This window comes from Cicer arietinum, chromosome 8, assembly GCF_000331145.2.
Source record: "Cicer arietinum cultivar CDC Frontier isolate Library 1 chromosome 8, Cicar.CDCFrontier_v2.0, whole genome shotgun sequence".
Lineage (NCBI taxonomy): Eukaryota > Viridiplantae > Streptophyta > Magnoliopsida > Fabales > Fabaceae > Cicer > Cicer arietinum.
Genome location: NC_021167.2, coordinates 3,353,958 through 3,473,957, shown reverse-complemented (window position 1 = coordinate 3,473,957; position 120,000 = coordinate 3,353,958). Strand labels below are relative to the sequence as shown.

General features: G+C 29.5%; 12 protein-coding genes, 1 long non-coding RNA gene, 1 other non-coding gene and 1 pseudogene across 32 annotated transcripts in view; 8 read left to right on the top strand and 7 right to left on the bottom strand.

Annotated features, from left to right (window-relative positions):
* Positions 1-9,582: 9,582 nt before the first annotated feature.
* On the bottom strand, positions 9,583-13,911 carry LOC101489806 (telomere repeat-binding factor 2-like). Of its 6 annotated transcripts, XM_004511770.4 has the most exons (8): positions 13,662-13,911; positions 13,217-13,311; positions 12,816-13,094; positions 12,202-12,407; positions 11,655-11,739; positions 10,692-10,775; positions 10,005-10,357; positions 9,583-9,866 (listed from the first exon to the last, which is right to left on the bottom strand). In XM_004511770.4, coding segments are annotated over exons 3-8 (879 nt in total). In that variant the 5' UTR covers positions 12,966-13,094; positions 13,217-13,311; positions 13,662-13,911; the 3' UTR covers positions 9,583-9,865. The 6 variants fall into 6 exon arrangements, with proteins under 6 accessions (XP_004511827.1, XP_073220660.1, XP_027193404.1 ...); XM_073364559.1 differs by lacking the exon at positions 13,217-13,311 and having other exon boundaries at positions 13,662-13,880; XM_027337603.2 differs by lacking the exon at positions 9,583-9,866 and having other exon boundaries at positions 10,001-10,357; positions 13,662-13,800.
* A 1,727-nt stretch (positions 13,912-15,638) lies between these two features.
* LOC101489253 (probable amino-acid acetyltransferase NAGS2, chloroplastic) lies at positions 15,639-24,101 on the bottom strand. Of its 3 annotated transcripts, none has more exons than XM_004511769.4 (10): positions 23,673-24,101; positions 19,796-19,883; positions 19,252-19,460; positions 19,002-19,153; positions 17,984-18,407; positions 17,573-17,670; positions 16,771-16,882; positions 16,519-16,678; positions 16,133-16,205; positions 15,639-15,997 (listed from the first exon to the last, which is right to left on the bottom strand). In XM_004511769.4, the coding sequence occupies exons 1-10, from the start codon at positions 24,033-24,035 to the stop codon at positions 15,838-15,840; spliced, it is 1,839 nt and encodes a 612-aa protein (XP_004511826.1). In that variant the 5' UTR covers positions 24,036-24,101; the 3' UTR covers positions 15,639-15,837. The 3 variants fall into 3 exon arrangements, with proteins under 3 accessions (XP_004511826.1, XP_073220520.1, XP_004511825.1); XM_073364419.1 differs by having other exon boundaries at positions 23,777-23,851; XM_004511768.4 differs by lacking the exon at positions 23,673-24,101 and adding an exon at positions 19,979-20,565.
* Positions 24,102-26,243: 2,142 nt separating this feature from the next.
* On the bottom strand, positions 26,244-33,221 carry LOC101488490 (uncharacterized). Of its 2 annotated transcripts, none has more exons than XM_004511766.4 (11): positions 32,963-33,221; positions 32,658-32,834; positions 31,567-31,783; positions 30,880-31,037; positions 30,621-30,766; positions 30,034-30,096; positions 29,850-29,942; positions 27,614-27,775; positions 27,349-27,452; positions 26,754-26,920; positions 26,244-26,667 (listed from the first exon to the last, which is right to left on the bottom strand). In XM_004511766.4, the coding sequence occupies exons 2-11, from the start codon at positions 32,758-32,760 to the stop codon at positions 26,420-26,422; spliced, it is 1,461 nt and encodes a 486-aa protein (XP_004511823.1). In that variant the 5' UTR covers positions 32,761-32,834; positions 32,963-33,221; the 3' UTR covers positions 26,244-26,419. The 2 variants fall into 2 exon arrangements, with proteins under 2 accessions (XP_004511823.1, XP_004511824.1); XM_004511767.4 differs by having other exon boundaries at positions 32,976-33,221.
* Positions 33,222-37,506: 4,285 nt separating this feature from the next.
* On the top strand, positions 37,507-41,333 carry LOC101515296 (heptahelical transmembrane protein 4-like). Of its 4 annotated transcripts, none has more exons than XM_073364444.1 (4): positions 37,507-37,648; positions 37,949-38,222; positions 39,338-39,572; positions 40,332-41,333. In XM_073364444.1, the coding sequence occupies exons 2-4, from the start codon at positions 37,978-37,980 to the stop codon at positions 40,983-40,985; spliced, it is 1,134 nt and encodes a 377-aa protein (XP_073220545.1). In that variant the 5' UTR covers positions 37,507-37,648; positions 37,949-37,977; the 3' UTR covers positions 40,986-41,333. The 4 variants fall into 4 exon arrangements, with proteins under 4 accessions (XP_073220545.1, XP_004511820.1, XP_004511819.1 ...); XM_004511763.4 differs by having other exon boundaries at positions 39,338-39,614; XM_004511762.4 differs by having other exon boundaries at positions 37,644-37,858; positions 39,338-39,614.
* Positions 41,334-47,511: 6,178 nt separating this feature from the next.
* Positions 47,512-49,283, top strand: LOC101514972 (galactomannan galactosyltransferase 1-like). Its single transcript, XM_012718954.3, has one exon. It carries the CDS (start codon positions 47,751-47,753, stop codon positions 49,125-49,127), a length of 1,377 nt encoding a protein of 458 aa, XP_012574408.1. The 5' UTR covers positions 47,512-47,750; the 3' UTR covers positions 49,128-49,283.
* A 2,447-nt stretch (positions 49,284-51,730) lies between these two features.
* On the bottom strand, positions 51,731-55,678 carry LOC101514532 (uncharacterized). 2 transcript variants are annotated; one of them, XR_003474446.2, is made up of 5 exons: positions 55,374-55,678; positions 55,239-55,284; positions 54,935-55,165; positions 52,443-52,664; positions 51,731-52,157 (listed from the first exon to the last, which is right to left on the bottom strand). XR_003474446.2 is itself a non-coding variant. In XM_004511760.4 (4 exons), the coding sequence occupies exons 1-4, from the start codon at positions 55,443-55,445 to the stop codon at positions 52,507-52,509; spliced, it is 507 nt and encodes a 168-aa protein (XP_004511817.1). In that variant the 5' UTR covers positions 55,446-55,678; the 3' UTR covers positions 52,205-52,506. The 2 variants fall into 2 exon arrangements, 1 of the variants encoding a protein (XP_004511817.1); XM_004511760.4 differs by lacking the exon at positions 51,731-52,157 and having other exon boundaries at positions 52,205-52,664.
* A 9,348-nt stretch (positions 55,679-65,026) lies between these two features.
* Positions 65,027-67,806, top strand: LOC101514213 (U-box domain-containing protein 30). 2 transcript variants are annotated; one of them, XM_004511759.4, is made up of 2 exons: positions 65,027-65,173; positions 65,637-67,806. In XM_004511759.4, the coding sequence occupies exon 2, from the start codon at positions 65,791-65,793 to the stop codon at positions 67,138-67,140; it is 1,350 nt and encodes a 449-aa protein (XP_004511816.1). In that variant the 5' UTR covers positions 65,027-65,173; positions 65,637-65,790; the 3' UTR covers positions 67,141-67,806. The 2 variants fall into 2 exon arrangements, with proteins under 2 accessions (XP_004511816.1, XP_073220758.1); XM_073364657.1 differs by lacking the exon at positions 65,027-65,173 and adding an exon at positions 65,394-65,412.
* Positions 67,807-78,903: 11,097 nt separating this feature from the next.
* Positions 78,904-85,293, top strand: LOC101512792 (uncharacterized). 3 transcript variants are annotated; one of them, XR_012161537.1, is made up of 5 exons: positions 78,904-79,594; positions 79,761-79,948; positions 80,407-81,132; positions 83,267-84,645; positions 84,769-85,293. XR_012161537.1 is itself a non-coding variant. In XM_004511755.4 (4 exons), the coding sequence occupies exons 1-3, from the start codon at positions 78,988-78,990 to the stop codon at positions 81,106-81,108; spliced, it is 1,497 nt and encodes a 498-aa protein (XP_004511812.1). In that variant the 5' UTR covers positions 78,904-78,987; the 3' UTR covers positions 81,109-81,132; positions 84,769-85,293. The 3 variants fall into 3 exon arrangements, 2 of the variants coding, with proteins under 2 accessions (XP_004511812.1, XP_004511811.1); XM_004511755.4 differs by lacking the exon at positions 83,267-84,645; XM_004511754.4 differs by lacking the exons at positions 83,267-84,645; positions 84,769-85,293 and having other exon boundaries at positions 78,905-79,594; positions 80,407-81,330.
* Positions 83,037-86,555, bottom strand: LOC101513334 (ACT domain-containing protein ACR1). Of its 2 annotated transcripts, none has more exons than XM_027337310.2 (8): positions 86,329-86,555; positions 85,791-85,993; positions 85,621-85,666; positions 85,118-85,232; positions 84,814-84,881; positions 83,965-84,633; positions 83,765-83,872; positions 83,037-83,686 (listed from the first exon to the last, which is right to left on the bottom strand). In XM_027337310.2, the coding sequence occupies exons 2-8, from the start codon at positions 85,865-85,867 to the stop codon at positions 83,300-83,302; spliced, it is 1,470 nt and encodes a 489-aa protein (XP_027193111.1). In that variant the 5' UTR covers positions 85,868-85,993; positions 86,329-86,555; the 3' UTR covers positions 83,037-83,299. The 2 variants fall into 2 exon arrangements, with proteins under 2 accessions (XP_027193111.1, XP_004511813.1); XM_004511756.4 differs by having other exon boundaries at positions 85,791-85,961.
* A 3,009-nt stretch (positions 86,556-89,564) lies between these two features.
* LOC113788073 (uncharacterized) lies at positions 89,565-92,719 on the top strand. The gene is made up of 2 exons (XR_003474575.2): positions 89,565-89,884; positions 91,814-92,719. It is a non-coding gene; the product is annotated as an uncharacterized lncRNA (long non-coding RNA).
* Positions 89,882-91,546, top strand: LOC101512474 (protein PHLOEM PROTEIN 2-LIKE A10-like). Its single transcript, XM_004511753.4, has one exon. It carries the CDS (start codon positions 89,931-89,933, stop codon positions 91,188-91,190), a length of 1,260 nt encoding a protein of 419 aa, XP_004511810.1. The 5' UTR covers positions 89,882-89,930; the 3' UTR covers positions 91,191-91,546.
* A 382-nt stretch (positions 92,720-93,101) lies between the features above and the next one.
* On the bottom strand, positions 93,102-93,757 carry LOC101512147 (phytosulfokines 3). The gene is made up of 2 exons (XM_004511752.4): positions 93,527-93,757; positions 93,102-93,413 (listed from the first exon to the last, which is right to left on the bottom strand). Exons 1-2 carry the CDS (start codon positions 93,641-93,643, stop codon positions 93,300-93,302), a joined length of 231 nt encoding a protein of 76 aa, XP_004511809.1. The 5' UTR covers positions 93,644-93,757; the 3' UTR covers positions 93,102-93,299.
* Positions 93,758-104,288: 10,531 nt separating this feature from the next.
* On the bottom strand, positions 104,289-106,061 carry LOC101500176 (ASI1-immunoprecipitated protein 1-like; annotated as a pseudogene).
* Positions 106,062-116,815: 10,754 nt separating this feature from the next.
* Positions 116,816-116,909, top strand: LOC113788142 (small nucleolar RNA snoR126). The gene has a single exon (XR_003474650.1). It is a non-coding gene; the product is annotated as a small nucleolar RNA snoR126 (small nucleolar RNA).
* A 1,249-nt stretch (positions 116,910-118,158) lies between these two features.
* Positions 118,159-120,000, top strand: part of LOC101511292 (AP2-like ethylene-responsive transcription factor ANT) — a 4,648-nt gene continuing 2,806 nt past the window's right edge. Inside the window, exons 1-3 of one of the 3 annotated variants that reach the window (XM_027337339.2) lie at positions 118,159-118,743; positions 119,450-119,677; positions 119,767-120,000. In XM_027337339.2, coding sequence (XP_027193140.1) covers positions 119,623-119,677; positions 119,767-120,000 — 289 coding nt within the window. In that variant the 5' untranslated portion in view covers positions 118,159-118,743; positions 119,450-119,622. Of the gene's footprint in view, positions 118,744-118,863; positions 119,678-119,766 lie in introns of those variants that run through there. The other 2 variants (XM_004511749.4, XM_004511750.4) reach the window with 2 other exon arrangements.

Below are 120,000 nucleotides of genomic sequence, written 5' to 3'. Positions count from 1 at the left end.
ATGAGAACCTTTCATTTTAGCATATGCATCAAAAGAATTTTCAAAACGTAAAAATATATAAATAATGTTTGAAAATAATATTTTTGGCAAAATACAATGTTGTATTCAAATACAACATGTTGTAGTCGAATACAGACAAGTCAGTAGCTAAAACTGAACATCTCCAAACATTTGTATTCGAATACAAGAATGTGTATTCGAATACAAGCTTCAAAATTCAAATAAAATTGAACGTTAAAATGATGTGTATTCGACTACACACAAGTTGTAGTCGAATACACCTGGAAACAATGCAATTTTTCAATTCTGAAATGGTTTCGGATCATTGCATTTCTTCATCAAACCTCTTGGAATAATGACCACGAATCTGAAGAGATGTTAATGGAGTATAAATACACCATAACTTCATATCAAACACAACCAATCCTACAACCAAACCTTGAACAAACTTTCTAAAATGTTTTGATTTTTTCAAAATTTCACTTTTATATTTCAAGTACAGATTTTACATTTTCATATCATTGAGAAAAGTTCTCTAGTGTACTTGAAATTATATTGGATTGTTATCATTGTACATCAACCGTTATATCATATTGATCTAAGTCAAAATCGATATTGCTAAACCATTCAAGTGTTGTAAATTGAGGAAAGTGGTGTTCTTTCTTCAAGTTTTGTAAACTAAGATAGTGGTGTGCTATCTTAGGGTGATTGTTAGGAGTTTGTAACAAAGGTCCTAGGGTGGGACTTGTACTTATTCTAACAATAGTAGAAAATCTCTTGTGGTGTGCAAGAGGACTGGATGTACTCTTGGTCATAAGGGGAACCAGGATAATATCATTGTGTTCTTTATTTTTCTGTCATTTATTCTTTCCATACACTCTCTTAAATCAGAAAAATCAAACACTAAATCTTTAAAAACAAGAAAATTTCTAAACACCTAATTCACCCCCACTCTTAGGTGCACTTCTGTACTTACAACACGAACATCTAGATTGATCCTCATTATGTCTTGAAGTTCTGATGGATATATCCTTATGTTAGTATCACCAGCCTTTAACATGTTTCAAATAAATGATTTATCTTGAAGTTCTGATGGATATATCCAACATAAACTTTCATATAGTAACACTAACCCTTAATAATATACAAATTGTTACTACTTTATTTCATATGCCTATAAGTTAGAAAATTATAACCATTTTAGTTTTACTTTGATTTGACAATATATTTTGAATTATGAAGAACAAATGAAATTACAGACGTCTAAAATCTAAAAACATCATCTATTAAAGTTTGATGTACCTTGGAATTGGTTCGTCAACCTAAACACCATATTTACATTGATAATTTGTAATCAATTATTTAGCTTTAACTGTGCAATTAGTCCAACCAATATAAAACCAACTGAATTTGTCTGACACAACCTTTTACAGAGTTGCCACTATAACACAAATCATTTCCTAAAAATCATGTTGTAATTAAAAAAATTGTAACAATAAATTAATGTATATATGTCAGAAAAATAGTGTTATGAAATTATAGTTACATGTCCAATAGCCTTGATTTGGCGAAGAGTTTTAATATATATAATTTATTACAATTAGAAGATACGATAAGCCAATATGTGGTCTGAATATCTCTTCAATTTCAAATTGTTCCTTAATTGCAGCAATAAGTGAAACATCACTCCATGACTTATTAACAGAACACTATTTTGAAGATGGTTGTACTTTTACACAAAAAGCTAGAGTGGTCCCATTATGTCTTGAAGTTATGATAGATATATGCTTATGTTAGTATCATCAGCCTTTAACATGTTTAAGGTAAATGAGTTATATCATATTATGTGATAAATAATAAATATCCAAACTATAAAGTTACTTGGACTAAGTATTATATACATGCCTCAATCATATTCTTCCTCATTTGAAGTGTTTAAATTCTAAGTAGCGAAGTACAATCCTGGTCCCACATAAGGAAGTTACAAAAGCAATTGTCGTGGAAAACTTCAATGATCACTTTGTACATGTTTTATGTTGTTAATATTTGATATAAGGATTTTAATATTGATTTATAAATTCTGATAAATTAAGGTTGAATATTGAAGTACTCTTATGGGCTATTTGCTTTTAGTTTGGGAACAAATTCTTATTCTTATATGACAGTCAAAAGAAAACCTTTCATATACTAACACTAACCCTTAATAATATACAAATTGTTACTACTTTATTCCATATGCCTATAAGTTAGAAAATTGTAACCATTTTAGTTTTACTTTTATTTGACAATATATTTTGAATGATGAAGAACAAATGAAATTACAGACTTCTAAAATCTAAAAACAACATCTATTAAAGTTTGATGTACCTTGGAATTGGTTCGTCAACCTAAACATCACATCTACATTGATAATTTGTAATCCCTTCTTTAGCTTTGACTATGCAATTAGTGCAACCAAGATAAACCCAACCAAATTTGTCTGACACTGTAAAATACATGTTTTTGATGAAGACAAAGACCAAGGAAAGTAATCAAGGTGCAATCTCAAAAAGAAGTCAAACATCAAAGACAACTATGGTCAAATATGCTAGAAGTTTTATAATGTAAAGGTACATGATGCAATCTAATATTAGTATATTTCAAATGCACATGAGAACCTTTCATTTTAGCATATGCATCAAAAGGATTTTCAAAGTGTCAAAATATATAAATAATATTTGAAAATAATATTTTTGGCAAAATACAATGTTGTATTCGAATACAACATGTTGTAGTCGAATACAGACAAGTCAGTAGCTAAAATTGAACATAAGTATTCGACTATGAGATGGTGTAATCGAATACGAGTATTAAGTCAGTAGCTAAAACTGAACATCTGTATTCGAATACGAGTGTTAAGTCGGTAACTAAAACTACACATTTGTATTCGACTACAATCTGGTGTGGCCGAATACAAAACCAAATCAGTGGCCAAATTCAAACATTTGTATTCGAATACAAGAATGTGTATTCGAATACAAGCTTCAAAATTCAAATAAAATTGAACGTTAAAATGATGTGTATTCGACTACACACAAGTTGTAGTCGAATACAACTGGAAACAATATAATTTTTTAATTCTGAAATAGTTCCGGATCATTGCATTTCTTCATCAAATCTCTAGGAACGATGGTCACTGATCTGAACTGATGTCTATGGAGTATAAATACCTCATAACATCATTTTAATAAAAATCAATCCTACTACCAAACCTTGAACAAACTTTCTGAAATGTTTTGATTTATTCAAAGTTTCACTTTTATATTTTAAGTACAGATTTTACATTGTCATATCATTGAGAAAAGTTCTCTAGTGTGCTTGAAATTATATTGGATTGTTATCATTGTACATCAATTGTTATATCATATTAATCTCAGTCAAAATTAGTATTGATAAACCATTCAAGTATTGTAAATTGAGGAAAGTGGTGTACTTTCTTCAAGTGTTGTAAATTGAGGAAAGTGGTGTACTTTCTTCAAGTCTTTCTAACTAAGATATTGGTGTGCTATCTTAAGAAGTGTGTTAGAAGTTCATAGCAAAGATCCTAGGGTGGAATTTGTACATATTCTAATATTAGTGGAAAAATCTCTTATGGTGTGCAAGACTGTTGGATGTACCATTGGTCATAAGGGGAACCAGGATAATATCTTTGTGTTCATTATTTTTCTGTCATTTATCTTGTTCATACATTATCTTAAATTAGAAAAATCGATCACTAAATCTCTAGAAACAAGAAATTTTCTAAACACCTAATTCACCCCTCTCCCCTCTTAGGCGCACTTCTGTTCTTACAGACACAACCTTTGACAGAGTTGTCACAGTGACACAAATTATTTCTTAAAATCCATGTTGTAATTAAAAAAATTGTAACAATAAATTAATGTATATATGTATAGAAAAATAGTGTTATGAAATTATAGTTACATGTCTGATAGCCTTGATTTGGCGAAGAGTTTTAATATATATATATATATAGCAACATCACTCCATGACTTATTAACATAACACTGTTTTGAAGATGGTTGTACTTTTACACCAAAAGCTAGAGTGATCCCCATTATGTCTTGAAGTTCTAATGAATATAACCTGATGTTTGTATCACCATCCATTAACATGTTTCAGGTAAATGAGTTATGTCATATTATGTGGTAAACAATAAATAGCAAAACTATAAAGTTACTTGGACTAAGCATTATATGCATGCCTCAATCATATTCTTCCTCATTTGAGGTGTTGAAATTCCAAGTAGCGAAGTACAATCCTGGTCCCACATAAGGAAGTGAAAAAAGCAATTGTCGTAGAAAACTTCAATGATCATTTTGTATATGTTTTATGTTGTTAGTATTGATACCAATAAGTGTTCGATATAAATACTCTAATATTGATTTATAAATTCGGATAAATTAAGGTTGAATGTTGAAGTACTCTTATGGGCTATTTGCTTTTAGTTTGGGAACAAATTATTATTCTTTTATGACAATCAACAGAAAACCTTTCATATAGTAACACTAACCCTTAATAATATACAAATTGTTACTACTTTATTCCATATGCATATAATTTAAAAAATTGTAACCATTTTAGTTTGACTTTGATTTGACATTATATTTTGAATTATGAAGAACAAATGAAATTACAGACTTCTAAAATCTAAAAACAGCATCTATTAAAGTTTGATGTACCTTGGAATTGGTTTGTCAACATAAACACTATGTTTACATTGATAATTTGCAATCTCTTCTTTAGCTTTGACTGTTCAATTAGTGTAATCAAGATGAAATCAACCAAATTTTTCTGGCACAGTGACAGAGTTGCCACAGTGACATAAATCATTTACTAAAAATCATGTTGTTATTAAAAAAATTGTAACAATAAAATAATGTATATATGTACAAAAAAATAGTGTTATGAAATTATAGTTACATGTTCAATAGTCTTGATTTGGCGAAGAGTTTTAATATATATAATTTATTATAATTAAAAGATAAAATAAGTCAATGTGTGGTTTGAATATCTCTTCAATTTCAAATTGTTCTTTAATTGCAGCAATAAGTGCAACATCACTCCATGACTTATTAACAAAATATTGTTTGGAAGATTGTTGTACTTTTACACGAAAAGCTAGAGTGGTCTCCGTTATGTCTTAATGTTCTGATTGATATATACTTATGTTAGTATCACCATCCTTTAACATGTTTCAGGTAAATGAGTTATGTCATATTATGTGGTAAACAATAAATAGCCAAATTATAAAGTTACTTGGACTAAGCATTATATACATGCCTCAATCATATTCTTCCTTATTTGAAGTGTTGAAATTCCAAGTAGCGAATTTCAATTCTGGTCCCACATAAGAAAGTTATATAAGCAATTGTCTTGAAAAACTTCAATGATCATTTTGTACATGTTTTATGTTGTTAGTATTGATACCAATAAGTATTTGATATAAGAACTCTAATATTGATTTATAAATTCTAATAAATTAAAGTTTAATATTGAAGTACTCGTATGGGCTATTAGCTTTTAGTTTGAGAACAAATTCTTATTCTTATATGACAGTGGAACAGAAAACCTTTCATATAGTAACACTAACCATTAATAATATACAAATTGTTATTACTTTATTCCATATGCCTATAAGTTAGAAAATTGTAACCATTTTAGTTTTACTTTGATTTGACAATGTATTTTGAATTATGAAGAACAAATGAAATTACAGACTTCTAAAATCTAAAAAAGCATCTATTAAAGTTTGATGTACCTTGGAATTGGTTCGTCAACTTAAACATCACATTTACATTGATAGTTTGTAATCCCTTCTTTATCTTTGATTGTGTAATTAGTGCAATCAAGATAAAAGCATCCGAATTTGTCTGGCACAACCTTTGACAGAGTTGCCACAGTGACACAAATCATTTCTTAAAATCCATGTTGTAATTAAAAAATTTGTAACAATTAAATAATGTATATATGTACAGAAAAATAGTATTATTAAATTATAGTTATATGTCCAAAAGCCTTGATTTGGCGAAGAGTTTTAGCTTGAGCATTGTATATAAACCTCTCTTGTGAAGTGTATTGAGATGAAGATGTGATATGGGTTTGTAGTTGGTTGCCTTGAATGTAATTATCTATATCATCTACTGCAGGTAACCTACATTCATTGAAAATTGACTACTTAATAGAAAAAAGATGACTTATAAACAAAACTGCTAACTGGATATGAGTGGTCTACATCATTAAAATCACTTGATCTCTCAATGATGCTAAATCCTAACTGCAACATTTGGAAGACACTTGTAAAGAGTTGGTCAACTTACTGATTTCTGAATTCCTTGATTTGGTGTGTGTTTTCATTGATAAGAAGTTTAGTTTCCCTCCATGCATTAGTGATAGTGTGTTCGTTGTTTTCTGCCATATAGAACTAATTAATTAACAACTACATTTAAATAAATTGTAACAAATGAAATATTCATTAAACAATTAGCACTTGTGTTGAATTAATAATACCTTCTAGAGGCTTGACTCGTGCATGATGGAAGATTATAATGATGGCACCAGAGTTGAGTTGAGGTGAGCATTAACATAATTGAGGAATTATGTACCATAAGCCTCCCATATGGAGCAAGTAAAGATGTTTTCGTTGATCAAATGAATAATATCATTTCAAACTTGCTTTGTGTATTAATTAAATGTGATGATTGTTGTTACATGAGATCTTTGATTTTGACGGTGACACATGTTTTTTTGGTTGATAATGTTGAAGTTGAAGAAATGACCTCATCAACTATCCTAATAATATCAACAAATAGAAAAGATAAGTTAAGCATTGAAACACGAAAAATATAATAAATATATATATATATATATATATATATATATATATTATTTCATTACAAAAAAATAAAAAATAAAAATAAATGATAGTATTATCCATTAAGTTGTTAGGAAGGTTTTTGCCCATTCAAAATGGTGATAAAAAACACAAAACGGTACTAAGTCGATGGGATTTCAGAGAGATCAGTCTCTTCTTCAAAAGTAGCAACATTAAAAACAATTTTGAATTTATGGAGGCAATATTTGAACTGGAAAGTACTTGGAAAAACTAAAAAGTTATGGATGATGTATGTTTGATTATCTTTGAGTTTTCCCATGTATTTAACATAATCATATTGTCGTATAACAACATGTATTTGATCAACCTTTTAATAACAATTAATTTATAAAATTAGATACTAACTAATAGAATGAAGATATTTGTTAATCAAACATAAAGAAAAAGTTAAAATGTAGACCTATTGATCCATCAAAATAACTTCATAATGTACATTCTCATTTTTACTAACAACAGTGAAGTAATTTGTGACCCTAACTGCCATTTTTCAAGTTTCCTTTGAAGTGTTAATGTCCTTCAATGGTGTTGCATTTCTTGTCTGCGAACCAATGCAAAATTTATCATTTATTTCAGTTTGTAATATATCTTTCAAGACGAAATGCAAAAGATTTAGAACTTAAAGAGTCAAGAAAATCTAAAGAGAAAAAATAAATGCACTTTCAGTTTGTAATGTATATCAAGAATAATTTAAAGAATCAAGGAATAGTCTTTTTAAGAACATTTAGAACTACAAAAAAAAAAAAAAACCTAAAAAATAAAATGCAAATGAAAATGAAGAAGTTGGGTTACGTGGTAGAGGCTTAGAAAAATTAAAGACCAAACAAATAGCATTTTTAATGACATTTAGAAGTACTAACAAAAAAGTTAAAAAAATACAAAGGAATACGAAGAAAGTGGATTACCTTTTTAGTGGTGGTTGAACCTCTTGTAGTCTATTTGAAAAACAAAAGAGAGATAAGATATGTAAATGTCTATAGGAGCAAGAATTAAAAAATAGAATGGGTTTAAAGGAGAAAGTGACAAAGCTTGATCAAACCTTGACCATATGATAGTGTTCTGATTTTTGTAGAAAGTATAGTATTGTGGTGTCTAAACTAGAAGTATTTCAAAATTACAATAATGCCCCATAAATATTTTAATAGGTAACGAAAAATAAATACAAAAGAAATGATAGTAATGTATTTTTGTTTGAGTTTGAAATCGAAAGTTGTGTATGTGCATAAAGGTAGAGTAATTTACAATTGTAACTAAATTTTTTGCAAAGGTTAAATTTATGAAGGTCAATATTGCATTTACAGGGACAAAAGACATATTTTTCTTTGTCAACTCACGTTTTTTGTAACGTCCACTTAACGTTAAGTACTAAAAATAAAGTTTTTTGATATTGCAGTGATAAAATCAAACAAAAAATTTTATATAGACTAAAATTGAAAACTAAACTGTTATATTTATAGAAACCAAAAATATATTTAAATCGTAATTTAATTTATATTTATGATAATGAAAAGCCGGCCAATGATTTAAAAGAATAATTTGATAAAATGATTATTCTCATCATTGCATTTTATAGTATGTGTAAAAACAAATTCATTTTAAAATGAAGGGAGTATGTCATTTTAAAATGAGGGAGATTTGACGCTTCCTCTGTTTTTTCTTGAAGAAAAATGGTTATAAGGAGTGGATTTTGGTAGATGATGTTGAACCCTGTTTTAGATGTGATGAACAAGAAAAAATGGATCTATGTACTGTTTTTTCTTCTTCTTCGCTCTCCTTCAGTCACCATGTTTCATTTTTAATTTCCAATTTATAGGCCTTAATGTCATCACTGATAATCCTCTGTGGTGGTGTCCTTTGAACTAGGATGCCAAAACTACTACTGCTGTTTTATTGTTTTGTTTTAAATGATCAATGTCCAGATGTATTTTTTGCATGCAAATGGAAAAGGAAGAAGTTAGGGAGAAAGATGCTTGGTTGCATACTCCAGAAAAATACACACTTGGTCTCCAATTATATCTTTTGTCTATTTTCGTCTGTTCCACTTTTGACTATTTTATGATGCTAAATGCAAATGGAAAAATGTTAGTGATGCGTTAATCTAATGGGCTTATATGAAACGGGTCTTCAATTTTTATTTTTATTTTAATGTATGTTTTATTTTAATTTTATATCAGTCAAAATTGATATGTTTAGAGGTGTTCAAGTAGACTTAATTTTGCCCATAAAATTAATTTTAACTTGAAACTATTATTCGCAACTTTTAACTCTAAATATGAATTTTTTATTTGCAGAACCAAACACAATAATTTTCTTATTTGCAGAATACCAAAAAGACATAAAACAAGAGCATGGAAATGTTATTCACTTGAATTTTTTGCCTCCTTTAAAAACATGGAAAGAAATAAATAGAAGCTAAAAATTGTCAATGAATAATATTCGTCATTTTCTTGAAAACAAAATTTAAAACCATAGCGCAAGTGATTGCACTTTTTGATGAGTTAAAATTGATTCTAAATGTTGACATGTTTGATTGTTCTTTAGTATAATTGATTCTTACTTGAAATTAAAATTGTGAGTTTATATCTCTAGAATTGATTTTGCCTCAAACATATTATTGAACTCACTGTTACATGTATCCAAATATAAAGAACTTCATCTTAAACTCACGTTTAATCAATGCATTCAAAATCATTTTTTATCATCCACAACCAAAACAAACTATTACTGTGTACCCTCACCTCATTGTCTTTACCCTTTCATTAAAAATAAGGTTTACAAAAATTAATAAATAATAAACTATTCCTGACTCCTGACAAAAATGTGTCATGGATCAACCCGGCACATTCCAAATTTACAACCCTAACTATGCACAGCAATTAAATACCATCTGCACAATATAATGATCATTTCAACCATGCAGAAGCTGAGATATCATCTGCACAAAGTTGCAAAAATAAACGGTTAGCTGAATGAACTGAAAGAAAGCATTCAAATTGGACTAAAAGGAAGCTATAAACATGACAATTTTTTATAGGCATCATTTAAAAACATGTTTCTTGGTAAGGAAGCTTACCATATATTAAGTCTTCTGCATTTCAGTGCCTTCATTGCTGCTTTTGCGAACACTCGTGCAGCCTCTGCTTCGGCTTCGGCAGCCTCTGCCTCCCTTGCTGCTGCCTCAGCCTCAGCAATGGCAGCTTCTGCCTCTGCAACTGCTTTTGCAGCCGCTGCTGCCACCTCTTGAGCTGTCACACCCTTCATTTTTAAAAGCTCAACATCAATTTGGGATTTTGAAAGGATGTTGACATTAGTCTTTTCTGCTCGTGGAGAATCTTCCGGCCTCCCTTCCAGAAGTAACATGGAAGAACATTTTCTTTTCTCCGATGTTTTTGTTGAGTTAGTTGCAATCCTGTATTTATCCTTAACCTGTCATTAGAAGGGAGATTTTGTCAGCTAACAGAATTTTCACTCCCACTACAGTACATAAAATGCCCCTGATATGCGTAGTTCAACTGTCATAACATAATGTTTTTTTTTTATTTAAATATGAACATAATACCAATTAATTTCTCAGTCCCAAAAACTTTCTGCTAATAACTTTCAGTAACATCAAGCATGTTAGCAAAGTATTCATTTCATGCAATATCCAAAAAATTATCCAGATTGACAGTACTTCCTTCACTAAACAGGTATGCAGGAAAAGATACTACTTTTGGGAACTAAGTTTGGAGAAGCCAAGCTTCAGTAATAAAGAGTTTACCTTCATTAATTTTCCACTTGCCACCATATGCTTCAATTTTGTTGACAATAACTTCATGAGGTTTGGTGGAGACCGGTATTGATCCTATTGAGATAAAAAGATTCAGAATTACTACCGACACAATGATGCAGAGAAGCACAAGAAAAATTCAATTGCTAGTATCTGTTGCATTTTGCATTTCTGAAAGCTTATCAGGTTATTTCAAAAAGACAAACAATAGATAGCATATTATGATTGGTTGAATTATGTTAAGCCTTTGTTGATCATAGGAAGGCAAAAAGTTAACAGCTTGTTCTTGCCAAATGCCAGGTGAGAGACTCGTGTAACATGTTTAGGTTTGACAAAAAGAAACATCAAATGAAAAAAATGCTAAAATATTTTGGTACCAAGAAGAAAGGAAGTCTATGAGTTACATATAGAGCTAGTTGAAATTGCTGATAATTAATAAGCAACATATAAATCAATGGACCTGGGAGAGAAACATTTTCAAACAGTTTAAAATATCTTTGTTGTTGTAAACTTGATCACAAAGTAGGCTGATCCATACATATATTTTGTAACAAATATTTAATACATCAATCAATATAATAAAATGTATATATAAAGAAAAATGATTCGATGGTGGATGAATAAAATTAAAATAATTTACCGTCTTATTCTAGATGTACATGAGAAATTAACTTGAAAAAGAAAAGGCCTACAAAATCAGAAATTAAGTATATTTTCTAGTATTGAAGTTTACATACACCAACATTTGGATTATTTGGAGGGAGACTGAATAAACCTATAGGCCATACTGTTACAATGGATTTGGAATTAAATGATCTGTCAATAGAAATTATTTACAATAGGATATTGCAATGATCCCACTGAGTGAGCAGAAGGTTTTAATTGCTGTATTTATTTGATATTTAGATTCTATATACTATTAATGAGGTAATCAAAGTATAAATACTAAAATACCTCAATGCAAGCAGCAATGGCGGCCATGTCAGAACCCTTTGGCTCCTTCAACTTGACAATCGACTCTAATATAAGGTTGTCCAATCTGCCATTATTAAAAATAATTATGTTGTCATCACTGAAAAACACTGACACATAGTTGACCTTGAAAATTCACCAAAAAACTTGAGGGGATGTTGTCATCAAAAGTGACAAAAGAAGACAACTATTTATTAAATATTTTGTAGTTGTAATTGGAACCTATACATATGTATTTGAATCATTTTAGTGTATCTTTGCCATGCTTAGACAAAATTCATCGTGAAATTAAATAGCTAATGAAGATTAAGAAAACAATATACCGCATGGTACACGGACTATAACAAAAATTGTTTGCAACTTGTTGAAGTTATTTAGTCATTTAAAAGTTTGGTACTATCAAATAAAGTAATATCTATGATTATACAATGTTCATTTTCTATTCAAGAAAAAGACTATACCAACCAAAAATCACAAACCATTTAGTTTTTGTAAGGAGTAAGATATATTTAGCTTGGAGTGCTATAACCTTGATATTTGTTCTTTGGAAGAAGACATTCCACCAGAAACTGCCAGAGGCTGAGCAGTTGCAACTTCTGGATTATATTGAACTATAGCATTTGAAGTTGTGTGGTTATTTTCAGTTTTGGGGGGAGGTAGGTTCTTTTTAAGTGCAAGCTTTGCCTTCTGCCTGGATCCCCATATTGCTGTCACATTTATGTTCCTCCATTTGTCCTGTTCACAGCTTACAGCTTAAAGCATGTATAGTTACATAGAAACACACCTCAGTATATAATGAATTTAGCAAGTTTTTCAAAATTCAAAGCAAGGAACTCTGCATTTATTTCTTAATCCTTAAGGACACTAAACAATTGATCATTCAACACGGCAGTAGTATCAACATCTCAAACAATGCTGTCAATCGCAGACTGCAAAAAATAGCAGTTTGTTCAAATCCGTTGTAGCTGCTAGTATTTGACAACACTTAATACTAAATAACATATTGCAGAATAATAGTAAATTGTTCAAATTCCGCTACGCTACAGCGTCGCTATTTGACAACCCTGATCACAAACCTGACATAACAATAAATCTTACTATGTAACACTTCCCACAACAAGCAAAAACCTTCAAAAGACTTACCTTGAGATCTACATTTGAACGCATGCGCAAAATGGTGCTGAACTCTGGATCCGTAAGTATGGTGCGCCATTTTCCAGCCCCGTATTTGACTACTCCAGCTTTCAGAGCTGCCTCTTCTTCTGCAGTCCATTTCTGCTTAGGAGCACCCATTAAAAGAACTCTACAACCTTCTTATGACACTAGTTTTTCGCTTGTATTCTAAACAAAAGCTTGGAAGTGAAATGCAGTCTTCTCCAACATGCCCATCCACAAAAAAATAAAAATCTAACTATTATTGACCTACAAACATCATAAAGAAAATAACAATTTATAAACACATTACATCTTTAAAAATTCATAAACAATGTGTAAGTAAACTAAAAAAGAAAGAGGAAAAAAAAAAAGCTCATCTTGATGATTACCAAACATTGACCTCAATAGCCAAATTAACTTCAATTGCATAATAGACAAGAGATCAAATCAGGAATTTCTAGCAACCATAGTTCATATTATTTATCTGGAAAAATAGGTAACAACATTGTGAGAAATCATCAAAAAAAGGAAAAAAGAACGCACTTTATTGTTTCCATGGCAATGCAAATTAGATCAGGCCTTGTTACAAAACCAAATGCTTAGTTAAATTACATACACACACAAAAGTCCATTCTTGATTTTAGAGAATAAACCACAACTCATAAAATTAACTACAACATGAAATTATCTAACGATTGTTGCATTGCGTCACATGTTGTTGTCAAAAGTTTCCATTTTTTTCAGCTTGCACAAGCATAATAAAAAAAAAAAAAAAAAAAAAAAGAGTTTTATACAAAGAAATATAGAAAGAAAAAAAAAAAAATAGACACTGACCTGGGAATAAATCGATGAACGAAGGTGAAGAGTGGATCGGAGAATGAAAGGGTGTGGTTGCAGATTGGAAGATTTAGGTGCGGATAAATCGAATTGATACGGTAATTTATGCGAGGAACCTGCGAAAAACGATTTACATAGGAGAAAGATTAGTTGTTTGTTTTCTGAAAGCTTGCAATTTCATACTGTTGGAAATTGCTAAAGGATCCCCTTGTTTCTATAATTAATTATTTTTCGTTTTCTTAACTTTATTTCTTTCACAAATATTTTCCTCCTTTTATTCTGTTTTGGAATGGATCCATCCAAAGAAAGGTATGTAGTGTTAAGACCAATTTGTTATGGATTATTAAATGATTCTAACATTTAATAATTTAAGATTTATTTCGTAAAATATTTGGAAAAAAAATAAAGTTATTTTGCATTTTGTTTACCGTATGAAATTCACTCTTTTAAAAATATCAGTTATAAAAAATATTTTTTATGAAAAAATTATTTAAAAACAATTTCTCATTTTAAATATTTTTGAAATTATTTTTAGATTCTTATTTTTTTCAAAAGTACTTTTTTTAAAATATATTTGTTTTCTTTAAAAGACTATAACAAACGAATTTAAACTCTTGAATTTTGACTCTGAGTTAGAAATAAAAAAAATTACCTATCTTTCTTATCGTTTAAAAAGTACACTTTCATATAAATTATGTTGTCCAAAAGTATATTTTTAAAATCATTTGGAAATGTGGAGTGAAAAAAAGTTGATGCCGCTTCTCTGAGACAAAATTAGCAAGAAAGTGTGCTACATGATTGTCTAATTAAATAAGGAGTTTATTTTAGTCTCTATTTAACATCAGTTCAAAAGTATGCATCTTTTAAAAGTACCATTTTTTGTATAATTTGTGTGATTCAAAGCACACTTCAAAAAATATGAGATTGGTGTTAGTGTTTGCATGAGGCATTTCAGAAGAGCAATCTTAGCATTCTTAAGGTAAGATGTAGAGAAAATATTGAAGGATCTAGGAGGAAAGAAAGCATTTAGAGGCTATTAACTCTGTAATTATATAAGACTCTTTTTACTAAAATACTGGAATTAAGTAACATTAGTTGTATTATTAAATTTGGTAGCACCTTAAATTATTTTATTAATTTACCTTTTTAAGAGAGTAGTAGTTTATATTTTTCTATAATAGGAAAATAATATAACATAATTAAGAGTAAGTTTGTAAATAAGTAAATAATGAATGCAGTTGAAAAATTAAAAGGAATTTTTAGAAAAGAAATAAAAAAGTTTCAAAAGAATCTTATATTTAGAGACTTGAGTAGATAAAATGTAAAGACACTTCTATATTCTTTCTTTAAGGATCTTAAATAATAGAGTAACCGTTCTTCCTAGTGGTTTCATCTTCCGAGCATTAAAAAGAACTCAATCTATTCATTTGTTATTTATTTTTTTTAAATTGTTCATTTTAACTATTGTTCAACAATATTACCCCTAATTATTTTTTATAGAGAAATATAAATTAATTGAAATAATAAACAGTTAAGACTACTATACTAAAAAGATAAGCAATTTCATCAAAAATAGAAAAGTTTAATTATTTTTTTGTATATGGAAATAACCTTCCTTAAAAGGATAATTAAAATGCTACAGGATAGTAGTAAGCGAGCGAGCGAACCTCATTTTCTTGGAACTTAAAAGTGTTCATCCTTTAAATCCAAAAAATAACTCTTAAATCCAGCACAATAGAAACTGATTAATGTTCTAATCTTTACTGTAAACAGGAACCATTGTTTGTCTTTTTAGGTGATCCAACCTAATGGACTCCAACAACATGACTAAGGAAAACAAAACTACAAATGCAGTTCTCTCTTTCACATATTTTCTTGTCAAATAAATTTGGAATGAGACTCAAAAATTCACATAGGCAGATCAATATTAATTATTTGAATTTGGTCAAGAGAAGGGAAAAAACACTCAAAAAGTAGAAAATAAATACTGACAATAGATTTACAATACAAACATTAATGCTACATGTGGAAGAACTGGTAAAAAAGACAGATATTTCAGCTACCATATTCATAGGTGATTATTATAATTTATTATCTATATAGTCTACACAAGTGCCCAATATCTTGCATCAAATCACCCTTCCCTCCTTGTAACTGGAAAATGGCACTACTACTAATTTGAAGCAAGTTTTTTTCCACCAACAGTAATTCCACTCTTATTTGGTAGAAGTTTCTTCATATAATACTTCGATTTGCGGGACAGGTTGATTGTTTTCCTTTTCTTTTCAGGAATATAATCAATTGAACATTCCGAAAATCCACGCCTCACAAACCTGTCAAAACCTTTTGTTTAGAAATGCAATTATGAAGATTATAGAGCAGCAATTAAAACACAGACATGCCAAATATGCAGTAGCAAGCCCTAAAAGTGAAAAATGGCATTCATTGATTGCAGGGGAATTACTTACCAATCCGCCGTACGTGTTGTAAGTAGGAAAAGCTTATTCAATCCAAGATATGATGCTTTCTTCTCCATATAATCTGCACATATTTCATTATATTCATTAAAAACACATAGCAAGCAGGATCTTTTCTTAATCATAATTTAGGTTTATATAATTCGGTCTTCATTTTTCTATAATGTCAAAACTCTTCCGTAGCAAATATGGTTTGAAGCTGATTAATGTTGTTCTAGTATGCATTTTATCAGGTTTGAAGCTGATTAATACTGTTCTAGTATGCATAAACAACAGCAAAAATACCGCAAACATTGCAACACATAGCACAAATTATTAGTCAGTAGTAACAAACCATCATCTGCAAGAATTTTCAACCACAGAAACAAATAGCATACCAAGCAATTTGTCTCCCTGTCCTTGGCCACGACAATCAGGAGATACCGCAATAGCAGCAACCTCTCCACACTTCTCCTCGCAGTATGGAAAAAGGGCACCACAAGCAATTATTTGACCTTCTCTTTCCACAACAACGAAATTGTCCAGAGTTTGTAGCAGCTATAAACAGAGAATGAGAAATGTTTAGACAAATTACCAAGGCTATGTAAAGCCATGTACCTATCTACAACAGATACGATAGTTAAGCAAACCTCTTCATCAGTCCGCTTAACGAGTATGCCAGATGCCTCCAAAGGCTGAATAATTTGTTTTATTCCAGAAAGATCTTCATTCTGTGCCATTCGAGTGCCTTCGTAAAGGTCACTGCAAAATTCAATTGAAGGGTAAGAATATGAAATAAGGGCAGATTGATGAAATCTCCTTATAAAGGAACAAAAATACAGGTTGATCAAAGACAACATCATGAACAATCTGCTGCAGATAATATAGTGCTTAAGCATGTAGGAAACCCCTTGAACAAGATGCACTTGTGTATAGCATGCATGTATTCTTTAAGACTGCTATGAATCACACATGTACTCTTTAAAACTGATACAAATCATTATCACAAATAATCCTTCAATCTTTTTTGTAACTAACTAATGGTTTCGTAAAAGGTAAAACAGGGGAATGCTCGAAAAACGGAGTTCAGATCAAACCCGTGTATTTACAGCCTAAAAGATTAGAATTGTCAAAACTATTGTCAAAACTATTTACAGCCTGAGATGCCAACAAAACTATTGTCAAAACCAGTGTTGTCAAATAGTGACGTTGTAGCGTAGAGTAATTTGAACAAACTGCTATTGTTCATTTGTTCCGCGATACATAGTGTTGTCAAACTGCGGGTATAGCGACGCAGACGCTACACTGCAGCATAGCAGAATTTGAACAAATAGCTATATTCTGCAATCCTTAGTTGACTAAACAACCGGAGAGAGAAGTCAAGAATACAATTTATTTGCAAGCATAAAAACTTAGTCCAGAGACATAACACAGAAAGCAAAGATTGTTTACCTAGCCACCATTGTTCCCATCCCATCTCTTTTAAACAATTCCAACAATAAAACTCCACTAATAGTGCCATCCAACAAGTGAACTCTTTGAACTCCGCCCTGATAAAAGGAAGATGGTATTATTATCAACATACTAGAGAAACATGCATCAACTAAAATTTAAAGCATAGTCAATATTTTCAAAAGGCAACTTCACAAAGCAAATTAAAAGTTTAATATTTGAAGTCAATAAAAGCTCAAGATATGCTGTAGTAACTGATATAGATGTACAATAAACACACACATTATTGGTATGTACATGATTATGGAAATGCTTTGGTTCTTATAAATGCTTATATAACAGTATAATAGACTTAAATAAGCACAACAAGTGCAGTTGACATGAAAAATAAAAGAAGAATCACTGACTCACTCTGCAAACAAAAGCTGCAGCAGCCAATTCCGACAGGTAACCATTCATTCGACTTAGCCGTTCTTGACCTCCAATAGCAAAGCCTTGCTCGCTAGTCCCTAAGCCATCTCCATTCTCAAAACCAACACCATTATGGAAAGTTGCATTATGCCATTCTATAATGTGTTTTCCATTAGGTGGAGATTTGACTGTCCCGTTAAAATTGTTAAGCTCAACAGGATTGAAACTTTCTTCGTCGACGGCTTTCACATAGTTAGCAGCTGTTTCACTTTGCTCAGCCCGTTTACGAATTAACATGTCCGCTTCTTGAAGAGGCAAGAAACGGATTAGCCGTCCATTCTCATCAAGTATTGGACCATCTATAACGCATATTAACTTGTCCGCCCCTATAGCCAACGCACAAGCTGTTGCAACTTCATAGGTGCTGGAGAAAATACAAACAAAAATATCAATATCGAGGATTCAAGAATTTGTCAGACTTATCAGTTTGGTGAAGGGACACACACATGGTTTCTTTCTGCCCATTTCTTCTTTTCATTATTACTTTTCTTATTGAATGATTGGGTCATATCCTAGTAGTAAATGATACAATATAACAGGAAAAAATACATTTGAACACATCGGTATATGTCAAATTCTGATTCACATGCTGAAAAACCTGTATCATTAATGTCTCAGTATCTGCTTTTTAAACATTTCACAAGATAAAACGAAATCCTAGAGATCAGACGTGTTTTCAACTAATGAACTGCGTGATGAACACTTCAATAAAACCCTTCTTAAGTGTTTGTTCTTTCATAAGCAACCAATTTCCTTTTGTGCTTTTACTTGTATCATAAGCTCAAGTGCCCATCTTATCAGATCTATTCATAAGTGTGGTTCTTAAAAAAAACCCAGAAAAAGTACATATAAAATATGAATAATAGAAAATTACAAAAATGCTATGACAGCATAATACAATAACTAATCATATGATGAAGAAACTAGAAAGCAAATATTAGAAGCTAACAAAGCATACTTGCAATTCAATACTTCTCCAGAGCTGGAATAGCCCAAGTTGGTTAAAATAACTATACAACCACCATCAAGTCTCTCACGCATGCGAGTTACGTCTACTTTTTTAACTTCCCCAGTTGACCCATAATCAATTCCACCGACCACCCCTCTTCTCTGTCAAAAAAAACAAAATAACAAGATGCTCTAACACAGTGATGACGAAATAACAAGACCATGTTTTCAGCACAATGAATGAATCACAAAATTCAAACCTTGGCTGCAAGGAAGTTACCACTGGCAACACTAACACCAACATCATGCCACCGACTATTATCACCATGTCTACGTATATTACATATGGAAGGTCCAGGTGAAAGTTTTGCTTCCATCATCAACCTTATTCCTCCAGCTGCTTCCATTGCAGCTTCTAGAGATTCATCATCAGTTATTCTATATCTCCCAACGTACTTAGGCTTGCTCCCTATAAACACAATAAAAAGTTAGTGATAGGTTCCACAAGCCATGAAGCACTGCCACAAACATATACAAGACACAGACACAAACACCTAACACAACACTACTACAACTCTAAAACATAGACACCAATGATAATTTAAGAAAATAGAAGTAATTGAATGTAATAGCTTGTGTCGTATTGACTGGTATGGTATTGGACATTGGACACATATCAAACACCAGATATGCCTTCAATTTGCAGAGCTGGTGCTATATACTAGTAGCTAACAAGTAAAAGTGTTAAGGTTGAAAAGCACTTATTTTTCAGCAAAATTAAACGACCCAGTTAATCAAACTAACCTCTCTCAGTCAAAAGTTTATCAATTTGCACATGGGTACCAGGAACAAGAACAAACCGAATTCCAAGGTGATGAAGAAAAGCTATATCCTGCATGAAGAAACATGTTTAGAAAATTGGCACAAAGATCATAAAAACTAAGAGAGATAAAATGAGTTTAAAAATAATTGAAGTGCTGTTTGTGCCTTGAGAATGGGATCCAAGTAAGGACTAGCAACAATTTCCCCGGAAATAATGAGAACAAAAGTACTTCCTCGATAAGCCCAAAGGTAAGGCCATGCCTCACGAAAAGAACGAACGAATTGTTTATCTTCCAATGAGTTATTGTTGATGTTAATTTCTTCTTCAATTCTTCCGTTTACTCCTTCGTTCAACGCATTGCGTTTCGTTGGTGTTTCGTTTTTTCGGTTGTGGAAATTGGTTGTTAAAGATAAGGGTTTTGAGGAATGAGGTTTGAATTGGAGTTTGAAGTGAGAAGAAGAAGAAGATGACGAGAGTTCGTTGAGAGAAGAGAAGTTGGGAGGGTTTGGAAGGGAAGTGAAAATGTGCGATGAGGAGTGAGCCATTAGGGATTTACAAACGACGGTGGTGGTCACTTATAGGCGGCAACGGCGGATGTGTTTGGAGAGACACAAAGTTTAAACGCCGCCGCCGCGCCGTTTGGGGAATTTGTTGCGAACTTCATGGCCATATATACTATCATTTGTTTATTCCTTCTTTTCTCTCTTTTTCAATTATTAAAATGATCATCTTTACAATATTTCAGGAAAACAAACAAACATTTTAGTTTCTCAAGGCACTTTATAGACCTTGAATATATCTTTGGTCTATTTTATTATTATTAACTTTATAAATCAAATCGATTAGTAAAAAATATATTTACGGTCAAATTGGCTATCTAAAAACAAATTGATAATTAAAATAACAAAAGAGACGTTGGTGAATTTATTTTATATTTAAGAAAACGATAGTGGCATCATCTCGTGCGTTCATGGACCACATTGATTGTTTAATATTTTAATAGATTACAGGAATTACTCAACTGCATAACAAAGTTTTAGGTTTAAAACATCATTATTTTGCTACACTTTTGAAAAGGTAGTTTAAAATCAGTACATAAATTTATTGTAGTCTCTCCTTAAATATCAATGTAAAAAGAGAAATATATTGACTGACCGTATCAATTAAACTATATTAATTAAAAAATTAAAAGAAGAGTTTTTATAAAAGCTCTTTTTCTTCAATTTTATTTTGAAATTATTCTCCTTCCTCAATTGTATACTTACCATAATAACAGTCGTATTTGTAAAATATTTTATTCCAAAAAGACTATCACTTGTAGTTTTTAATACAATTTTAATTTCTTTTATTTAATTGTACCCTCTAAGACTTTATTTAATATTATGAATTTATGTGTGTTAATCTCAATAATTATTTTCTCATGTTACATTTATAATTATAATAAGTTAATAATAAATAAAAATAATTTAATAAAATTGGTATTTTTTCTTTTTTAAATATCATAATTTTTTAATCTATATAAAATGGTATATATGCGATAGTTATCTTTAGACTATTGAAGCGATTCTTAAGTTATTTTTATAACCATATAATAAAAACGAAGTATACGTGGATATTTAAAAATGATTGAATGTTAATCCATTATACATACAAAGTGGGTTCATATATCTCAAATGTGGATTACCTCTGTAGACAAAAGTAACATATGACTAATGGGATCGAGTCTCTTACCAATTCGACGAAAACATGTCCGCAATTGAATACGTAAGTCATTACCGTGTACTCTTTTTGTTTACAAATGATTATTCTATACTTGTTCGGTTTTAAGTTTTAACTCTTCAATTTCTAACAGAATAATATCCTAATAATTTAGACTTTCTATTAAAGGTAAATAAAACTTGATTAAGAATTATTCTCGTAATATTTATATCGTATTTAAATTCATTATGTTCCATGATGTATCTATATATGTATTTATGATGTCGTTCTTTTTTAAAATTTCTTAAATATCTCTTAATTCTTTATAAAATAATACAAAGTGATCTCAATATGAACAAAACAACTATATACATAGATAAAATACTATTAAGTAAATAAATATCACCAATAATTTAGTATTGAGATAATTATTCTTTTAATTATTAATCATAATTATCAAATTATTAAAAATATTTAATTTTAAATATAATTGTGTTTTAAAATTATATATATATAATTGATTTTGATGTGTTGCCAGTCTAACAATTTTACATTAACGGTTGATAAACTAAACTTAAGCTTGCATGGCACCCTCTTTTCCTCTAAACAAAAGCTTGGTCCTAATACATTTGTTCATGGGTTAAGTACCATCTATTATTGTTTTAGACTAGTTCAATTTAATCTGTCACATCGACTCGATCCAGTATCATAATTCGTAGTAGATAATTAGATTTTCAACCCCTGCACTGAACCTAGTTGTAAAGGACCAAGATAGCACCCCCAACAAATCCGTCCGCACTAATGATCATTTAATATTCTTGTCTTTCTCCGCATTGAACCTCTCGCCTATATAAATAGTGTCTCTCACACTAAAAAAGGTATATCATTCTTATTCTTATACCTCTCACTCTCCTTAAATTTATCACTTATTTGAGTCTCAGAGTATTTGCAAGTATCATCCCCTTCAACGGAATCGAAATCGTCAGCTCAACATAGTCAGTCATCTTCCTCGTTCCAGTTCAGATCATAAGCATTGTATGTGGCAATGATTGTTGAGACTTTGTTGTTATTATTGAGGTGATTTTTCACAAATGATAAAATCGTGAGGACTCACAATACACTCAAAACAGACAATAGTTCAGAGATGTGGTGTTACAAACTTAAAATTGTAACTATCGAAACAACTATGAAATTCGTATTGTATACATAATTGTATTATTGTAGGAGATGAAAAATGATTTTATATAAAATATTTTATAGGAGAAATAACAACTAAAAATTTGTAGAATTAGTATTAAATTATTTGTTTAGGTAGATAAAAAAAAAATACACCTTTAGTTATTTAAGTAGTTATTTAAGTTAAACTTAATTTTGCTTAAGTCATTTAAGTTGATTTTTTTTTTTAATTCAGTCATTTAAATTACATTTACACCATTAAACCTTTAAGATATATTAAATTAAACATGCAATTCTTTAAATTTGATATTTTTTTTAATTATTATTATAAAATATTAAGATCTAATTAAAAAATCGCAACAAGTTGATTGTTCAAGGTGTTTTTCAATACTTTTATAACTTGTTTTTAAGATTATATGTGTGTTTTAATTGTTGTAAAAACAAATTAAAAAAATATAAATCATTTATAAAATTTGATTAATATTTTCTAAAAAATTAAAATAAATGACATATTATTGCAACATTTTGTAGAATTTTAAATGATAAAAAAAAAATCAATTGAATTAATTATTATCGAAATTAAGATAAAAAAATTAACAATACAAACAAAATCTAATTTAAAAAATCAAATCAAAAGAAAATAAACTTATAAAACATAAACGAAAATTTAATTAAATTTAAAATACATGTATTTTAGCAGAAAAAAAAAAAAGTAATCGGAGAACATTAAAGAACTCCTTACGTCTGTTAAGCGAAAGTATAGGAGAAGGGAAACTAAGCCAATTGGTTCAAAAACTATATGAATTATGGTTTAAAAACAAACTAATAATTATAAAAAAAGAAATTACTTATAATTCTTTTTACTGATCATTAAGTCTCACGGCGTCACCTACCCGTATTTTTAACACATTATACAAAATAGAGTGATTTACCCGATCTGCCCCTATGTGTGTAGTGTATCAGAGGGGTAGAGGAGTGTGGTACCTTGAGAATGGCGTCGAAGTAGTGAGGAGTTGCAATAATCTCCGCAGATATTAGCACAACAAAAAGTCTATCTCTATGCACTGAAAAATAAGGTTGAGACTCACCAAGAACCTTCACGAAATATTTGTCTTCTTCCGTCACACCATAATATTCCTCCCCATCGTTACTACTTTCTTCACATCCACACTTGCACCTTTTCAAAGCCTCAGTAACACAACAACAATTTACCCTTTCAATTCTCACTCTTGACCCAAATTTGAAGAAGAAATTATTATGTTGGCAAGAAGTGGGCCCACGTGTAAACCTTGTTTGAGTTTCTCTTTGGTTTGGTAAAGACATAAGTGGTTTCCAAGTACAAGCCATGTGTGTGTGTTTTCTTCTTTTTTGATAGAGAGAGAGAGATTCAGTTTTGTTTTAGTAGCTAAAAGCAATGCATTTTTAGTGAGTAAAAGAAATAAAGAAGTGATTCTATCACTCTCTCAATTACGCGGCGAGACGGTAGCGTTAGACAGTCGGTTCTGTTTGGATTGGAGTGCTGTAATAGAATAAACTTACTAAATTAAACTGTTTTCTAGTTTTTATCTTTTTCATTTCATTTTTAGTATATTTGAAAAAAACAAGAAAGATACATACTAAAACAAGGCTTACCGTAAATAATGAAATTAATTTTGTTTTTTTAGCAAATAAAACTTATATTATTTCATTAATAATAATTTAGTGAATATATATTGAAATATCAATGAAAATTTGAAAAATATCTAGAGATGTGACAATCTTAAACTCCACATGAGAATTTACAAAGTATGAAATAAAGATGCTTCTACATTCTTGAAGGATAAATCTCATTTTGAGATATCATGTTGTTTGATGTGGAATTGATCCACCACTGACTTATAATCAAACTAAAACCAATATTTTGAATTTGCAAATTCTAAGCCAATTCAACGCACTCAACAAACCATATGCTTCTCTCACTTCAAACGAGCATATAGGGGGGAATTATTTGCTTACTCCAATATCCACTTTAGAAAGAAAAGTACATTATTTTATTATTTATAATTATTAAACTAATTTTTTATATTTTTAATAAATAATATTTGACTATTATAATTATATAAATAATATAAAATAAAATTAATTTATTAATTTAAAAATTAAATGTACAGTATATGTCAAATTGACTCAGGTGGTATATAAATTCTCTTATACTACTGTTGTGAATAAAATCCTAACGTCTTTTTTAATATCTCTTTTTCTTGACTCATATTATTAACAAGAATTTTATCCAGGAATTCAATACCAAAAAAAAACGAACATATGAGAGTCGCTATTTGTGTATGTGTCCGTTTTCTAAAGTGTTTGATTTAAAAGTTGAAACGCTAGGTGGTTTCTAAGCAGGGAGGGAGGTTGTAACTTGTAAGCTTAAGCTTAGCCACCCGTTTAAAAAATACAAATGTAAATAACGCGTTCCTACAGCACGTTGAGCATAGATATGTGTAGCATCATAGTTTTGAGAACCATCCAAAAATATCAATACTTTGATTAAATTCAATGATGTGTAGTCTACTTTAAAGAAGTAGGGCCACTTTGGATGTGATAGCACGATGCCCTCCTAGCCTCAAGCAAGTATCGTTTTAGTCAAGTGATGTGGCAGATATGATAGATTGTTGGTAAAAAAAAGTAACACGAATATTTGGATTGTTGGGGAGGTTGATAAGATTACAGTAAATTATTGTACTTTTCTTTGACAAAAAAATTAGGTATTTCCTACAAAAAAACTAGGTATTGTAAGAATTTTCCCAATAATAAAGTAATTTATATAAGATGTATACTTAAAATATACTGTCAAAAGAACACTTAAAATATAAAACGTGTTGATCTAATAAATATTTTTGCTTTCAATCAACTCTAGACAAGTTTAAATTTTGTCAAAAAAAAATGAAAGAAGACTAGTTTAAAATAAGTAATTGATACAAATAATTTTGTTATTATAATATCAAAGTGGGCAACAAGAAAGCTTGAAGAAGAGATGGCATTGCTCCTCCATCGTGGATATTAAAATTTGACGGAGACGGCATTTATGCTCTATTATTAGGGATGTACCCCATGCATTCTACTTGCATCCATTCTATAATTTCTGCTTAGGACTTGATGCTGTGATAAAATTGTTTGTGATTTGCTCTCTTCTTTTCTTTTAATCGTTGGTTAAATAAGTTAATTGTAAAGTCTAAACTTCAAAGTGGTTTAAACTATTATTTTGTTAAAAATATGATTAATTATTTATCAGAGAGAAATAAGTAAAATGGAATAATAAACAGTCAAAATTTCATCAAAAATAATAAAAGGAGGTACATAAGTGAGGAGAACGTGTAAATACTCTTGACGAGATTATTTGGTTTCATCTCTTATTAAAAAAATTAAGGCCATATCTATTGTTTTTTCAATATCAAACAGAATTATCTCTTCTTTTTATTGAAGAAAATTCAGATTAGAAGTCTCTTTAGTGGGAAATCTCGCGTGTTAAGAAGCCAGTGTGCCGTGTAATTACTCTAATGGCTTTAACATGAAATGTAAAATCTCTAACGAAAAATTTACACAATTAAAGCTTATCCAATCTACAACATTGCCCTTCCGGTTTTACTTTCTGTGTAGGAGAACCAACTGTTAGACAGAGACACGAAACCCTCTTTGTTTCTCTAAACTACATTGACGAAGCTATCATTCATTTCGTGAAAAAGAAAAGTCACTCAAGACCACAACCACCTGTGCCGTCTATCAGTTTCAGAGTTGGGCGTTACACTAATCCTATCTGCATTGGTGGACAGCCATTTACCGAAATCAGGAGATGCAACAAGCTCTTCCAAGGCTTTTTCAGTGGACTTCTTCGTGAACGCATCCCATTCTGCTGCTGAATATTTTCTTCTCTCAGGTGTAGTGTGTATGATGGATGGATATAACTCCTCTGTCAGCGTTTTAGGAAGCGACCTATTGAAGCCTGATGACACGCAAATTTAGCATGTTAGGCAACACTTATGTTGAAAAGTGACACAATTTGTACATAATTCGAGACATGAAGCAAACCTTGTTTTGAAGTTTTGCAAGGGGTCATAGGGGAGCTTTTCAGTTGTGGCCGAATAAATGTAGAGTCCTCTATATTGTACATATGCTCATCATCTTCATCATCAAAAGGTGATGGATTAGAAACCTGGAAACTCCTCCTGTTTTTCTTGGGTGATTTAACCAAACGCCTGCAAAATTCTTCCACAGTAAATACTTGCCAAAATTGATAGTATATATTATTAGACCAGAACTTATAAAGAGAAAACTCTCGCGATCTCAGAGTGCAGTATAGTTTAATAACTTACAGGTCAAAAGACTCTAGATTAGATAAATGTAACTCTAAAATATATATTAAATTTTTGTAATTTTCAACATTCCACCGAAGATAAAAAATATTACAATCATTTTGTTTGACATATAAAAGATTCTGAAAAAAAGGTGACATCTCAACTAAAAAAGAAAAAACACTATGTTGCTATAAAGCTTTTATCAGTAAGGTTCTGGAATGCATGTTATCACAGTTAATATCTTCCTTATTTAAATTGAAAGGCATACCATCATGACTGTTTATTGAAAATTATGAAGGAAGCTCCAGCTTATAAGACAATGGACTAACCTGCGCAAGCGACGAAAGAATCTCAATCTAAGTATCCTTTTCAAGGAGGGGACGACCGATCCACATAATAATGCTGATGTTCCCAACAGAGGATCCATAGAACTCTGGAAACAACATATTCTTGTCAAAGTTGTAATCATGTGCTATTATTGCTTTACCCTATGCAGGTAAAAGAGCCACTAAAATGGAGCAAGAAACCAACATAAAGGAAATAGGAGGATGGAGATAAACAAAAAGATTATCAGAATCATTATAAAAGAAAAACCTGAAGAATCATAATAGCAGCCAAAATCCTTATGGACCATGCAACAAATTGAGCAGTGCTTATGTCCACAGATCCCTCTTCAGTCAGGACAAGCTTTTGGACCACCCAGAATCCTAACCAGGCTCCAGCTATTGCGACAAAAGTGAGCAAAAATATAGCCAACTGCAACCGACATTTATGAGTTAAGCACTCAAAGACCCCTATCACTTCTAAGATATTGTACACAGAAAATAAACACAGTCCAGACGAGAAAAGGTTAAAATAATAACCACTGTATACTGTAGAAACCGTGTAACAAATTCAATTTAAAAGGTGGCTGCAATAAAGAAAAATGGTCACTGTGTACAATGGGATCAACTCTATAGTTGAAGCTGTTTGATAGCTGAATATCCCAAATTTGGAGCACTTTCTAACAATTTAATTTTAAAAAATTCAAAATTGATTTGATTCAATCTACTTTTCTTGTAGGCATAATATATTTACCCTTCTTGTAATCACTGTATTGACTATACACAGCATCGTCACTCAAATAAAAAATTGAAAAACTGGTATGCAAATAAAAATACCACCACTGTGCTTGAAGAGCTTGAGGCACCGGGTCTCTCATGCACTCTCAAACCAAACCCGAGCAACTCATGGCTCTTTCTTTCAGAAATAATTTTACTGAAGCTACTTAGGCTCTTTACTTGGTTAAAGCTTGAGAATTTAATCTTTTTTGCCTTTCTTTTAGTATTCCAAAATCAATTATGTATACAAGAGAAAGAGGGCTGAAAGAGCATGGTTTTTCCAATGTGAGACTTAGCAGAGGCTAGAGAGAAAGGATTGCCGATGGGGGAGGAGAAAAGATTCAGTATGTATATAGAAAGAGAAAAGGCACTTTTTTCCTTTTTGCTTTGTTTCTATTTTTTCTTTTAAACCCTTTGCTATTTTCATCTTAATACTTTTTATAAAAATTTAAAACACCCAAACAAATTTGAGTGCAAATGATGAGCACACAATGTACAAATGATGAATCAGCAGGGAGAAAATTTTACTCAAGAAGAAGAATTCCAGGGGATTGGCGTAAGTAGAGGATAGCACGAAGAGGCAGACGGTAATATTCTGTTAGTATCTCTCTATTATGATAGGAGACGACTACTCGTGTGGTTGTGCTGAATCGGAGAGGTGAGAAAGGGGTTAACTTTCATTTGTTCATTTCGGGCAGAGTGAGAAAGCACTATCTTCCTCTGAGAAGCAACGGGCTCTGCCACTCTGGGTAGGTGTAGACTCTCTTTGATACTTAATAATATTCTCAGTATTTTCTTTCTGTTTATTTGGGTCATCTACTGAGTCTACCTAATAAATTCTATGTTTATTTCATCTGGTACCCAACCAATGTCACTCTGCAGTCTCCTGTTCTTCACCAGGAGATCTTTATTGCTCACTCATTCCGATCATCATCACTTCACAATGGTTCATTTTAATGGATTGCAGCCGATTATATTCAGCTGCACAATTAACACTTAGTTAACAATTAAAAGATTCTGTTGCTGACAGTTACAACTGCAGTTAGAAGCTGCAGCAACTATCATCTAAGGTAGAAGTATCCTACAAATACTAATTCATAACTGCTATGATTTCACCTCTTTGCATCAGAAAACAAACTTTGGATTCTCTAAAATTCTCTCAACATATTTCTTTAACTTTTTATTATTTTCTTCCATTCTCACCACGACGAATCAACTGGTAAAAGAGGTAAAAGGATCAAACTTAATGAAGAAAATAGGGGTTGGAGCCCTTAGGTACTATTCAAGAATCCCTCTGATAAATGTAACCAGAGAGAGCACAAAGTACAATAGATGAGTTTAAGATTAACTTTTCTCCTTGAGTCTGTATTTCTAAATACCTAACTAACTTCCCCCTAATTTCTATTTATAGATTTATAGACAAGTACAGTTCTGTAACTATCCCCTTTCTACTTAACTCCCTAAAATGCACCCATCTATCCATGGGCCTCCTAGCACACCAACGCAAGTCTTACCATCCTTCCATGGACCTTAGCATGGCAGGAGTTTTATTAGCACTGAGATGCCCATACATTTTTTTTAGTAGATAACAAATTTACAGAAAAAAAGAGGTGAGCCCAACCAACATAACAATAATTTAGAATACAAATGAATAAAGTTAAATAAGTTTTCAATCAGTAGTGCAGATGTTTAACCAAAATTAGCAGAAAGAATGGAGATGACTTACATACAGGATTATACATGTCTTCATCAATTCCTAGCTCCGTAAGTATGGAACGAACTAAACCGGGAATGTAACGGAGGAGAAAAGTCCCGAAACCAATCTGGTTAAAATAATGGTTGAAATTATATGATCCAAATTCATTATAAAATAGTATATACGATTCGAGAGAAGTGTACTGAGGTTACACTTACAGCAGATGAATATAAAAATATAGCGAGGGAACTCTTCCGACCAGTTGGAAGAAGTTTCATTCCCTGTCAATTAGAAGAGATAAATTCCATGTTAAGGTCAATAAGAAATTTTCAATTGCAATCAAATAGGTTGAAATTGGATACATCTCAAGGTTTGCATGCAACGCATCAAAGTATTAATCAGAGAGAGAACTGGAGTTTGAACCTTAACATCTGGTGACCATTTTACATAAATACACATTCTAGTCTTTATCAACATGATATTTAAAATTATGTTCCTCCCAATCCCAACTACCGGATTAATTAAAATTTTAAAATATAGTCTAATGAATAGGCAGGCAATACAATTTCAGCAATAAAAAATACCAGTGTTGTCTTGACCACTGAGATCATCCAAGATAAACAAAAACAAAAAAATCATAAGATAAAATAATTTACAAACAAGGCACAAGAATATTATTTTCAAGAGGAGGAATTGAAGTTGAAAGTTTGGTTAATTGTTCCACGCAAAATTCATCATAAACAGAATTTAAGATTGAATGTTAAACAATCAAAATTTCAAAAATCAAGGAACAAAAATAAGCTACCTGATAAAGAATGATCAATATCACAAGAATTATTCCGATTGCCATTGCACTGCTATAATAAAATGCTAACGATTGGCTTAAAAAGGATGCCGAGCTCATCAGAATAATACCCAATATTAACAATATAATGCGATACAGAAAAAATTCTGCAAAGGAGGAAAAAGGTTCATATTAGTGCTAGACACAAATGTTCTTAAAAGGGTTATCAAATATCAATAGAACTTCATGCAACTTCTAATCATCAACTAAGAGCATTTACCTTCTTCCGCGGACACCTCAAAATTCTCCAGTGTTGAACCAGCGGTCCTTATGTCTAAGAGCTTATGGTCAAAAGGAGACATTGGCTGAACCCAAGATCCCTTGGCAACTTTCTCCCACTGGCCTTGTGGGCACATCCCCGTAGCAAGAGATGCATTCCTGAAAAAGACACAAAAATCCCTGAATCAATTATACTTATTTCAAATTCTAGTTTGATTAACAACAATCAGTTATGATTTATGAAGAGAACTAGTGAGTGCTAGAGACAACCTTCAAGACACTAGGGAGAAAACGAAGACTGGGTACTATGAAGAATAAAAGAAGCCATTAGGGGATTGGGAGATAAGTTATACAGTTCAGGTGGGTGTTAGGGAGTTAGTTCATGGTTGGGTTGAGACACTGAGTTAAAAAGCAAAAATAGTACAGGAGGATAACTTTTAGGAAATAAACTGAACCAAGCACATTGCTCTTTGCAAAAAGGGAAATCCGTGGAGGAGATTTCTCTCCTTGATTCATTTATAAACAATAGCAGAGATGAATGAATGTTTGTCATGTTCGCTCATCAATACAGTAACCAGATCCAATACCAATCTCCCCAATAAAATAAATATCTACTAAATTCACGTTAAGATGCATTACAGTATATAGACACACACAGTAGATGAACCACACTACTGAAAATACTCACCTATGAAAGCAAACCTCTATATTTGGCAGACGAACATTTGAATCTGTAGGTAACACCTTCACTTTCACAGAATGAGCAAATTTCCCCAAGTTTCTAAACCTTGACAATCCATGTATATGAACTCTTTCAACAAACACCGTAGCACCAGGCTTAGAACCAGGAGAGTTTACCACAGGCAAGCCCGAGGATAGCTGCAGTGTAGTATTTTGAATAATAACTGCACACAAAAAAGGACAGTGATAAGAGTTCATGCATCCCAACATTCTAACCGGTGTTGTCAATTGCGGATTACGGAATATAGCTGCTTGTTCAAATTCCATTATGCTCTAGTGCTATAGCACCACAATAGCAGCTATTTGACAACACTTCGTACTAAATAGCGTATTGCAAACCAATAGCGATTTGTTCAAATTTCGCTATGCTATTGGGCTATAACAACTATTTGACAACACTAGTTCCAACAATACATAGAAAACCACAATCTCATACTAAAAACCATAACCCTTGGTTGAAGACACAACTTGTACAGTATTAATTAATTAATTAACAATGAAAGGAATTTTGATTCCATCTATTACATCTTCAGGTGGAGTAGTAAAAAAAAACAGAATAAAGGAGATGCAGTGCACTGACAAACAATAATAACTCATCATAATACCAAATAATTATATAACTGTTGTTCGTTTAAAATCTGTACAATATGGTTTTGCGGATTGAATGGTTATAATAAGATTGTAAAATTGTTTTACCATGTCAATGCACTATCTATAAACTCTAAAAAAATCACTAGAGTGTACAAGTCATTGTAACACAAGAAAATTTAAGCAGGATAAAACTATGTAGGAAGAGTTATATTCTAATTTCTACTTGGCTTGTTGTTCCAAAAGAGAAATGTTTCAAAATCTTCAACGAAATTAGGGTTTCGTTTCACAACAAGGATATTATGCTGAAAATGTAGTTCGACAACCAACATATCTCGAAATAGAACCAAGTAATGTGCAAAAAAATCCTTTATGAAGGAACGGCGTATATAAACCCTATAGTTGAATATGAAGGGTAAAAAAGGAGGAGAAAGGGAAAAGAATGCATACATAAGGAGCGTTGATTGGCGAATACAAGAACTGCAGAAGTCCAAAGGAAAATCAGGCGAAGAATCAAAGCAGATTGTGAAGTATGAGTGCACGCCATCGCCATGTCTGGGTTCGGAACTGAATGTAAAACGAAGAAGAAACGCGCGCTTTCCAAATCAGCAAAATATGAGGGTACTTCTGCAATTTTATGGCGAGTGTTACTATCAAATTTCTCAGTGCAACTATTGAAAGAACAAATTGAAATTGTATAGAAACGCGAGAAAGTGGCAATAAATTCAAAACAAAACAAGCTATCAGTTGCCTACCCGCAAACGATACCTTACACACAAGTCACACTATTACATTTAATGAGAAAATGCATATGTTAAAAGAGACCGAAAACAAGAAACACCAACTACTCCATTTATTTAGCAAATCACAAAATGTAAATGTCTCTTCATTCATAAATACAGTTCATATGCATTCATAAGGAAAAAATAGACAGGGCCACTAGTTTATAATAAGCTAGGTATAGTATATTCACTTCATTTACTAATTCGCAAGCAAAAATAGTGATAGAAATGAAACGCAAGCAAAAATAGTGATAGAAAAGAAACGCAAGCCAAACAACTATATAATTTCTTTCTGCTTTATGTAAATATAAAAAATCAATTTTATATACTAATAGAAAGTGGCACTAATGCACTATTGTGTGGTTTGATTGATTACATGAGTAAAAAAGTTTTAATCATTAATGTATATCATTTAATCTCTAAAAAAAAAATATGTTTCATTAAATCATTTCATAAAAAAAATTACATAATTAGAAATGAAGAACATGAATCTTAGTCATTGATTCAAATGTAAAATGTTAAGATTAAAATAAAAAGTCTGTAATTTTCGAAAGGGATTACAAGACACTTAAATTACTTTTAATTAGCAACATTTATGTATGATTGTATGATTCATATCTAATTTTGTCACTATTAAAATAAAAGTGTAATTGACATGTATATATTGACAACCAATAAGAATTATTTTTTTTATCAATGCGATATCATTTAAAGTACAGTGAAGTAGGGTGATTTAGTTGATTACATGATTGTCGTGGGATATTAATATTAGAGATATAAAATTAGTTATAACTTAGTTACTTTAGTTAGGTTTTAGTTACAAGTTAATTATCCTAGTTAGAAAATAGTTGTTCTAATTTTGATATATAAGTTTCATTATACTTATTATTGGAATAATCTTTCTCATTTGATCAATACAAACTTTATCTTTGTTTTTCTATATTTTATGTTTAATATCAATATTTTACAAATTCTATTATGGTACGACAATTAATTATTCCGATATTTTCTTTGAAAAAAAATTAATGAGAAAATGTTTATATAAACTTAATCGAGTAATTTTTTTTTCTCATTTGATTCTTGAACAATTTGTTCATTTTTCTCTATTTTCTCCATTCAAAATTAGATTTGTCTCCTTCTTTATTTATTTTCTTCTTTTTCCCTCTTGAATTATAAGTTATAATTATCTTATGACGATGATAATAAAAATAAAACTATCAAACAATAGACATTAAGAGTAACATGTTTGTCATCAAAACTATTCCAAAACTCAATATTTCTTCGATGCTTTGATATCAACCTTTTTTTCAACATCAATAACTTTTGTCGAGTATGAAAAAGACGGAGTCAAGTGCATTTGTTGAATATTTCTCAAAAGCACCAACAACATTGGTGGCAAAATTCTTTATTTTTAACCAAATTGTCAAACAATAAAATAACACAAGCAATATCTTGTATGGAAGTGTAAACTATTGATTCAACACTTACCAATAATAAAAAATCAAAAGTGTTCTTGTTTTTTAAAAAAATCATAATTGAATTCTCATTTAGAAATCTCAATGATCAAGAAGTTACGAATAAATTTTCATTAAAAAATGCAAGAGAAGATCTTGGATGGAGGTGTGTAGCATCAATTCAACATCTACTACAAAAAATGAAAGAAACAATATTACACTCAAATTTTTCTTGTTCTTATTTCAAACGAATAATAAATTTTCCAAAAAATTTGTAGCCTATTTATTCCGGCATTTCAAAACTATTTAGTTGATGTATTTCAACGTTTCTCATTGTATTTATTTTATAAAATTCATTTTATTCATCCCAAGGTAGAAGTATTGCAAACACAATATAGTTTGCGGGGATTTATAGATGTAAAATTTGTTATAATTTAGTTACTTAGTTATGGGTTAGTTACCATAATTAAAAATTAGTTGTTCTAATTTAGATATATAAACTTCATTATATCTACTATTGGAATAATCTTTCTCATTTGATCAATACAAAATTTATCTCTATTTTATTATCTTGTACGTTTAATATTAATATTTTGTAATTCTATTAGTTAATATACAACATTTTTACATTTACCACTTAACGTGCACATTTTTTTTCTCTATCAAATTAATTAGATAGTAGAGAAAAAATATTATACATCTTCGATATATAAACTAACCAAATTTACAAAAACAATCAATAAAACAATTGATTTTGTCATCTCATTGTACAATTATAATTATCGTCTTAAAATAATTATACATTTAATGACTCATGTTGATTCTCTTTGTAAAATTGTTTACACTAATTGGACATCTACATTAAACATTAAATACCATTTTGGCTTTTAGTGAAATAACTTTTTTTTAAAATAGACAAAAATACACCTACAGTCCTTTAAATTTAATTTAATTTTTGTTTAAATCATTTAAATTTATTTTATCTCAATTTATTCTTTAAGCTACATTATTTTTAAAACTTTACCAAATACTAATTATTCAAAAAACATTCATCAAATCTTATAAATGATATATATTTATTGATTTTGTATTCAACAATGTAAACACACGTATAACCTTAAAAATAAAGTAAAAGAGTCTATTCACATAATTAATATATTTAACTTATTTCATATGCAAAGTAAACAGGACAATCAACTTGTTGTGTTGTTTCGAATAGATTATAATACTGCATGACAATAATTCGAGAAAATTTTCAAACTTAAAGGATTGTATGAGTGATTTAATATATCCTAAATATTAATTGTACAAACGAATGTAACTTAAAGAACTAAATTTAAAAAGAAAAAAAAAACTTAAAAGACCTAAACAAAATTGAGCTAAACTTAAAATACTAAATGTGTATTTAAGAAGGAGACTTCTACGATAAATTGATAAATTGATATATTTTTATATTACCAAATTAATTAATCAATAATTGAACAACACAACTTTAATGAATTAGTGTGAGTGGGTGACCATGTTATAGATTTATCATCACAAAAATTTTAAATTTTGCAATTTTAGTATTTTTTATTTGTTATAATGTTTAATTATGAAAATAATGATATAATTATTTAAAACTAAAATTAATAAAAAAAAAAACAGACCGATACTATTGATTTAATTAAATTTTAATATAAAATATATAAATACAGATAAGTTAATAAAATATTTTTTTATTTGAATATCCTTTTTAGTTTTTAAATAACCAAAATTTTACACTCCCAAAAATACCAAAATGCATTGAGTCTCGTGAGGTCACAATCCCATGATAATACTTGGTAAAAAAAAAATATTCAACAGAAGGTCGCGTCTGTATGTCACATTTATTGACTTAAAAAATTGTTTATTTAATAAATTAAAAATAATTATAATATTTTAAAAATTTATTTTTTATAAATTTAAATTATATTAATAATTCTCTCTTATTTTGAATATAAATTAGTAACTTAATTATATTTTGTTCACAACTTCCTCTTAATTTTTTTTTCGAATCTAATAAATAAAAATAATAATGAAAATAAAAATTATTAGTATAATTAAAAAAAGTAGAATATATTAATAATATAAAAAAAATAAATTAAATTGAAGAAAAAAAACCTCAAAATTAAAATTGTTGAATAGATGTGTCAAAACAAACAAGTTAATGGTGATTCAATTTACCAATGACTCATAAATCATTTTTTTTTCTTCTGCTAAATCAATTTTGTAAAGTAACGAGAAAATTAATCAAGTTATTAAATCGCATTTAATGAGAAAATTAATTTTAGCGTAATTAATCAATTTGCTACTTAATGCTACCTAGCATTTTGCCGTCGAATAAATGTAAATGTGATTTATCAAAATTATTATTTTAGCAATTAATCAATTTACCAAATCACAAATTGCTACTTACATTTTAGCAATTCGTAAATTATTCATTTTACCAAATCACTTAGATGCAAAAAAAGTGATTTTTAGGTGATTGTTAAATTGAATATGCATTACTTTTTTTGTTTTGACACATATATTCAACCGCATTAATTTTTTTTTATTAAATCACATCTAATGAGAAAATCAATTTTTTTTAATTGTAATTATTTTTATTATTAATTTTTATTTAGTATACGCAGAGAAAAAATAGGAGGAAATTGTGAATAAAATATAATTAAGGTGCTAAAATAGAATTGTTAAAATAATTTAAATTTATATAAAAGATAGGAGAAAGTTGTTAAAATAATATAATATGTTATTTGTTTATGCAAATGTACTTGTACATTATTTTTCTTCATTATAATATATTTCGTTAATAGTACTTTGTTTTTTTAAATATTATAATTATTTTTAATTTATTAAATCAATTAATAAAATAAAATAAACAAATCTTAAGTCAATACAAAATGCAACTTTCTATGACGGAGTTGTCAGGATAGGGTAAAAAGTAGAGCATTTTAATTTTTGTTTGGAGTATGGCATTTTGGTTATTTAAAAAAGAAATTATAATAAAAGATCCTAATGAAAAACAAATCTTAAAATTTGAATAGAATGTGTACACTTTTTTGTTCTCTTGATACCATAGATGTTGACATTTAAGAAAAGAAGGTGAGACAAGAAATGATTAGTTGGTTACAAGAGGCAAAGGGATTGAAGAAAACAAAGAGTGAATCGTATCGTGTAGCATCGCGTAAGTGGCATCTCCGCATCTCATCCAATATTCTTATGTCGACATTTCTTTCTCCCCTTTCCAATCAACCGCACATTTGTCAATTGTCATCATCCACCAACACACACAACACACACACACCTCTTCTTCATTATTTTTTACCCTAACTAATAATTGTTATATTTCCCTTCTCTTTTCACATCTCAATTTTGTGTCACTCTTCAAATTCATGTACGCCGATTAGATTACTGATTTAATGCTCTAACTATTTTAATTTAATTTTCATTTTATATAATCGTATTTGTGTTTTATTCTTTTTAGATTAATCGATTTTGTGGAGTTGAGAGAGGATGGGTGGTGACAATTCAAAAGGTAAAGATTCATTGGAGAACGAACGAGAAGCATTATCTGGTAAAGAAGGGAAAGGGACAAGGTTATGGAAGAAGGTCAAGTACCAACTTGTTGAGTACCATTCCTTACCCGCTTTTCTACGAGACAATGAATATATTATTGGTCACTATAGATCCGAATGGCCTTTGAAGCAGGTTTTGCTTAGTATCTTCACCATTCACAATGAAACTCTCAACGTTTGGACGTAAGTCTTTTTTTCTTATTCTGTAGCTTTTTTTTTAAGACTTTTGAATATGTGAAGAGATATTCATTCATTGATTTGTTATTATTTTAATTGGGTATAAGCTCTGTAAGACTACAAGTTAATTCAATTCAAACTTGGTTTGTAGTGCTTTTCACCAGTGTTGCTACTTTTCCGGTGTTTCATATGGAAATTTTCAAGTTTGTAACTTAATCTCTTGATTTACATGTCTTGAAGAATCAAGAGTAATCAGATTCCATTCTCTGTGATTTATATTATTCTCTTTATTTTTATGATTATGTCGTTATTAGTCATTGTTATTGTTATTTATTTTTCTATATAAAGGGTTTAGTAATAAAACATCAAAGTGTTACTCCATTACTTTCTTTTATATGCACTATTTCTAATGATTCCTTTCCACTATGGGAGTTCTGTCTTACTTGGTAGCAGGGTTATAATCTGTGGTTGCAACTTGCAAATGCCATTGCCGTTGCAGCAACCCATATATATTATAATTTATTACTTATTTCATTATTCACACATGTCCTGTTTTCTCTCTAAAATTTCACATCTCATTATCAACTCTCTATTGGTTTTCCTGTAAAAAATAAAAATCTCTCTATCACTTGAAAATATCTCTAATCATTTAAAATATCCTCTAAATCTATGATACAAAGAAAAACAATGATAGCAAAATAACTTGTGTGACACTATCAATTGCGGGCTGGTGCAGCTACGAACACTGCTCTAACTGCAATATTGCAGCTGCATCACATGATGTGGTCCGCAATTTGAAACCCTGCTTGGTACTATCATTAGAGTAATGAATGCCGGTTTATTTCCCTCTGAATAGAAAAAAAGTATATCTTAGACGAACATATCAGTAAGTAGGTTGTATTTAGCATTCCCGCCTTCAGATATGGAAGCTACAAAGATGCAGCTAATGGCACAACATTCCATAATTTAGGGTCTTTCTATGTCATTTCCTTTGTTGTTTTAAGTATTCAAAGACTATGCGTTCTTTGTCTCTTTAATAAATACATAGTTTACTGTGCTTTTTTGTTTTGTTCCTAATTTCTTGTTCTCAATCATAAAATGACAAATATTATCTTTTGCAGGCATTTGATTGGGTTCTTCCTATTCCTGGCATTGACCATATACACTGCCATGAAAGTTCCGCAAGTTGTAGATCTTAATTCACTACAGCATTTGCCTGACATCCTCAAGAAGGCTGACCTGCACAAACTACAATCAGAACTTTTGACATGCCTACCTTCCATGCCCGATCTGCAAAGACTCAGAGAGGAAATCTCAAGCTGGCATGTTAAAGAACTTCTGTATAATTGTTTGCCTGTAAGCTTTTCCAGTAGCAATCATACTGATGTTTGTGTTCTGGTAATTACTTTACAACCAACTGCTTGTTTCAATCCTGTTTTTCTAGTGTTGTCAAATAGCCGCTATAACGGCACTATAGCCTAGCGGAATTTGAACAATTCACTATTGCTTCGCAATACACTATTTTGTACCAAGTTTTATCAAATAGCCGCTATTGCAGCGCTTTAGTACTATAGCGTAGTAGGATTTGAATAAACCGCTATTTCCCACGCTCCGCAATTGACAACACCAGGTTTTTCCCCTTTGTTGTCCGAGGAGAGGCATGAGGTGTTAGATTAGCTCACTCATCGATTTTTGATATATCAGTTCGTGTTATTTTCACTGTCTCTTTACTTGTGGATAGATTCTTCTGTAAAGGTACCTAGAATATTGATTAATAGCCAATGTGTTGAAGTACAAAGTGCATGAGATTTATGTCTCATCTAGAGTGAAGTGCAATAAATGATACACTCGAGCTTCAAAAATAAGAATCAAATTAGGAGTTAAACACTTCAACTTGGTGAAGAAAAAATACTGAACGAAGGGTTAAAGATGTCAGTTTGTCAATAATTTCCTACTGGGAGCCTTTTCTTCATAATTAAATGTCTCGTATAATTCTGAAAAGAAATGTTTTGCTGTACTTTTTGATTTCTTTTTCATCTGTTTTTGCTGATGATTGACTAGATTTTAGTTGTCAATCAATACAACTTTGCTTATTTCTTTGTTGATTTTGTGCAGCATAGCGTAAAAGATGACCTGGCAAACATAATAGCACCGCTGTTGATTAGACCAATTACAAGGTGGCCTTTTTATGCATTTCTGGGGGGTGCCATGTTTTGCTTGCTAGCTAGCAGTACTTGCCATCTCCTCTCCTGCCACTCTGAGCGTGTATCGTACATTATGCTCAGGCTTGACTATGCCGGAATTGCGGCCCTGATATCTACCTCCTTTTATCCTCCAGTGTATTACTCATTTATGTGTTATCCATTTTTCTGCAACCTTTATATGGGCTTTATTACTGTATTGGGCGTTGCCACCATCTTGGTTTCTCTCCTCCCAGTCTTCCAAACACCAGAATTCCGCACCATCCGAGCTTCCCTCTTTTTGGGAATGGGTTTGTCTGGTGCAGGACCTATTCTGCACAAGCTTTTTCTGTTCTGGGGCGAACCTGAGGTGTTTTACACAACTGGTTATGAGGTTCTGATGGGTGCTTTCTATGGACTCGGGGCACTGGTTTATGCCACAAGGATTCCAGAACGATGGATGCCTGGGAAATTCGACATAGCTGGACACAGTCACCAATTGTTTCATGTATTGGTTGTAGCAGGGGCGTACACTCATTATCGTGCTGGGTTGGTTTATCTCAGGTGGCGCGACCTTCGAGGTTGTTGATTTAAGGAGCTAAGCTGATTTGGTAGTTGAATATTCTATGTTGTTATTGTATGAGTAGTATGTGCAAATTCACTCTCTAACTGATGCAATTTGTGATTATCGTAGGGGAGGGGATGTTTATGTAACCCTTAGGTATTATGTAGTACATACACACTTAGAATCCTCAATTTCCATGCCTAAGTGAGCAATAAAATTCCATTTGATCTATTGTGACATCAACATTATGGAATCCATTATGCAACCCTTGAAAGTTACTCTTAAGATGTACTAGATATAGATAAATATTTCAGTAGTGTGCATATTTTTATAATTTAAAGACTATTTCTTAAGCTAATTTTTATTCTTAAATGCTGGTCCTCATATGTTTCTTTTTTCTCTGTACTTGGCACTTCATCTCACAAAGTGAACCACAAAATGAACTCTTACTGGACCAAGACTGAAATGATCCTAGAATCAGTTTTGGCCCACACTTAAGCGGAGCAGAACTTGTCGCTGGATCATGGACTTATTCAAGGACCACAACTTTGTGGCCCAACATTGTATACGGATACAAAGATATTTGTACCATGTACCCCCACCTATTCCTCCCACCCCCCATTTCAATGGAAAAGACTATATTGTCCTTTTTTACCTTTTATGAAAAAAAAAAAAATTTACCACTCCATTCCACACGCCCCCATTCGAAAATTACGAAGTATACCATATGAATCGAAAATTTTAAACATTCGAAACAATAAAAAGTCAAATTTATTGATATTTTTGAAACTTTGGTTAAACATGAAAGTCTTGAAACTTTAATTTTCAGACAACTTCGAAACTTATTTTCGGAAGTTTCGTTGAATGTCAAACCTTCGAAACAGTTTCGAAACTTTCCATCAATTCTAAAGTTTCAAAACTTCATTCTTCATGTGTTTCATATTTTTTCATTTCGAAACTTTCAGATTGTATGAAAGTTTCGAATGTTTGTATTTCGAAACTTTGAAGTTGCTGGAAACTTTCGAATGCTTGCATTTTGAAAATTTGAAGTTGCTGGAAACTTTTGAATTTTAGCATTTCAAAGGTTTGTGATTGCTGGAAACTTTCGAATGATTTCATTTCGAAAATTTGAAGTTGCGTGAAAGTTTCGAGTGTTTCAATTTTTTTTTACTTTTCAATTTCGAAGATTTGAAATTTTGGAATGTTTGCAATTTACTGATTCGAACAAATGAAAGTTTCGAATGATATGGGTGAAAAAAAAGAAAGATAAATTTTTTGAGAGTTTTTATACACATAACAAGGGACAATATAGTCTTTTCGTCTTTTCATCTCAAATGGGGAGTGGGAAGAATAGGTAGGAGGTGCACGGTACAAAACTCGGATACAAATTCACGAAACGGATGTTCATCTTTTGTGAATTGTAATAATATGACTAAATATTGGACACGAGTCACATTAATAATCTAAAGCGGAGTTTTTTTTTTCTTTTCTTTTAAATAGTCAAATGATATCAGTTATTTGTTAATTTTATTATAATAAAAAAATTAAACCCATTATTTTTTATCACTCAACTTCTTATGTCGCTCTCCAAAACAATGTCATGCCTCCCTAAAAAAAGATCCATTGTAATGTACCAACTCCTTTTTTTTGGGTGGGGATGCGTTGTTTATATACTTTACACACTCTCCAATTCATATCAATTTAGTTTTCAATATAATTTAATTATTTTTAATTATATTTTTTAGTCCATTTTATTTGCACCACTCACATATTATTTTATATTTTATATTTATGATAAAAATACTACATCATTATGAATGAAAGTTGATTCAAATGACAAATAGTTAATTTACATTTACAAAGTCATAAATTCAATTCATCTATATTTTTTATCATAAAAAATAAAAATAATATATTATTAATCAAAATAAGTAAATAAGATCCTCATTCTTTTTTTTTCTTTTCATTTATCAATTTTCTGTTTGTTGAATCAAATTTAGGATGAGGTAAAGATATTTCAATCTAAAATAAAATACAACATTTGTGGAGTATTTGAAATAATACAACACTTTCTTTTGGTGGTTGAATTCGTGCGATTTTGGTGGAGATGTAATTAATTGCACACTAAGCACCGATTATTATGTCCTTTATCGGTTTACCTTATCTCTTTGTTTTGATATGGGATCTTTAAAACGCATATAAGGGCTTTACCTTTAATTAGTGCATGATTGAAGGCAATACTTTTTATGCACGAGAATCATTTCGTCGGCTTAGAAACTGTTACATGTCAAAAGTTTTGGGAGGCCACGCAAGTTCTTTTTCATTCACAAAAATAATACTTTATTAGATTCTTTTAATAAAAAACAATATTAAAATTAAATCAACAAAAATAATATATTTAATTTATATAATAAATTAAATGATTATTTTTATTAATTAAATTATAACTCAATGTTTTTTCTATCTTATAATAATATAGTAACGATTATAAATTAAAATAAATTAAAATGTTAGTAACGATTATTGGTTTTGGTTGGGCCATGCTTCCAACCGATAAGAATCTGATGTATTTATATATTTTTCTTTTATAATCATAGGATTAGTTGATATAATTTATAAATATTAGAAATATTTTTTAATATACACAATTAAATAATTTTTACTTATAATTTACTTTGCTCATCGAGCGAATATAATTATTCTCCGGATAATTTGCCACTTTATGTTTTACTTTGCTACGTATTTGTTTGACATTGATTCTATCATCATCCTTTTACATAAAATTATAAAAATGATGTTGTCGTGTAAAAGGCAATACTCAGCTGAAATGCCGGAGGCATGTAATTATGGGTGCATCACAAAAAAAAATGATCTTATGCCAATCCATACTGGGGTAGTAATGGACTCTAATTTATGAGTGTACGATTCTTCATCTCTTAAATGAATATATGTATTTGAAGGATTAGTCACCGATTTCTGGGTTACGTGACCATATTGGACTCGAATTCACTGCAGTATTATATACAATATTAAATATCCAGCGTTTATTTTAAATTGAATGGTTTACATTTTGCATGTATTAAAACAATTTCAAGCATTACTTGTGGTTATATAATTGTGAGTTGTAATTGCGTCTATATCCTTGCAAAATATAAAACAACACCAAAGTAGACGAAACGTGGGAATTTGAGAACTCAACCAACCAATAACTTAACTGTACATTAAAGTTGACATCTAGTTTGCAAAGTGTCACAATTATCATGCACCGTTTGATTCAAAGTGTCACTTGATACATCATACTCTCACCCCAATCATTAAAACTTGGATAAATATTAAATTGTTGTAGACCATAATTCAAAGATATTCAAATCTCGGGATAAATATTAAATTGTTGTAGACAAAAATTCAAAGATGTTTAAAGATCTGAACATTTGATGAAGTTAAGTCGAATTGAATATATGTATATGATATTAACGTGTGTTTTAAAATATTTTTTTATTTTTATAAATATAAAATACTTTTCACATTTTATGTTAATGAAAATTATAAGAATTCATTTTGTATTTGACAAAAAATAATTAATTTTGTATTTAATTTTGTTATTTAAAAATAAAATAGAATAATAATAATTTTTCGTCACAACAATTCAAAAGAATTTTGAACCCTATATTTTCACATCTAACTACGTTACTATTGTCTGGATTATATTCTGTTTAACAAAAATGCTAAATTCAAATTTTTTTAAGTCTATTAATTTAAATAGATTATATTTAAATTTACAAAAAAATCTATTAAATTTAATAGACCGATTATATATATATTCTGGAAAAAAAATTATTTTGAACTATCGAAAATTTAAAAAAATAAATTTTGAAAGTATGAAAAATTGAGTGCTCTTATTTTTGTTATTTCAAAAAATTAAAAATATTTCAAAGTTATAATGAATTTTTTAAAATTTTGAAATAAATAATTAGAAAATAAATAATAAAAAAAATTAAAGGTTTTATATATAATAAAATTATATTTTTATTAAACTGGTGTAGAACGATAGTTCAAAGACGAAAAAATATATTGAATAGGGTGAACTGATTTCACCGCCAATTTTATTCGGTTTTATTGTTTTTCTTTCTTTCTTTCTCGAATTAGCTTTTAATCCCCCGATTTTATGTACAAGCTATTTTGGCACGGATTGGACATGATACAATGAAATGTTTTTCTTTTTGGCCTTATACGATTTTATATACAAGCAAAATTACCATTTTAAAGAATTCTCGTTACGAAAATACACATTTTTGCTCTTACACATCTGGTGTAGATTAAACCATGCCAACACGGCTGGTTAATATGCTCACACTATTATCATCACAAAAGTGTATTACTACGTTGTTTTTGTATCGAATATGTTCTTTAAGTTTCAAAATAAAAAACAAAAATAAAGTTCAACTTTTTACTTTTGCCACGAGTCTTAGTTTATCAACCATAATTATTTTTCTATGTCATAGACCCATTTCACTTTTGTCTCTTACTATTTTCAAGGAAATGGTGTGTACCCATTTGGGAACATAAAACTATTTGAGTCTAAAAAAACGGATGCACCACAATTTTCATCTTGAAGTTTCAAGTTAAAATTCAAAGGAATGAAAAATGAAATTGATTAGAGAGGAATTTTTTCCCGACCTTCTATATTTTTTTGAAGTTAAAAGATGACACATGTCACCAGCATAATAAATCTCAAATATTTTGAAACTAAAATATAATCACAAACGGATTTAGTAACTATTTTAAAATAAAATAGTAGTATTAAAATGTAATGATATATTATTAACGAAATCTATTTAACAAAAATTTTGAAGTATGAAAAATTGAAAGCTTATCAAAGGAATATTTATATTAAAAAGATTTAATATGTATTTGATCTATGCAAATATAATATTTTTTGTAGTCTTCGTATATTTTTTATTTGAATTTAGTCTTTGCCACATAATAAATATTTTAAGCATATTAGATCAATATATTTAAATAAATATAAATATATTTTTTTTATTATTATATTAAATTTTAATATTTTTATTATATATTTAACTTTTAGTAATTTATGCATATTAATTTCATTTAGTTTTTGACATATTTAAATATATTATTATAAAATATAATTTATATAAAGTCATGTTCTTCAAAATATAATGTTAAATATCAAAATAGAATTTAATTTTATTGACATATTAACTCGCTAAACTATTTAAATATATGTTTAATTACTTATTCAAAATGTTAAAATGAAATACACTTTTAAGTAGGTTACCAGACCATACCAGACTTCTATTAATGTCAGATTCATATCTAAAAAGTAAGTTTAGGCCCTGTGTCAAACTTAACTCTTGAATTTTTTGACAGACCTAGCAAAGTCTAACTCGATCTAACCTATTATCATCTCTACTAATGTCAAATCAAAAATTGCAAAAAAGAGTGTTGAAATATGTAGCTCTATAAATGCACATCAAACACATCATACTTTATGATATATTAAAATTTAAAATGTATTATATAATTAGACAATTTTATTGAAAGAATTATTATCTACGTTCCTATATATATAATATATATAAAACTCTTATTAAAAAAAGTATCTCTTTATCCAAGACTTTCTTCAAATTACAAAAAATATTATTTAGTTTTTAACAAAAATATTTTTAATGAAATGTAAATAATTAAAGATCCATCTTTTTCCTTTTCTAATTAAATAAAGATCCAACTATTTCCTTTTCTAAATAATTAAGAAATCCAACTATTTTTAATTAAATGTTAAAAAGAGATATATTATTAATGAATTTAATGTAAAAATTTAATTTTCCTAATTGTTATAATAACAATTTAATGAAAAGAATGTTATGTATAAGGCAAAGATAGTACGTATTTAGTAAAGGAGGCACTATAATACATTTTTGAGTAAAAATTTAGCGAAATTGAAGTTGGGTTTGGAATATACCGGCCATATTTGGAAGTTAGCAGTAGCTTCAATCAACAATAATCTAATCAATTTCAATTTCAATGTTGCCCCTTCGCATCGTCATACTCATATCTTCTCCATCCACATCACTCTCAAATCACAACCATAGCTATATACACAACCAGCAAATAATAATAACATGACAAATACTAGTCACTTGTTAAACCAAATAATAAAATAATCATATATTGAAAGTTATATTTTTTATTTGTTTCTCTGTTTGAAAATTGTATTTTACACACTCCGAAAACGTGAAATTTATTTTTTCAATAAAACTTCCTTTTTTTTATTCCTTAATAAGTGCGTTATTAATAATGATAATAATAACAGTTACAAAATCAGTCCATTCTTTGACTGCACTTTCTTAAAAAAGGAAAAAGAATAACCAGAGAGACACTCAACCCTCAAAAGAATCTAAAAGAAAATCAAAACATTATAGAAATAAAACAAAAACTATCAATTAAAAGTTGATGTTAATACTGGTACGTTAATATTTCGTGGCATAAAAAAAGAAGAGCATAACCTTCTACGAAAATAAAATTAAAATAAAGCACCCCACCATTCATTACTACTTTCCAATATTTCCAATTCACAAATTAGCGCATACCGTATTTGATGCGCCCTCTCTCTCTTTCATAGGAGTAAACGACAACCTCTCAATCTCACTCTATTGTTTTCTTCAAACTTACAATCTCAGCCATTTTAGGTTGTTCTCTTGTTACTTTTCCGAGTTATCAACAAACAACTTGTGTGTCACTCACACTTCACACCACCTGAATCAAATGTCACCTAAAACAAAAACCAAGCTAAATATGGTAACAACTGAACTCTCCCATTCTCATTCTTACCATCACGATTCTTCCACCATGGCAAAACCCACTTTCAGAAACAAATCTTCTTCCATATTTCTTTCCGATGGTTTACTCTTCCTCGGAGGAGCATTTTCCGCTCTTTTACTCGTTTGGGGTTTCTCTTCCTTTACAAACTCCATCAACAACCCAAATTTAAAACTTCATCAAAACGATGTCATTTCGTACTCCACTCCTGATTTACTTTCCGACCCGTTAGACCCTACATTCTACGACGAACCTGAAATGGGTTACACCATTGACGACAAAGTTCAAAACTGGGACGAGAAACGCGAAGAATGGCTAAAACTTCACCCTTCTTTCTCCGCCGGAGTTAAAGAGAGAGTTTTAATGGTCACCGGATCACAACCCTCACCGTGCCGGAACCCAATCGGCGATCACCTTTTATTAAGATGCTTTAAAAATAAAGTTGATTATTGTCGTATTCATGGTTACGATATTTTCTACAATAACGGTCTTCTTGACCCGAAAATGTCTTCTTATTGGGCCAAGTATCCAGTTGTTAGGGCCGCAATGATGGCTCATCCAGAAGCCGAGTGGATCTGGTGGGTTGACTCAGACGCGTTATTCACCGACATGGATTTCAAGCTTCCTTTAGAACGTTACAAGGATCATAACCTCGTTGTTCACGGTTGGGCACACTTGATCCACGAGAAACGGAGTTGGACGGGCCTAAACGCCGGCGTGTTTTTAATTAGAAACTGTCAGTGGTCGTTGGATTTTATGGACTCATGGGCCGGAATGGGCCCACAGAGTCCAGATTATGAAGAATGGGGACATAAACTCCGGTCAACTTTTAAAGACAAATTCTTCCCAGAGTCAGATGATCAGACGGGTCTCGCTTATTTAATCGCGATTGAGAAAGAAAAATGGGCGGACAGGATTTATTTAGAGGGCGAGTATTATTTCGAAGGGTATTGGGAAGAAATAGTTGGAACATTTGAGAACATTAGTAAGAAATATGATGAGATTGAAAAAGGGGTGCGTAGGTTAAGAAGGCGTCACGCTGAAAAAGTGAGTGAAAGTTACGGTGCGGTTAGAGAAGAGTATTTGAGAGAAGCTGGTTATGGTAAAGGTAGTTGGAGAAGACCGTTTGTTACACATTTTACCGGTTGTCAACCGTGTAGTGGAAAGTATAATGAAATGTACACCGCTGATGCTTGTTGGAACGGGATGCGTAGAGCACTTCATTTTGCCGACAATCAAGTTATTCGTAAATATGGTTACGTGCACCCGGATCTAGGGAATAATCTTGTTACTTCTATACCTTTTGATTATCCTCAATCATGAATATCACCCCCAAGGTAATTTTTTTTTCTAATGATATTTTTAATAGGGGCAATTATTGTTGACCAATGTCTACTCAGATTCTGTATGATGATGATATTGTGATTGTGAACCAGTGGTATATTTTATATAATATTTTAAGGGATCTGTTTTGGCGTACTATAGGTGGGGTTTTGGTATAATTATAAATTATAGATTTGTTTTTGTCAATATTTGCATAAACTGGGTATAATTTTATTCTCCTCGAATCTCTAGAAGGATAATTTTGTTGGTTGGTTGGTTTGTCTCTTATTCTTCGGTAATCCTGACCCATTTGTCTTGTTTTTGTCAAAATAATTGTTTTAAAGCTTTCTACACGACCCTGGTTCGTTTTTGGTTCGTTTTTTGGACTACTAATATATTTGCGCATGCCGTGATAATTAGTCCCACCGATATTTTGACTGAGATGTAATTTTTAAAACATTAGTCCCACCAATATTTGGAACCATTGTAACGAAAGCTTTACACTCAAAGTATGTGAATGAATATTTTATGATTATATAAGCAAGTGTACTATACTATGGTGTGACATTGTTACAAAGTTGGTCAAAACAATGTCGAAAACGTTAACAAAGAAGAATAACGACCGGTAAACAGATAAAAGAAATGTGTTTGTCCAACTTAACGAAAATTGTTAGATTATTAGTTTATTATGAAGTTGTCGCTCAACCACCATGATATTAAAATTATTAGATCCACAGGAGTTAATCTTCCTTTTAGTACACTAGTCGTAAATTTCTGACTATGATGGCATTAGCTTAACGAGGTTCCGTGTGGCCCGCTAACTGATTGCTAATGCCACAGTTGTTACTTTTCCATAAGCCCCACACGCTGCTTATGATATTTGTGATTTCCTACATTCAAAACTTCGAATTTTTTTTATAGCTTTTCAACAATTAAAGAGAAAATCCTTTTATAGAATTCTTTGGAAGTCAATAATGTAGAATACAGATAATCATCTTATCGTAAATCAACAGTCTTATTGTACATAAAACAAATTCAGCATCTTAGACGAATCCGGTGAAATAATACACCTTAAGTTCAACTTTCACTGAATTGAATCTTAATTCGACTTTCATTAAATTGGATTAAAGTTTAATCGCTGCCGCTTATTGTGTCTGATCCAAAATAAAAATTAATTCAAAAAAGTAATTAAATCCAAAACTATTTAAATATTTAATTTTAAAATAGTGATTAGTGTTTTTTTGGATACATGTTAGTTATTACTATGTTGTATAAGTAGCCAATGTTTGATAGAATATTTCTATTAAGTTTAATTTTAGCTATTATTGAATCTTTTTCTAAAATTTGTAGGAGAGTAACGGGGGCAATCTTATCTTATTAATGGTATGTGACGTGTGTTCGATGGTTGTTGGCATCTCTTATAGTTTAATTGTACATGGTATCTAACGATAACGATCAATTATATAAAGCTATATTATTGTTTTATATTTAAATTTTAAATTGATTTTATGTTAGGATTCATATAGTTAATCAAACTCTTAGATACTTAAGAATTTACTTTGATAAGATCTATTGGTGTTTTTGCATTTGTAAAAAAGGTAGGAAATTTTTATACCTTGGATCTCTTTTTCAAACTCAACTCAGAATTTTCATTTTGACTAAAATATATTTTAACTAAAAATATATTTAAATTAGAAAAATATTAATAAATGCTCAAAATACTCGTGAGACACTTATTAAAAATCTAAATATAGAAGAATAAAAAAAGTCTTAAAATTTATGTAATTTATATTTTAAAATTGTAAAAAATGATATTGATTAAATAGACGCTTGTTAGCATCCTCTTAAAATTGTCTGGGATATATTTATTCATGAAATCCACAGCACAATGCTGTCAGTACTTCTCTGAAGTCTTAACCTTCCCTTCCGTGTTGTTCGTTGGGTAAGCATTATCTTGTGGATCTCATAAATGTCTTTATTTTTGGACCAGTAGTGTGAAGGACCTACCAACTTAATTTAGGAAAAAAATCAAATACGATCCATTAAGATGGGTAGATGAAGCATGTGGACGCCTCCAAAAATTGTCATTGATCCGTATTGTCATAGGTGTTGTGGGTCATACTTAATCAAAACTGTATCATACCAATGCTCACAGTAACACATGCAAAGTGATGCTTACCTCAAGCAGTTTGGCCATTCCTATAACATCTACCCTTTTTCTGTTCTTCCTCTTTCCCCACATTGATAGAAATGTTACATGTATAGCAGTGTAGCTGTGTTAAGCTTTATGACATTGCTATAAATTGGTGCATCCAAGATCAAAAGAGTTCGATAAACTAGAGGACACGTTGTTATATATTTTTTCCCTTACTAAATAAGTATTACTTTGTCACAATTCACTATCTATTGAAAGAGTACATTCAGTAGGTGTGATTTATGGATAGAGTACATTCTCTCAGCGGTTAACTATAGTTTAACCATACAATTGGTGCATGCAGGGTCTCTCTGCCTTTGCTCACTTCTTTAGAGCTTTGATGGAATCCAATATAATTTGTTCAATATCACTATAAATTATAAATTATAATGTCACAACAGCAGGTGTCTTCCTTATGTAAACTGTTACTAAAAGACTGTTCTTCTACAATTAGTTTTGAATTGGAATTATTAAGCAGTTTGATAGACGCACATTCGGCACCATACCGCTGCAGTTCCAAACATGTTATAAGTATCTTACAATCAATTTTATTTACAATGAATTTTTAACTTCAAAATAAAACTTATCTTCATTTTCTAATGATAAGTTAAAGAATAATTCCGTTCAATGCAAATAATATTTGCCACATCAAAACATATTTTCACATAGGAAATTTCAGAAAATTAGCACTACAAAGAAAGTTTCATCAAGGAAATAGCATTGCAGGACACTTCATCCCTTCAAAAAGAGTGCCAAAATATATCATCCCCCACCAAATGTATATAACTACCACTTCCTCCTCCTTTTCAGTGTTCCTCTCTTCATCTATTTATTCACTACATAAATTGAGGGGGAATAAAATGAAATCATGAAAACCATACAATTACAGCTAAAAGATTAATACTTCATTTCCAATTCACAAATTGAAACTTAAAGCTTAAAACAAGAAAATTTCTAGAGTTAACAAAAAGCGGTGAAACACGCAATCATGGTTTAGTTTGTAAAGTCATCCAATCTGTAGCTTAAATATATTGGTCACTACTAGTTTGCAGTAGTGACTCACTACTGCATTAAGAGCTTAAAGTCACACATTCACAAGTACAACACTTTAAATTACATACCCATTTTTGTGATTGTCGCTACAAACTACATTGTTCTCATTTCAAACTCGAGCTACACACATACTCACGTATGGGAGTCTTTCAGGTCAATGACAGCATCACTTGAAATTGAACTTTGATTGCATTTCTCAAATGCAGAGGCAACTCGCTTTTCTTTGGCCATCCTTTTTGCCATCCTCCGACGCTTCATTTTCTTGGAGTTAGCACAAGTCGTCTCATCACCTGAATTAAGTTGAGTTAGAGAGGACAAAACATTGCCTTTTTGTATTATTATTAGTTTAAACAATTGCTAGGTGAGAATGTCTCATATATGATCTAGTGGAGTAATGCTTGAAAATCAGCTTAAAATTTCAACGACGCCTGAAGTTGCAACCATTAAGTAGATTCAAGGTCATCAATGTCGTATCGGCTGGGAACAGTGTCCTAATCAGAGTTAATTCAACAAAAATAAGAGAAAAGTGATATAATTTGAAAAGTTATTAATATTTGTTCTTTTTTTGTGTAGCCAAACTAGAACCGAACGAGTCATAGTCATGAGAACGAGTAATATAGTGATTGGCACCAATTATTGTTGAAATTTTCCAAATATTTTCTAATACAGGTTATAGACTATATGAGACACTTTTTCACCCTAGCAACCACCTTCAAATCAACATAAACAAGACATTCATAAATCAAATAAGAGTAAATATTCAATTTCGTCCCTTAAATTGAGCACTTGTATCACTCTAGTCCTCAAGTTTATCGATATTCCAGAATAGTCTGTGACTTATCAAATACTAATAGCTGATCAAATTAATCCATATGCCAGTCTCAATCTGTTAAGAGATGACATGTCACATTACGCGACACACTATCACACAACTCATAATAAACGTATGAGTCACATAAGTTATCTCATTAATGCAAAAACCAGACAAAATTAACGAGGCAGAGATTTTAAATTGACAATCTCGTATGTCTATTTCTAGTTTTCTTATTTTCTGTAACCTAAAAAATCCTTGTATATATCTCAGATACAGTACTTCTTGTATCAAACCTACCATAACCATTCTTATCTTCATATGCTTATAGCGCTATCAGCGTAATGGTTTAACGGTAACCTGAATGAAACACCCCTTCCAAATGAATTTTTCAGAACAGTATTTGGCTTATCCTTCTTCCCATAAGCCAATATTTGATGTACAAAAACTATTCTTTCTTTTCCTTCCAATACAAGCCCCACTACCATTACAAGTACTTGCAGTCCTAATCCCAACGTTAACATCCTCAATAATAGTTGCATCAAAGCTTACAAATTTGTGAAATCTCTTCTAGATTCACAATCTCATTTTGACTATGTAGGATTGTGTCCTGGAGTTAAAGGCAAAACATTCTTCTTACTTGATTGCTGCTTCATTGGAGTTCTAATGGGTACCTGTAATGAAACAGTCTCTTCCATAACATAGGTAAACGACTCCTTAGAAAAGCACCTTTTATCATCCACATTGTTGTTGATGCTTCCTTCCCCGCAACCACCATCAACTTCATCATCTTTCCCAACTTAACAATAACCACTTTTTCCACAACATCTTCAACTCCAATGGTTGGATCACGAGTAATGTCAATCGAAAGCTAAATCACCTCCAAATTCACACTCTCCACTGCAGAACTAGTCCTTCCAAGTTCCAACAACCTCTCTTTCTGGAACAATCACCCTTTAACTGTCAGTTCCAGATTCAAGAACAATGGGGCAACAATTGTTGTTTGGGGAGAAATCATGAAGCAAGTTACCACTAATCCTATGAACTTCATTCGCTACGAACCAATACGGATTGGAGTTAACCATATTAAGTAGTGTATGACCAAAGTCTTAATCCATTGTTAGCAAACCACGTACTCTATAAACTATATTGGCTAAGAACAAATATAAACTAGAGCTGACCATATTACTCTACAAAGAGGACAAATAAAGTGATACAAGAGCCATGTGTCAATACATTCCGTGTGAAAAACATGGCTACATTGTGGCAAAAACCTAAGGCTGTCTCCCAACATGAAATCCACATAAACAAATAGCACAGTCAAAAGGGATCTTCAATCCCATGATGGCTTTGTAAAGAAAAATAGTGAAGGTATCAAGGAAGCTTGGTCAAAAACAACTCAAACAAGAAGAGAGGAAAAATACAACCAAAATAGACATTGGAGACTGTCAATTTAAAACCCTAGTATAGATCAATTTGGTCTCTGATTTTTGCGTTAATGAGCTACCTCAAGCGGCGCCTACATGTACTACGAGTTGTGTGTCACTGTATCACTTAACATGACATATCATCACTTAAAAGACTAATAGTAACAGAAAGACTAACTTGATCTCTGAATATCGATAAAATTGAGGACTAGGTTGACAGAAGTAACTCATTTGAGGGATCCAATTAGGTATTTACTCTTCAAATAAACATAAACAAGACATTCATATATATAATCAACAAACAGGTTCGCAGTGGAAGAACCTTCCTGAGAAGCATTTGATCGAACAGCTTGAAGAGCATCATCATCTTCACACTGCGTTGTTTGGGTGGGAGGCATCAACGGACCAATTAATTTTCCGCGGAGAATAGCTTCTTGCTTCATCTTCTTCTTACGAATTCTCTTTCGTTGAGCTCTGGTGAGTTTCTCCGTCTCCGATTCGTGTTTTTCTTCGCTCTCGGTCGTCGATGCATTCTCAGAGTCATAAAAAGTGTCTGATATTACAAAAGATGTTTCAACATTTGTGAATATTAAAAAAGAATGTAGTTTGGAATATGAAAATAGAACCTGAAATAACGTTTGAGCAAGACCCTAATTCGATAGGTTCTAAGTCCTGTTCAGATAATGATGGCAATGTACTTAATTAATAACTAAGCATCGAATAATTAAAGAACGAAAAAGAGATAGATGTGTATTGGTTACTTGTGGAGGTGGGGGATAGAGGATGTTCACAATTGCTTCGTTGAACCTGCGTTTTCTCTCGTCTCGGTTCATCAAAACAAAAGTCAATATAATATTAAAACGATGTATATTGATTATTGTATTATATGCTACAATATCTAGTGATTTATTTGTTAATTAAAGGTTGGTAACTTGGCAGACTCACTCACTTTCATCCAATTTCGAACCTGTTTATAGAACTCCGTCGCCACTCTACGGAGCTTCTTTAGTTTGATTTTGCTTTCTACTTGAATGTTCACATGAAACAAACTATGTTATTTTTGTTATATGATATTAACTGCAACTTCTTCGTATGAGTCCATAAATAGGAAAGCAATATTGCTACCAACACCCCCTAAATTACTACCCACACCCCTCAAATATTTAAAAAAATTAAAATGCCTAAATTACCCTTCCCTCTATTTCATCTTTTTCATAACTCATCTTCTCATCTTCTTCATAACTCATCTTCTTTATTTCATCTTCTTCATAACTCATCTTCTTCCACTTCATTCTATATTCAACACATTGTTAATCTTCTTCTTATTCATCGTCAATCATCATATTCTTCAACCATCTTCATCAATCATCAATCATCATCAAGCGTATGAAGTTTACGTAATGAGGGTTAGTAACAAAGCAATATTGTTCGTAGGGTTCGCAATGAGAAAGAGAATGAAGAGGAGGAAGAAACAAGCGTATGAAGTTTATGTAATGAAGAGGAAACTGAAGCGCTTTAAGGTTTAGGGATGGTATTTGAATGAGAGTCGGTAGGGATAGTAACAAAGATGGAGATGGTTCGCAATGGAGATGGTTGGCAATATGGTTCGTATGGACAATAGGGTTCGCAATGAGAAGGACAATGAAGAGGAGGAGGACTCTGAAGCGTAGTAAAGTTTACGAAATGAAGAGGAAACTGAAGCGGTTTACTGTTATATATAAAACCCTATTACAGTGCTTATTGAAAGAGCTTTGTAAAAGATCTCCTTAACTTAGTTTTTAAAAGCCTATTACAGCGCTATTTGAGAAAAGACCTCTTTAACTTATTTTTTAAAAGCCTATTACAACGCTATTTGAAAGAGCGCTGTAAAAGACCTCCTTAACTTATTTTTTTAAAGTCTATTACAGCGCTTTTTCAACAAGCGCTTTAAAAGACCTCTTAACTTAGTATAAAACAAAGTTTGGCAACCTCCTTATTTTTTAAAGGCTTTTATAGCGCTTATTGACAAAAGCGCTGTAAAAGACCTCATTATTTTACGTTCCAAACCGTCATCCATATCCTCAAAATCAGGTTCCAAACTTTCATAAATTTCCTCATTGTTGTCTCCCCTTTGGTCCATTTATCTGCATCCAGAACAAAGGAAAACAAAATTTTCAATATTTTGTTTAACATGTACGTGAACTTCAATTTACGTATGTTTACGTGAACTGAGTTCACGTATCGTTACGCAATCTGAAATCCAGTAACTGTACGTGAATTCAATTCACGTAAACATACGTAAATTGATGTTCACGTATATGACTTATATTTTCAAACTTCATTGATTATGCAATCTGAGTTCACGTACGTTTATGTGAATTCAGATTGCGTACATATTGAGTTAGGTTGAATTGTCAAACTCCATTGATTACACAATTTGAGTTCACGCACGTTTACGTTAATTCAGATTGCGTAGTTTCTGAAATTTTTATTTTTTTAAACCATACGTGAATTCAGTTCACGTAACACCAGAATGTACGTGAACTGAGTTCACGTAAAAATCCCAGATTTAAAAAAAAAATTACGAACTCAAATACAGACCAACAAACATACCTTTTTATGTAGATTTAACCACAATGTGATGATCAAACTGATGTGTTGTAGGATATGAGTGAGTGATGTAAGTTTTTAATGATTATGAGTTATGGTTAGTAAGGTATGGTGATTTTTTTATGTGAGTTATGAAATGGGTTGAATGTTGATGAATGTGGGTTATGGATTAATAAATGTGTAACATTGATAAAAGGACATTTTAAGTATTTTTATTTTTTTTATAATTTTGGGGGGTGTGAGTAGCAATTTGAAGAGTGTTGATAGCATTATTGATAGAAAAGCTATCTTACATTTTAAACAAGTAAGTTGAAACATTAAATATATAAATAAATAAATAAATAAGAGTATAGTAAAAAAGAGATAAATAATTTAATACAAAATTTAATGATTTAAAAACCTTAAAGAAACTAAAAATAAAAAAGGAGGTACTAGTTTGATCTTATCTGTGTGTAGCTAAATTTTTCCTGTGTATAACCTCTATTTTTTTACTTTTTTTTTGCATTCCACACTCCTTTTACTTTTTCAATAAATGAAAAATCGTAAAGAACCCGTTCCCTACCGCAAGGCAAGTGATATATACTAGTTTTGGAACGTTCATTTCTTGAGAAAATGTAAAAGGGGTCGCAGAAAATAGAAGGTGTTGGTATCATTATTAGCCTAAGGGCCTTGCAGAAAACTTGTAACAAGATATTTATTTCAGATTGAGACCAGCCCAACATAATTCCTGGCCCAATTTCGTAACCATCGAGCACTTTCTCGGATAATGAGTCTAGAGTCAACAGTTTAGTTTTAAATCGTTTTAGAGAAATATGTCATGCACCCCTCACTTTAACTTCCCACCCTCCATTTTTATAGAAATATAATTTTACCCTTTCAACTAAACAAAATTTTAAAATATTCGAAAGTTTTGAAAAATTCGAAATGACAATTTTTAGAATTTTCGAAACTTTTAAAATATTTAAAACTTCCGAAATAGAAAACTCTAAATTTTTTGATCTTTTTCGGAAGTTTTAAATTTTTGAAATAATCATTACATTTCGAAAATTTGGAAAGTTTCGATTATTTTCAAATCTAGAAAATTTCGAAAGTTTTCAAATCTGAAAATTTTCGAAATTTTCCTATTTCGAAAGTTTTGAATTGTTCGGAAGTTTCGAAAATTCTAAAATCTTCTCTATTTCAGAAGTTTCAAAACTTTCAAATTAATCAAAAGTTTTGAAATTTTTGATCAGTTCTGGAAAAATACATTTTGAAAGTTTTAGATTTATCAAAAGTTTTGAAAATATCAAAATATTTTGAATAATTACTTTTCGAAACTTTTGTGTTTATCAAAAGTTTCAAAAATGTAAAAAAAGTCCACTTTTTTATATTTTGAAAGTTTGAAAATTTTAGACGTTTCAAAAAATGGAGTGGTTAATTTTTTTAACGGACAAAATAGTATTTTTATTTGAAATGGGGGTGAAAAGTTAAAGTGAAGGGGTGCATGGTACATTTTTCAGTGTTTTAAATGTTTGTTATAATATATTCAAAAGGACGAGTTCATGGATAATGGGTTTAACCTGGTATTGTTTTTGTTTCTTGTTTTATTGAACTACTATACTTGTTGGTAATTTAGTATAGTCTTAAAATATTTAATTAACCTTGTGGTTGAGGGGGAATAAAAGGCTTGATTATTTATTTTTAATAGTGATTTTAAATTTATTTATAAATATAAAAAATCGTGAAATTTGTTATTTTTGATAATTTGTTTTATAGTACCTTTAACTATTTACATCTCAAAGCAATAAATTATCTCTTTGTGCAATCTTTGTAGTCAACAAATAATTATAGATAATTTTAACAAAAACATTAGTTAATATTATTTTTAACTTTGAAAATAAAGAATAGCAATGAACAATTTATTTTTTAAGAAAATGATTAAAAAAAACGAAGACATTAATCTATATATGTTTCTTTTGTATATGGAAGTTTTCACCTTCAAAACTCCATATAATGAATAGATTATGATTATGATATTGTAATACTTTTCCCTGAATTCAACTAGGCGTAAAACCCCTTTACAATGTCATTCGGTTGGGTTTTATTATTTTACCATGTCATTTTAAAACAAAAACTTAAAAAAAATATATCATAATTCTCTTTTCTCTTTTATTGGTTTTGCTCATTGCCAATGTTGAGAGAATGATCATCATTGATAGGTCCATTATATAAACTAATAACACAATTGTCTTAACAAGAAATTAAAAAAACATTTTAATAATACTATTAATTTATTTTAAACCTTCATAAAACATTCTGATTCTATAAAATATATTGTGTATTTAACAATATATTTATTTTTAAAGTTACTTTTGTTTTTTGTTTTCATAACAAATGCAACTATTGAAAGATGTTCTTCTGCCATAAATTTTGTGAAGAATAGAATGTGCAATCGTATGAAAGATGAACAGTTGAATGATTTGTTAGTTGCTATATAAAATAATACACATTTAATAATGTTGCCAACCAAAAAATCATCGAACGTTTTTATAATATGAAAACATGTATATGACAATCGTAATTTGTAGAAACTCTGTGTATTTTAAATTTGTTTAGTCATGTATTTTGTAAGAGTTTGTTTAGTTATTATAATTATGTATTTTTTAAAAATTAATAATATTCATTTTGAATTAAATATATACAATACTTTATACCCTCTATTAGAGAAATTTTCTAGATCTGCTATTGATGATCAAAATTAAAAGTATAATACGATCATTTAAAAAATTTACAAATTTTTTTGTTTTTATCTTAACCATTCATGATTTGACCAATAACTAAGATTAATTATTCAAACACTTTTATTATAAAAATCATCTCATTTAATTTTCCTTTTATCTGTGGTATTTATCCTATTAACCATAGACAATTTTATGGGTACTCAATAAATATGTCTTCAATTAGTATCACTATCTTTATCCATATAAGCATATAAAATTTTCTGCTCTTGTCCCATGTACGTACTAATTGAGTTAAATTATATTACAACTCAACGTACTTTATTAATGAAGAGAAAACGAATCATAAAATCCTTTTAATTAAAGTAACTTCTCAACAACATATTATAATGTTATTTAATATATTTATTAATTCATTAAATAATGATGTTAAATGTGCAATTTATGTGCAACTAGTCCAACTAACTATTGTATTCATTGTTCATAATGGCAAACACGACTGGCGTTCGTGTTTGGGATATGTTCATCATTGTTCAACCTCTCTAATTATGTCCTTCCCCTGTCTAGGTAAGGAAGTTCAATATGTAGTGTGACTCTGACCATATTCATAATGGGTTGGGCTATGCACTAACGTTACCGTGGCTAAAATCAATTTCTATAACAAACACTATTTAAGAGTAGTGTAAGATGGAACTAATTTAATACAAAAATCATGTTGGAACCAAACATGTTATAAATAAATAAATAAACATGAAAATGTACGTTGGTGGACCGATAGCAGGGTGAAAGAATATTCGATTGTCGATCTTTAAAAAAATGTATTATCTATTGGTAAAATAAAAAGAAAGATATGTTATGATATTTATTATCCAAGTTAAAAGCAACATGTAATGGGTGTAGACTTGAGTATTGGTAATCTCCGATGTCAGATTGCTAATACTATTGAATAAGATAGTACTGATTTTCGTAATTAATAAGTGGCTAAGGTCTAAGATGATCATGTGACATTGTATTGTATATTGTATATATAGTATAAAAGTATTATTGTGCTCGATCATGTGACCCCCACAGTGCCCTAAAGTTGAATCCCCAATACTAGTACTGGTCTTGGTCTATTTCTATGACCCGTTTTTATTTTAAAAATTGAATTGCACCCACATCACCAAGCTTTCCTCACCTATAGATCGAAGAACTCTCAAAATTAATAAATTAATTAACATAATAAAAAATGTTTGTCCTCCCAACTCCAATTTGAGTAAAGAATTGAATTCCAACTATAAAGATCCATCCAGTCTGGACATATAACACTTTCATCGGCGCCATCTACACCCTATTTAATTTCAATTAAGAAATTCATCCCATCTTTTTTATACATAATATTTGAAATAATATTAATTTCAAAAAAGAAATAATATTAAGAGCACACACTTAAATACATATATCCCACCAACTTTTTGTTGTTAAAGAATTCATACGAAGATCTTATATAAATTTGTAATAATTCATTCATATAATTTTTTTTTAATACAATAAATACTATTATAATTAACGCATACAACTGCGACGTCTAAAATTTAAACTAATAATATTAATCTAATATAATAATATCAATATTTATTAATAAAATTAGAACTTAAGAATCATTTATATAAAATTTTATCAAGCAGAAAAAATATTTAAAATTGTGTATATCATATTAATTAAACCAAAAACCAATCCATTTTCTATTTCTAATTACTTTAATTGCAATTTACAATCCACTCATTATGTATATGTGAGCGTCTAGATTTAAAAGTGATTCAGGTCAAATATGATTTAGTCTCATATATAAATAATTTTAGTAAAAATATTGATGTTAATTTCTTTTGAATTAAAATCATATTTACATCAAACCTTAATTTAATATGGCTCAAGGTATTAGTAATACAAATTACTTTGCCTTTGAAAAACAAATGGTATTACAAACTAATTTTTTTACTTAAATATGATAGTTTTATATAATATGTTAATGAAATATAAAAATATTATTTTGATTATTCTTGCTAAATATAAATTCTTATCAAAATTAGAAATGTATAGTGAAATACATTACATTATAAATAATGTAAATAATATTAATTAAATAATATAATAAAAAAATTAAAAAGTAATTTATTTTATGATATTTTTAAAATAAATAATTAATTATAAAATTGAAAGAATATTATTTGATTTGGAAGGAAGCATGTTATTTAAACTCAAGTAATATGAGATGATGTTTTTGAAAGTGACAGAAACTAATATCACGAAAGAAGAAAATAAAAAAATAAAAAAGTATTTGAAGTGTAGTACAAAATGTGGTCTTCCTGAGCAAACTGATGACTGCCCTAATAGTATACTGATGAAAACGAAAGCATAGGATTAGAGGATTATTAAAGTGTAAATGGTACAAGGTTAGTGATGAAAAACAGTGACAGAGTTGGCAGAGTCACGTGTCATTGTCCAATTGGGTTGGATGGAAGGTAAAGAGAGAACTAACTGGACATATGCATTCTCAAAGGCAGTCAAAGCAAAGACTGGATAAGCAACCGATGCGTACAGTCAAAGCAAAAACTGTCACACTCCAATGCTTTGCTGGCATTTTTATCTAAATATATAAAAAGGAACCCTTTTCCTGCCCCTTTCTCTTTTTATTTTTCATCTTTGGAGACCGCGGATTGTCGTTTCTCTATTTTTATTTCTAAGTTATATAAACTCATTTTTTTATTTCTTTCTTCTTTGCAAAAGCATCTAATATATATATATATATATATATTCGATTTTCTAAAACGAGACGTGCCATTGCGCAGTAGAACCTCCTTTTTTTACATCTATTTTTGACTTGCGGGTCCACAATGTTCAACTTATTTAGGATTATCATTTTTTCATCGATGTATATTTTTATATCAATTTTACTTTTTAACATAGATAAAAATAGAGAAAATGATACGATAAATTTAATATGTTGTGGTGTGATAAAAAAATATAAAAAATATTAAATATATATTTTATTAAATGTATTTAAATATAAAATTGTATATTTAAATATATAAATTATATTTAAAAAATATTTTCAGTAGTATTGAATTTTAGTTAACATTGATATTTACGTTGAAATATATAACTATATAAGTTTTTTTAATAAATGTATAAGTTATTATTAATAAAATAATATTTATGATAAATTATTTTCAAAATAAAAAATTTTGAAATTTTATCAGCAACAAAATTTATTTTTCTAATATATTATGATAGTTTTAACTTATTTATTTTATATATCACTCTTTATATACTTATTATTTTAGCTAATTTAGCTTTTATATTATTTCTATCGTGAACCGCACTGTTTACTCATTCACATCCTCGTGGGGGTTCCCTGGACTTTTGTGAAACTCCCCTGCCTTTTATTGCTTCGTGCACACCATATATTTCTTTATTTATACTTTGAAAGACCATTTTATCCTTTTTGACCTTTCACGAGGAAGGGAAAGGCGTTATTAATTTATACTTGCACTAATTAGTATTGAATTACACCTTTGCCTTTGTTGAAATTTTTCCTTTAACTTTTTCTTTTTGACAAAAGATTTGTTATGAAATATGTCAGACAAATTATTTGCATAATTTTTTAGTAACATTGGTTGTATTCTTGTCACCATAACGAGCCATGCTTTTCTGTGATAAATTTGGCCAAATAATGGGCATTTTATTTGTTGGAAATTCTCAATTAAGTATTGAAAGAGGCAAATGGTCTCCAAAATATTAAAACAAAAGAAATGTGAATAAATCCTTTTTAGGTATTTGTTAAAAAGAAATAAATTCAAAAATTATATATTTAATATTTTAATATTTTTAATAATTATTATTTTTATTTAAAACTTTTTAAATATTTGTTTTAATTTTGTAATAAATATCTTTATAACACTTATTACTATATTTTGGTTCAAACATTTTATGCTCTCTAATCACCTTGTTTAAATTAAACCAACCTATACACGGATTAATTTTTTTTACATGTATGAATGATAGATACAACGACATCCTTATTCATGATATATATAATCATTTAATTATATTAAAAATGATTACAACACCAACACAAATAATAGAGAGATAAATTGTAAATAAGATGTTATACGTTTGATAATAATATTCAACAAATAAGATATATGTCTCTAATTATAAACATTTATAATTTTCACAATATTATATGAATGAATTATGATTTTAGTGTTATAAGTGGTATTTATAATATCACGGTTTATATTATAATAATATCTTTAAATTATAGTGCCGATAACTATATCAGATCAAACTTTCAACTGAATGATTATGATATGTTAATAGTTTAAAATTTTTTACATTGATGATGCATAATAATTAAATCTGATATTAAATTAACATCTAAAATTAAAAGATTTTGAATAAATTTTAGTGCATTTATAAAATGAAAGTATCTTTGGGTTTTAATGTCATGAACCAAAAAAAGAGCTATACTATTCTTTATTTTGTTTTGATAATGTGTATTTTAAACATCTTAAATGTGTCACATTTATAAATAATTTATTGATATATGTTGTTAATTTTAATGTCATGAGTTTAATTGTATCTGCATCTATTTTAATTTTAGTATTTTTGAATCAGTGTTGTTCTTAATACGATGATGATTTCGACCACATAGTTGTTTAAGACAATTTTAAATTTTAATATTAAATAAAATTTGATTGAGATTAAATTCAGGTAAGGAAGTCTCTTAATGTAATTTCATTAATGCATTTCAAAACTAAAAACATTATTCTAGTTTAACTTAATGATAGCTGATTGTGAAAATGTTAGTAACTATTTTCTTTTTGATTTGGCTCGTTTGTTTGTGTTAATTTAATGAAATTAAAAAAAAAATGGAGTTATAAATAATCCACAATGAAAAGGAAAGTTGAATGGTAAAGATTAGATGAGTGCACGTGTGGTGCGCGGGCCGAGACAGTCTCATTGACCGGCTACAGCCCATACTTTTCCGGTTATCCATATTTTGAAACAATAAAGAAAATAAAACTATAAGAAAAGATTAATTAATGAAAAGATTGAATCAATTATTTAATCAAATATCTGTTGCTTTGTTGACCAAATGCCTCGAAAAGAAAGAAGGCGAGACTCAAAAGAAAGAAGAGAAAGGAAGCATTTGCATTTGACAGTGGACACACACAACATAAGGAATTGCTTCTTCTCTCTACTCAACTGTGGTACGGTTTCTCATCTCTTTAATTTTTATTTATAATAAATCAAAATGTTATTAATAACTCAAACTGAAGTTAATTTCTATTAATCCTTCACTGTTCATTCTCTGATCTGTTTTCTCAATTATTTCTCTTCAACCCACTCACCCATCTCCTTTCAACTATTTTGTCAGGTTTTTTTCCCTGCCATTGATTTTACTTCTTTGTATTCTATTGTAATCTACTCACTCACTACAGTACTTGTGGTCCGCACTCTCTCTTTTTTTTCTTTTCTTTTTTTTTTTTGTTTTTTAATTTCATTTTAATTAAATAAACCCCTTTCTTTTTCAACCTCGATTATATGTTCATGATTTGAGATGTGATTGTCATTATTTATTTTTTTGACCATAAAGCCATTTTTTTCTACAGTGAAACTGAAACCTATTGTCTCTCTTTTTTCACTTTCTTTTTATTTTTTCCTTTCTTGCAGGGTTGTGTAAACTGTAATGTGATGTCCCTTTGAAGAGTTATTGTCATTGCAGTGATTCTAGTGTTTTGGGTTGGAGATTTTTTCTTCAAAGTTTTCTACTTTCTTTTTTCTTAGGTCTAAAAAAAGGGTTTTTTTTTTTTTTTGGGTTGAAAAAATGCCGATGTATCAGCCTTCTAAAAGGGACATAATTTTGGGTTTTGAGGGTGGTGGTGATGGTCAGATTCTAGATCTGGACACGGCGGTGAAAGATGGTGTTTTGGGTGGTGTTGACGGTGGTGTTGTTGGAACTGGTGTTGGTGAGAAATTGGATCTGAGAAAAATGATTGAAGAGCTTGAGTTAAATGAAGTTCCAAGTGTTTTTATTTGTCCAATCTCTCTTGAACCAATGCAAGACCCTGTCACCCTTTGCACTGGTCAAACCTATGAGAGGTCCAATATTCTCAAATGGTTCAACTTAGGACACTTTACATGCCCCACAACTATGCAAGAGCTTTGGGATGATTCCATCACACCAAACACTACCCTTTACCGTCTTATATACACTTGGTTCTCTCAGAAGTACTTGTTGATGAAGAAAAGGTCTGAAGATGTTCAAGGAAGAGCTTCTGAACTTGTGGAGACACTCAAGAAAGTTAAGGGTCAAGCTAGAGTTTGTGCCCTTAAGGAGCTTCATCATGTTGTGGCTATTCATGCTACTGCACGCAAGTCTGTGATTGATGAAGGTGGTCTTTCTGTTTTGTCTTCTCTACTTGGTCCTTTTACTTCACATGCTGTTGGCTCTGAAGTTATTGGCATTCTTGTTTGTTTGACGCTCGATTCCGAATCGAAAAAGAATCTTATGCAGCCTGCTAAGATTTCCCTTATGGTGGATATCTTGAATGAGGGTTCAATTGAGACCAAAATCAATTGCACGCGATTGATCGAATCGTTAATTGAGGAGAAGGATTTTCGGTCCGAGATTATCTCTAGCCATAGTCTTTTGGTTGGATTGATGAGGCTTGTGAAGGATAAGAGACACAGCAATGGAATCTGTCCAGGATTAAGCCTTCTCAGAACAGTGTGTTTCTATAAGGAAGTTAAGAGTTTGTTAGTGAGCATCGGTGCGGTTTCTCAATTGGTTGAATTGTTGTCTGGTATGGAACATGAGTGTTTGGAATTAGCACTTTGTGTTTTAGATTCGTTGTCGTCAATACCTGAAGGCAGAGTGGCTTTAAAGGATTGTGTTAGAACCATACCTATCATGGTTAAACTCTTGATGAGGATCTCAGAAAACTGCACACAATATGCATTGTCAATTTTGTGGTCTGTTTGCAAGCTTGCGCCGGAGGAGTGTTCGTCAATTGCAGTCGATGCAGGGCTTGCTGCAAAACTCCTTCTTGTGATTCAAAGTGGCTGCAATCCAATATTGAAACAACAATCTGCTGAGCTTTTGAAACTATGTAGTTTGAATTATTCAGATACCATCTTCATTTCCAAGTGTAAGCTTACAAGAACCATCCAATGACACTGGATTAATTAACTTGGTGGTGCTAATAATTTGTAAATTCAAGGAGCAAGAGTTAGCAGTAAAGGGTTAGCAGCTTCTCAGAAGCACAGGAAACTCCAATAACTCCCAAAAGATGTGAAATGGGATTTGAGGTGCAAGTCTCTCCTCCTGTAAATATTTTTTTAGTATTTTGATTCCAACAATTGATTTGAATGAAGAAGAATCATCATAATGTGGAAAAATTGCACACCCTTTGCTCCACTGCATTTACTTCTTGTTGTCCATTGTTGATGTTCTTTTACAATAAGCCCCATCAAGAAGATACTGAAATTCTTTATATACTTCTTTTGGGGTTGGTTATATTATGGATGTAGAAGTTATGCTGTTGTTGTTGGACAAAGATACTTCTTAGGAGAGAGTGATCACACAGCAAAAGATGGAGCTTGCAATTTCAATTGTAATTTTTGAGGAGTTGCTTATGCTCCAAGCCTTAATTTCTTTCATTGTATCTTCTTCCTCTTTGGATCTTTTTTAGAGGCCTCCAATTTTCCATTAAAAAAAATACTAGGAATTTTGCTATTGATCTCAAACATGTGTAGAGAGCCTTGTGACCTTCAATTTTTATGTGTACAATGGAATTGGAAAATCAACTATTTCATTTAATTATTATTCTGCATTTCAACATCTCCAAATTGTGATATTTGATTTTATTTATTAATTAAGTTCCCTTTGATGTTGCCGCTGTTGAAATGTGACCTATGAGTGAAGGGAACAAAGTGAAAATATTAAGGGATGATTGACTAGTGCACCATCCATCACATGTGGTTAAGTTTACAGTTTTTATGGATGACTAGACGTTTTGGTTAAGTGTATACTTTTGCTTTTCCTTTTGTGGTAGTATTTAAGGACAAAGACCCAATTTAACCATTCACTGAATCACTAGTTGATTGAAAAAGATAGATAAGAAAGGTTATAGCTTTCAAACAATAGGAACTTTGAATTGGTGTTTGGCCTTAGGAATACCTACAAATCAGAAAACATCTTTGTCTAAGTGTCTATAAGCAAATAATGCTACTGAGTAGGATAAAGGCCACACCTAAAAGCCACATAGTAGGCAATTAGTAGTGTAGACTACTAGTATTGCTCATAGATTGTTATTTAGGGAAAATCAGGATATTCTTGTTGCTCAAAATGCTTATGTGTCTTTTTCTCTTTAATGCGAGTTCAAACAGTGAAAAAGATTACATTTTTCTTCTTTTCTTTTAGAATGAAGTGTCATTGTGGCTGTTGATTAAAATCAATTTAAATTTCTAATAAATAGCATCAAATGGGATGAATATTTTAAGATCTTAGTTTTTTAATATTTTAAGATTTTAGTTTTTTAAGAATAAATCCAAGTTTTTATAGATCAATGAGATTGTGGAGATTAATTCATCTTGATTAATTTATTTGGAAGAAGTCAACTTTTTTTCTTATAAATAAAGAGTATTATGAAATATTATATCATTTTTTATTTTAGAGCAACTGTATGTGTGAGAACACTTGAGTCGATTTTTTATGGTGAAATTGGTATTTATTCTTATAACTTTTAGAGTTAAAAAATTATAGAATGATACACAATTTAAAGTTGAGTTACAAATCACTATAATTTTATTTAAAATAGTAAATATAATTGAAATATTTTTGTGAATATAGAAAAAATGTGTATTACAAATCACTACAAAGACAATAATCTCAATAGATCATTATTTCCTTGGGTATTCTTATTTTAAGTTAAAATTGTTTGTTGATTATGATTTTCAATGTTTTGACGATTATAATAATGATATTTATGACCCGTATTTTTCCTGTTCAATGTTGATCAGGAGAGATTAAAATGAGACACTAATCTATATTCATTTTTTGTTAGTATTTTTTAGTAAAACACTTATTTAACTTATTTTTAGTAATCAAAAGTTGTTTTTCAAATATATGGGGGCACTATTATAACAAGTGGCGAAATTTATATTTTTAGTTAGTATTTACGTTAATACGTATATACTTTAGAGATAATTTAGAGATGAAATTTGGTTTATGGGCTAAAATATCTTGATACATTTTGTCAAGAACTAAAAGTAATTTTTTTTTTAAAGATTAATCTATACATATTTTAAAAAATAAAATTTTAAAATATTTTCATTTATATTACTGTCATTTTCTCTTCTTAAGGCCTCATAACCTCCCCAAATCTCTGTATACATTGGATTTTAGCTAATTAATCTTACATTGTCATATTCCATTCCCACTTGGGTTTGGTAGTTTTGCTGAGTTTAGCGGTTCTTCGTTCAAACATGTATTGCGTCTATTATTAATCTATACTCTATATTTTTTAACTAGAGCATTAATGTATATGTACTTATGCGAACCTAATATGATCATAACTTCGTCTTTTGCCCCTCCAATTTGAGGGTGTTTAATATTGTACCTTAATAATTGTTCTATTTAAACATAGCATTGGGAGTTTTGACTTCAACTTCTTTTCCATCCTAATGGTGCGGTACAAGTTCAATTAACTCAAACTAATTTGGACTATGGCACGAATTAACAAACGATTTTAAGTACATTTCATTAGGCCTCACTCCTCCATTCCCACATCCAATTAATCAGAGAAAATTTGTACCTATTTTTATTTATTATAAGTTAAATCTTTATCTCCATCTGCGATGAAGTTTGGATTTTGATGTCCAAAATCGTTTCTATTCATATATATAAATATATATAATAAATTTAAAAATTATAATAAAATTTATTAAAATCATATTTTATATAGATAGAATATTATAATTTTTAATATTAAAAAAAATATTCAATATATATATATATATAATTTAAAAATAATAATAATTAATATCAACAGCTCCAAATTCGTTTCCATCTCTAAATTTTAATTTCATAAAAAATTCACATCAACACTCAACTAGAGCAAATATTATTGTCCAAATTAGGACGAGTTTGAACAATTAAGTACGCATAGATACGAGTTGTCTTGCCATTAGTAATTAGCAAATCAAACACAGGGAATATCATCAGTCAAAACTCAAAACCATATTGTCTCCGTGATTGCCTCATTCGTAACGAATTGATGTTTTGATTTTTAAAAATACTGTTAATTCTCTATTTTAACATATTTATAAAAACAATTTTTTATTTTAAAAATTAAATATTTTAATCATCAATTTTTACATTTGTTATGCAGTTTTGGTCTCAAAGTGTAATGTTGTTTGGTAAAACATATATTAAAAAAATTAAAAACATATTGCTTATATTAATTAGTCCTCTCACTTATATATTTTGGTGCTGTGGTCCTTTGTTTTTATACATAGTACAAAAACAATGTGCAATGAAAATACCCAGCTCAAATATAATATAACGTAAATCAGGAAATTTTCCTTGATTCAACAATTATAACAACATAATTATGTATGCAAGGAAATTAAGGATTGAAACCAGCAAGATCTTTAACGCAGCTTCCACCAACTGAATTTGTATGCATATATAATATAAGGTCTTCTTTTATCAGCGTAGTATTTTTTGAAGTAAACTACATGATTTTTAACCCCATATATACATAACCATCAAAGTTGGTGTGAAAATAAAAAACAATATTAACTGAAATAGGCCAATAGAATAGTAGTAATGTGTTTGCCACAAACACATTAATGTAGTAGAGGAGGTTGAAGGGATTTCTTTAATTAATATAGCTCATTTAAGGCGTTTGGTGTGAGGTGATATAACACGGATGTAGTCAAAGTGATACTAGAGCCAGCGCAAGGCATTAAAAAACTAACCATAAATAATTTCATCACTCACTATTCAAATACTTTTCAAGATCACTTGCGGATTTTTCTTTACAATTTTCTTATGTTTAAAGATCATATATTTATTAAAAAAATATATATATTAATTAAAATAATTTATAATTAAAAAATAATATCACACTATATTATATATAAATAATTAATATGTAGAAATTTGCTAATAGTTAATAGTTGAGTTGTTAACTAAGATGTTAGAGTTTATATGTTCGAATATATTTTAATAATTTATCACTCTTATATTAATAATCGTCGTTATTATATATATATATATATATATATATATATATATATACATAAAAATATATCGTTATCGTATATATAATGAAAAATACGTAGCTCATGTCCACCGCTGCTCACGATTTCATTGAAGATCTAAAAGACTATTTCGTATATATATATATATATATATATATATAGACACACACGGTTAATATATGACTAAAGATCTAAACAAAAAATATTGTTCCTGCAGAAAATATTGGTACACAATTATAAATTTGATATAGACGTCAATCTTATTTTTATCGTCTTGATCTTTAGTCATAGATTAACTAGTATAATATCTGTTAATTTTCAATTAATTCAAATTTTGAATAAAAATGTTTAAATCTCTTCGTAATTCCAAACATGTGTTATCAACAATATTTTATTTCTTTTGATGTCCAGTGAAATTACTAATGAATTTATCAGTTTGGATTTGGCTTGCTAACCCTAACTGCATATACTTAATAATTCAGTTTAACTCGTGCACAAAATATTATTCTTCAAAGGCAACTGCATGCTCAATATAATATTGATTATTCGTTATATTTTACTTATTTATCTGTCAATTTTACTATTATGACCGAAGACCGCTGATCAGCAAACGTGGATTTTGATTTAAAAGAGGTGGGTCATCCACTTATCCTTTAATGACTTAAGTCACTAACATTATGTGTATTCCTTCTTTTTTAAAATTATAATTAATGTAACTAGTATGATTAAGGTTTTCTATAAGAATTTTAAAAATTCAATTTATTCTAATATATCATCCATATAATCAACTTATACTTCTAAATAATTTATTCGACCCGTTTATTTGATTTAGTTATAAAAATATAAATAATAATTAATAAATTTGTATTTTTAAGCAGCAAATAATATCCAATAAATTATTAAAATATAATTTGTTCATAGTTTTATATGGGATGAGATATAGTTTTAAAATTATTTATAAAAAATGATTTATAAATTGTGAATAGTTGTTAGTCTATAAGTCTGTTTGTAGAATTGTAGCAAACTCAAATTCTAAAATGATATCAGAGTCTATTCAATATCTATTAAACCACCTTCTATCAGGTTAATCTATCGGATCACATTTAATATTGAACGTAAGAGTATCTGTTAAGAGTTTAAGATTAAGATGAGACACAAAGTATTTATAAGTGATGAATAATTCATATCCTCCAATTTTATGAAATTATATATATAATTCAATTTAAATTCTAAGATAATATCAAAATTTATCTAAAATATATTAAATCACCTACTATCAATAATTGTTATTAGGTCACATCCAATTATCTAATCCTATATGTGAGAGATATGTATTACAAACTTAAACTCAAAGAGAAATTATACCCGTATGTTAACAAACGTTTTATCGTGTTATTCGAATTTTGGGCGTCAATCTAGAAGAGTGATATGCTTAGCCCTTTATCTCTTAATATATATATATATATATATATATATATATATATATATATATATATATATATATATATATATATATTTCATTTAGTAATAATATGATTATATATGAGTTATTTGTTATAATTGTAATTTATTAGGTAGACAAATTTAATAATTGTTTTAGAGAGGTTTTAAGTAAACATTGATATTTAAAAGATATAAAACTTATGGGACACCCGTTTAAGGATGATGAATCTGTTGGAAAAAAAAATTAGATATAATTATCTCAATTTTAAATATTTCTTTTCATGTTTGAACAGATAAATAGTCAAATAAAAATATAATTTCATGAATAATAACAATTAGAAGAAAATTAAATATCAAAACACACCTCACAATTTTTAATCTCAAAATAGAATAATAAAAATCATAAAATCCATTAGAGTAAAACCTTCACTATTAATATTAATTAACACAAGAGAATATCAACAACAAATAACTATTACCAAAAAGGGAAAAATAAACAAGTTCCAAAAAATTAAATATCTCAAATTAACTCTAATAAAAGATAAAACTACATGTATATCAACAAATGAAATTCAATAACAAAAATAACATACTAAAAACAAATTTGTTACACATTCATTGCTATCCTGAACCCAATTATTCTCCTCAGTTGCTGATAACGCTTCTGTTTCTTTTCTTTTCGTGAGTTTATTCTCACGCTACAATGTTGGGCAGGGGTGGGAATAGGTCAAGTCAGATTAGACTTTAAAAAATCTAAATTTAGTCTACAATTAATTTTTTAGACATAAGCCTCAGCCATCATAGGTTTTTTTTTTCTCGGTATGACCTGGAAGACTATTTAAAAGTCTTATTAACATTAAAACATGTACTGTTATATTTTACATATTTATATATATTAAAAAAAATGATTTTTCTAACAAAATGAGTTTAAAAAAATCTGAAACAAACACTATTTAAACTCTAAAAAAATAATTTTTAGTTTCAATGAATAGATTTTTTCCTGAAACAAATGCACTAATTATTACCTCTCAAACAAATATGAAACGACTATTCAGTGATTGTCTAATTGAATGACTACCGAATATAAAATCACTATCGAATATGAAACAACTAACGAATATGGAGCGACTAGTGAGTGATTGTCTAATTGATAGATTTTAAAATAAAAATAATAATATTATTAATAAAAAATAATATTGATAAATAATAAAATATATATAGACCGATCTATTACATCTAATAGATTTTTTTATAAACATGAGTATGACCTATTTAAATAAATAACTTTAAAAATAGCCTTTTTATCAAATAGGTGAGATCGGACAATAAATAAATAAGACCATATATTCTAGACGGACACCCTAGCCTATTCCCAAACGGTAAAATAATGTGACACTTCTTTTTCTTCGTATTTCAAATCATGCCATCTGGGCACTAGCTTTTTCAACTAGGGATTACAATACCTTGTGTCTCATAATGGGCTTGGCCCAAAACAATAACCCAACACTTTTTCTTCTTCTCTTATTTACTTTTATTAAAATTTTTAATTAAAAATATTAAAATAGGATAAAAATAAAGAAAAATATATCAAAGAATTAGCTTAATTGCAGTTTTGCTCCTCCTATTTTAGCTGAATTGCAAAAGTAGTCCTCATATTTTGTTTCTACCCAGTTTTGGTCCTCCAAACAGAATTTTAGTCCAAAACTTGATGAAATTTCATTTTTTAAAGCCGTACTACACCATTTATGATCATAGATTTCAGGTACAATTGTTATAAATGAGATCTTGAGCCATTGTGTGACTTAAATAAATACAAAAAAAATGAAATTTCATCAAGTTTTGAACCAAAATTATGTTTGAGGAATCAAAACTGAAGAGAAATAAAATGGGGGGACTACTTTCGCGATTCAGCTAAAATAGGGGGACCAAAAGTGCAATTAAGCCTAAAGAATTTTAGAATTTTTTAAGTGTATTAAATTAATACATAAAATTTATATATCAAATAAGTAACAATTATTAAGTATAACTAACTAACTAATTATTATACCTAATTTGTATAATTAACTAATATATTTAATATCTTTTTGCAAGCTGAAATGTATTTACTATGTTAGTTTGAAAATCATAAGAAAAAAATATAGAAATTACATTGACTTCAAATAATATGAAATATTAAAATCTATCGACTAAAATTTCATTTAATCATCCATATATATATATATATATATATATATATATATATATATAGAATGAAATCTAAAATGGTTAGAAATAAAGAAATTTTGTTTAACCATACACTTTTTAATGGAATATGCTAATATGCTGATTAAACTAAAAATAATTATAAAGGCAAAATAATTATATCACTAAATTTTTTTGGGCTATTGAAATATAACTTTTAGCAAATCCATAAAAGAAGGTTTTGAAAGAAATTTAAACTTGTTGAAAACATATCTATGAAACATCATGTATAAGAAATCTTGAATGATTCAAGTGCCTATGTTCATAATATTGGAGATGTTGAAAATGTTTTGGACCACAACGAGCAACATTCTATCTACATGAATAACCTTGATTGTACTTAGACTTCTAAATATTTGCTAAATTTGATGCAGTTTGTGGTTTTGTCAATAATTTTAAATAGAAGTTCATAGTGATGAAGTAATTTCAAATTTTTTGATAGATACAACAAATGCCTAACTTTTAAAACGTCCTAAAAATGAGTTTTTAATTGAGAAAGAAAGAAAAAAGATAGGAAATAATTTTTTTTTTGGTTTCTTTTGGCGTAAATTTTGTTGGCAAACACTTTTTTCTTAATACCTATTTTCTCATGATTATTTTTTATTACAATTCTAACTTAGAATTTGAGAGGAAATAAAATGAAAAAGAACAAATTATTCAAGAATCAAATAAGATATTAAAGATAAATCAATTAACCTTCAATAAAAATTTTCTCAAGAAAAATTTAAAAAATAAATTAGCCGAATAACTATATATTTGATATCATATTACAATTATAGATAAAAATAATAAAATAAGATAAAAATAAATAAAAGTATATTGAATAATGAAAAAATTATTTAAGTACATCAAATAATACATAAGATTTATATATATAAAGAATAACAACTCATAAGTATGAATATTTATACTCAGTAACTAATTAATTATAAATTATAGTACTTAATTTGTATAATTAACTAACTAATATACTTAATTATTTTTCTTTTTATTATAATATAATGTTAATAATAAATTTATTAGTAAAATTGATGGATCTCACATCAGAATAACCGAAGCGAATTATGGGTGGTGTTTTAGATATGACATGAGTTCGTATCCTCTTAATCAAAACTCCACATGTTATAGCTATTCTTCATCTTATTTTAATTCCAAAAATATCACATGAGACATAAGTTTAATTTGGATGAAGTTTTATAATACATATTAAAATTAAATCGTTGAGCCACCCAACAACATAATGTTGACTGAGGGGGAATCAAATTGGTTTGCTTATGTCACTGCTCGCACTGGCATCACATTTTCCTGATTCCGCCGACGGTCATGACAAAATTGGAGCCACCCCATGCTTTAATCGTTTGCTTTATTTGACAATCAACGCAACACACCACATTTTTATTTATATAATATAGTTGCCATATGGCTGCTAACAACAATCTATAAATAGTTCAATTTATTCAACACAAATAAAGTTGTCACATAAGTGAAAATAATTAGTTACTAGCTAGCAAAATTCACTTAATTGAGATCTAGTGTTATACTTTTAGAACTATGGAAGCTTATTCAAGCTCTTATCCTACATCTAATAAATCTCATAATAATTCAGTGCTCCATTCAGTGAGGAAGTCACAATCAAAACCATGGAAAAAAGCTTCAGTAGCACCACAACCATCAACAGCAATCAGAGTTTATGAGGTGGATGTAATGAATTTCCGAGAGGTTGTTCAGCAACTAACCGGTGCACCTGAATTCAAGCCTCAGATTCATCATCAAATTGTTCAAAATGTTGCAACACCTTCAGTAGTTACAACTAATTGGTACAAAGAAGTTCAATCTCAGGAGAGTAGTGGTAGGACAAAAAACCAACCAGGTTTGTTGGAATTGAATTTATCTTCAACATCTTGGTGCTCTTCCCTCTCATGAAGCTAGGAACAGAGCAGTGACCGATTGAGAAAGGTTCTGGCTCGGTCTTTCAAAATGTTTTATTTGCCTTAGTTTTTTGCCACTTTAATAACATGGATGTTGCAAGTTATATTACACTTTTAGTACATGTTATATATGCTTGTTGGATTGGATAAAGACATGCAAGTATATAAAGTAAGAGATGAAATTAAGTTAATTTGATAAATGCTTAATTAAAAGCTCGTTAATTAACAGAACTCGTGTCATTGCTATACTTCAATCACATATTCACATTTTGGATCGATTATAACATTATGTCAACCTATAAATTTATGGTTGATGTAGAATGCTGTTTTTTTTTTTTGACAATGTATGCTAGTCCAAATTCAAGCAAACTTGTTCCCATTTACATTATATATTCTCAATTCTTATCGACTATTAATTGAAACAATGATCAATGATGTTTCAGTTCAATCTAAGTGTTTGATCATATAATCTCAAAAGCTAAAATTCAAATTTTATAAGGATAAATCGTAAATGGTTTGTTAATGACGATTTAATTAATTCTCTTTTCTACGATTTGTTATTTTAAAATTAAGTACCGAGGGAAGGGTATGAAGAAAGATTTATCATGCACCTTTGAGTATTGGTTTAATGGGTGTTGTTGTCGTCTAAAAACATGAACCTCAAGGAGGGTTAATGGTAGTAGATCTTTGTAAGAAGTGGATCTGCTGATTTTGATTGTGGTGGTACCGATCCAAGAAGAAGGTACATGATGAAGGAATTGTGAAAACCCGTTGTAACTAACTTAAAGAAAGTTGTATCTAAATTAAGAAATTAGGAGAATGAATAATATCACGATTAATTTAAATACGAAGTAGTAATGTGTGATCTTATACTAGTCAAAAAGAAAGATAAATACATTAGATTCTTTTTGAATAGTTATAGATTACACTTTACTCTCTTATATATAAATTACATATGAGATAGTTCATTCTCATAAATTAGATATATCTAAAAAATAGAGTGAGAATTACTCGACTTGCATGATTTTTTAATTGGCCTTGTATTGTGGCCATATTTTATGTGTCTTTCCTCCATGATTAGTCCATTCCAACTATTAGATCTGTTGTTGATTTTTTTCTTCTTCTTATAAATAGAGAATTCTATTTATTTTAGAAATTTCATCAAACTCGATGTATTTAAGAGTTTTCTCTCTTCTCTCGAATAAATTTCGGGTCACTTCTCTCATTTATTTTAGTTCTTTTTTGAAAATTATATTGTCAAAATTCGAGTGATCTTAATAACATACTTTTAGAGTGACCGCCATAGTCATATTTATAGTGTAATTTTACAACAATTTTTTATGATAAAATATCGATAAAGTGTCAAAAAATAAATTAAAAGAAAACAACATAATTCACAAGTCAACTAAAATGATGCTACACCTTATTTTTCAAAACCGTGTCTTTTGATAAAAAAAAAATATTAATTGTTTGAAAAACATATACAGAAGTATCATATTATAATGATATACTTTCCCATAATTAAACTAACATAAGGAACGCTTGTCACAAAACCATGAATGTTGGGTAGAGCAATAGTCACTAATTATGTCGAGCTTTAAGCTTGTTTGACCTAACTTTTTTAGGCTTTTTTTCTACCTTCCTCCCTAAAAATTATTATTATTATTATTATTATTATTATTATTATTATTATTATTATTATTAGTATTATTATTATTATTATTATTATTATTAGTATTATTATTATTATTATTATTATTATTAGTATTATTATTATTATTATTATTATTATTAGTATTATTATTATTATTATTATTATTATTAGTATTATTATTATTATTATTATTATTATTAGTATTATTATTATTATTATTATTATTATTAGTATTATTATTATTATTATTATTATTATTAGTATTATTATTATTATTATTATTATTATTAGTATTATTATTATTATTATTATTATTATTAGTATTATTATTATTATTATTATTATTATTGATTATTGATGTCGATTTTATTGTTGGTTCGGAATGAAACGGCGTCGCATTCAGGTGTCTTATCTGATTAAGAAATAATCACAAACACTTTAATGTGTGAAGTGATGGTGTCCATGTTGTGAGAAATTGGAATCAACCATGTCATGGTTAGCAAGAACAATCGCAAATTCTCTCAAACTCGACGAAGAAGACGAAGAAGAAGGAAACCCTCACAACAGCAACAATGATGATGTTAACCTAAAATCCCCTTCCAATAAATCCGAATCAAAATCCACTCAACCCGATTCAAATTCACAATCTGAATCTCCATCTGCATCAACTCACAGTCCCACCGCGCGTGGCGTCAAAGAGGATATCTCCGAGCTCACCAAATCCCTTTCCCGCCAATTTTGGGGCGTCGCTTCATTCCTCGCTCCTCCTCCCGATCCCGATCACGATCACGATCCTCGAACTCACGACTCCGATCCTAATCCCGCCGATGAAGACGTTATCGCTGGAATCCGAAGCGATTTCGCTGAAATTAGTGGAAAATTCAAGAGCGGGATCTCAAAGCTTTCCGGTAACAAAACCGTATCTGAATTCACCAAGATCGCTTCCAGTTTCCTTCAAATCGGATCCGAAGAGGAATACGATCTCGACGGTGTGGTTGGAGTTACGGAGGAGGTTGTCGCCTTTGCCAGAAACCTAGCGATGCATCCAGAAACTTGGCTCGATTTTCCACTTCCCGATGATCCTGATTCTGATGGTATATTCTTTATTGCATACTTACGGAATATCCGAATATGCGTAAATTTTCTGCAATTTTATTATTGGTATTCTAGCTTAAAAATCTCAGCCATTATACATACTATAGTTCATAATTTTATATGATTATTCGTTAATTTAACCGGCAACTTTTGACTCTTATGCAGATTTTGATTTGTCTGATGCACAACAAGAACATGCTTTGGCTGTTGAACATCTTGCTCCAAGTTTAGCTGCTCTTAGAATGGAGCTTTGTCCTGGATATATGAGTGATGGTTGCTTTTGGAAGATTTACTTTGTACTACTGCACCCTAAACTCAGCAAAGATGATGCTGTTATTTTATCAACTCCACAAGTAAGCTCAATTTTAATTGGAATTGGTTTTCTCTCTTTGATGAATCTGTTTTTATTTGTTTTTCAAATTCGATGGTCTAATCAGCACTGATGCCTATTGTTAACAAATGTTGTGTTGTTTACTTTGTTGTTTGAATCGATGAGCATGTGCAACTAATGAGTGAGTTAAAGACAGTGAAGCTATTTTATTTGGTTATTGTCTTGGCATCTGAACAGAGTTTAATCTTTGAAAATTATGGCAGAAATGGGCAACGCTGCTCATATGGTCAAATCTTTTTGTTATGAACCCTTGTGAAGTTGAGTTATACATGATCGTTCTGTGTCACTACTGATAAGTGTCTATGTTTTAAAATTTGAAATGAACATTCTTGTGCTTTTTAAATCTGATTTTCGACTGCCTCTAACTTTTGGTTCTATTAGCTTTTATTGTGTTAGTAACAAATCAAGTTTTGCTTGCAGATAATGGAAGCTAGAGCAATGTTAACTCAGGCATTAAACAAAAGAACCAAGGAAAAGATAGATCCAGACTTATCTGCGAGAAGCAGCATCCCTTCAAAAGAGGAGGAACAAGAGCAACATCTTTTCGTGCCAAGCAATGTTCAACTTGAACCAGTACCTCTTAAGACCGCTGCTGTTGAAGAAGCCCCATCTGTGGTTGTGTCTGATGTAGAGACAGAGAAACATCCTGTGCACCCTGTTCAAAGTGATGTAACTCAAACTAGTGAAAAGTATGTGGTTAAAGAAGCTCCAATTAATCCCTCTACAGAACAATCATCATCTGGTTCAACAAATCGATTTTCAGATGAAGCATATGAGGATGATGCCGATGACTGGTTGAAAGAAGAGGATACTTCTGAAATGGTTGGTCCCAGTGGAACTTCCATTCATACTGGTGATGAAGAGGATGTCTCATTCAGTGATCTTGAGGAGGAGGATGGTGATGTAGATGCAAATTATAAAAAAACTAGATCAGGTTCTGATTCTTCCACAAAAGACTCTCGAGATTGGGTTCAGTTGGGTAGAAGTTCACCTAACTCTGATAAGGATATAAACTCTATGGAAAGCAGACATGCAGGCTCTGAGCATTCAAGTGCTCGTAATTCTTCTGTGACCAAGGATTCCAATGATTGGCTTAATGTTGATGACATTGATGTAATTTGATAAAACCACGGAAATGTCCTATTGGTAAGTTTTTTAAATGATTCTCTTCTTTGTGAATATTTTCATAACTTTTTCTGTACTCTGTGATTAACCTCTGAAGGCCGTGCTTTGTGTAAATAAAGCCAGTCTCCACTGGGCTTTGTGCTATGTATGGTTGTCACTGCACCGTACTTAAATATTCTATTTGAATTTGATATTGAAATTCCCAGTTATTCAATTTTATTAATCATTTCAATTAACTAAACATTTTTCATACGTTCCTGAATGAAGCCTGGCGGACATTATTAGTAGCAGTCGTGATGAGTGTTTTTAATATATTATGACAACAAATACCTTAGGTTGGGTAGTTCCACGTTTAGATTTCAAAGGAAGCATAGCTATATAGCAAGTAAGGCATATAAGCAAGAATTATCAATAGCAGAATTTCCAAGCATGTGAGTGCATAATCTTTAGCCTATTTGGTTTCGAGGTACCTAGATGTTTCTCTTAAAGTTTAAACCTTGATGAGCACTAAAGAATTTACCTGCATCATCGGAATTACTGGAATTAAATAACTGTTGTGCCTAAAGAACAGAACTCTGAATTTATGAAGTCTTATGGTTAATATTATAGTTCATCTTTAGTTTTAACTTTTAACTCACTGCTGCTTGAAGCTTTTGGCGTAAATGAGATTTTGATGTTCTCACTCTCAGATTAGAGGATCATATACCTGAATTAGATTTCAAGCGGTGTCAGTCCTACGCTTCTAATTGTTATACTCTATGATCTGTAAAAATAAATTGAAAATCATTGTTGATATACGAGAAGTGGCATGAACATGTGTGGATGTAGTATTACTATTAGTATTTTGCTTATCAGCTATGGCGTAAACTTGATTCAAATTGCTGAACTGATTATCTTAACACCTATGTATATATCTTAATGGGAGTTGCTGATTCTCATGTGAGAATATATCCTTTCATGGTAAATTTCATATGATTAATTTAAATCTAATTTTTTAACTTGATTTTATCATGTTAAACATGTGTATGTTTATGTAAATAAGTTAGATTTCACTAACATTTATAATATACTCTTACCTTCTAACACCTTATTAAATATGATTTTATTATATACTTTACCGTATGATATAAGTAAAATTTAAAATGAGGATATCATATGATATATAAATGAAATTTTATCACGCACGTTAAGTATTACATATATGATACATTCCAATGATTAGAAAATTTTATAACATACTTTTAATTGCAAAATCTCAATCGAATTGGATGGATCATCAAAGATTCCCGCTGCAAGCAACACAGCTGTGCAGCTCGACATTAATCTGAGGGAGAGTATACTCCACCAGGCAATGAGATCATTAGCAGGCCATCTCTATGAAGAACACAGACAGGAACTTTTAGTATATGCTAGCAAGGGATTATGTTATTGGATATTTGTAAACCATGAACTGCAGCTAGTTACATGGAATAGCCTAATTACGTCGTTGGGTTGCTGTTATGAAAGTGCACTCTGGTTGGTGCTTTATGGTGAGCATTTTAATTGATCTGGGCATGAGCTGCAAATCACCAGAGATTTCATTGGCAGAGTGATTGGTCCTTCAATTTGTGACATACTTTGAGCAAAGGAAATGTGTGTTAGGAGTCGAGGTGATATAGTATATGGAGTCTTGATCAAGGAAGATTAGGCTAAATGTTCATACCATGATAGTTTTATGTACTATTTCGTCCCCCTTTTTAGAGCAATTCTTGAGTGATTTTAATGTTAAAACACAACAAACTTAAAAGACAACATATTAAAATGATAATGTACAAAAGCAAAACTTGCGCTTAGACCAAATTAAACATGGCTAGTAGGCCAGAAGTCAATAAATTGCAATAAATCTGAAGCATTTACTTATTAGATCATACAAAAATCAAATAATCTTAAATATTGACAGAAGTTAAGAGTATCAGCAAAACACTGCTCATTTATGTTTTGATGTGTTAGTGTATTTCATTTCTCATTGTAGAATTGCCTAGGATATTTATTCATGTGAGCAAGATATGTACACACCAGGAAACTGTATCTCTGGCTTTTCCCTTCGCTTTAAGAAAATGAAATTTAAAAGAATAAGAAAAAAAAAGAAACTAACTAAAATTTTCTATATACACAGTAGTAGAACTCCGGTTCAGTAGAAGGGAGCTTCTCAGGATCTAGTGGGGCCAAAATTGCTTGAAATCCGACCTATGTGAGACCAAAGCATGTTTCCAATTGAAAGTCTTGGCCTATCCTCAACAATATTACTGTTTTCACTTATACTCAACGACGATGATGATCGAGATAAAATATGAGGCGACATCTTGTGATCAATATCTACATCAACTGATCCACCACACTCTTGTCTTAACAATTCTGCTATATTTGGGTTAACTTCTTGACCTGAAGAATCCGTCACAAAGAATGTCCCCACCACATTCTCTCCTCGTGTTCCAATCTCAACCCTTGGTATTGATAGTCCATTTTCACGAATCACACGGGTCACTTTCGATAGTAAACCCATTTTATTTTCGGTGCAAATATCAACCCTTAAACCCTACACCATAACACACAAGTACATTATTATGGCATAATGACAAGGAAAAGCTTAATGCGGGATTTTATATTAACTTACATGCGAGACTCTGCGCGCTATAGCAGCTATTATGCATAAAATAAGCTTTTTCCTCTCGCTTTCTGTGCGGAGAGCTGAACTATCCACTTTGTGCCTTATATAGTACTCCTGCAACACATTTTCAAAACATATAATATAAACAAAAAAGTGGTTGTTACCATATTTCCTTATATTTGATGGATTATGAAATAATGCAGTACCTGATTGGCTATGGATTTCTTGGAACTAATAGCGGCGTGAAACACTACATACTGCATGTCCCTTAGCACACAGACCGTATCAAACAACAATTTAGGACGGTCTCTACTCGTCACATTCACCACCCAATACCCTCTATCCTCGCATCTACTAATAGTCACATGAGTCCCATCACACCCATTTCTGTGCTCTCCGCTACTGTCTCCATGACAGGCATGACAGCCTTCATAATCCCTATCGGCGTACATTAGCTGGTGAAGCCGTCTTTCAGTGTGCGTGCGCCCGTCGGCGAAGTTTCTCAACCTTACACTCTTCCTCTCTCCCTTGTCTCCACGGGCCTCAACTACGCTTTCCAGTTGTTCCTTTACTTGGGCCAACCGTTTTGGGTCTTTAATGGGCCCGGGTTTGGATGCCTCTTCTACGTAGAGTATGCAGGCAGCTCTTTTGTTGTGGGTCCATGCTGTTGCTGAGATGATGTTGCAGCCCAATTCTAATAAAACTGCTGATATTTCTGATAGAAGGCCTGGTCGGTCCATAACACTCATCTCCAAAGCTGTGTCTTCTGTTGACACAATTTGTTTTGAGTATTTTGACTGTGATTCCTCGTAGCTATCATCTTCTGTTACATCATCCGTTATAATGTCCCCTTTTGCTCTGGTTGCTCCCAGTTCCTAGGAACATAAGTAATATATTTTTGCTTAATTTCATATAATCGAATTACGACTTATTTCTTTATTTGAAAAGTTAAAGACTCAATAGATGATTAGATGAAAAGTTAACATTTTTTTATATATATTTTATTGCAGAGCAACAATTAAAGAAACATTATTGATAGGAAGAGACGGAAACACCTTCTCAATTTGAAGCATGAGATTATTGTCTGTTAACTTCTTGCCAGCTTGATCAGTGACGTGGAACACTGCAACGTGGAATAAAAAGAGAAACACAGCACACCATTAAATTTTGTAGATGATGATGTCATAGTCGTGGGGCTTGGGGTTACATGCATGACTCATTTTCATAGCTTACAATACACATGATAAAAGTAAGCTATTTTTAATAACAACTTGCCCAATTATGATTATGGTGGATTGTGGAAAAATACACAAAAACAAGTGTTAAAATAAAGGGAAGTCCAGAAGCATAAACACTAACCATCCATGAACCATCCACCATCAGAAGAAATGTATGACTTTGAAATGATTAGGTCAAGATCTGTCAACACCTGTACCATCTCCAATAATATCCCATACTTGTTTGCACTATCCACCTGTTCACTTGTCGGCAACATACAGTTAAATTATTTTTCCTTAAACTTTTTTACTTTTTAATTTAATCTCTTTAATTACAAATTTTTTTCACTTTAATCGTTCAAAGTTTTTTATTATATTTTAATTCCTTAAATTATATATATTAAAAAAAATGAAGTCAAAATGTCTTAATTAGTTATCATGGTCATGCATTTTAAACCTAATTTCTGTCTGTACGTTAACGATTAAACCGACTTTGTCATTTTCAGAGAATACAAGCCAAATTTGGTTTCCTCTTATAGACATAGGAGCTAGGATTTATTTTGGACTTTGCAAGATTAATAGATCACTACAAAACAGAGACACTATAGGCAACAAAAATAGTTTAATGTGAGAATTGTATCGAACCTTCACAACAGTACAGTCTTTACAAGAATCATTATCTATACAAACCCTGCCAACAAAAAATAAAATTCCTATTCATTAAGTAAAATCTACAATTGAATTAAAAAAAAAAAAAACAAAAAGATGAAAAGAAATGAAGACGAATAGATAAAAGATTGAGGTGTGTTAATTACCTTGGTTTGGGAGGATGTATTGTTTCTATAAGCGTTTCAATCTCTCTATCGATACGAGAATGAAAAACCATTTCCATTCTTTTTTTCTTTACGAAGAATTCAATTCAATGAGAAGTGGTTATAAATTTTGCAGCTAAATTGGTGATAACGCGGGAAGCACTGCTTCTATATCTAAAAACGAAGAGAACTCACATCATCACAGGCTGTAATGATGTATCTATCATTTAGAAATATTCAAAGCATATAACGTGAAACAATTCGCATTATTATAGGATACTAATACGTGGCGATATTAATCAAGCCGTCTATCTTGTTTCCTAAGCGATTATCAAACAGAAACCCGAAATATTAGCTACATAATTAATTAATTCGTTTGCTAATTATCAATCATCACTCTCTCTTTGGAACTTTGTCGTCTAAGAAACAGAGAAGGTTCTAACGAATTCATAACATAATTGTTTGTTTACTTATTTATTTTTATAGAAAGAAAAAAAAGAAATAAAATAACGTTGAATTGAATAGCGCATTGGTGAATTACCTGTAGGGTTGACGAAAAGAAGGGGCTAAATCTTGATTTTCTATGTTTGGGCTTTGGAAGACAAGTGTTGTTCGTTATTGTTGGTGAATTATATATAGATTAGCAGAGTGTGCTTAAAATAAAGTATTGTTTATCTTTTTGGAGTAGTCTTTAGTTTTGGGATTAAAGTGTTGGTGGCTTTTGGTGATAGGATTGTTGCGGCGTTGGAATCGCGAATCTGGTAGAAGTAGAACACCTCGGCGAACGTGTGTAGTCCCGGGAACTTATTATATAATCTCGGAACAGCTACGACTCAGACCTCGATTTCAGATACTGCCACGTGCCTCTATTTTCTAAAGTCCTTTTGAAAAATATAATAATAATTATTAATTGCTAACAAAACCCCCCACTCAGAATAGAAGGGGTGCAAATTTCATCAAAGAAATTATCAAACCATACTCAATTGAGTTTACTAGAGAAATGTATCATGTACTCCTCACTTTAACTTCTCACTCCTCTATTTTAAATGAAAATACTATTTTGCCCATTAAAAAATTAATCACTTTATTTTTTGAAACTTCTAAAATTTTCAAACTTTCGAAATATTAAAAAGTGAACTTTTTTGACATTTTTGAAATTTTTGATAAATCTAAAACTTTCGAAATGTATTTTTCTAGAATTGATCAAAAATTTCGAAACTTTTGATTAATTTGAAAGTTTCGAAACTTCTGAAATAGAGAAAATTTCAGAACTTTCGAAATAGGAAAATTTTGAAAATTTCCAGATTTTGAAACTTTTGAAATAGAAAATTTTCGAAAATTTCCAGATTTTGAAACTTTTGAAATAGGAAAATTTTGATTTGAAATTTTTCAGATTTGAAAACTTTCGAAATTTTCTAGATTTGGAAATAATCGAAACTTTCCAAATTTTCAAAATATAATTATTATTTCGAAAATTTCAAATTTCCGAAAAAGATCAAAAAATTTAGAGTTTTCTATTTCGGAAGTTTTAAATATTTTGAAAGTTTCAAAAATTCTAAAAATTGTCATTTCGAATTATTCAAAACTTTCGAATATTTTAAAATTTTGTTTAATTAAAAGTATAAAATTGTATTTCTATAAAAATGGAGGGTGGGAAGTTAAAGTGAGGGGGTGCATGGTACATTTCTCAGTTTAATAATAGCCACACGGCTTAACCAATGTGCGTTCACTAATTTAGATCCCTAATGAAATTATAACATTTAGCTGCTATCGAGTCCATTAGTTCTTGAAGAAAAATTTATTGTTGATTGTTAGCACAATGGATAGAGTATGAATTTGAAGAAGACACAATGGAGGTTGAGATAATGAATAAAATCAACAAAGAACTTTAATTTCATGGATTCAGTTACATTTGCATTTTAGGTTTGGAGTTCTTTGTGAAATTGAGAACAAGGTTTTTTTTTTTTTTTATGAATAAAAATTAAGGTGAAGAATAATTTCTCCATTCAAAACAAAATATTTTAAATAGACGATTATGATTGTGTTGACGGTCGCATTAAGAGTTACACGATTTTATCTATTATAGATTGTGGCAATCGTATTGTGAATTAAAATTATTTATAGAATCATATAATATATATAATAGTAGTTGAGATATGAGATAATATCATAATTAGAGAGAGAGGTAAGACAATATCTAAATAAATTTTAGAAATATATCTTTTATCTATTTAAGTTTAAAAAATGAAATTCAATTTTTTTTCTATTAAAACAGCCTTTTTCACGAGCGTCACATAGTCAACTCTAACTATTTGATCTGTTTTACAATAAATATGACTTTTAATAAAATAAATTATTTCAAAATAAATATTATTTATAATTTTCAATGCAATTTTAATTAATTTTCTATGTTGTTTTTTAATAATTACTATAAATATCACTTCTAAAATATTATTATACTTTACATTAATAATAATAATAATAATAATAATAAATTTACTATAATTAAAATAATTAGTTTGAAAAATAATATATATATTTTTTAACATGTATATAATTTTTTTAAATAATACTCCAGAGTGTTTTACATGTATATCCCTTTTTATTTATTTTTTCTTAAATGTCTTACTTCCAAATTAAATTTCCTGAATGCCCTACTTTTGAATTTTAACAGGAAGTTGTTCCCTAAAGAAGCGACCTTTTATATATATATATATAAAAGAAAAACTCAATACTCCACATCTAATGTAATCGATAACATTAGCCTTAGCCTTAGTCAATCATTCCTACTTGCAACCTACTTTATCCTACTTCGAGTACTTGGAGTTGACACTGACTAGGATGATTGATTCATACCTATTATTTAGATCCAAAGTCCAAATATAAAAGTTAAAAACTAATTAGTTACTTTGTTATTTGAAAAGCAAATACCAAATTTGACCACTAAAAGTTATAGGATTTATTAATATATTTTATTTGTATAACATTATTCACTTAGTTTTATGGTGGTTTTTAATTCTCTGTTCTTAAATATTTAAAATTAAAAATTAGTTTAGTTTTAAATTTTAGATTTTAATTTTAAATTTTCAGTTATAAATTTAAATTTTTAGTTTTTATTTTATTGAAATTGAATCACTCTTTTTTTTGTCTCGTTATAAATTCAACAAATATTAAAAAGTATTGACATATTAAAATAATTAAAAATAAATTAAATTTAAATTATTGTAAAATAATTTAAATATTGTAAATTTTTAATTTATTTCATTATAATTTAATAATAGTGTTTGAAAATAGTAATTGTAAAAAATAACCATCGTAATAGTGATCTGTCGATAAAAGCGGTTGTAGCAATAAAAAAGACAATTGATAGTTAAAAGTAGGTAATTGATGGTGGCAGGAAATAGTGGTCGGTCATGATGGTGGTTGGTGGTGGTAATTGAAAGTGAATGATCGATGGTATTGGTGGTGATCGAAGATGAGTGGGTGGTGAGGTGGATGACGAATAAAATTGACTATAATCAAAAGTGAGTGTAGTTGATAATAATAAAAATGATATGTAGTATGGTCAAAAATAATTGTCTGAATAATGGTGAATGTTTGTTGGAGTAAAATTTATATTTAATAATAATAACATTTTAGTTTTAAAATAAAAATTATAATTATAATTTTTTTTTTGAAATTTTAAGAAAAAATATTTTAAAATGAAATAAAAAATCAATTGAAGCTCATTTGACTCTGACATATATTAATTTTAAAATTGACTTTCAAAATATAAAAGCAAACCCTCACGATCACCCCAAACCAGACATTTAGCTACTTGATAAGTTGATCCTCCTAGAGTCCTACTTCTTGTTTTATGTTAATAGTTGTTGAGCTTTATCCGAAACAGATAACTTTACCAACGCAAAGAAGTGTCCAACGAAGGCACGCCCATCCTCTATTATTTATTATCTCCAACAATAAAAGAAAAATGAATATTTTAGTTAGTGGCTGTTGTGATTCGAATGTAGCCTTATGACGTATGAATTGAAAGACGATAGTTGCTTCCACTAATTGCAAGCTCCCTCCTTATTTTTCACCTCACAGCCTTCTCTCAGGTCCGTTTCTCCTCAATTCTCTTCATTTTATCGTTAATTTCACTTAATGGAACTTCAATTAGTCGAAAAGGGTTTCGATTACATCCGTAAAAAGAAGAAGTGGGCCTTCATCTTAGGTACAGTTGGGTTTAGCAGTTACGCTCTTTACAAGGCTTATCACGCGCCTTTCATAGCGCGTAAGAGAAACAAACTCTCTAAGCTTCTTAATGCGTTTGTTTCTGTAGCAGAAGCCGTTTCCGAATCTTCGGACACCATTGGAATTGTCACCAAAGACTTGAACTATTTTTTACAATCCGATTCCGATCAAGTTCCTAATAGTTTGAATCAAATCTCCAAAATAACCCGGTCTGAACCGTTTTCAGATTCTTTAGTTAGTATCACACGTGCCGTGATAGTCGGAGTCTTGAACGGTTATCAGTCCGTAAACCGGACCGATGAAAATCAAACCGGTTCTGGTTCTGATTCAACTGGTTTGGACCGGGTGCTGGATAAATTGTTTACACAAGCCGGTTCAGGTTTTGCTTCTGTTGTTATTGGAAGCTTTGCTAGGAACCTTGTTCTTGGCTTCAATTCTGATGCCAAAGCTAAATTTAGTGGCGAATCGAATTCAAATAGTTCCAATTGTAGTGATGCAAGTGTTGGAAATGATTGTAACCATTCTGATCCGGTTCCAAAATGGGTTAACGTGGTTTGTGGTGAAAAGTGTGGTGAACTAATTGGGAATTGTGTTCAATTGTTTGTTAGTACATTGGTTACTGTTTATCTTGACAAAACCATGCATATCAATACTTATGATGATTTCTTTGCTGGTTTAACTAATCCAAAACATGAAACTAGAGTTAGAGAAATGTTTGTTTCTGTTTGCAATGGTGCTATTGAGAGTCTTGTTAAAACATCTCACCAGGTTTTTACTAGTTCAAACCCTGATGATGCTTCGGGTTCTTGTTTTAATATTGGAGAAACTTCAAGTCCTGTTGAGACATCATATGTTGAATCAAATGATGTTTCTGACGAGGAGAATAAAAGCGGTTGGGTTAGTAAGGTTTCATCTACGTTGGCAGTTCCTAGCAATAGGAGACTTGTTCTTGATGTGACTGGGAGGGTCACATTTGAGACAGTTAGATCTTTCATGGAGTTTATTTTGTTAACATTATGTGATTCTGGGAGAAGATGTGCTCATAATGTTCATGAAGCTGTGGTTGAGATTGTGAGATATGTTGCAGCTAAATTCTCTATTGTTGTTACAATATGTGTCTCATTGTGCCTGCATGTAACGGATTGCACTTGGGCTATGGTTCCTGCTTAAGTGGTGGTTACTAGTTTCAATTGCCAAGTAGATATGGATATGATTGGTAATTTGAACTAGGAAAGTTTTATTATGCTGCTTCTTTGACCATGGAGCTTCAAATTCAATGTTATATTATAAGACTATATCTTTATATAAGTACATGGATTAATTTTGTAAATGATTTAGAAAACCTTAATGGATTATAAGATGTATAGTAACCATAGACATGATACTTCCTCCTTCCAGAAAGCCTTGCATTCCATAATCTAGTAGTCTTATTTGTTTGGCATGTAATGTAACGATTATACTCATTCTTGAATTGGAAGCTTGTTCTAAATACACTAATCTGTATGTGTTGTTTTAGTTGATTTTTATATTTGACCAGGTGACATGTTTTCTCCTTTCTTTTGATATATAACCTATTAATCTTTCATCATCAGTAAAAGTGGAATATTTGATATCTAACTGCCAACTGCACAGAGAATTTCACTGAATAAATGTTTGAGATAGTTTGCTAGGTTGATACTATGGGTTCAGATCAACTAAAACTACAATTTTACTGTCATTATAATAGGACTTGTAAAAATGTAGTTATTATAATGTTAGATAGCTAATTGTGAGTTGTAATCTAGTTGTTTCAGTTTATAAATAGGACTCTGGACTGTACTTGCTACCAGTCAATTACTCGGTAAGACGCCCTCGCTATGCAAGCTCAGCACTCTAACACATGGTCTATGAGCGTGTTCAATCAAGTCACGCTAACACTTGGTCGTATTTGCTCCCTCGAGCGCCTTGTATTCGCGCTCAGTTATTCCCTTTCATGTGCCACCATATTTATCATCAAGAAATCTCCTGGAATAGGCTTAGAAGCATGTATTGAAGCTAGGTCACATTTACATAGCATAGCTTTGTGGAACTTTAGCTTCCTAAGAGACTAACTATTAGGAGGTAGTAAATTTCAATTTTGATTTTGAAGGAAAAGCATATGACAAGAGTTCTAAGTTAAGGATGTCATTTTATAGAAAGAAGTATGACAAGGCATATTGAAATTATGTCAGATTATAAAGTGGCTCATTGAAGAATATTACTGAGTCATTATTCAAAGATCAGCATTATAACTGCTGAGGAATCAGGACATATTGATGCCTTCAACAACATCAAAAGGCATGTCCTTTCAATAGCCGTTTTGAGGGTTTCTATCTTTGCAAGTCAAATAGGAAGTCTTAAATAACATCTGAAGCTATAAGTTGAAGCTCAACTATCAACCAATTGGATCAATATTCCCAACTATAGAAGCCGCAAAGGTTGTTGATTCATTGAATAATGCAAGCAGAGGAGAGTAAAAGCCTGCATTAAATCAAGTTATGGTTGCCTCAATAAGTCAAATACTGATCACAGACTAGTACTTTTTTCTGCTACTTCATTTATCTGTCATAATTATTTTTTTTAAAAAGAAGGTTATGATTAATGCTTCAGTTATAAGACTCAATCAGTCAATGGATCTAAATAATCCAAGTAGTAATGCGACTGTTTATGCTCTTCTGTTTTGTAACCTTTTTCGTAGGATAAATAATTTATTCATTAAAGAACAACTTTATGAAGCTTGATCCTAAGAAACCCATTATTTTTCCAGAATAAAATGTTGTTGATAATCAAAGTTTGGCCGGGAAATAAGTTAAGTTGTCTAAGGATTGTTCTAGACATGCATTCCACTCATGTATTCTCTATCAATTCAATTTTTAACTAAAATTTATTAATTAGTTAAATCTAATCACTTATTTTGTTGCTTTCCGAGTATGATATGTTGCAAGCTGTGTTAGGGGTTCGTACCATCCACAAACATGAATAGCATCACAATTTATTTTTTTTAAATGTAGAAATAAAAAAATTAGTTAAACTTATACATATATATGGTACTTGAGATTACTCTGATTGTCAAAAGTTTTTGCTGTGCAAATTTATAAATACTAATACTAATAATTTATATTTTATGGCATATAAATATATTACACAAAAGCAGAAAAAAGTATAAATATCTCTGGGCCAAATAAACCAGATACCAGAACATGATATACCGAAAAATACAAATAATAGACAAGTGACCAAAACAAGGTGAAGGAAATTGTTTTAAGGGTTATGGTTCTGTGTATAAATATAGTCTGTGTGAGCAACAAGCGTTCTCCTCATCAAGCATTCTTCCTCTTTGAGGCCTTCACAGCTTTCATCAACTTCCTCAACATCCTATAATGCATGAAATATGGGATGAAACATAAGCTTGTTAAGCATCAAACGAGGATATGAAAAAGTGGTGTAAAAACTAACATTAACATTAACATCAACAAAAGAAAACCAACCTGTTGTTGTGTTACTACCAAAGATTCCTTTTGAAAAGCCGGTTCGGGGCGTGCAGAGTCGGTGAACATGTAGCAGAGGAACAGAGCCATGAAGAATAGGGTTGCAACTTTGCTCATATTTGCTTTATTTTAGAGAATGCAATGAGAAAGTTACATATAAGAGGAAGAGAGAAACAAAGAGAGAGAATATGTGTGTATGTTGAGTTGTTGTATGAATTGAAGCTAGGAATTTATAGAGGTAATTTAAAGGAAATGGAGGTGTGAACTCTGAAGTGTGAACCATTAAAGATATTTAAAGATTTTATTTATTGCAATTGATAATAAAATTTTAACTTAATTATAGTTTTAGTTCCTCTATTTTTAATGATTCACGAAATTGGTTCTCTTATTTTAAAAATCGATAATTTTAATTGTTTCATATGATTTTTTAACTAAAAAGTAGCAACGTGACATAATTTAAATAACGTGATATATTATACAATTATGTAAAATGATTAACACTCGTAAAATCATAATTCAGTAACGTAAAAATTTAACTTTTAACTTCATAAATTTTTCACATTTGTAATTTAATTAATGACATATAAATAATTAATACATTTAAATGATTTTATATTCTGAAATTGTGTCTCACGGAATTTAAAATACATTAAATTATTATTTTTTTAGTTCAAAAATATAAAAGATTCACAAAAACTGTCGACTTTTAAAATAAAAAAACTAATTTTATAAATTAATAAAAATAAAAAAACCAAAATTACAATTAAACCTAAAATTTTAAGAAGAAAAAGTCATCTAAGAGTTGGAATAAGATGATTAATAAATAGGTATTGTTAGAATCCTTGTCGAGGAACCAAAAAATGAAAATTTTCTAAAAAAAAAATGAACTTTTGAGCTTTCAAAGACTTAAAAACATATGTTTCAATATATTTCTATTTCTTTTTTTTGTGTTTAATATATTTCTATTTTTTTTTCTTTCTATTTTTTATTTCTTAACGGTTATTCTCCAAATACTTATTAGCATTTGACGTAATAAATTACTGAGCTTTGGAGTAATGAATACTTTACATTTGATTTTTTGACCTTCTTGAAATACCTTCTTTGTATCATGTACGTCACTGTAGTATAAATGCACACATTAAGACATTATTTTATATTTTTGTATTTTGTTGAATTTTATAAAAGTTAATACTTATTTGCAAAATTGTCCTTCATTAATAGAACGATAAAGCGAGATTACATGGAAAAAATAATATATAACAAATTGTTAGAAATATAATAAAATACATTAATGATTGAATATTTTAAAATACAATTTAAAATGACTTATATCTAGAGATGGCTGGAGACCTATGAGTATTTTTTTTTTTATTGAGAAAATTGAGACCTAAGAGTATTAGTAAACACAAAAATGAATAAATTATGAATTTATTATTTTAAATAAACGGTCATATAAAAATAGTGGAAAAATCTTATTGGACCGCAACCAGAAGGAAACCACAAGGAGTAATCCAAAAGATAAATCGCAGGAAAGGTTGATGTTATTTACAAAATAGATTTTTAGTAGAATAATATTAATATTATTGAAAGATATATATATATATATAATATTTTACATTTTATAAAAAATTAAATATATTTCTATTATATATTATACAATATTATATTTGTGTTTTATTTTATATTAAGTTTTATGTTCTAACAATGTTACTCTTTTTTAAAGTCTATCTAACATTTTAATAGGTTAGTAATGTTTGTACTGTAAATATTGAACAACATTTAAGGAAGATGATTATGGTTGAAATGTAGTAAAATTACAATATGTTAAAATTACACCCTTGTTCTTAATATTAATCTTAGCAACACATTATTGAAATTAAAATTACAATATAAATATAAACATCCAGTGTTCTCTGTAAAAAAATAATACTAGCACTCCAATGGTTCACGCACTTAAGCATGTAATTAATCACATGCACTTAAAACTAGCATGGCAATTAAATAAAAGTTCACACCATAGGAAGGTATATGAAATACTAATACAATCCTTGGATGAGCTCTGTTGTCTGATAGTTTGCAAAATATTAGAAAACTATGTCACGAAGTAGTTGTTGTGTCAAAAGCAAAGGGAATACGAGTAGTCCACTTCAACACGTTAAGGATCTAAAATCCATATTCAATCAGCATATGTTATTGTTATGTCACATGATACATCTTTCGGCAGATATATCAACTAAAGTTGTAATAATATATACATAAATCAAACTCCTACACAGTCAAAAATTAGCAGCACTTCTTTTGAATTGTAGACAATGTAAATAAAAAACCACTAGTTAAAAAATAATATTAAAATCTTGACCACAAAAAATTATATTAAAATGATTTTAATTTCTTATTTCTTTTTATTTCTTAAAAGGAAGAATTTGATTTGTTTGGTAAAGTCAATCATATAAATTAATGTGAAAGTATTTAAGTAATGTATCAAATAATTTTAATTTACGTAAAAAATTTATCGAGATAATTTATGTAATATTAATTTTTAATTTAATAAGTTGAAGTATTTTGATCCATTTATATTTTAAATCAATAAATTAACTGTTATTTTTATGGATTGAACATATATTTATCGGATTTATATTTAACAAAAAGTTATTTCATAAAAAAATTACAATATTTCATTATTTATAAGCATTAGATTAATTTTTTACATTTTATGGTTAAAAATGTTCGATGTTAACTATTATAAGAAACAAAAATTAAAAAACAATAACAAAAATTTGATTTTGTTAACATTTTTGATAAATAATATTTAATTTTTATAATTTTTAAATGTAGCAAATAATTATTTAAAAAAACTTATTTTACTATTAATTTAAAGATTAAGTATACCTACTTTTCTATGTAGAATTGAGCATATAGAGTAAAATTTCTCTCACTTTTGTGATCAAATAACTAATATTATGAGTAGATAAATACGTAAGAAAGAACGAAAAAAATCATTTTTAAAAAGAATAAATTAAAGTCTCTTGGCTAATTGGTTAAGTCTAATTAATGTTCTTGGACGTGAGAGGGAAATCATTATAAATTTTATTTCGTAATGTTGGACCGTTCAACGGAAGATATTTTTTTAAATTGCATACGAATGATGTCAAACATTAACGTTGTTTGTTTTGTAGTATATGTCTTGCTTTTACTAATTTAACACTTATTACCGGGTGGAGTAGGTGTGGTTATGTTTTTCCCAAGCATTTCTCTTTACAAATTCAATTAATTTGTGATGAGGATTTCGTAATAATTTCCCAGCATATCAATTGTGTTTGGAGGGAGGCAAATTTTTTTATAATTAAAAAATACTTAATCAGAATTACAAACGGTACTTTACTCCATTGCAACATTTCAAAATATGAATTCATTATCGACTTTGTAAACATACCAAAAGATTATTCATCCAAAACATTTTGTTAAAGTAGCAACAATTTCATACCAGGAGAGCGATTTCTCAATTCCTGGAGCTAAGATCATGGAGCTGGAATTTGATGCCATTGAGAAATTAATGAATCCGATTAAATACTGAAAGGTTTATATTTGTTTGTGCATCAATTTGAGTAAGTGATTCACAACTTTCATGCTTAGGTTGATCAGAATAATTTATCCAAATAAATTGAAGAAAAATGCATCTTGGTCAATCCAGACGAATCAAATATTTAATTCATCCATTTCACTTCCAATCATTAACATCTTTATCATTAAAATCTAGAAATCCTGAAATTGAAACTAAAAATCCCTTAATTAAAAACCATAAAATAAAGATTAAATTTTGTTGATGAAAATTGTATTTGAAAAAAATAAAACTATTTATTGTTTTTTTAAATTTAAAGTTTTTTTTTAATTTAAAAATATTCACATTTCTTTATCAAGGAGGAGGTAAACTTTGAGTCAACCACCAAAATAGTAACGGACTCTATAGGGCATTCTCAATTTAGTTAATGAGACTATGAATAATTTAATTTACACCGTTACTAAATTCTGCAAATATAGATGATATTTTTGTCAAGTAGAATGTTGGCAATTAAGATAATTCCTGACTTTTTAAAACGCTTAATTTGATCTATGAAAATATAAATATCTAAATTTAATTTCTAACTCTAGAAAATATTTTTCAAATTCATAATTTTGTAAATGACTATTATTAAATGTAGTAGATTGTGATGATGTCCCGGTTAATTGTATTGTTGTGAGTCTAAGCTCCTAGCCATTGAGAAAATGATATAAAACTTCTGAAATTGAAAATAGAGAGAATAATTATAGCTGTCTTTTTTTCTTATCTACTTGCCGATACTTTATGTTATTCTCTACAACATTATGCAACATGTGAAATAAAGGACATCACTTAGTCCTACTATCATCGCTACACATCTCTCCCCACCGATCAAATTAAATCAAATCAATTTAAATTTAAATTTAAATTATCATCATTGCTATTTAAAAAATATATATATTTACAAAGGAATGAAATGAAAGATGAAGAGTGAACCACGTGTACACTTCTACCACTTTGAAGTGCACAATGAAGAGCAACTATTTTTCACAATGCATAATGTTGCAAAGCAGAAGATAAATTGTCAATAAGTTATGACTCATATTGTCTTCTTCATTTTATAATTTTAGTATTTTTCATTTTTCTCTTTATCCATACACCTGACATACACATCATCACTATCCATGATATTTAGCAGCCACGTTTATAGAAGAATGAACTTAAAAAATATTTTAGAGATTTAAAAACTAAATTAAAATATTTCAATTTCCAAAGATCAAATTGAGAACGCTCTCTAAAATGAAAGATCAAATTAATTATCAATACTTAATTTAGTAAATCATTAACAAAGTTTAATAATCATCATTCACAAAAGAATAAACTTGAGAAATATTTTATAAAGTTGAAATTCAAAATTAAAATATTCATAACATTGAGGAGTAATTAAAAGCGTCCAATAGAGTCAAAGACTATTTTAATGGATTTCTTTTATAAATTTGCATAATGGGGTAGGCATTTGGTGTACTTATGAAAAGACTACGTGACGACCTTGATGTGTTTTTTTGGTTAAAATTATTGTGCTAATTTTTTTATATTTTATGTTAATGTTTTTTCTTTTGCTATTGGACTCAAAGGAGAAGTGGGCTTGTAATGGACCCATATTTTAAATCACATTATTTGTTGGTGTTCCTTTTTTGTAACCGTTAAATAAAATAAATCTGAATTGATAGTGGACAAAATTGAAAAATTACGATAGTTCATGTTTAATTATATTTTTATAAAAAAAATAATATAAAAATAATTTATATGTTATTGTTGTAAAAAGTATGTACATATAAGAATCTATTTATTTTTTTCAAAATTTTTCTTGCAAAATACAATAGCGAAAGAATTGAGTATTATATATGAAATCTTTATAAGAGTAACCTCAATAAATGTTACACTATATAAAAAATTAACTTGAGAAATGAGTGCACGTTCAACTTTGACTTAAACGAGAGTTTATATCATCTCAATCTAAGTTTCTTCAATAATCTCTATTTTTATTTTTATTTATTTTATTCTTTATTTGATTTGAAATTTTATATCATAAAAATTGTAAAGTTAACGTCTTATACATTTTTATTTAACCGTTAATTTATATAATTTTCAATAATATATCAACTTATTATATATTTTTATAAAATTTTATCTGCATAACTTATATAATATAAATTCTTTATCTAATATATTTTTTAAAAAAAAATAGAGAAGAATGATGGAAGTTTATATTAGACGAAGGTGTGTTAGATTTATGAACATTTAATAGTTCGCAAACACAAGTTATCACCTCATGAATAGAAGATTGAAAATTTGGATTGGATTCTTGATTTTGAATACAGATGAAGGGATGTGATGATTGCCAAGTAGTCTTGGTGTTTTGGTTGAAAAGATGGATGGAATTATTCTTTTTAGGTAAGGTTTTGATGCTTTGATTAATATGAAATAAAAATGAAATGGCCATCTCAAGATTAATTAACGGTGCTTTTATTGAAATTGGGAGTCCTACCAAAAAAAAACTAAAAAAAATAGGTGGGGGATTGTGTCATCCATAAATATTAAGAGAATTGTTGTAATGAATATCATTTTTCGAAGCATTGGTCCACATAAAACGACATATAAAAGTAATTTACCATAACATTCACTTTTCTTTTTCTTTTTATGTTGTCTTTTATTTTCAGTTATCCTCTCTTATAAAATCAACAATTAAATGCTAAAATCTAGAATGTACCAAATTACAGGACATGATTTTGTAATAGTTATTTTATGATAGTTGACCGTAATTTTATTATAAAATTCTAAGAGTATCTCCAACGGTGAACTCAGTATAAGTTCATAAAATGGGGTGTACCATATCACATCATTTTGAAATAACGTATTTATTTTTTACTTTAACGATGAATTAAGAGGTTCATTAGATAGGGTCAACCACTAACCGTAATCTATTTATTATTATACGTTATTACACCCTAACAGACGAACGCATTTACGTACCGTTAAAGATGTCGACATTCGTGCAGAGACAAACTTTAAACAACTGAATCTGAATCTCAACTAGCATACATATATATTGTTGACTCCAAAAAATTTAGAAAAAAAAGCTTGCCAAAAAAACCAACTCATCATCATTTGATCAACCTCATCCGATCTAAGAATATAGACATATAGAGAGAAACCACAGAAGCTGAGACACTTCATGTTAATATTGAAATTTGAAAGCTGCATTATCGTTAACAAAAGTGCTTAATTGGGTAAGATGGGTACAACAATGCATGCATACTAGCAAATTGGTAAATTTTTTAATACACTTCTTTATGTTTAGAATTAAACATATGTACTTAGAAATGACAATAGGTATCTTCTTTATGTTTAGAATTAAACATATGTACTTAAAAATGACAATAGTTATCTATAAGTATGAATAGTATTCATTCGTTAGTCTATATTGGATAAAAATGATATACGTTTAAATACTCTTTAATAAATTTTTAAGTATATCCAGATATTAGTAGATATCTTTGCATTTTAAACAAAAAATTCGTTCATGTACGAAAAATATTATGTGGCAATTATGTAGAATTTCTCTCTTTATTTTGTCAAAAAAAAAAAATACTAATACATTAATACATTAACAACTAACTAAAACAAAAAAAAGTATTAATACAATAACACAAGATAAGATAGTGATATGATAAATATTTTTATATCATGTATTTGATATATATATATATATATATATATATATATATATAAATAAATTGTGAGTAACCAAATAATATTTCTATTTATTTGTTAGATAACCTAAATAAAGATATGATATATATTATATATAAATGGAAAAATGACCCTTATAAATAAAATATATTTATTTTATTTTTTATTTATTAATTTTCATATTTTTATAATTTTAAATATAAATTTATTAAATTATATAAAAAGAAAAATTTACCATTGTGATAAAATTATAAATATTTTTAATTAATCATTTTTGTGTTTAAAATCAAATTCTATTAATTTTCTATATTTATATTTTATTAAATTTTTTTATAAAGTATATTTAAGTTTTTATATTTTAGAGAGAAAAAATTATATTTATATTTTATAATATTTTAATTTTATAAATAAGATTAATTAAATAAATTAATATTATATATCATATCAGGTTGATTTCTAACACAGTTTATATTTGTTATATAAATTTCAACTAAAAAAAATAAGATATGATAAAATTTGAATAAACTTATTATATTATATTAATTTATCAACACACTAAATTCAAATAAAATATAATATGATAATTTGTTCTTATTATGTCCTTCAGATATTCCCTTAAATGAATATTTGTATGAAAATGACATAATTCATTGCTTTAGTAAGCTTTCTCCTCTTGCTTACAGAACTTCCTCGTGCTTCATACATACCTTTCCTCAAACACAACGATATGAGCGGGGCTACCGAACCAAAAGCTAATATCTTTTTCCCTCGTGTTTGTCCTTGCAATTTATTTTTTGGGTATAGTTTTCTATTTTTATGAAAAATACCATTATATCTCTATAACACTAACATTTTAAATTGTTTGATATATATATTGTCTAGAATAGTCTTAATGTTTTTTGAGATTCCATTCCAATCTAAAAAAATTAGGCTCTATTAAAACAAATGTAATTTTAATAGTTATAAATTATTTTAAAATATTATATTTTTATCTAATGAAACTTTTAAACTATTTTATTTAAATTTATTAAAATAAGTAAATTATCAATAACATCTAAATATAACTTCAAACTAATAATAATTTATGACTATTTAAAAATAGTCGTTCTTTTAACACACTACTAGAAAATCAAGATTTAGCGTCGGCACAAAGCCGATGCTAATGGTGATTTAGCGTTGGTGTCGGGCCTAGGCTAAAACGGTCGAATCTAATGACTAGCGTCGGCTAAACACCATCCGACGCTATATTAGCGTCGGCCAAGCCTACGCTACGTCGACATTATCTATAAAATTGAAACATCTGACGCTAAAGATGTCAGTTGACATGTCAGCTGGGGGGAAATGGTTGCGTCGGAGGACCAATGCTAACGTCAACAAATTCGTAGCGTCGGAAGACCAACGCTAAAGTCAAAGTAAAAGTCAACTCTATGTATAATGTAGTGTCAGACCGACGCTAAGTTCAAATTTATTTAGTTTTTAATTTTTAACTTTTTAGCCCCTGCTCAGTCACATCTCAACATATATTTCATTACACAACAAGTATAACTTTAACAAAATTCAGTATATGCAGACATGGGGAGAAAACATAATTATACAATTCAAATATGAGTATTCGGAAAATAAAAAGCAAGTATTGAAAACCAGGTAATGTTAAGTTAATTATTAAGATGTGAACAAATGGCTCTGATACTAAACATGATTAATCCTCCTTTTCCTAATGGCACAACATTATATAAAACAGAGAGAATTAAGACTGTTCGAATTGAAAAGAATATTTGTTTTATTTCCAATTTTTCACTAATATTAACTACAAAAATGACATCATGTTTTACTTTATTTCTCATATCCAAAGATTTGTACAGGAAATGGTGAAAACAATAAAATACTATTTTGGATTTTCACGTTGTCATATACGAATTTATTTAAAACAAGAACCAAAGTGAAAATAAGATGATTTTTGTAATAATCAGTAAAATCAAACAAGAAAACATTTTTTCAAAACCAAACAGGGCCTTAAACTCTAATCACTAATGCATCTTAAGTTTCAACGAAGATTAAGTATTGTCTAGAGCCATACACATCAACGACTTTTAAATTATAGATACTTCTAATCTTATAGCTTTTTGTAATAATCAGTCTAAAATTCACAAGAGATTTGAACATAAGTTATTGAAAAACCATCAAAGCCGAGTATTTTACAGGGCATTAGGTGCCTATATCGGGAGTATCACAGGCGAGCCTTACTTTATTGAATATCAAAGCATATACTGATCAATTAATTAATGAACTAATGAATGGTATCTTACAGGAAGAGTTTCCCATACTGCTTCATCAGTCATATTTTCCTCATCTCCAGGCATTAAAGCTCTACACATCCTATTAACATACATTTTTGTCAATAAAGCACCAGTTTGATTGAAAAGTATATAATAGTATTGAACCTTGCAGTTGTATAATTGATTAACATTGAGTCTAACAATCTTTAAATGGAACAAGATAATTACATGATGTTATCAATCAAAATCATCAATTCGAAAGTTATAAGAGGTATGAAGACAATCTTTAAATTCATCACTGCATCATTACAATGAGTAATTACTTAAATTGATAACATCTAAATCAATGAATTATAAAAAGTACCACAGTTAATCTTGATGTGAAGTGATAGTGGTCAATAATATCCATGATGGTTGTGACATAAGAAGTGTCACTTACCATAACTGCTCCCAAGATGTATACATAGAAGAAGCTCAAATGCCACAAGCAATGGTGTTGCTGTGAATGAATGATAAGGAGCCCACTGTATGCGAACAAAATATTTTTTACATCATAAACAAAAACTTACTACATGACAAATTTCTAATTTTTCCGCAAAACAGGAAAGATATTTGGAAGATATTAGAAATTTCTAATTTCTAATTTTCCGCCCAACACACTGCCATGAATCTGATCATAGGAAAACAACATTAGCATCGCATCTTAGACAAGGATTGAATATCATATTACATACCATGTATAAATGGAATTTCTTTAGCAGCAGCAGCAGGGTGAAACTAAGCTCGATCCTAATCACAGAAAAATCTATTTACATAAATTGTTGGCTTAATTGCAGTTTTGGTCCCTCTATTTTAGCTGAATCACGAAAGTAGTCCCCCCATTTTGTTTCTCCTCAGTTTTGGTCCCTCAATCAGAATTTTGGTCCAAAACTTCATGAAATTTCATTTTTTTTGCATTTATTTAAATCACACAATGCCTCAAGATCTCATTTGCAACAATTGTACCTGAAATATATGATCATAAATGGCGTCGTACGACTTTAAAAAATGAAATTTCATCAAATTTTGGACTAAAATTCTGTTTGGGGGACCAAAATTGGGGAGAAACAAAATGGGGGGACTACTTTCACGATTCAGCTAAAATAGGGGAACTAAAACTGCAATTAAGTCTAAATTGTTAATCGAAAATAATCTTTCAATCATCTACAACTGCCAGATTATACTTTCGCGCCAAAGTAAGGGTAGTTCTGTCAGTCATAATGCCCCCTATCAACTTAAACTTTTTGTAATGCACTTTAAGTGTTTCTTCCTGCAGAGCCGCAAGCTTCTCTTCTTCTTTTAGATGCACCTAAAGAAAAGCGCACACATAACACACTTAGATACAAGTAAGCTTCTCTTCTTCAAGTAAGCTTCTCTTCTTCTTTTAGATACAAGACTTCCCTGAATTGAGCCTGTCTCTATAGTGAGGAAGTAAGAGTGCATTGCATTTGATTTAATTTGAAATGCATCACATTACCAACTCACTAAAATTCAAATGTGGATAAAGCTTACTTGAAAAACATGACTCACTTTAGGACAGTTTTTTACACTACCAGACTCTCACACAACACACACTTTAAACAATAATGTTCCCTTCCTGCAATTTTCTCTCATGGGATCAATGTCGGGGAACTATGGATTATAAAAAGCAAATTGCATTAAATGACATAAGGTGGTGATAAATTATTTCCTTGAAATAGGACAAATAAATTATCCCAATCACGAACTCTAAAATCACTGAAACTAAAGTAATATATCAAACAAAATAACATGGAAGCCCAATCCTTATACTTGTTAACAAATCAATCAATATTGCAAACAGTTTTTTTGAATTCCAACTTCTCATAGAATTAGAAATCCACAGTTTCTGAAATTTTAATATGAAAAAACCATTATTTCATTATTAAAATTTTCCTTAACTTCCTTTTGATTATCACTTTAAGTGATAAAGATTATGCTCTAATAGCGCATAAGAACTTCATCACTTGGTACCATACCATTCCCGTTGGCAGCTCCCACAAACTTACTTGTAATTATCATACTTACAATAAACATGTTTTAAGGTTACTACTAACTATTCTTCAGTTAAAGGAAAATAAACAAACAAACATTATATCTACTACTACAGACTTACTCGGTAAATCAAATAAATTACTGGACAAGTAATATAGCAATAAGAGAAAAATAATTTGATTACTAGGAAAGGAATGAACTTACTTTGTGCATGAATGCTATTTCTGCAGCATGTTTACGTGTGAGATTCTTCAGCTCCCTTGCCACCTCAAAATCAGGGTCATTTTTCTCCAACCAACAACACTTCATCTTTCTCTTAGGCTTTACCGGCCGATCATCAAACATTCCCGCTACAGTAGGACGAACTCTTACGGGCTGTGGCATCCCAGACATCATGAAAGGATACTGCCCAATCACTGCTCTCACTTCCTTGACCTTCTTGGCAGAATCCAATTCCATCAATGCACATTGCGGCAAATTGCTTGGTCCTAGGTAGTTGGGGATAAACTTGACATTTTCACAGCTGCAAACTGGTCGAGAGCAGTTCTAATCACAGATTCAGTAACTTGCGAGATGTAGGAACATAAGACGAAATTTACCACACGACATAGGAACTCAAAATTTCAAAACCCAGTTGAACATTTACCCTTTTTTTTTATACCACTGTTCCTGTATTACCACTACCAGTTACCCCTATTACCAAATTTTACTTCAAATTACACAACTGAAATCCCATAAAACCTAAACGGCTACACTGAAAGTGAGACGACAAAACATACATTGAGAATGGACTACAGATGAGCGCGAGACGACAACACTGAACAACGAGAGGGTCACGGGTTCGAGAGGGTTTTGGGTTCGAGAGGGGGACGGATTTGATAGCTAGGGTTCCGAGTGGGTGACGTGATGGAACCATTGATGCGGCGGCGATATTCACGGCGTTGAGAGGTTTGAGAATCGGTGATGGGTTCAAAATGTAAGGTTAGTGACAATGACGAGCGTGAGATGACGAGTGTAAGATAAGGCTCGCGTTCTTAATTTTACAATCTGCTCATCTGATTTTATTAAAAAAATTTAACTTTAAAAAATCATAAACTTAGCGTCGTCCCTTTCGACGCTACATATTAATATAAAAAATAAAAAATTAAATAAACATACTAGCGTCAACCTAACATTACTTAGCGTCGGGCTCTTCGACGCTAATTATTAGTAAGTTGAACGAATAAATTTTGTTGTCTTAGCGTTGATTGGACCGACGCTACCACGCTAGTTAGCGTCGGAGTCGGAGGTCGACGCTAAATATGACAGCTATAATGCAATTTTTTAGTAGTGACACTTTTCAAAGCAAATTTATAACTTTTAAAGATACTACTAAATAATCACATTTCAAAAGAAAATAATTACACATTCTTTATCACATTTTATAACTTTTAAAAATACTATCCAATAACATATAAAAAAAAACCAAATAACAACATTGTTAATCATATTCTTGTAAAAAACACTTGCTAATCGTATGATATTTTTTTCTTTATGGACTCATCACTAACTACAAGTTCTTGTTGAACTTAATAAAATATGATGCAATGAGTTTTTCCTCTACAATAAATTAAATCTTATTGAACTTGATTGTTTCTTTGATTATATGAATTTTTTTTAATCAATGTGTCACAATTATTATAAATAAATAAAAATTGGGGCCCTAGTAATTTTGGGGTACTGTGTAATGGCCCAGATTGTACAGGTTTGCTTTATAAAATTGTGATTTTAATCCAAAAAATAATAATTCATAGGCTCAATTGCAAATTTAGAGAGTTATATAAAATATAACTTTTATGGCAAAAAACTACCATTTTTTATATTTAAAGTCACAATTTTTAAAATAAAAATTATATTTTAGAATCAAACCTATAACATATATATAAAAATTAAAATATTTAATTTTAAAATAAACTAACTATTTTTGCGAATACATTAACATAAAATAATAAAAATGTGCAACCAATCCATTAAATTATTTTTGGTATTTGCTTGATATTGTTTGTGTCAAGGTCGGTATATCCTTGTCTAAGTCATTGCACTATTTATCCTTTATAATTTATTCCTTTTTCTCTTTGATGAATTGTTGTTATAATTTTCTTTACTTTATTTCATATATCTCCTTCTTGTTCACATGGATTTGATTACAGTTCGACTCCTTTTACCCTAGTTTTCAGCAATTATTGTACTCCGCCAAAATAAAGCAAGCCACAAAATAGGTGTGAGGCCAATTCACTTGAAACTTGTCGCTTGCTTAATGCTTAACCATCTCCATGCCAATATATATTCACACACACAATAGTTTTTTTGAATTCTCTGAATATTTACATTAGTTTTTCTTCCTCAATTGTAAATTAAGTACATTGGTACAAAATTGGTTAGTCGAACATAATTAAATACTAAATTTGGAATTCGTTACATATTGCAAACTTATTTTTTATGTCTTGTATGAATGAAATGGTAACTTTTTTTTATAAGTAAAAATTTATTGGTCTACTAAATTAATGTGTGACTAGTTAGCATTGGTCAACTAAAAATTTATTGGTTTACTAAATTAACGTTAATACTTAAAAAATGAACTAAACCACAAAAAGTTTAAATAATTCCTTCCCCTTTATTCTCTTCCAACCAAGCATATACGAGTATTCGTTTTCTTGCTTTTTGTTTCGGCTTTCAAAACTATGTTTTGTTTCATAGGTGAATCATGTCACGATTCATCTTTATAAGGAATTTACTCTGAACAGATATTTAAAAATTATATGAAATTTTTACGACAATTAATAATAGTTTTGATTAATATTTCATAAATCTTCTTATTTTTATAGATTTAAATAAGATGGTAATTTAATTGATGTTAATTCAATATAAAATATTTATTTATATTTATTTATTTTTAATAAATAAATATTATTTAAGTCAACATTTCAATCATAAAAATAAAAATAACTATTAACGTTAATTTCTAAAAAACAACGTTAATAATTATTAAAATTTTAAATATTTTTTAAGTATTAATCGTAATCCAGTATAGTCGATATTAAAATAAATTATATTGACAATGCAATCTTTAATACACAATTTTCAATATCTTATCTTGATTAAAATCTACATAAATTGTAACTAATAAAAAAATATACTTTATTAGTATTAATCATCTATTGGAATCTCCCTTGTTTGACAATATTCTTTTCGCAACTTTCTTCGCCAACTCTTTGATAATATTATAGTAACCTACAGATTCCACTAGCTTAAACTTTGAGTGGCTTTATTCTCACGGCAATTGCTAGCTAGTCTCATGCCTCACAAACGTACACATGTATTTCCATATAATTAATTAATATTTATACATTTGAATACGTATATTCTATGAAATCTGGGAAATCCTAAAACGGTGAAGTATTCTTAATTACCGGTTATTTATTTGGTATTGATATTTCTACTGTAATTGTGATATTTTATTGTGAATGAATTTTTATATATTAATAAAATATTATTTATATATTTGATATTTTTAAAATTAAATATAATCTTTTATTTTTTAAATTTTTACTATAATTTTATATCTAAAAAAACACTTTAATTTTTTTATTTAAATTTTATATATATATATATATATATATATATATATATATATATTCAATTAATATAAACCATTCACCATATTTTTGAAATTTAGACTTATATATTCACCTTGCTAACTCGCCTTGAATTTTGGACTTACACTAGTAACAAAAAATGAACTAAGTAATTAGTAGCTTTAGAATAATGTAACTTGATTTTTAAAATATTTTTTTAGAAGTATTTCATCCTCCATTAATATCAATCTAAAAAATGATACATTACACTTATCATAAAAAAACTTACAAGAAACTATAGTGTTTTTTTCTTCTTCATAAAATACAAGAAAATATAGTTGATATATTTACATGCACTTTTAACATATTTTTAGATACCTTAGCTGCAAATAGATAGATTATATACGTAATAAAACACTTTAATTTATTAATGATGACAAAACATTTACTGGTGCACAAAAAGATTTTACTGTATTTTTACTCCAAAATGGTGTATGTATGTCCCAGAGGTTATATAACCAAATCCACTTGTGTTTAAATTAAATTAAATGTTTAAATTAAACTATAGGAGGCGGTCCCAATTTAGAATATAAAAACATGTAATTGGACATCACTTAACCTTAGTGCTAACCGGAACTTTCACCATTGATATCATGAATCAATGAACAACCATCTTGTTGCAGTGTTGCACAGTAGTCCATCCAGTAAGCAGTGAGTAATGTTCTTCAACAGCTGTATCCTCCATCTAGCTTGGCTAATAAAATGACTAAATTATTTTATCAAATAATAATTTTTAATTAATTAATTATTGATGTGTTTTTATTATATAATTGCAAAATAAAAAGTAATGTTCTAAAAGTAATACAAATAATAACAATTAAAAATGAATAATACTTATTTTTTATTAGTCACGTCATCAACATTGCCAATCATTAATTGGACACTCACACGCTCATGCAGCCATAAAATCAAACACGTGTCATTGTGGAACCCATGGTTAATTTTAACTTCATGAAGAAGATTAAAATCCAATCTTTTTCTAAGACCCACACGTTGATGTCACCTTTAAAAGAAAAGTGAAAGTGACCCTTAAATTCAACCCCACCACCATAGTGCCAACTGACTCAAATGTACGCGTCTAGTTTCCCAAATTATACACAATATGACCAAAATACCCCTAGTGAACATCATTATTCACAGAGTAGTGCCCTTGCATCACGCCCTTAAATATGAGCCCCTTAAGCTGCCTTTCTTCCCTTTCTCCTTCTTTCCTTTCACCACTCTTAAGTTACAAACCAACCATGCTTTCTACCCTTTCCGCTTCCAATTTCACGGCGTTAGACGTCGATTTAACGCCGTGGGATTTCGATGACGTTTTGTCAGCCTTCGAAATACCAACCAGTCCCAAGCTCACTTCAAGTTCCGGTTCGGGTGAACCAAATGAAATCCGTCTTGAAGTAGAAAAACCGGGTTTTGATGACTCGAACCGGAATATGGAGGAGAGAAAGAGGAAGAGAATGATATCAAACCGGGAATCAGCAAGGAGGTCACGTATGCGTAAACAAAGGCATCTAGAAAATTTACGGAACCAATTGAACCTTTTTAAGGTTAAAAATCGGGAATTAAAAACCGGGTTGCAATTTCTACTTTGTCACCTTAATCGCCTACGAACCGAAAACGAATGGCTCCGGTCTGAACGAACCGTGCTGAGGCAAAAATTGTCGAACATAAGTCAAATTTTGGTTTTTCAACCGTTCTCCACTGCATGGCCATGCAATATTGCCACAGCTGAATAAATTAATTAACCTTGATGATAATGATTAACAAAGTTGATTAATTATATAACGGTCTCCGTTAAATATAATGGAGATATAACTTGTTTTAATTTGTATGTGTAAGTAAATTAGGGTGGTTACCGGTGTTTTTTTTTTGTGGAAAACGGTAATTAAGGTTTTGGAAAATTTTGATGCCATGGTTTTCATTGTTTTTTCAAAACCAGGGTTGGCTAATTATGTAATTAAAATTTCCCTAAAAAAATAATTATGTAAAATATTAATTAGTGTTTTATTTTTTTGGTAGTTCTATAATATTCTTACAATTCCATGAAATTATGAATGTTGCCTTTTTGTGGTTGCATGTTGCTCAAAATATTGATTCGTTTCCTCTAGCTACGGTTTTTGTTATTTTATTATGACATCATTCATATTCCATATCATGCAACCCAACAACGCAAGTTTAATTTGCTGCGTATATTAAAAATCCCTTTTATATGAATCAAATGACTGACACAAACATTCCAATGGTTTTATATAATAGTAAAAAAGACATATATTAGTTATAATATGTTGCAAATTTGATCCTTGTACAAGAGAGACAAATATAAATTATCTTAAAACCTTTTTTTAACTTTAGCTTAAGCACCATCCTTCAACTTAAATGTTTATTATAAAAAATGACATCGACAGAAAAATAAATGGAATATTCGATGACATAATATTAATCGACTTGGAATACTTAATTATGTTGCGTTGCATATGCAATGTATTATAAAGCATATACTTTGTGGCAAATAATAGAGGCAAAAAATCTTATTCAAGAAGCATCAATTAAAAGTTTTTTAAACATTCTCGTTCATACAGTACTACTTACTTCTGTCCCTTATAATGAGCACTTATTATTTTTTTCACATTTATTAAAAAAGTTAATAGGATAATTAATGTGTTTTTGTGTGTTATTTAATGTCTTCAAAAAATAATATTTATATTTAAATATGTTAAATTTGATTTTTCATATTTTAAAGATAAATTAGTAGTATAATAAAAAAAGTATGCTTAAAAATAATAATAAATGCACCTAGTAAATAAAAAGAATGCTTATATTTAAGGCTAATTTGTTTTTCAAATGGTGTTTGTAATTAAGGACAATAGTAGTAAAAGGTTGTAGAAATATTTAATAGGATAGTCTCTTTATCCAATAGCAATATAAAGTAACAAATGACTTTATGCTTAATTTTTAACTCCCTCCGTCATAAAGTGAATATCAATTTTGCTCGATCCATACATATTATTATTATTATTATAAAATGACTATATATAAAAGAAAATAGTAATATTACACAAATATCCTTATTAGTAATTGAAATGTAAGGTGTAAAACAATGTTATAAGAATAATTTACATTATATAACATTAATCAAGGGACCTTTCCTTTGTTTTGGGAATTTACATTAAGTTTTGATTAAAATTTAGTATATTTTAATAATATGTTAGTTGTTTTCATTCTTTTTATGTGTGTAGTGCCAGCGATGATCAATAAGGAGACACAATTTCAGAAAAGGCACACATGAATATTGTCAGCGGGACATGTCGAAAATATGAGAAAGAGGAGCCGCAACACAAATTCTCATAAAGCTAAAGTTATCATGCATTATCGAGTAATTAGTCGAACGAGAGGCTACATTTATGTAGATCACAACTCATGGTCCGTATGACTCATAAGTTTGAAGAAAAATGACTAATAATTGAAAACAGTTAGCCGATTCCTTAATATAAGTTTCAACATATCTTTGATTTTCTTTTGTCACATATTAGAATGTTAGAAAAAGAAGACATGAAAAAAATTATAAGAATACAATCACGATACAAAATTATAAGAACACAACACGCTCTCTAGAACAAATACCTAAAATGCATATCATAACGCTCTAAGACAAAAGAATAAGAGAATAAGCAAGTTATACACAAACTTAAAGTTCTTCATGCAACAACATATGAGTTTTAATATTTAAAATCGATTATGTATTAAAACTCACTCTTTAGTGGTCCATAGGTTATGAAATTTGTTTGGTGAACACTTTCAAATTTAATGGTTGCTCAATGATTTTCAATGGTCATTATATGAGTAGACGTGTGACTTTTAACTCTTAATGGTTGAATTAAGGCTATAAATATATAGCATTTGATTCTTAAATTTGCTTTCATCCCCTATTCATACTATACACCATCTAAATTAGAGAAACTTAGAGTTATAAAGAATCAAAAGCAAGATACTTATAACACTGTAACACTAGTTGGAAAGAAATAGTAATTTTGTTTTTCGTATTTGATTTATTGATTTTGTTATCATAAATTAAAATTGATTTATAATGATCTAACGCTCGTGACTGATGTGTTTTAAAATAAAAAATTAAACCAGATATATATTAGACTATTTTCTCTATTATTATTTCTGATCAATATGAAACTATTTCAGCTTGAATAGTTTCAATCATCTTCAACATACAATATATAGATATATAATAGACAAATTTTAAACCTAACCTTTATGTCGTTAGTTAATTATTAAAATATATTGAGTAAAAAAATTATTAAAATATATTGCACCCACAGATTTCTCATATCAATGATGAATTTTAAATATAAACTTCGATTACGTAAAAACATATTCGTTCGTTTAGAGTTGTTTTGGTCACAATCAGTGGAGTTAGGTATATATTATTGGTTAAACGCATTTCAAATCGTCAATTAATCATTCTGGCAATAAATATTCATTATAGAGCATACTGTCTTCATCTTTGTCTTTGTTTGCTTGCGTACGTGCTCTTTCTGTGCTTCCAAGTTACATTTTGCTCTGCTTCTAGACAAATACAATGAGAAAGTCATGGAAAAATATATGTATTTCCCTGTTTGCATATGAATCAGTGGAGTAATTAATATTTATTTACTCTATTTTGTTGGTCATATTAACTTCATTTCTTTATATTTTCTTATATATTAAAGTTATTTTCCTTTTTCTAATTAATTATTTTTTTTTTATCTTACAACATATCGTAAATTTCATCACAATTAATTTACATTGAATTTTTAGATTCCAACCGTTCAATATAATAATATCGATATTTACAACTTAAACTTGAATTTAAGAATAATTAATTAAAAATTTATTAACAACTTATATATCATTTTAGTTTGTTTGGTTACGTTAGTGATACAATATAAAAGCAATTTTGGGTGGGGGGGAATCTGGAAGAAATGATGATGGATGATCGAGGGCTGAAGTAGACATGTAACAAGTTAGCTCAAAGCATAAGAGAATTTTATTCATAACCAAGATGTGCTTAAGTTTAATTTAAGATCTTTGTCCTGTATTAATGTAGCATATATTTTATTTTAATCCATTACCATTTTAAAACTAAAACTATGCGACAGGTATTTTTTTATAACTATACCAAACATATTACAATTTACAAGATTCGGTCAACATCATAGTAGAAAAATCTTTGCCCATCTTCTATGAAGAATTGCACACAACAAGTGTGCTTGGTACTTTGCATCTTTTGTTTTAGTTCATTCTTTTAATATCAAAATAACTATGAATGTATCTAATCAATATATATATATATATATATATACCAAATTAGTTAAAATATAAATATATATTTTATTAGTAGTGCGTATCTTAAACATTTTGTAGATAAAATATTGAAAAAAATAATAACACTCTAAATATATTTTTTGTGATAATGATATATACAAGACAAAAATATTTATCATTAATCAATTAATTATCAGATGGTCTTTAACAAATTAATTGGTAAAAAAATAAATATGTATCATAAGAAGTGTCTCTCTTTATAATAATTTTTTATGAAAACTATTTTTATAACAAATATTTATCATTGATTTATTAGTTAAAAAAATATTTTTAACGAATCTATTAGCTAATAGATATATATATATATATATATATATATATATATATATATATATATATTTATGTTAATAATTTGTCTTGTGAATATCTTATAAATAAAATATTAAAAAAAATAGTATGCTCATTATAATTTTTGTATAAATATATATGAGTTAAATATTTGTTATTGATTAATTAGTTAAAATATAATTTGCATCTCATTAGTAGTTTATCTCTAAAACATCTTTTAGAAATTTGAATAAAATTATAATACAATCATTATAATTTATTATATAAATTGTATTCAAGAGAAATTATGTGTTATTTATCAATTAGTTAAAATATAGTTTTTCGTAAATCAATTAATTAAAAGATAAATACATATTTTATTACTATTGTGTCTCTGAAATATTTTTTAAATATAATTTTAGAAAATTATGATGTACCTACTTATATTTTACTATATCAAATACACACAGGACAAATATTGTTTTTAGTGACTAGATTGAATAATATATTCAGCTAGATTAAAATTTGTATGTTCCTAAATTATTAATATTTTTAAAACCTGCAACATATGTAAAGACTACCTGAGAGTAAACAATGCTATCCCTTATGAGGTAGGTTCTATTTTGAAAGTGTGTGGAGAGATTTTATTATCTTGTCTAAATTGTACTGAGTTTTATTCGGAGAGAAATAAACAATGTGGTTCATACTTCGGCACGAGCGATGTTGTCGATGTTAAGCTCACAAGTTTTCAATCATAATTTCTCCACTGTATTGTTGATTCAATTATGAATGAAATGATATGAATTTCAGAGGAAAAAAAAACAATAAATTATTTGTCAACTACATAAATTAGGTTTTCTCGAAAAAGTAGAATATTCATCCAAAAATAAAATAAATTTAAAATCATTAAAACTTAAAAACGATAAATCTACTAATAAATATAACACATTCAAATTAATAATATAAAACAACAAATTACATATTTATATGATAAAATTAAAGTGTTTCAAATATATATATATATATATATATATATATATATATATATATATATATATATATATATATATATGTTTATTTTTAAGCATCAACAAAATTTTTATCCCAAAACTAACTATTGCAATTGTTTTATTTATTTTTATTTGTCAAAGATACAGGAAAAATAATAAATACAAAAAAGGCTATTAAGATATGAAAAGTTGACTTTTGTACCCTTCAATTAGACGTATACTCTCCTAATTATTAAAAATCTAAAATTATTCCTTTAATTTTTAATCTGTAAATGGTAAAAAAAAAAATTACTCTAAAATCTGACCCGCTTAACTAAATATCCTGTAAGTACAAGTTTTCGCCTAAAGACCTGGTACACAGTTTATAACCACTGAAAATTTCATTTTTAAAATTTCTGATTATACAATTTGTTTATCGGAAATTTCACTAACAAATTTCCGGTACATTATTTATACTAACGAAAAATTGTGCCTTGAAATTTCCAGTCTTAAATTTAAAAAATTCGGTATGTATTTTTTTTGTTGTTGAATATTTTAACAATTATTATGTATAGATTTGATTAAATCAGTTACAACTGATCAAATTTTTGAGTCACAAGAAGTTATCATATCATGACAAGAGAGTTTGACCTTTGACCGACAAAATCGAGTAGATGTTACTGAAAAATGAAATTTCCGGTGAACTTTTCAAAAATTTGAAATTTCCGATAATTATGAGTCAACACCAGAAACTTCAAAAAATAAAAATTCTGGGTGTTTCACTTGAAAATTTAAAATTTCCAGTATTGAAAACAAAAAATCGAAAATTTTAAATTTACAGATGAAACTCTCGAAAGTTTCAAAAATGAAATTCCCGATATTGAAAATGACTACCGAAAATTTAGTTCTTTTTAAAATTTCCAGTGAAGAAATATAAATTATGGGAAGTATAATCACACTTTTTAATTTTTACAGTTACTTAAAACTATTTTACATATTTTATACTTATTTTTTTTAAATGGAGATATAAAATTAATTGAGGGGTATAAAATTCAAATTTATAAGATGCGAAAGATATGAAAGAGTATATATAATCTTTAGTCCAACATATTGGGTTTGGGTCTGGGCCAGAACTGTTGCAGCCCACATTCGAAGGCGAAAAATCACATAATATTAGGGTTTTCAATTCCTTTCGGGTCTATTACTCTCTGTTTCGCTATGTGTGCTTTCCGCAGTTCAATTTTTTTTATCGGAATCGAGAACGATGTCCCATTTCTACCGAATCTGTTATCAATTCTTCGTTTTTGTTTCGCATATTAATTGAAGATTTTGATTTTACGACTTTTCCGTTTGTTTTGTAAAAACTGAGGCTATGATGAACGACAACATTTCTCGATACTGATAATAACCAAAGCAAATATTTTGCTCTTTGATGACTGTGTTTGTGCGTGTCTGAGCCTCGTACTTATCATATGCACTTATTTCAGCTTAATCTGAATATATCATCTCTCTTTTTTTAGCTTCAAACCCTTCAATAGTTATAACCAGTGAAACACTTGAAGCTGAAGTATGGTTCTGTAATTTAGGTGACAAAATAATTAAATAAATCTGATATCTATGCTGTTGCACCATGATTGTAATTGTGGCTATATAAACTGCATTTTTGTCATTGTGATAGTTGTTGCTGTTTATACGGATTGATTAGTTCAATTAACAAATGATAATATTATTATTAGTTTGGACATCTTCATCTTGATCGGCGCATGAGAGAATTGTTTTAAAAAACATAAAGAGGTTTTTGGGTTTGTATTTTCATAGACATTATCTGGAACTTTTGTTTCGTGCGATATTTTGATTCAATGATAAATGGTATCTCATAGAGGGTGTTGTCACATCATTGCTAAATTTGTTTTTATTTCTTCTTTCTTTTTTTTTATATGTTTAATCAAGTTTCATCCATTCTAGCTTTTAAGAATGAGATGAGGTTCAAGTTAATTTAACGATGTAATAAAGGGCGTGACAGTGTTGTATGGTCTAATAAACTTGATATACTATTTTAATACCCTATTGTCCCACAGAAAGGCAGTACAAGAACGCTCCTTTACTAGCAATGCCTTGTAATTTTCTGGCAAAACTAATAATTGGTCTCAATTATTGGGTGAGTGGATTTACTCATCATTACCACTATAAAAAAAAGAGTCTTTCTTTCTCTTTCTCAACATTCCTCCTACTCTTAGCCCTTTGTCCCATCTTATTTCTTTCACTGTCAAAACCAAATCATGGCTCTAGAATTCCTGTCTCCATTAACTTGGTCACGCAAATTTGCATGCAAACTGATGATGATACTGTCACTCATTAAAATTAATCTAAATTTCAAGCTTTCATACACACTAGAGGGGACCCACATAAATAAATAACGGGTGAGTTGCTTTGCTACCCCGGTTAACCTTATATGTGTCATGATCGATTCTGTTCTGTAACTAGAGCCTTATATAATGTTAGGAATGTGGAACTATGTAGAAACTTTATGTCTTTCTCATTGTTTTAGATTTTTGGAATTGTGGAATGTTGGTACATTATTACAAGTTTGTTATAAAAAAAACCGTCATTACAAGTTAGAAAACATTTTCTTCTGTTGATATACACGTAGAAGCTTGATATATCTATATAATAATATGGTATACATAATGAGAACTTATCAAAAAGATAAACATATATCTATCTAATAATATAGTATACATAATGAGAACATATTCAAAAGATAAACGTGTGTGGAGACTGGCGAAACAAATAGTATGAAATTGTTTTTACATTCATATTTAATGAGAACTCATAACTTGACTATATCACCCCACCTTTTTATTCCAGTTATGTTGTCATTATCTTTCTTCTATTATGACAATGGATTCTCTTGCAACTTACGATCCCTTTCGTCCATGTTGTGTATTTTGATCCTTATTTCTTGATTTTGTACTCGAAATCCTCCATACTTTCAGACGGGTGAAGATCCACACTTAGGACTTTTTGCTTGAAATTTTTTGTCTTTGAGAGGTGTTTGTTGTCCAAATTCTAAAAGTTTGATTCTCGAAGATTCATCTAAGTGTTGCTTTTCTTTACTACCATGTTTGCGGAACCATGAGGCTTTTGGGCTATTTTTTTCCCAACATAAGTGTGTCCGTGCTTCTACCTAGAACACAATGATTATCACCTTACTAGCTATGAACCTGTCCTTGCTTGTTGAATCCTTCGTTACACTATCAATGAAAGTAAAATTTGAGAGTGTGATGTGATATAAGTGAGTTATACTTGAGGTTTAATTATCTTATATTTATAGTAGTTTTGTGATCCGATGAATGCTCTTACATGACACATGTTGATGTAAGTGTTGATAGTGTATCTACATCAACATTTTTTGTATATTAAACTTATAACGCATCTTTAAAGTATTTTCATAAGAGTTAGAGTTAAATTTGGATGTTATCAATGGTTACGAGCTTGGTGTATTAATTTTGAGCTTAAATTTAAATATCATGGTATAGACTTTTTTATAAACGGAAATCCATCCCAATACAAAAATTGATTAGTTAAAAGTATAATAAAAATGTAGTCAAAGTAGAGTGTGAATAGCTTGTACAAAAAATGAAAGGTTGATTTAAAAGGAAAGGCAAAGAGGGAGCGTAGAATAAAGCAAAAGGGAATGTCTTTCTCAAACACAGATCCCAATGAAAAGCATGAAGTAAGTCTAGCATTGCTTGCCGGAACACATTCGTTTTGTTAAGTAACTTGCTTTGCTTTTTTTCCCTATACAAATCTATTGCTGACTCACCATATATTTATTTATATAGATGGTTAGATTAGATTTGGAAAATTCAACCAACAAAAAAAAACGTTACATATAATAGTTAACAATACAAATACTGGTTCTAAGTAGAATCAGTAGCTGTGGTATGATTAATTATTTCATTGTGATATCATGAACTTTAACAATCTAATGAATATAGGTGTTCTTTCACACACTACTCATCAGACACAACCTTCTTCTGCTTCTGCTTCTGCTTCTGCTACTGAAGCATTTGTACCAAGCTTTTATCATCACCCTACACCTCTTCATAACTATGGATATTACTATGGACTTGAAGGTGAGCATGTTGGATTGTATTCAGCCTTGCCCATCATGCCTGATGGATCCATTTATGGAATAGAAGCTCTATGTAAATCACAAGCACAAGGTTAGTTTAGTTTCAATATTTATTACATCATATTTTTTATGTGAAAAAATGTACTAATTCAACTTCTTTCTATTTTATGTGTACCAAAGAAGCAATGCAAGTAAGCATAGATGGTACTTTTCACAAACCAAACAATTCAAATAACATTAATCATGTGCAAGAGAATATCAGCCAACAACAACTATATTACTCTTCCTTAAGAAACCATGATGTGATGTTAGAAGGGTGCATGAAAAATCAGGTAAAAGATAGTGTTCAGCTCCCAAAAATAGTTGAGGATGAAATTTTTGGTATGAGGAGTTGGGTTTCAAGGGACATTCCTG

What these genes read in the sequence shown, in the direction of transcription:
- LOC101512474 (XM_004511753.4), top strand. Translation starts at nt 89,931, where the DNA reads ATGGAACTTCAATTAGTCGAAAAGGGTTTCGATTACATCCGTAAAAAG.
- LOC101513334 (XM_027337310.2), bottom strand. Translation starts at nt 85,867, where the DNA reads ATGGAAATGGTTTTTCATTCTCGTATCGATAGAGAGATTGAAACGCTT. An exon ending in AAGACTGTACTGTTGTGAAG is followed by an intron (nt 85,233 to 85,620) that starts GTTCGATACAAT and finishes ACAAGTGAACAG; the next exon opens with GTGGATAGTGCAAACAAGTA. An exon ending in TGGTGGATGGTTCATGGATG is followed by an intron (nt 84,882 to 85,117) that starts GTTAGTGTTTAT and finishes TCCACGTTGCAG; the next exon opens with TGTTCCACGTCACTGATCAA.
- LOC101514213 (XM_004511759.4), top strand. Translation starts at nt 65,791, where the DNA reads ATGCCGATGTATCAGCCTTCTAAAAGGGACATAATTTTGGGTTTTGAG.
- LOC101515296 (XM_004511763.4), top strand. Translation starts at nt 37,978, where the DNA reads ATGGGTGGTGACAATTCAAAAGGTAAAGATTCATTGGAGAACGAACGA. An exon ending in GAAACTCTCAACGTTTGGAC is followed by an intron (nt 38,223 to 39,337) that starts GTAAGTCTTTTT and finishes TATCTTTTGCAG; the next exon opens with GCATTTGATTGGGTTCTTCC. An exon ending in ATACTGATGTTTGTGTTCTG is followed by an intron (nt 39,615 to 40,331) that starts GTAATTACTTTA and finishes GATTTTGTGCAG; the next exon opens with CATAGCGTAAAAGATGACCT.
- LOC101512792 (XM_004511755.4), top strand. Translation starts at nt 78,988, where the DNA reads ATGTCATGGTTAGCAAGAACAATCGCAAATTCTCTCAAACTCGACGAA. An exon ending in CGATGATCCTGATTCTGATG is followed by an intron (nt 79,595 to 79,760) that starts GTATATTCTTTA and finishes ACTCTTATGCAG; the next exon opens with ATTTTGATTTGTCTGATGCA. An exon ending in TTATTTTATCAACTCCACAA is followed by an intron (nt 79,949 to 80,406) that starts GTAAGCTCAATT and finishes TTTTGCTTGCAG; the next exon opens with ATAATGGAAGCTAGAGCAAT.
- LOC101489806 (XM_027337606.2), bottom strand. Translation starts at nt 12,965, where the DNA reads ATGGGTGCTCCTAAGCAGAAATGGACTGCAGAAGAAGAGGCAGCTCTG. An exon ending in TCCAAAGAACAAATATCAAG is followed by an intron (nt 11,740 to 12,201) that starts GTTATAGCACTC and finishes TAATAATGGCAG; the next exon opens with ATTGGACAACCTTATATTAG. An exon ending in CCATTGCTGCTTGCATTGAG is followed by an intron (nt 10,776 to 11,654) that starts GTATTTTAGTAT and finishes TTATCTCAATAG; the next exon opens with GATCAATACCGGTCTCCACC.
- LOC101488490 (XM_004511766.4), bottom strand. Translation starts at nt 32,760, where the DNA reads ATGGCGATGGCGTGCACTCATACTTCACAATCTGCTTTGATTCTTCGC. An exon ending in TATTGATCATTCTTTATCAG is followed by an intron (nt 30,097 to 30,620) that starts GTAGCTTATTTT and finishes TCTAATTGACAG; the next exon opens with GGAATGAAACTTCTTCCAAC. An exon ending in TTCTTTCGTCGCTTGCGCAG is followed by an intron (nt 26,921 to 27,348) that starts GTTAGTCCATTG and finishes AGAATTTTGCAG; the next exon opens with GCGTTTGGTTAAATCACCCA.
- LOC101512147 (XM_004511752.4), bottom strand. Translation starts at nt 93,643, where the DNA reads ATGAGCAAAGTTGCAACCCTATTCTTCATGGCTCTGTTCCTCTGCTAC. An exon ending in TGGTAGTAACACAACAACAG is followed by an intron (nt 93,414 to 93,526) that starts GTTGGTTTTCTT and finishes CATGCATTATAG; the next exon opens with GATGTTGAGGAAGTTGATGA.
- LOC101514532 (XM_004511760.4), bottom strand. Translation starts at nt 55,445, where the DNA reads ATGAACCGAGACGAGAGAAAACGCAGGTTCAACGAAGCAATTGTGAAC. An exon ending in TCTATCCCCCACCTCCACAA is followed by an intron (nt 55,285 to 55,373) that starts GTAACCAATACA and finishes TTATCTGAACAG; the next exon opens with GACTTAGAACCTATCGAATT. An exon ending in TTGCTCAAACGTTATTTCAG is followed by an intron (nt 55,166 to 55,238) that starts GTTCTATTTTCA and finishes TTGTAATATCAG; the next exon opens with ACACTTTTTATGACTCTGAG.
- LOC101514972 (XM_012718954.3), top strand. Translation starts at nt 47,751, where the DNA reads ATGTCACCTAAAACAAAAACCAAGCTAAATATGGTAACAACTGAACTC.
- LOC101489253 (XM_004511768.4), bottom strand. Translation starts at nt 20,359, where the DNA reads ATGGCTCACTCCTCATCGCACATTTTCACTTCCCTTCCAAACCCTCCC. An exon ending in GTAACTTCCTTGCAGCCAAG is followed by an intron (nt 19,154 to 19,251) that starts GTTTGAATTTTG and finishes TTTTTTTGACAG; the next exon opens with AGAAGAGGGGTGGTCGGTGG. An exon ending in ACAGGGAGACAAATTGCTTG is followed by an intron (nt 16,206 to 16,518) that starts GTATGCTATTTG and finishes AAATATGTGCAG; the next exon opens with ATTATATGGAGAAGAAAGCA.